Source organism: Eleutherodactylus coqui, chromosome 8 (genome assembly GCF_035609145.1).
Source record: "Eleutherodactylus coqui strain aEleCoq1 chromosome 8, aEleCoq1.hap1, whole genome shotgun sequence".
Taxonomy (NCBI): domain Eukaryota; kingdom Metazoa; phylum Chordata; class Amphibia; order Anura; family Eleutherodactylidae; genus Eleutherodactylus; species Eleutherodactylus coqui.
Window position 1 is genome coordinate 134,968,338 of NC_089844.1, and position 143,590 is coordinate 135,111,927.

The following is a 143,590-nucleotide window of genomic DNA, read 5'->3' on the forward strand; positions in this document are numbered from 1 at the left end:
ATTTCTCTGCATATCCGCAGTGCAAAATTAGTTTCCCAGTTATGGTGCTGATTCTGATGCAGAATTTGGTGTGTAATTCACCCCCTTATTTGAAGAGGTTTATACTGCACTAAAAATCCGTTGCTATAGCTGACATGCTGCAGATTCAAATTACGCACATGTCCAGTTTCGACAATTTTTTTCTGCGGCGTCAGAACGAGATTTTTAAAGTCACATTCACTTTGCTGCTACTGTAAATGGAGGGTCCAAACAGAAACCCCACCCCGTGTAGATATACCCTCACACTACAGGAGCTGGTCAGCCATCAGTGGAAATCTCTTTGCAGTTGCGACGCAGATTCGCACTGTATCTGGGCAAATAGAAAAACAGAGTACTTGTGCATCGCTGTAAGTACTGACACTAAGGCTCTGCTCATACCTGCATCTGAGGCTCCGAACTGCAAATCCAATGCAAAATCAGAGACATAATAGTGCAGCATGTTGCGCTATTTTGTCTAGTAAACAGTTGGGTGGCATGACGGACATTATTATCGTCAGTGGGGTACATTGAGCACCATTCGTGTCCATTAGGCGCACTTCTATCGTTTTTGTAATCTTTCTCCACAACATCTAATAGATTCTTTAAAGCATCTCAAAAGTGGGAAAAATAAACTTTAAAGTTCAGTCTGACTCTTATTTCTAAGAAAAAATCTTATAAGAAGCTTCGTGCAATACAAAGGATTCTGGGAAATGTACCATCGGCCATGGTAATCGGGCCAAAAAAACTGAGTACTCCCCGTAAAATGACCTTCACTGAAGGACGACCTTGGAGACTGAATCGCCTGACAATCCCGGCATGCATTGTTCATTGATAAGTGTTTGCGAATTCTGGGAGAATTAGTTCCTTTGATCTGCCAGGAAGTTAACGTCACGAGTCAGTAGCCGCATACATGAAAGGATGGAAGTGGGGGTTTACAGATCATTTGCTCCAAAAATAATCCTTAGTAATTATAAATCGTCGCTTCAGGCCAGTAACACACCATCGTATTCCGGTTCTATTTATCAATACGCACTAGCATCCTGACCTGGGGGCTGCTTCACACTGGCGAGGGCGATATTGAGCCGTGATTTACAGCCCGATATCGCACTCCTCACCATGGGAAATCCCCAGTGATACAAAGGTTGGGGATTTCCCATTTGACAGCTGCGGCAGAGGATCGTGGAGTTCTTCCATTGCTTTCAATAGGGCCAGCGCTGCTACCAATACCGCGATGCAGTGATACCAAATATGTGTTTAGGTTTTAATATTTAAATTATTTTATTATTAATATGGCAAAAGGGGCGGGACGTAAAACTTTTATTACCTTTTTTTTTAAAATAATTAATAAAACTTTTTAAAACTAATTTTTACATTAGCGTATGATCAATCAAATGCATTGAATTACGCAGTTCCAATCATAACAGCGTGTTGGAATTAAGTCATCTGCGAGCGGTAAATAAAAGTCAGCATGTTTTATTTTACCACGTATATCCGTGACATAGAGCCCATTGCTCTCTATGGTCACAGATAAACCTGCAGCCCACACGCAATTAGCGGCAACGTGGGAAGAGTAGAGAGAGGGAGATAATTACCTCATGTGATCTAGACTCTTTGCTTCTCTTAATATATCCCAGAATTGTGTTTGCCTTTTGGGCTGCTGCATCACATTGTTGACTCATGTTCAGTCTATGATCTATTAGTATACCCAAGTCTTTTTCATATGTGCTGCTGCTTAGCCCAATTCCTCCCATTCTGTATGTGCTTTTTTTTAAAGATTCTCTTGCCCAGATGTAGGACTTTGCATTGCTCCTTGATAAACACCATTCTGCAGTGGCATGGAGATTGAACTGAGTGGCAGACGAGCATGTGTAGGGCCAATCCATTCATTTCAGTGGGGTTGACAGACATACAGAGTACAAGCAGTCGTCTGTCTCCGGCAGTCCCACTGCTCAACCTCCAATCTCTTCCCCACTGCGGCAAGTGCAGTAAGAAGTAGAAGGGGGCACAGGACCCCCGTTCTCAGGATCGGTGGAAGTCTTACGCGAGAACTCCACGGATCAGACTTTTATCCCTTATCGTATGAACAGGTGATAAGTCGATTTGGGGCATATCCTCTTACAGCATCAATGTAAGCAATGACCACTAGGGGTCACTGGTATAATTAACCTAACAGCTAGCTTTTCCTGTCCTCCAATACAAAGGGTCATCAAGAGGTGGGAATTCCAGTTAAAAAATTGGATACATTTATACATTTAACTTCGATGAAGGTGGAAATACTAGGACCGCCATGGACATCTGTAATGTACACAAACACCTTAGCGTGCTAAACCGTTCATGTGTAACTATAGATACACAATTATGGTGGCTCATGTTATTTATAGAGACCCCCTTATTGCTCTCAAGCTGGAGAGGACAGCTCTCTGTTTTTGCTATGCCGAGACATAAGTGGTACTGTCGCTTTAAGAACCTGTAGTTCACACAGCCTGTGGGATTCTGGGGGTTGTAGTTCCGCCCATGAAACGGGGTAAGAACCGCCAGGCACGCTGAAAATCGGAAAGATGCTGGTGGCCGCAGCCGCGGACAGGAACAAGGAGCCCATACTTGACGTCCTGCGGCAGTATGTTAACCCTACAGCGCCTGTGGTGCGGGTACTGGAGGTGGCATCGGGCACCGGGCAGCACGCAGCCCACTGCGCCCGGGCCCTGCCCAACGTACTCTGGACTCCTACTGAGATGGACCAGCGCTGCCTACGCAGGTGAGCCACGTGACCAGAGCGGGTCATGTGATCTGGATGAGGTTAGCTTGGACGTCAGCGAAGGAGATTTATCTAAACGACAGTGGTAAAGTGAAACCCATAGCAACCAATCAGATCCCTGCTTTCACGTTCCATAAGGCCTTTGTAAAATGAGAGCTGGATTCTGATTGGCTGCATTAGTATTTATATTTCTCCCTTATTGTGTGAGGAACTACCAGTCCCAGCATACTGTGTGCCATTCCTTCACAAGCGTGTGTTTTGCGTGAGCAATTCCGTTGTGCAAAATAATACGCAGCATGCTCTATTTTCCTGCGAATCTATGCAGGGAAATAGAACATATGAAGCTAATTAGGCTAATTAGCCATTTTCATATATGGGACCGTGGCTGTAGGTTTTATGTGCACGATTTGCGCGCACAAAAAGTACAGTAAAAAACACAGTTGTACGCGCAAATACACAATGCCTGATGCAAAAATATATAGCACAAATACGTTAGCAAAAACACACGTACTCGCTTTAATAGTCTAAAAGGGTTCTAACACGAAATAAAGTTCCCTCCCCCATCCCCAGGTTACGGAATAACTAATTAGGTGGAGGTCTAACTGCTAAGACCCCCCCCCTATTGATCACGAAGGCCGTGGTCCCTAATGTACCTGCTTGAATGGCGCAGTGGTCATGCAAACTAAGTGCTTGAACTTGGCTGTATCCGGCAGTCCCATTGAAATGAATGAAGTGGCGATGCACAAATGCACTATAACTTCATTCCTTCAGGACCCCCATTCTCATGATTAGCGAGGGTCCCAGTGGTAAGAACCCCACTGATCAGATTTCCCGTGGATACGAGAGCACTTAATTTTATGGGAAAACATTTTAAAGCCTATCACCGAGGGAATCACTAAAATATAACTTTTATTAGGTAAAGATAAAAATGTATAAAAGGCGTGGACTCTTATTCCAGTTACACTCCTACTGGACAAGTAGATATTCTAACAGTAGTAAGTCCATATAAGTATATACCAGATGATGCGCTAAGTTCTAACTCCACAACCACAATGACCCCATCTATATTGTTGGTGCATGGGTCGAGATATATATTATGGTTGTGTACAGCTCCACGTGTATAAATGGCCACAAGGGCTAACAAAGCACAATGTAGGTTATATTTTTTGTATTTATACGTTGGAGCCGATAAATGGGTAAAGGCCAGAATAATAAATGTAACCCCCGTCTGGCAGAGTATTGAGGCATATATTAATGCCCAGGAAATATAGCATCAATCAGGTATATACTATGTGGTATATCCCCTATTATGGTGGATAATACCCTGATGCGATAACCAGCTATAGTAAACACGGTCACTAATTTTATCTATATAGTGACTCGCTTGACTGACGTCATTTAGCGTGTTTATCTAGTTTATATAAAAGCTGGCAAATAGACTGCAGCGCTGAGTGGTCTGTAACTCGGAGTTAAATGGTGCAAGGACATATTACAGCACCAAACGTTCCTTTTATTTTACCACATTCCCATTAGGGACAGACACAGCGGAGAGTCTTAGACCAGGGTCATTAACTCATAAGACCCTGTCACATGGACTAAACACTGCTGAGTGCAGCTAATAAAAACAGCTGATCACTGCTTCACTAAAGATGAATGCCGCTGTTTGTGAGATTTTATAATCACTAGCAGCTACGAGCAGCTGAACTGAAGAGGGTTCAATAAGATATATAATGAACCCTCTTTGTCAGTAACTGCTGCATTCACTATCACCATTTAAGCATAGATAGCCCGATATACAATGATGTGGACATCTGTGGCATGTCAAGCACAACAATGAGGCTATCTTAGGCTGGCTAACACCATCTACGCGTTTCCACGGTCCTTAATGCAGTGACCGCATCATCAGGATGGTGAGTCTAGGTTATAGAACCGAACAGCCTGAACGGCTGTGTGAAAATGAGCAGCAATGGTATGTTGCCCAGAGCAGAGGCTTTTTAAAGTACAAGCCACGCCTCCCAGCAGGAGGGCTCGTCCCCAGTGCTCCAATGAGCATCAACCAACACTAAACTGTGCCTCAGCGAAAACCCGTGATGGAACGGGATTCCCGCACATGTGCAGTAGCCCCGACGGGTCCGGGACGCCAACCACTGCCAACCTTAGGAGGTATAGCAGAGTCGGCGCCCGGCACCCCGGAACCGCTGCGCGCGGCAGAGATAAGTGCTGCTGAGGATAAAGAAGCCTTTTTTGCTGCATTAGTATACAACGGTGCCCAGATGGAATTTAACGCTCAGTATGTTAATCCTTCAGTATCATGGCCCAAAAGAACGCATGGATAGAATACCCAAGTGCTTCTGTATAATAATATTTGATGGACCGAACCCGGTTATTGGGAACACTGTATGTATATAGAGAGAAGGGGTATATATACATAGTTTAAATGACAGTAAAAATAAAAATAAAAATATAAATATAACAGTAACGACAGGTGACTACCATTATTTGGCAACATATAGTATTATGCAAACAATAAACATTACATGATAATGCTCCAAGATGTCAAGCATAAATGTCCTATATACACTGACTCGCATATACAGCCAAGTTTATATAGTCTATGCATGGTGTGTCCGCACCAAAGATGGTGTAGTACAGCGGACGCGTAATTAAATGTAATAAATACTGTACATGGTATATTGTTGCATCAGTCACCTATGCTGTTGATCCTGTATTATATAAACGATGCATAAGAGAGACAGTCATTTAGTCCCTTGGGGCTACAACATTGCAGGCGGTGAATCCACCGTGTCTCCTTTTGTGTTAGTAACCTGTCTCGATTACCTCTCCTCCCATTCTCCCTAATAATCTCAATCCCTTGGAATTTAATGCATGTAGGATCATTGTCATGCATATCACGTATGTGTGTCGCTATGTTGGTATGTTCTCCACGGTTCACATTGCCAACATGTTCCAGGATACGTCGCCTAAATTGGCGGATGGTTTTCCCAACATAGTCCAACGGGCACGGGCATGTGGCTTTATAGACAACGCCGCTGGTGCGGCAGTTTATAAAGTCCCTTATGTGGAACACCTCTCTTGTAGTGGAACATGTGAAGGTGTTACCTCGAGCAATAAAGCCACATGCCTTACAGCCCGCACATCTGAACGTGCCCTTTGGTAAGTCCGATCCTAGCCATGTCTTGGTTGACAACTTGGGTGGAAGTAGGCTGTGGACCAATCGGTCTCTCAGGTTACGTCCGCGTCTATACGTGATTTGGGGATTGACCGGGAGATGTGACACCAGGTCCATGTCCTTCAAAAGAATATGCCAATATTTACTGATGATATGTCTCACTTCTTTTGATTGGTCATCAAATGTACCAATTATACGCATCTTATTGTTCTTGTCATCTCTTTTACGAGTTTGCAGAAATTGATCTCTGTTAGAATTTTTTGCATAGGTGTTTGCTCTCTCCACCACTGCTGTTGGGTAGCCTCTGTTACTGAATCTACGACTCATTTCTTGCGATTTTTCTGAAAAATCGCCTTCAACCGAACAATTTCGGCGGGCCCGGATGAACTGTCCTTTAGAAAAATCGCAAGAAATGAGTCGTAGATTCAGTAACAGAGGCTACCCAACAGCAGTGGTGGAGAGAGCAAACACCTATGCAAAAAATTCTAACAGAGATCAATTTCTGCAAACTCGTAAAAGAGATGACAAGAACAATAAGATGCGTATAATTGGTACATTTGATGACCAATCAAAAGAAGTGAGACATATCATCAGTAAATATTGGCATATTCTTTTGAAGGACATGGACCTGGTGTCACATCTCCCGGTCAATCCCCAAATCACGTATAGACGCGGACGTAACCTGAGAGACCGATTGGTCCACAGCCTACTTCCACCCAAGTTGTCAACCAAGACATGGCTAGGATCGGACTTACCAAAGGGCACGTTCAGATGTGCGGGCTGTAAGGCATGTGGCTTTATTGCTCGAGGTAACACCTTCACATGTTCCACTACAAGAGAGGTGTTCCACATAAGGGACTTTATAAACTGCCGCACCAGCGGCGTTGTCTATAAAGCCACATGCCCGTGCCCGTTGGACTATGTTGGGAAAACCATCCGCCAATTTAGGCGACGTATCCTGGAACATGTTGGCAATGTGAACCGTGGAGAACATACCAACATAGCGACACACATACGTGATATGCATGACAATGATCCTACATGCATTAAATTCCAAGGGATTGAGATTATTAGGGAGAATGGGAGGAGAGGTAATCGAGACAGGTTACTAACACAAAAGGAGACACGGTGGATTCACCGCCTGCAATGTTGTAGCCCCAAGGGACTAAATGACTGTCTCTCTTATGCATCGTTTATATAATACAGGATCAACAGCATAGGTGACTGATGCAACAATATACCATGTACAGTATTTATTACATTTAATTACGCGTCCGCTGTACTACACCATCTTTGGTGCGGACACACCATGCATAGACTATATAAACTTGGCTGTATATGCGAGTCAGTGTATATAGGACATTTATGCTTGACATCTTGGAGCATTATCATGTAATGTTTATTGTTTGCATAATACTATATGTTGCCAAATAATGGTAGTCACCTGTCGTTACTGTTATATTTATATTTTTATTTTTATTTTTACTGTCATTTAAACTATGTATATATACCCCTTCTCTCTATATACATACAGTGTTCCCAATAACCGGGTTCGGTCCATCAAATATTATTATACAGAAGCACTTGGGTATTCTATCCATGCGTTCTTTTGGGCCATGATACTGAAGGATTAACATACTGAGCGTTAAATTCCATCTGGGCACCGTTGTATACTAATGCAGCAAAAAAGGCTTCTTTATCCTCAGCAGCACTTATCTCTGCCGCGCGCAGCGGTTCCGGGGTGCCGGGCGCCGACTCTGCTATACCTCCTAAGGTTGGCAGTGGTTGGCGTCCCGGACCCGTCGGGGCTACTGCACATGTGCGGGAATCCCGTTCCATCACGGGTTTTCGCTGAGGCACAGTTTAGTGTTGGTTGATGCTCATTGGAGCACTGGGGACGAGCCCTCCTGCTGGGAGGCGTGGCTTGTACTTTAAAAAGCCTCTGCTCTGGGCAACATACCATTGCTGCTCATTTTCACACAGCCGTTCAGGCTGTTCGGTTCTATAACCTAGATTCACCATCCTGATGATGCGGTCACTGCATTAAGGACCGTGGAAACGCGTAGATGGTGTTAGCCAGCCTAAGATAGCCTTATTATTGTGCTTGACATGCCACAGATGTCCACATCATTGTATATCGGGCTATCTATGCTTAAATGGTGATAGTGAATGCAGCAGTTACTGACAAAGAGGGTTCATTATATATCTTATTGAACCCTCTTCAGTTCAGCTGCTCGTAGCTGCTAGTGATTATAAAATCTCACAAACAGCGGCATTCATCTTTAGTGAAGCAGTGATCAGCTGTTTTTATTAGCTGCACTCAGCAGTGTTTAGTCCATGTGACAGGGTCTTATGAGTTAATGACCCTGGTCTAAGACTCTCCGCTGTGTCTGTCCCTAATGGGAATGTGGTAAAATAAAAGGAACGTTTGGTGCTGTAATAGGTCCTTGCACCATTTAACTCCTAGTTACAGACCACTCAGCGCTGCAGTCTATTTGCCAGCTTTTATATAAACTAGATAAACACGCTAAATGACGTCAGTCAAGCGAGTCACTATATAGATAAAATTAGTGACCGTGTTTACTATAGCTGGTTATCGCATCAGGGTATTATCCACCATAATAGGGGATATACCACATAGTATATACCTGATTGATGCTATATTTCCTGGGCATTAATATATGCCTCAATACTCTGCCAGACGGGGGTTACATTTATTATTCTGGCCAGTACCCATTTATCGGCTCCAACGTATAAATACAGAAAATATAACCTACATTGTGCTTTGTTAGCCCTTGTGGCCATTTATACACGTGGAGCTGTACACAACCATAATATATATCTCGACCCATGCACCAACAATATAGATGGGGTCATTGTGGTTGTGGAGTTAGAACCTAGCGCATCATCTGGTATATACTTATATGGACTTACTACTGTTAGAATATCTACTTGTCCAGTAGGAGTGTAACTGGAATAAGAGTCCACGCCTTTTATACATTTTTATTTTTATCTTTACCTAATAAAAGTTATATTTTAGTGATTCCCTCGGTGATAGGCTTGTTGACACACAGGGTTTTCCTTTCTGTCACGGTGACAAAAACATTTTAAAGGTTGCAACAGTATTACATTTTTTTTTTTTCATTTTTGAATTCCAAAAGTTGTGACTATTAGAGATGAGCGAGCCTACTCGGCCACGCCCCTTTTTCACCTGAGCGCCGCGATTTTCGAGTACTTCCGTACTCGGGCGAAAAGATTCGGGGGGCGCCGTGGGGGGTTGCAGCGGGGAGTGGGGGGGGGGGGGAGAGGGAGAGAGAGAGGCCTCCCCCCTGTTTCCCGCTGCTACCCCCCGCTTCGCCACGCCTCCCCCCGGCGCCCCCCGAATCTTTTCACCCGGGTACGGAAGTACTCGAAAATCGCGGTGCTCGATCGAGTAATTACTCGAAATGAGTATATTCGCTCATCTCTAGTGACTATGTTATGTTTCCAGCAATGAGGCTCTACAACGACTCGTTAGGACTCCTGTCCACGGGCAATAGTTCATTGCCATATTCGCGGCGATAATCTGGCCGCGGGTAACGCAGTAAACGCTTTCCATAGCGTTGCTATGGAAAGAGCAGCCCCGCTGACCACGAGCGGAGAATCATAGCGATTCTCTGCTCGCGGGATTCAAATCGCGGCATGCTGCGATTTCACGTGATTCTCCACGATGAGCCTATCTGTCAGATAGGTTCAGAGCGGAGACCTGACAGCTCTCCCCCCTACTCCCCCGTGGCGGAATATCGCTAGCAATATTCCGTCCTGGCCATGGACAAGGGGCCTAACTGCAGGCCATGTTGTATTTCTAAATGGCAGCAATGTTGGTTCCGGAGCCTCCAGTGCAGATCCAGCATGAAATTCTGGACAAAATGGCTATTTCTTCCAGGAAATTTTCAGGCAGCTTACTGGAAGCCAGGCGGACTCCATTGTAGTCAACGGCATCTGATATTTTCTTGTTTGTCTCTGAGGACAGAGCTAAACAATGGAAATTGGATCGGAGGTCTTGGCTCAGGTGTGAGTGAGGCCTAAGACGGCCTGTCCACAGGCGTAGCGATATTCCGCGGCAGATCTTTGCCGCGGGAGCTGCCACCTGGGAGCAGGTGAGAGCTGACAGCTCTCTGCGCTGAGTCTATCTGACAGATGGCAAATCGCGCCATTCCGCGATTTAGATCCCGTGAGCGGAGAATCGCTATGATTCTCCACTCGTGGACGCCGATCCTGCGCTTTCCATAGCGATGCTATGGAAAGCTTAAGACAGCATGATTCGTCGGCGATTTACCGTGCACAGGAGCGCCTATTCATTATTTTTATTCACTCTTTCTGGAGAGGAATGGACAAAAACAGCAATTACATCATTGTTTTCTGCATATTAAATTTCACATGGCTCGCCGTGGAGCATAAAAAAAGTAACCTTTAGTTTCTAATGTTAAAAATGTATCGCATACCACGAAAGTCCGTGCTATACGATGCGATAAAAAAGGAGGCTCTATAGGGAAACATGGGCTACAAAACATCTCAATATAGAGCATGCCGTGATTTTTTTTTTCTAGCAACATGGCATCAATCAAAACATCGCTAATGTGAAGGACCTCATTGGAAACCATGGGCTTCATATACATGTGATTTGTAGCGCTGTCACATCACTACAAAATAGCGCGATTTTGTCGCCCATGTGAAAGCAGCCTTATTCTTTCGGTTGGCACAAATTTGCCGATACCAAATCCCCATAGACTTTCTAAATGTATTACATAGCATTTTGTTTATCTAAATCATTCACCAGTCGGTTTAAATAACATGACATGGCAATCCATTGGCACCTTGTAACCACATCACAGGGTGTCAGTGAGGTAACTTGGGATGTGTCCTCCCTTTGTCTAACCTCTTGGAAGCCACTTTCACTATTGGCAGCAGCGTCTGAGGGGTTAAACGAATAGGATCATAGTTATGTTCGACCCTGGTGTTGCAGTAGGATGTCAGATGTATGTCAACTGATCGTAAGTGTATTACCATTTTCAGGCAGGTGCCACTAAAATAGACATACAGATATGTCCATTTGCGGGAAAGGGTCAAACTATCTGGGTTGTCGTGTGTATTTTGACATGCTATTTACAACCAGTTTTTTTTTTCTTTGTTCCTTCAGTATAGCCGAATACATTTCCAAGTGGTCTCTTACAAATGTGGAGCAACCACGAACCCTGGATGCGTCCTGGAGCTGGGAGACATGGGGCCTGGAGCCAAATTCTCTGCAGCTGGTTGTCTGCATCAACATGATTCATATATCTGAACCTATCTGTACTCAGGTTACTGCTTCATTTCATGTTTAATACCCGTTCTTTGTAGACTGTTGTGGTGCTCAAGTCCATTTTTACATTGTGGCCTGCATGTGGACCCCATGATTGTTCCACAAGATCTAATGCTTATAATATCACTAGAATTGGCCAGAACTATGAGGAGAATTTAGGCAGTCACACAGATAATCTTCACCTCTGCGGTGATGATCTCATTGTCTTGGACCCAAAAACTTCTGTTCCCTGAGCCCATTGTTCTTGTGGACTCCAGTAGTCATTGTACTGTGTCTATGGCCATATTTGATGCAGTAGCCATGACTTATGCCTGGCAAACCAACTGTTTGCCGGGGGGTGGGGGGGGGGGTGGACCTGGAGCCACAGTGATCAGATGATTGCAGTTGTGCCTCACAAGTGAAAGGGGTTTTCTCTAGTGATTCTATAGGTATCACTGGGGAGTCAGCATTGCTAGCTAGAAAGTCATATTTTGCATACCGAGTATCTATGAGGGCATGAAGGAGGAGGCAGCATTCTTGCTCAATAACCAACTTTCCTCACAGTAGGGTAAAGGTACTCTTGGATGTAATGATAATTCCTTCAAAGGAGCGAAAGTGAATGATAATCGTTTGGTCTAAACATGACCGAATGATGATCATTCACTTTTCGTTCGTTGTTCATTTTAATCAGGGCTCTTTCTCACAAGTGCAGGCGTTTTTATGTGCGCCCGCCGGCGCCGTAAAAACACGTGAACAGGCGCACAAACTTTAAGTTTGTGTGCCCGTTCAGACGGCACAGACCCAGCACATATACGCCGAGGCCGCATTGCCTCCCCTTCCCTTCCCCTTGCCGGCTCACCTCCTCTCTCCTTCCCTCCGGCTGTTTGCAATGGGAGTGGGCGGGATGAAGTGAAGCTAAGCTACTGCATCCTCCCCGCAACTTGTCTGCAGCCAGCAATGGGAGGGGGTGGAGCTTAGCTAATTTCATACACAGCATTTGCATAATATCATGAACCATAATCTTCCCGAAGCTGCTTCCCGCCATTACAGTTGTGCATTGTCACTGTACATATAGACATTAGCACATATAATAAAATCATATTGCATATCATAACTCCATAAGGGGGCACCCGGCATGCCTTTTATGCTCTTACACTAAGACAACCCCTTTAATGCTAGTATTCCTTGTTGCCACAACCCCACTCTACAAACAGTGTAATATGTAAAAATCCAGTGTTCGGTGCTGGGCTCCAGCGGCCTCTTCTACTATGTAACACAGAGGACTTAAAGCCATTTTTTTAGGGAAATGCTATTGATGACCTATCCTCAGGAGGCTTGCTCAAATCCTTCTGTCTCTGCATGTAATCCCAGACAGACTGGATGAGGATGATGAGATCAGGGCTCTGTGTGGCCATATCAGCACTTCCAGGACTCCTTGTTCTTCTTTACACTGAAGATACTTCTTAATGACATTGGCTGGATGTTTGGGGTCGTTGTCCTGCTGCAGAATATATTTGGAGTCAATCAGACGTCTTGTATTTTTGAAAAAAATTCTTACTTTGCAGCATTTTTTTCCACACCTGCCTAAAACTTTACACAACACTGTAGAAGAATTAGGCTGCATTTCTGTACGTTTTTATACTAGTTTTTCATATGCTATGAATTTGTTTACAACAGGGTCTGTTTTATGGGGCCGGACATGTGCTGCAACCTGGAGGTGTTCTCCTCACCTATGGGGTAAGACTCGCCTCTAGTACTACATGTTGTTGTGCATCATGAAGTAAACAGCTGAAGGTTTATACTATATACTCTCTCATATGTTATCCTTGAGGCTGGATATACCCTTGATCAGCATTAGGGCTCATGTCCATGGGCGAGTTTGAATTTTGGAATCCGCATGGGTCATCCGCGCGGATGACCCAGAGTCCAAGCAGCCCATAGACCATCATGGGCGCCCGCAGCTTTATTAAAGCATACGGGTTTGTTTTCCGGACCTTTTGGTCCAGAGAACAAATTGCAGCATGCCCCATTTTGCCGCGGATCCCGCAGGGATGGCTCCCATTGAAGTCAATGGAAGCTGTCCGATCTGCGACACATCCAGAACTGTCACACAGGGTGTGGTGCGGGTCCCGCGGGAAAGCAGGAGATTTAGAAAAAAAAATCTGTACTGTGCGTGTGCGGGGGGTGTGCCGGCTGGAGACGACCCGCACGCATCCGGACTGGTAAGTCATGTCCTCATGCCGCGGGAACCCGACCCGTCCATGGAGATGAAGCCTTATGTTTATATAGCTGGTTTGGTTGAGTGAGTAAGTTTATTATCATAGGGAAAGGGGGTAAGGAACTTTCAGACATTTGATGCTACTTATCCCCCAGAGAATAAAGGATCTTGCATATTGAAGTCTATCAGGTGTGAGCCTTAAGGCCCTATTAGACAGAGCGATTATCGTTCACAAAAAATCACTCAAACAAGTTCAAGGGAACGATAATCATTCCCCTTTCGTTAGTTTTATGCAGCATAAAAACCATAGTTTTCTCGTTTGCTAATCGTTCAGTTTAAACACCGATTGCTCAGTCGTTCTCAGTCACTTATACAGTAAATGTGAATGACTGAACGATTTCTCGTTTGAACGAGCCAACAATGTATCTCCTGTATAAACAGGATACACGAGCGGACAATGATGTCATTCGCTTGTTCAAATGGTAATTGTTTGGTGAAAACGAACCCTTACCTAACTCAATGGTGATAATCAGGTGATTATCCAACAATTATCTATAAATCATAAAACAATTATCATAAATGGGACAGTACACATCCAAACCAACCAGCGTTCTGAAATGTAATACAGTGGTGCCTTGGGTTAAGAGTTTAATTTGTTCTGTGATGGAGTTCTTAACCCAAAACACTCTTATCTCAAAACCAGTTTCCCCATTGAAATTAATGGAAAAGCCATTAATCTGTTGCAGATCGTGAACCTCTCCCACTGATTTCAATGGAAATGGCGTTGCCCAATTGAAAGCAATAGGGCGCCGGCACCCCTGCAGTTATTTTCGGGGAAGGGCTTTAAATATAAGCCCTTCCCTGAAATCATCCCTAGCTGTAGTAAAAAAAAAAAAATATATATATATATATATACACACACTCACCTGTGTGCTGTGGTTCAGGGACGTCTAGCCACTGCTTGTTCTCCCTGCACTGCTCTGAAGCTTTTCAGCAGGCGGGGATTAAAAACGCAGGGAGAACAAGCGGCAGCTAGACAAGCCTGAGCCCCTGCAGGGGCGGACAGGTGAGTATATATTTTTACTACATCTTGGGATGATTTTCAGGGAGGGGCTTATATTTAAAGCCCTTCCCCGAAAATCACTGCAGGGGTTGTTGGCAGGCGATTGCTTTCAATGAGGCCACCGGCAGCAACGGCAGGCCCATTGAGAGCAAGGCTCTTAACCCAAGTTTTTGCTCTTAAATCAAAGCAAAAATTTGGGAGAGAGCCTGCTCTCAAGTCAAAAAGCTTGTAAGCTGAGGCACTCAACCCAAGGTATTACTGTACTATAAAGGAACCAGTATTTAAAGGGCCACAGCTCAAGAAATAGGACAGCGCTGACCATATCAGGGACAAAGTGTCCCATCTATGGCCAGATTTAGAGCTAAGCAGCCCTGGTCATCATAGTAGTCTGTGCCTTAGGACATCCTGCATTCACTAATCATTATCTCTGTTTTCTCCCCAGCCTTACTCTGTCAATGGCGTCCTCACCCCTGAGAGTAATATTCTCTTTAACCAGAGTCTGAAAAACAGGTATTACTCAATGTATCCTCTCTGCCTTCTCCACATTCCAGTTATGTGCCATACCCTATAGCACATGTTTACACTTAAAGGGGTTCTCCCTTTGTAGGTAGGTAATGTTTAGCTAACAAAGTACTGGACGTTTGTCATATAGATCGTGTGCTAATCTGATTCATGATCATTGATTTTAGGGACTGTGATAACACACTTTGCTGTCTTTGTTGATGCACAGGGCACCTATAGACAAGGAATATACAGAGAGAGGACTAGGAATGTGTTACTTTATGTAGATGCACTGTGTATAAAGAAATGAAGTCCATCACACGCCAATCTACACAGCCACGATCCCTAAGATCAGACCTCATGAACACATATTATATATTTACGTATGCAAATATATGCTATCCTATCAAAAGGAATTGGACCCCTGAGCAAGAATCAAAAGTAGTATGTATTTCCAAATGTTGATACTTAATGGGGCTCCTTTTGGCCCTAATGACATTGGATACTCTCCATGGCATACTTTCTACTAATCTCTAAAACACTTCAGCTGGTATTTCCCTCTATTCATCCTACAAACGTCTGTCGAGTTCTCTCAAAGATGATGGGAGCTGTTTATATTTCCTGATCCAACATTCCAGTACATCCCAAAGATGTTCAGTAGGTTCAGGTCGGGACTCTGTGCAGCCGGTCCAATCAGGGAACATCCATATCCTCAAACCAATCTAAAACCATGTTGGTTTTGTGGTGCGTTGTCTAACCAATCCCAGAGTATTACCACATTGTCGGCAGCACATTATTGTCTAGAAGGTCAGGGTTCACCTCCGTGTTCATGGTTTTTGTCACTGCAACCAACTGACTGAGACACATTTGCAGAACATAACGAAACCTCCCCCGTACTTACCTGTTGGCACTACATACTCAGGCAAATGGTGCTCCCCAGGCGGACTTCACACCCAGGTACGTCCATCTGATGTGAAGATGGAATAGTGTGATTCGTCACTTAATAGAACCTTTTTCCATTGCTTAACTGTCCGATGACAGTGCTGCTTGCACCATTATAGACTGGCTGATGCATCTTCTGTGAGAGAACTCGCCAGATGTTTACAGGATGAATGGAGGGAAATGCCAGCTGAAGTGTAATCGACTTTAGTAGAGTATGCCACGTAGAGTATCCAATGTTATTAGGGCCAAAGGAAGCTCCACTAAGTAGTAACACACAGAAATAAATACTACTTTTGATTCCTGCTCAGGTGTGCATGTACTTCTGGTATTTTAGTGTACACCTACAAATTAGTAAAACTGGTTTGAGTAATGCTGGCCATCTTGACCCTTTTCTGTCCTCAGCTCAGTGCCACTTTGGCAGTTTGAGGGTTGTTAGGGACCTGCTGCTTGACAAAACCACTTAGGCTCTGTAGCAGTCAGACAGTGCATTATAGGAACCAATCTATCCCAGATTGGCATGGCGTTTTCAGCAGAGAAGAGAAAAGTAGCCATGCCACATCTCATCTCAGGCTTATTATCTATAAGGTGACCAGATTTTCCCAGGGTCAAAACGGACAGAGGGGTGTGGCCAGGGCCGGGGCTTATCATGACGTATGATTTTACCTCCAGCGTTATAAAAAGTTCCGGTTCCCAGCGGCCTGTAGTGGCCTCACCTGACTAGTGTGGTGCTGGGAACTGGAAGTTGGGGAGGACTGACAGCAGTAAGCCTTCGGAGGAGGGTAGTTGAGCGCTGCATAGCATGAAATCAGCTGCGGATACACAGCTGATTGCCAGTCAAAATAGTTTTTGGATGCGGACATTCTGCAGCATTTCTGCCACATGTAAACCTACTTTAAGTCAGCTAGACGTATACTACCACTTGTAGAGTGGCCTCAGTAGTAATAGTATCCCCTATATTAGCCCCAGTAGTAATAGTGACCCCCACAGTGGCCTCAGTAATAATAGTGTACCCTATATTAGCTCCAGTTGTAATAGTGACCCCAACAGTGCCCAAGTAGTAATACTATTACTACCAGGGCTGATATAGGGAACACTATTACTAATAGTGTGCCCCATATTGGCCCTAGTACTAATAGGGATTCCCACAGTAGCCCTCCTGAGACCGATGTACTTACCACTACCTCCTCCTTCTCCTCGTCTTCTCAGCGCTGCTGTGGGCAGAAGTGTGTGTGCCCGCAGCAGCTCCTCCTCTTCTCCTGCGGAACCAAGAAGGAGAGGTCAGGAGAAAAAGATCACGGATGCACACACTGCGTCAGTGTGTGTATCCGACAGCGGTGCCGCAGATTTATTACCACCTGGGAAGCTGTGGCACCCTGGCTGGTAATCACTTCGATGGTCACTCCATGTCCCGTAAGCGGGACAAACTCGGGACAGATGTCCTGAAAGCAGGACAAACAGGTGTCCTGCTTGGGATCCTGGGGAAAGCGAGACACAGGGTCCCCAAGCAAGATGTGTCACCTAAATCGGGACGTCTGATCACCTTATTATATAGTATATATCTACTCGGAGAGAACCCCTTTATACCCCTGCTGTCTGTATATTGTACATGATTTCCAGATATAAACTATTGTTTTGCAGCAATCCAGCCTGGGGAATCTGGGATACATCAGATCTGTATGAGTTGGCAAAATCCTGTGGGATGGCACTGGAGAGAATGGTAGGCCTTTTTTATTGTCAAATCTTGACATTACAGTATAAAGGTTAAGACAATTTGGCCAACAAATTTAAAGCGACCCTCCGGGACTACATTCTGTCCCAGGATGGGGGAGGGAGTTACCTGCTGTTGGTCTTCTGTGCCATTGTCCCTCCAATTCTCTGGTTTTGGGCCCCGTTTTTGGTCATCACAGATGGTTGCTACAATCTTCTAAGTACCTAATTCACACACTGCTTTTGGTAGCTTTAGACTACCGATGCACTTACTGTACCTGCTCTGTGGTTGGCCATTGCTGCTCACATGATAAGTTCTGGCCAATCAGAGAACCGCACAGTGTGCATTAGATAGTTAGAAAATCGGGCTGACCCAGCAGATTGGAGGCCAAATGGCAGATAATATAACACCCCCTTTGCTTCCTGGACCAGAGGGTCGTTTTAATTATGAACATTCAACTTGTGCATCCATGGGGAACAAAACAAGATCAGTTTTTGACTTTTCCTTTGAAAGAATTGTTCTAAACTCTGCCCCCTCATAGGTTGAGGGGATGGAGCAGGTTTAGAAGTAGCGATCTGCGGTTTATCCACAAATGGCACCGCTCTTATTTACAGGCTATGTCTAGTATTTATTCACTTTAGCTGCAATACCAGGCACAGCCTGTAGGCAAACGTTGTGCTGTTACTGAATAAAAAGCTCACCCTTTAACATGTAATTGGGTCAATATCTTCCAATGGGGTACTGTAAAAAAAAGAGCAATTATTTAACCCCTTCCCGACATGCACCGTACATGTACAGTGCACATCGAGTGTCTGTGTATGGAGTATGCTCAGGAACCGAACCCACTCCATGACGGGTGTCAGCTATTTTTGACAGCTGATGCCCGTCCCCAGGTGCTGCGATGAGAGAGGACACCTGTTGTGGGTGTTAACCCTTTAAATGCCTTGATTTGCTTTAGGCTGGGGTCGCATGGGACGTATTCCCAGCGTAAATCTTGCGGTTTTGCCGCAGCGAAAAACTGTGCGACTACCGCCGGGAAAGCACTGCTTTAAAACCTGCGGCACTTAGCTTATCCGTTGTGGCCGTCGCTCCCATAGAGGAGAGGGTGGCCGCAATGGAAAAAAAATTTTTACATGCTTCGGCCGGGAATTCCGACGGATTGACCGTCCCGTGTGGACAAGAGTTTTCACAAATCTTGTCCACATGGCTGGCTAATCCCGGGATTAGCGGCCACAGCGAAATTCCGGACAGAATTTCCGCGGCAAATCCGCCCCGTGTGACCCCAGCCTTTAGGGGTCCTGTATAACCCACCCCCACCCCACAATGAAATTGCAGGAAGTTGTCTGGATGTTTTGGTAGCTGGGGGCCTTCTTAAGGCCCCCAGGGTTGCCATGATTGAGCGCTTATCAAGACATGCCCCTTGTACATCTGGATAGATTGCCAGCTAGAATACAGTATAACGTAGTGCTATTGCATTATATTGTATGAGCAATCAAATGTGCAATCAAATCGTGAGTTCAAGTATAGACAAATGTGAAAATAATTTTAAAAAACTTTATTTTCCTTATAATAAAGAAATAAAACATATTAAAAGTTTTAAAAATAATCTTTTCCTAGTTGTCCCAATAAGAAAATTCAAAAAATTAAAGTGATATCGCTCATTTGTAAAACTCCAAATTATTAAAATAGCGCATTATCAATTCTGTCGACTGAACGCCATCAAAAAAAGAAATATACACAACTCCATAACTGTGCCTTGTATGGTCTCCCTTTCTCCAAGAAAAAGTGAATATAAAGCGATTAAAAGCTGCATGTACCCCAAAATGGTATCCATAAAAACTACAGATCCCCTCGCAAAAAAATGAGCCCCTTACACAACCCCATCCACAAAAAATAAAGAACTTATGAGGGTCAAAAGATGGCGACAGAAAGCAAATGTTTTGTTTAGGTATTTTATTTGTTTAAGTAGTACGACATTAAAAACTATATTCATTTGGTCTTGTCGTAATCCTACTGACCCACAGAACAAAGAGAACATGTCATTTTTACTGCACCGTGAACACCGTAAAAAAACAAGCCCACCACCCCAAAAAATTGATGCAGTAGCATTTTTTTTTTCATTTTGCCCAACTTCGAAATTTTTTAAAGTTTTCCAATACATTTTGAAAAATACAACTCCTTCCGCAAAATACGAGCCCTCAGACATCTACATCGACGGGAAAAATAAAAAGTTATGATTTTTTAAAAGTAGGGAGGTGAAAATCAAAATGCCAAAAAGAGCAGCAGAGGGAAGGGGTTAAAGCAAGAGTCATTCTTATCGTTACTAGAACTTTCTGTGTGATCGGAGAAGAAAGTCTCTTTACGGCAATGGCTGGATTGAGTGACGCTGGTGTATGTATCTTATATTGACGTACTACAAACGGACTGAACTCTGCCTGAAACTGCTGAAAGTACATTTCTTCTGTAATAATTGAGGCTAAGTGTCACCCGTGTGTGTGACCGTGTCACATTGAGAAACACAATAGCATTTTTAATGAGTGCGTACAGCTCCGCCCCCCTCACATGGTTGCCATTAACCAATACCCGTCTCCTGTCATGTGACACCTGAACCTTTGTGCCACTGATCTCCGACTCCTACATTGTGTTGCAGGTGGACATGCCAGCAAACAACAAGTGTTTGATCTTCCGTAAGATGTGACTTGAGGTCGTACATGAAGAAGAAAGCAGCCTTACGCTTCTCCGTGACAAATGCAGCCGTCACCACGCACCTCGGTGGAGGGGATCTTCGATATAACTGTATCTGTGTATACCGTACTTGTGTGCAATGGATGTATTAGCTATTGGTCATTAAAAGGAAAGAAATCTAAAATCACAGTGATCGCCGGCTTTCAGTATTGTATTTCTTGTAAGTAGATCATGCTCTTGTATCATTGGTTAAAGGGGTTGTCCGCGTAGAAATTCACATTGTAAAACTAAGAAATTCATTGTAGCAGGGGAACCAACTAGATTTACTATAACTCTTTCACTGAATTGACTCCTAAGATGTAACTATTATTCCTTATTAATTTTAAAAACCATCAAGTTTGGAGACTCTGCTACATCCTACGTTGTTACTCTATCTGTGGGGAAATATTATCATCGTAGTGGCATTATCTACAAAACTGAAATTTAGAGTTAGCATTGAGAAGTCTATTTAGATTTAGGTAGGACATGGCCTAGAGTACTGCTCTCTATAGTGTAGGTAGGAGAGGGATTGGCTTGGGACGACTGTGGCTTCCTCTCTACCAATAGGGTTATAGGAAGAAGATATTTGAAGAACTCCTATCTAAAAGATCCTTAGATTAACCCTTTCCAATCCAATTTGTATTCTGGTTTTCCTAGGGGGCTTACTTTTTTTCTGCCATTATACAACGGCGCTATCTGCTGGCTAAAGCCAGTACTGCATGAGGTGACACGTTGGATAGGCTCCGACAGCAGAGAGGCTGGCAATATACAGTAAGAGAACCCCGATGAATGTCTTTCAACATCAGAGCTGTACAGCCCTAAATCATAATGTCTTCAGAGGTTAGACAGTGGATTGGAAAGGGTTAAGGGACAGAGATGTCAGGTTAAGGTTCCTGATGAGTCGTGTAATTGACAGAAACGCGTTGAACCAATACCTGGATTAAGGCCCATTTAGATGGGATGAATGCCAGGCAAACAATGCCCGACACTCGTCCCTGTGTGTCCTCGCTCCCATGATGTTGCACAGGAGCTAGTATCGCTGGCTAACAGCAGGAGGCTGCAGGAGATTTCACTCCTCACTCTCCCCCGCCCCTCTCATTCACTTAACATAGCGGTCGCTTTATATTTTAGGAGTCAATTCAGTGAAAGACACATTTTAAAACTAGAGCCAAATGAGTGAAGGCATTAAAACAAAGGCTACTTACCCGTACTCAGCGGCGATCTAGCGTTGTAGCCGCACGATTCTCCTGGTCTCAGGTGACCGTTACCTGGCCACAGCATCACGGCCTGTTCTCCTGGCATCAGCGCTCATATCCTGGGCACCATGATGCCAGGAGTTCAGAATGGTGCTGCTGCGGCTTCTGATTGGTGGGCAGAGGTCACCTGGCTCCCACTGTCAGAGACCAGGAGAATCCTGGGCTGCAGTGCTGGATCGCCACCAATGAGGAAGGTAAGTATCCTTTGTTTTATTGTGTTTTTACTCATTTGGCTCTAATTTTAAAATGTGAACTTGTAACCGGACAACCCCTTTAGTATACAACCCCAGTTTTTTGTCATTTAATAGTTTAAAGGCAAACTAGACCTCTAAATGTCCAGAGAAGGGTTTAACAGGGTTGTCCAGGTCTGAATTATTGATGACCTAACCCTAGATAAGTTGATTGGTGGTGGTCTTCCGCTTAGGACGATCACCTGTTCACTAGGCAGCTGTCAGTAAGTACGGAGCTGGAAGCTGACAGCTCCATGCACTTTGCAGTGACCCACGTTGGTACTGCAGGCATTGTTCCTATTTAATTTAATGCAGTACCGAACAAGGCTGCTGTAATGTGTACAAAGCTGCTGTCTGCTTCATGCGCCATATACACTGATAGTGGCTGGCGAACAGCTGATCACTGGGGGTCCTGAGGGGTGGATTCCTGCCGATCAGGTATTGATGTGAACTCTTGAGGATAAGTCATCAGTAGTTCAGACCAGAACAACCACTTTAACATAATCAGGCTTTAGTCAGACTGGCTGTAGCCGCAGCAGAAAATCCGCAGAGAGGGCTTATTCATGCAAACGCATCTATTACACGTGCAGAATTTGTGCGTGCAATACGCAGTGAATAGAACCCATTGATTTCAGTAGGTTTGGTTACATGTGCATTTCGATAGCGCAAAAAAAACTGCAGCATGTCAAATTTTCATGCCCATTGCTCACGGAAATAGCACATATTAAACCTAATTGCCTGTTGAAGTCAATGGGAGTATGCTTGTCTGTTTTTTTTTGTGTTCGCACAAATACGCAGGGCATGCGTGCACAGAAAATACAGTAAAATACACACACATGCGCAAAAATCCAAAGCCCATTGTGCAAATACATGCGTAAGTACACTTACGCCCGTGTAAAGCCCGTCTGAAATCACAGCTAGCCCATAGCAGCAAAGTCTGTACTCAATGGTGTGGATTTTCAACAGATTTCACTCTTTGCATTACATTCCACTTGGAATTTTTCTGCACCACGTGGACGGGATTTGTTCAATCTAATCCTCGTACGCTAAGTGCTGCTGATTTTCCATGTGGATATTCTGTGTGAAAAGTCAGCAGCATATGCCCCCCGGGTGAACATACCCTAAGAGGAAAAATACATTTTGGAAACTCCATTCTGAATTGGCAAAATTGTACTGTAAGTACGGTGCTCCCTCATATGGCCACGTCTGGTAATGCACCAACTTCCATAATATCCTTTATATATGATGTACAGCAATAATAGCATTGTAACATGTTAGACAGAAAAATCTATGTGATATTAGATACTTTTGTATAAAAAAGTATTTTAGAGGTGATTATTATATACCTCTTATTGGCTAAGCAGAAAAATTATATTTGCAAGCTTCACAGGCAGCTCCGCCAAGATCTGCAAATATAATTTGTATGTGAGTGCGTTGCGATTTTTGCCATTGAAATCTATTGGAAGCACTTGTGATCTTTATATGTGTCTGACAAACGCGTGTGAAAATCCCAAGTACATAGATGCAAGGCAATTAAGCAAAAACACATCGTGCTCACATCACAATTTTATGAGCACGATATGGGACCGAGCAACTCTGACTGATATCACGCTCGCCTATGTGAATGTACCCTAAAAGGGATTCTGTCACCAGGTTCAAGCTGCCGGTACCACAGCCAGCATAAATCGGGGACAGGTATGCTCATTAGGCCTCATGTCCACGGGGACAGATCCACAGCGGGTCACCCGCACTCGTGATCCGCGCCCCATAGGGATGCATTGGACACCCGCAGGTAATTAAATACCTGCGGATGTCATTTTCCCTTGAGGCGCGGATTGCGTGTGCGGGAAAACACCCGCAGCATGCTCCATTATAGTGCGGGTCTCCCGCGGGGACGGCTTCCGCAGGCTTCTATGGAAGCCGTCCGGATCTGCGGCACACTCGCAGCTGAATTCCTGCTGTCTGGTGCGGAAGCGCCGGAGAGCAGGAGTTCAAAGAAGAAAAAAAAAAGAGTGCACAGCGCATGCGCGCGGCATGCTGCCGGCGCACATCCATGCTGAGCACATCCACCGGGCCAAAGAAGGAAGATCTGGCCGCGACAGAGGGAAGATCCGCAGCTTTCGGACAGGTAAGTAAATCTTCTTTTTAGGCCTCATGTCCGCGGGAAAGGGGGGACCCGCTGCGGGATTCTGCATGAAGAATCCACGGCGGGCCTGATTTTCCCCGTGGACATGAGGCCTAACCCCCGTGTAGGTCTGCAGGTGGGGAAAGGTTGGCATATGCCACCTCTATGACTTGGAGCTCCGTTCTTGAGTCACATTCCAAAAAAAAAATTTCTGAAATGTCGCAGCATTCCGATACACGGAAGTAAGGCAGCATGAAGTTGGTGACACAATCTCTTCTAAATCCACACTGCAGGTCAATATATGCTGCAGAAAAAATCTTTCTTGAAATCTCATTCACACTGCTGGTATTGTAAAAAAAAATGTAAAAACCAAAAATCTATAAAGTACTAAAAAAAAACAAAAAACATAGGGCAACATGTGAAAGAGGGTTCACGTCTCTTGTCCCAGTGAAGATTATCATCCTGCAAGCGCTTCCATGTTTTGTATTTTACTGCTTTGTCAAAAAGGAAAGAAATGATCAACATTTTTCGAGAGCCCGGAGATTTTTTTGCACAACGGGCTTTATTACTAGTAATTAAAAAATGGGATGTTTGCAACTTAATCTTATAATTAGTAGATTATCAACACATCTGCTGAAAGATCTCATGAATGGACTATAATAGAGTGATATTTTAATTCACTTATACCATTAGAAAAGTAAAAAAAAGTGGTATACAAAAGTATCCATACAATAGAGAAATCATCAAAAGACATAGTATAAAGAAACCTGCAACAGTTCTATCAAACACATTTGGCATCATGTATTAAAAAAAGTCCTTAAAAATGACATATACATAAAAAAAGTCATTTAGAAAAGGTGTTTAGACATTTCCAACACTAGTAAATTGTTTAATACGAACATCACACAACGACTGACCTATGTTAAAAAGTTAGAAGAGGGGGGCAGGGGACCTCCATTATCAGGATCGGTGGAGGTCTCCGCAGTCAGATCCCCACCAATCAGCAAGTTATCCCCTATACTGTAGATGGGGGATAACTTGTGATTCTGGAACAACCCCTTCAACCTGCTCTGATTATTAAAGGGGTTGCCTCGTTAGGGAATGCTGTGCCAACATGTATTCTCTTCTGTTAGCCATAGTAACTACAAACAGCGTCTTTCGCTCTGGAGAACCCATCATATCCAAGTATTACATGGACAGGCCATTGAAGTAAAGGAAGTCTGTCACAACTTTTCCACCCATTAAACCATGTTTCCTAACGTGTATCCAAAATCGCAAGTAACACCGCATGCCTTAGGAAACAAGCAAACTTTATAAAACTTCCATGCCATCTTTTAATGAAGGCTTAACAGTCTAGTGGGCATGTCTAGACCTTTCAGCCGCCTATAGGGTTTTTTGAAGGCATTCTTCTTTGGTCTTTGATTGTCTCCATCATAAACGCGGCCATCCTGGAATTGATGTCCCAGAAGTCATAGGCAGAGCGGCGCATGTGCAGTAGAAACTGGAAAGCTGCCAACATCATGGCAAAAGAAACTGTGTATGCACCAGTCCCATGAAGTGTGGCGCATGCACGCAATTTGGATGGCTGAGTGGATGACATAGGGGACAATTAAGGGTCAAAGGGAAATGGTTAAAAAAAATCCTTCGAGTAACTGCAAGGTCCAGGCATGCCCATTGTACTTTTAAGTCTGAATTAGAATATACCACAAGAGTTTTTTCTCCTAAGGTATGCGGGTGTTATTGGCAAGTGTGGATATACATTAGGAAAGCTGATTTAAAAGGTGACAACAGGCTGGGGATTGTTTAATGGGTGGAAAAGAGGTGATAGTTTCTCTTTAAATGAGGCCTGTGTAATGCTTAATTTCTTCTGTGGTGGTGCTGTAGGCGAACCAGATCACCAGCGTTGAGATCCTTTGCTCACTACCATGAAGAGCACCAGTTTCTATTCGGTATAGAATCCATGAAGTCCCTTATATTTTCAGTCCTTGAATCGATTTAGCATCAGACACGTTCCCTTTTCAAGCATGTCTCTGACCTTCCTCAGTCTTTTCTCATTGGCAGGCCGGACGTAGCTTGAGGGTCCTAATAAAGCCATGCCATCTTGTACTTCACCCATAATCAAGATCTGATTGTCTCCTGAAGCCGCAAGATTGCTACACACACACCCACCTCCTCCACTGTCCCCCACTGTCACTTCCAAGTACTTGGTATGAAAAAGATGGAGACCCATGTGATCATCCTTTAGGACTTCTTTGAGGACTACTCGAAGCACTCGTTCCTCCCCAGAGTCCTCAAGCCTACCAACAATCACAAAGTCACTACGGCACAAGCTAGGCACAAGTCGTCCTCGTAGATGGCATCCCTGGCACTGCTTAGAACGTGGCTGAGGGCAACGATCGTCGCATGCTTGTCTGTTCTCAAAGTTGTTTTGGTTACCAAGGCACCCACCATAAATGAAAGAAAAACACTGGCGCATGAGAGAACTATAAGCCCATCTCCACTGCAGAGCCTTGCATGGTCCTTTTACTGGTGGTAATGTACAGAGGTCTGCTGGTCGGGGCTGGCACACTGATCTGCACTCTTCATACGTTTGAAAGATATTGGTCCCAGTTGAGCACCCCTTATTATAGAAGGTCTGACAGTCACCACTTTGTGAGTCATAGAACCAGCGAAGGACTCGAAGACCTTGGCAATCCCTATGATCTGGGGGCTTGAGACATTCAGAAGGGTGAACTAGACGGTGGTTAGTTGCAGCCCCTAAAGATATACTCTTCTTCATAACCGAAAGTGGGAACTGAGCACGGAGAAATCCTGCAGAGTTTCGCGCCATGCAAACGTAAATACCAGCATCTTCTGGGCGAGCATTGTAGATGACAAGCTGACCAGAATTGGTCACCACAAGGTTGCCATACATCTGGTCTGGTCGCATGAGTGGTGCAGCAGGTCCTTCACCCAACTTTTCCCAGAGGATCTCTGGTTGTGGACGGCCACTAGATTCACATTGTAGTCCTACAGTTCCACCTATGGTCACCGATTGTGGTGCCGGCGAATGGTACAAGGCTGGTGGCACTGGTACTTCCAGTGGTGTTGATGGTTGGGTTGGCTGGAGGGTGGTTTCAGAAAGTGCTGTAGTAGTGAGAGGCCAGGAAGACACAAACTTGCATGGCACTTCAACCAGCGAGATACCTCTCGCACAAGCCTCAGCATCCATGTAGCAGCGATTATAATATGTCAAACCATCTGAGGCACAGGTGAACCCTGGCTGCTTCCCACATCTCTCCCGACAGCGGCAGACTGGACGCCCTTCCCACATCTCACAGAGAGAACCTTGCTGGGTACAGACAAACCCCGTGCAGCTAGCGGGTTGAGAGGAACCAAGAGCTGGCAAGCTGGAATCAGGATAGCGGGCCGCCACACAGCTCTGCTGTCCACAAACATTTGTGCAACATTTCTCGAACGGTTCACAATCCTGTAAAGGAACCACAGTGAGATATAATTATAAAGAATGATCCACAACTCATCATTCTCCAACACCTTCATTGCTGCATAGCACACGAGGTATCTCCTTGGGTCTTTGCATTCTTCACCTGGCACCTTATCTGGTTGACATTCTCATCTTGCTTTGTTATGATGCTCTAGGTCAGTAGTCTCCAATTTGTGACCCTTCAGCTACTGAGAATCTACAATTGGTACCTTGTGGCTGTCAGAGCTTGCTGGGAGTTGTAGTTACACGACAAGCTGGAGACTCACGGCTTGGGGTACTTTTAAACAGGCTCATAGTAGCCCAAGTAATCACTCAAAAGAGCCATCATGAGCGTCTGTCATCCCATGTAAATACGGGAACCGACAAGGCAAGGGAGCGAGAATCACTAAATTGTCGGAGTTGCTTGGTTTTTAGCTCATCTAAAAAACCAAACAACTATTGTCCCATTTCAACCAGCAGTTGTTCATCTCTGATTGTTGGGACGGCTGTCAAGCGCACAAGCATTCCAAAGTTGTCCTTTGTAAAAGTTTCCTAAGAGACTACCAATCTGGGGAGATTATGTCTCCATGGGGCGGAAATCCCGCGGAATGTTCGCAGCAGGACTGCACTGAAATTCCACAAGATTTCCACAGCGGTAAGGTTTCTTCAAAGCCTGCATCATCTGGAGCGGGTTTTGAAGCGGTTTTTCAGCCTATATTCCGCTGCGGAAATCTCTCCCCAAAGAGAGTCCGCAGCGCAAACGGCGTCAAAATTTACATTGTTGCGGATTTGAATTCTGTTCCGTATGTCAGTTTCCACACGGTTTGTCCGCAGCGGGCTGTCCACAGCGTGTGAACGAGATTTTTGCCTGACCGAAATGCACAGGAAAAATACTTGCAGATGAATTAACTCATTGCATTCAGTGGGTTCTAATCACAGCGTATTGCGCACGCAAATACTCGTATGTGAATCTGGCCTCAATGTGGCTTTTCATGCGGAATTGCTGGCAGAATTCTGCCTTTATCAACTCTGAATCAAAATCTGCACGTTAGCCATGCGGATTTCGGTGCAGAGTTTTCCGTAGGCTTGAAAATTTCGCTGTGTCCTGCCGAAATATTCTGTCCATGTAAAGCACCCTTAGGCTAATTTCACACGGGACAACCATGATATCCCGCTCCCCAACATGCGATGTGTCTGTGGAGTTAAAACTGCCTTACATCAGTTCAGGGAAGTAGTGATCCCCTGGCGCGGCTGACAGGATCGCATCGCATTGCACTCGTACGCTGTGTGATAATGTGACAAGGCCATTGAAAACAATGGGCGATGCGATGCATTCTGTGGGAGCGCCTAAGGATAGGACATGTCGTGATTTTTGTATGACCCCATTCAAAAGAATGGGGTTCATATTCATGCGTTTAAAAACGTCCTTCCAGTCCTTCTAAAACCCACCTAATACATAATGAGCGGTGCCAAATATTAGCTCACCACTGCCCTATCTATACCGAATCACGGGGACATGATGTTCTGTGTCACAAATCTACAATGTACATTTCATAATAAATTAAATGAATGGGTTCAGTAAGATAAAGCCACTCTTACCTGATCGGATTCACATTCCCTTTCACAGGTGCTCTGGGCATCCACCCACAGGTTGGCATTCAGCTGGTTTGGGCAGATGCCAAAATGCCCCTTGGCTAAGCTGGAGCTAGCATGTTGGGCTTGTAGGCAAAGCAGGACAAAAAAAAGTGTAGACTTCATCTCCCTTCAACTCTATGTCAAGATCACGCACATGTATGTGCAGCGACAGGCGTGCCAGGTTCTAGATCTTATACATGCTCGTCTCTAGTTGGTAACGTTTAGGCATAGATGTGTCATATATCGTTGGCAGGCACATTTCAGTTCTGCACGTAAGTCCCAAATGACATGTTTTCTAATAGTATCACACACTATATGATAAGAATGTAATAGACGGGACCGGAGTTGGGTATATGGCATCATGTATGTGTACGGGCATGTTGTTGGTATGTCTTGTAGTCCATGTCGGTGGCGGTGTAGTTGCACACATGTGCGCTGAGGGGGCTTCTAACCTTACTTGAGTATGTCCCTTCGGGAGGTAAGTGTGCCTGGTGACTCAGAATGCCATCCTAGGAGAGAGAAGGGACCAAGGCATCTTGTGGGCACAGTCTCCAGAGTGTTGTGTGACGTGCCCAAGTCTCTCCCCTCTTGTCCTCTTTTCACCCGCCCTTGATGTGGGACAGGAGAACTTTCTAAACAGGATCCTGAATGGGAGGGAGCAGACCCTGTGTCTGTGTGAGGGGGGTAGTGGGACTGTTTTTATAGGGGGTGATGGGGACAGACTGGCGCATGTAGGAGTGCCCAGGTTGCACACTACTGGGTAAGGAGAATGGGGTAACGGTATGTGCCATAGATTACAGAACCAACCGCTGTGCCGAATAGGTGTGTGTCACAATGGCTTTGTGGTCTGGTGTGTGTCGTAGCAACTGGTATGTGTGCCCTCAGGGTAATGGGGGTCTGGTGTTTACGTGTGATGAAGTAACTGGGTGGCACACTCAGGACAAGGGTAGCATGCGCCTACGAGGCTTGGTGTAGTGTGCTGAGGAGACAGAGGCGGTCTGTGTACATGTGTGTGCCACAGAGGTGTATGGTGTGGAAGGGAGGAGGAAGAGGGAAGGAGCAGACAGCTTCCCTGCGATGGGGGGAGTAGCCCAATTCCACCCCTTGTTGTCTCCTTTCATTCAGTCTTGGCGGCTTCCCTCCCCTTTTGCAGACATGAAATGTGGGGATCAAAGGCTGCTGCCATTTAACCCCTTCCCACCATCCTCAGTCCCTGCCTTGACAATCCAAGGCCTTCTAAAAGGGGACTACAAGGCCCACAATGCACTGGGGTAGGTCCTGAGGCCATCGCATAAGGTGCAATAATGAAGCTGTATATTGCAGGACTAATTAATATTAATTTAAAAAGCGCCGATTTATTGAGTTTAAGAAATAAAAAGCGGTCGCTGATTGGTTGTCGGGGGCAACAAGGGCAATTTTTCCAGTCAGAGAATGTTGATGAATGAGGCGCGTTATAATCTTGGATGTAAGATTTATAAAAAGGAATAAAATTCATCAGTGATGTCACAGGATGTTTATGGGAAACTTTAAAAATTCGGTCGGAATTAATTGATTTAAATGGGTCCATTCGCATTTCTGTATTCTGTGTGTGCATGTCAGTCGCGCAAAATAACCCAAAAAACAGCACGGTCGACTTTTCTGCGATTTGTGCACCAAAGGTCCTCATAGAAATCAGTATGGCGGTGAGCATATGCGCGCGCAATATGCAAAGGAAGATGCGTAATATGCTGCGTTGCTCCACTCTGAAAAGAACATATCTGGAACGCATTAGACGAATTAGCCATTTCAGTCGGCACATCTTTGTTTATACAAATGAATGTGCCCTGCGGGTGGAAAGAGTACAGTAAAATACGCCAATATGTGCGCAGAAAAGCCTTGTGCAGCGTGCAAAAAGGTTGCGCTGAGGCATACTCAAATGCGCATACGCTCATGCGACACCGGACTTAGGACCATGGCTGCGAGTTCTTTTGTGCATGCAAATGTGCATGATTTGCGTGTGTAAAAAGTACAGTAAAAAAATGCACTTGTGCACAAACCTACACATGGGCAGATGCGTAAAAATGCACGCAAATAGACATAGGCTAGAAGCACACAAGCATATTCCAATTTGGGCACATTTGTGCATCGGGCGTTGCATATTAGTGCGCGCAACTGTGTTTCTTACTGTACTTTTTGCACACGCAAATCATGCACATTTGCGTGCAGAAACAAATTCACAGCCACAGTCCCGAACATTGATACGGCTAATTAGCTTCATTAGTCATATATGTACTATTTCCCTGCTGAAATGCGCAGGAAAATAGAACATGCTGCGTATTTTTTTGCAAAACAGAATTGCGCATGCAAAACACACGCTTATGAACTAACCCATTAAAATCACTGGGCGCTGTTCACTGCATATTGCCTGCGCAAATTTTGCATGCAAAAATACACACGCAAATACGGTCTTGTGAATCCGGCCCTGGGTCGAAAATGTTTTAGTTCTTCAGGATTAGCGGGGTACACGTCTTAAAGGGGTTGTCCGGTGGATGGATATACATAGGATATATGTGATACACCTACGATACACTTGTTCCCAACGGTCACATAGGGTGCCACCTAGCTGGTAATTTGCCCTAGTGGCCAGTGCTGGTATTTACTGTTTACCAGCCAAGGTAATAACCGATAAATACTGACCTGGTGCGAGCATCTCCGGGCGGGCAGCAACCTTGTCATCAAATGCTATAATTCACTCTGAAGTTCTGGAGGGAGAACTCCAATTGACAGGGCAAATCTGCGCCAAAAACCGTGGCAGAAAGCTGTGGATTTTGACACCGTTTTTTGGGGTGGAATCGATGCAGATAATTCAGCGGTGAATTCCCCTGTGTGAAATAGTCTTAGGTGCGTCTTGCGGAATAATTCTGCACTGTGTAAAAGCTCCCTAAGGCCGGGCTCACACAAATGGGTCGGATTCTGCATGCGGATTTCCACAGCGGAAGACCTGCGATCCTTCGAGGAAAATTATTGTGAATGATTGTGAAAGATTGCGGACTCGTGCGTTTTTTATGCATGGATATATGCATATGCACAGAGTATCATCCGCACGGAAGATTGAGCTCGCTCTCCCCTCCAGCCAGCATTTCGATCTATTCTCCAATCAAGTTGCAAACGTTTTCAATGTTAATTGCATATGGGCTGCCGATCGCTCGCATCCATAGACACCAATTGAGGCCGTCCGTGCAGAATCCACACATAGGGCTTTTACCCATTAGCGTTTTTTTTTTTTGCGCTTCGATTTCGCTGCGTTTTTTTTTTCTACAAATGTCAATGGGACTTTGTTAACTAATGTTAAAATTGCATTGTACAAAACTCGCAGCAACGTAAACCTGCGATTTTTGTGCGATTCGATTTTAACATTGCAAAGTCCCATTGACATTTGGGGAAAAAAACGCTGCGAAATCGAAGCGCAAAAAAAACCCGCTAGTGGGCAAAAGCCCTTAAATAGAGCATGCTGCAATTTTTATTCTACATGCAGAATACGCAATTCATACCTGGGAGTGTGAAGGAAAATTTGAAAATATATGACTTTTAATACCTGCGTTTTACTGCGGATCTGCCGCTCGGGCGGTGATCATGGAATCCGCAATTCAAATCCGTAAGTGTGAGCTTCGCCTAAGCGACCTATGCCATAGAATGTACAAAGGCAAAAAACACCACACTATTGTAATGTGTTTTAATTTTCCCGATTCACCTACAGCTAACATCTGGCCGCTGTTTTATTGTTGCCAATACTAAAAAGATTGCTCAGATGAACACCGCTAAAATCACGGTTTTTTATGTTAAACATATTTTTTTAAGAACTTTTAGTGACTTTTTAAAAAAATGTTAATGTCATGATCAATATTTAAAAAAAAAATCCTAAAATTCACCAGTTTTCACACTGACCACTAGTACCTCCTTTTCTGTAGAGACAACTTTTCTAGTCATTTCATTATCATCCCAGGCAGGATTACAATGACAGGTAACACCTAGCGTGTTTCCCCGAAAATAAGGCACCCCCTGAAAGTAAAACACCCCCTGAAATTTGAAGAAGTCCCAAATATAAGGCACCCCCCGATAGTAAGGCATAGTAAAGTGTGCAGACAAGTGAAGAGGCCTGTCCCCTGCTGCCATCACCATTGTCTCCTACCTCCAGATGTATAGATAGATCTGCAGACAGTCTGCTGTTATCCTGTCCCTGCTGTGCTGTACGAGTGTGCTGTTGTGAGCTCCCCTTGCTGGCTGGAACAGTCCATACTGTACATTCTGTTCCTGCCGTACATGTCTGCTGTGATGAGCTCCCCCTGGTGGATGGAAGCTGCAATACCATCCCTGCTTACAAGTGGTACAGGAACTTCTGCCTGCAGACAGGTACGTTACGTTACAGCCCTTATTTTTTTATGGCTCTGTGTGTGAGTCAGGCAACCTGTGTGATTCTTCAGGCTGGGCTTTCACAGAGCGTATTTCCAGCAGAAATCTCGCAGTTTGGCCACAGCGATAAACAGCGAGATTTCCGCCGGGAAAGCGCTGCTTCAAAACCCACGGCACTCAGCCGCTTGTTTTGAAGCGACCTGGCTGCACGCTTTTCCGTTTCTGTGGCCGGTGAATCCGCACCACAACACCGGCTTCTCCCAGCTTTGCCGTGACAGATTTGCTGTCCCATGTGGACGAGATTTCTGAGAAATTTCGTCCACAAAGCTGGCCAATTGAGGGACTAGCGGCCACAGACGGATTTGCTGCGGTGAAATAAGACACCCCCTGAAAATAAGACGTAGCGCATATTTGGGAGCAAAAATTAATATAAGACGCGTCTTATTTTCGGGGAAACAGGGTACAAATAGATGACAGGTGATGGTAACAGCTTACCTCTTCCTCTTCCCTGCACAATTCACAGAGCTTGCCCACAACACTCTCCCATAGAAGTCAATGGGTCTTCTTATGTCTATAGTGTCTACTGCCTATGAGGCTGCTGTAAAGCATATCTTAAAATGCCATAAACTGCAACTCAGGCAAGATGATAGCCCCTCTAGTCATGTACAGACAATAGAATAAAAGCGATCTATGATGGGAAAATAAAAACAGATTAGAATAATGGAAAATGTTTTACTCTCTGGTTTACTTAGTAGAAAAAAATATAGGCGATGCATTCCCTTTAAGAGTATCCGATGAGCATTGTTACTGCTAGCCCCTCTATGGGTCCCACTTAGCGGGATGTATTAATACGTTCAGTCCTGTCTTATTATACATGAAGCAATATATGGCTTTAATGGGATAGGCTCTTTATGATCGTCGTATCCTCAGCCTTTTGGCCCGATATAACGGGTAGTAATAGTAATTTATGGACTGGTATATTCACGAGGTAGCAGCTTTTAATACAAGGACAAAGCCGCCATTCCCATTCTACTATGTCTGCTTCCATAATGAATCCGTGACAGATATAAGATTTGTGTTTCATGCGAGACGTCTCATTTTCAGAAGGAAAGGGATTTATGTTCCATTAAGTCTGTGGGTGCAAAGAAATCCACCACTGCCCCATCTGTTCGCCTTGCCGTCCCATGCTGCCTGTTGCCTGCAGGGTGACTGACGAACAAAGGCGCGCGCATCACCCCCCACGCCCCGGCTTCCTAATTATGAGGGCAGCTATTAGCAGGACTAAGCCCCAGCTGAGGTCTTACATATCTGGTATACACTCCATGGGGACATTGGGATCATGTTGTCACACACGAGCGCCTGGTACATTAAGGGGGAAGTGAGCGCCTCAACCAGGGAATTAGGGTCAGTTTAGGTAGACAAACATTTGGGGGGAGCTGATATGCAGGACGATGGGATGGGTATTGATCAATGGAGAGGCTTTGTCTGGGAAGAGCCTTGTATATATATATATATATATATATATATATATTTTATATATATATTGCGTATAATACGTGCGTTAAAAAGAATGCAGCATATTACATGTGTACAGCCCTACTATCCTCTAGGGGTACGTACTAAGAGCTGTACATACACAATTACATTACATATGCGCGGCGTTTATACACAATGTCGCTAAACGCCAAAGCGGGAACATTTTTAAAAAATGAAACAAGGAAGACTTGCCATACGTAGTGATATGCCGGCTCACACAGTGGTAAAACGTTGCGTTATACACGCATTTTACCACATGCTAGTATGAGCCCAGCCTAAGGACGGCTTCACACTGTAGTATTTGCGTGCGCAATAAGCAGAGAATAGGACCTATTGCTTTCAATGGGTCCGTTCACATACACGTATTTTGATGGGCATATTTTAGTCATGCAAATACCGATAGAGCATGTTCTATCTTTCTGCGTATTGGCGCACCAAAGGTCCCCACAGACGTACATGGGGGAGTGCACAAATACGCAAGACGATGCGTGTAACACTGCGTAATTCTGCTAGACAAAAGAACCCATCTGGAACTTATTAGATGAATTAGTCATTTTAATTGGTGCGTCTTTGTGTCCCGTCCGCAAATGAACATAAAAAAGTACAGTAAAATATGCTGATACACGTGCAAAAAAGCCTCGTGCATCGCGCAAAAACATTGGGCTAAGGTGTACGCAATTGTGCATACACTCATGTGAAGCCGGCCAAAACAAGTCCACGATTTACTCCGAACTTATCCCACAGAGAAGCATAAGATGTTTTGTGAACTTGGCATAAAATGAATAAATGCCGTTTCACAGATGGCGGTATTAAGGGGGTGGTAGGGAATTCCATGAAAGAATGGCAAATATGGGTAAAGGCCCTGGAGGCGTCAATGAGAACAAGCTGAGAGTGATAAGAATAGTCAGTCATTGTCAGACGCCTGGAAGGATGTAGGAAGTTATTCGAGCTAATTACAGTATATAGATATGCAGTGACACGACGTGACGGATCGTTTATAGTGACTAGTGTCAGATCAGGCAATTAACCGAGATATCAGAGCGGAGTAATAAATGACGATGCAGGACTACTATTAGGAGGGGGTCTGGTAGGACCCTTCTATAAGTAAGGCTAACTTCACACGGGCGAGCGCGATATCGGACTATGAATCCTGCCCCCATATCGCGCTCCCCACCATGTGAAAGCCCCAAGGATGCAAGGCGTTTTCACGTGAAAACAGCCTCGCATCACTTTGGGGATGCAGGGATCCTTCACGCGGCTGCCACAGCCGAGGATCGCGGGGTTCCCCCATTGCTTTCAATGGAGCCGGACATCCGCATCAGTAGTCAGAGCAGAAGTGTAATAAAAGGCTTTACTCCTATTGAAATCAGAATGAGCGATGCAGTCTAAGGCTGGGTTCTCACAGGGTGTATTCCCGGCGGAAATCTCGCGGTTTGGCCGCAGCGAAAAAACACAAGATTTCCATCAGGAAAGCGCTGCTTCAAAACCCGCAGCACCTAGGCACGGGCATTGGAGCGGCTCGGCCACAGGCTTTTTCCCGTTGCTGCTGTGCCGACCCAAGTGGACGGGATTTCTGAGAAATCTCGTCGACATGGCTGGCTAATCCAGAGATTAGCAGCTGTAGGCGGATTTGCCGCTGGAAAATTCCGGATGGAATTTCTGAGGCAAATCCACCCTGTGTGAACTGAGCTTTACACTTCCAGCTCTGACCACTGATGCGGATGTTTAGCCCTGCTGCATTGACAGGAGACTAAGGTGATCAGTGGATTGGCAGGATGCCAAGCAGCGGACCTCCACCGATCAAACTATTGATGACCTATCCTGAGAAGTCATCAATAGTAAATGCCCGGAAAACCCCTTTAATAACCAAATACTTCTTCTCTGCTAATTTGCTCCACCTATTAAAAGAATGTGAAAACTGCCCCAACCACATTACTGCCTCAGCAAAATAGTTGTCACGCTTCAGTCCTATTTGGCTGCTATAGCATAAGGTTTACACTGTAAATGCGCACCAAAGTCTGAAATGAGATCTGCACACGATTTCGGTGTGGAAACAGCCGTGGAGTTGGTGAGAGGTTTGTGTGGCAGAAAATCCACATCAAAATTGACACCAATGGTATGGGTTTTGATGCAGATCCACAGCAGACTTCATCCCTTCCGTTGGAAGGGTTAAATCTGTTGCAGATTCACACCAAAATCCACACTTATGAGCACAGCCCTAAAGACATTCATTGTGTAGGGAGGGGAAAATACACAGTTTAGCAGTGTTGGAACATCCACTTTGGGATCCCAAATTTGGATCCAATTCCAACACTGGGTCACATGGTATAGCCCTTTCTGATTACCCATGACATCAATATAGGGGGCTAGCTAATTGGCACATGTCAATAACTAAGCCAATCCCCTTTTTTGGCTACCCCCTATTGACAAACTTATAGGTGAAAGAAGCGGTAGAAGAACTTTCATGGAGATGTTCCTTAAAGGGGGTTGTCCAGTATAATAAAGCCAGTGCCCCACCTATCAAGCTCTTTTTAAGTGAATGTGGCCAAGCTGCAATACCACACACAAACGTGTAGGCATGGGTGGCGCTGTTTCCAGATGAAAGCAGCAATATCTTTCTTATCCTGGATATTCCCTTTAATTGTGAACTCTGAGAGTTTAACAAAGTAATATGCTGAAAATGGTAAGTTCATTTTTTAGGCAATCTTAGGCTGCATTCACAGAGTGAGTTGTACCCAAGATTCCTGGACACAACTCAGATCGCACACGGACACCCATCTGAGTGCTGTGCGAGGCGTGGGACAACGCACATTTCATGTCCCATTCTTGTACAAGGACAGGCAGCAAGTTTTCAATTTCGGACTATCAGTAGTGAAGAAGACGGGGGGGGGGAATAAAAATCGCTCATGTGAATTAACCCATTCATATATTCATTTTCCGTGCGAGTTCTGTCCTTCTCGGGAACAGACAGAATTAGTGTGAGAATATCGCCAGTGTTAATGCACTATTAAATAGACCTTTATATAAATTCTTCGCGGGTCCTCAGTGCTCAAGCCTGACATCTCATCTATTGGTCTTGTGACCGCACTGTTCAAGGGTTCTAGCACCCTGTAGTACTGTGTAACCCAACCTCAGCACCAGCGGTCTCTGGGCAGCAATTTTCATAAATTCAGTCAAATTTTCCAGCCAGTCCCACCCCAGTTGCTTCCCTGGATGGGAATAGCTATTTTACTACCATGACGGCAATGGGAGGTCAGTTTTTCCATTTTTTTTTTTGTAATCCTAAAAATAATGGAACAATCAAGTGAAAAAAATGTCATCAGTAACATTAATGTTGCAGCTATCTATGTGGTGTACAGTGAAACCTTATAAAAGGCCACCCCTTATTCAGACCAGGTTTCCTGTGACACATTTTCGGTTCCACTATACAGTATATTACATCGTTCGAGAAGACCACCCCCCTAGAAAACCACTTTTCAATGCAGTTTTGTGTGGTCATCTGAGAGGTTTGATTCATTGTGTGTAAACCTGATGAGGAGCCCAGCTAACAGAGATGGATGCAGCATCTTGGGGTACCTTCTAACGCAGCAAATCTGCCGCAGGTTTGCCACAGCAAAAACTAGAAAACTGCAGTGGCCAAATCCACCCTAAGCCTGGGTTCTCACGTGCCAGTTTGGCCACAGCAAAGATTTCCGCCGGAAAAGGCGCTGCTTCAAAACCCACGGCACTTAGCCACGGGTTTTGAAGTGGCCTGGTCGCTCGCTCTTCCGCTGCGGCCGGTGCTCCCCTAGAAGAGAGTGCGGCCGCAGCGAAAGAAGAACATGCTGCGGCTGCCGTATCCAGGCCGGCTTCAGGTGCGGATCTGCTGTGTATTTTAACGCTTGCTACGGATTTAGAATCCCGTGTGGCAGAAAATTTCCACTCCACGAGCAGATTTTAGAAAACTCCTCTACGGGACGTGTACTGTAAGGCCTAATGTCCGCAGCGGATGCACTGTGGATTATCTATAAAATGCTTCAAAATGATTTTTAAATGCTTGCGGGTGATCGCGGATTGTGGGGTTTCGCTACCCCATCTCCAAGCCTTTTCCCCACCTCCCTAATTGCTTCTAACCTTCAAATCCGCAAATGCATTTAAATGTATTTGCGCAATACACTGCGGATCCTGAGCTCCCATAGAGATGAATGGAGCCACATCCGCGAGGAAATGGAGCAGACTGCGATTTTAGATCCATGCAGATACTAAATAAATACAATAAAACCAAATTCGCAGACCTAAAATTATTTGCGGAAGCCCCATTCTTTTCTATGGGCGGCAATCCGCGGCTGAAATTCGCAGAGCTCAAGAATATTGTTGTCCGATGATACATTCCCTTTAATAAAGGGACATTGGAGGCAACAATGATATATTGTATTATGCTTAGTGAAGGGCGTCAAGGGGTGGAGCATGACACCAAAAGTCTTTGCTCTTCAAGGGGAACCTGTCGCCTAAATCTAAGTTTCACTAGCCAGCAGGCGCCAAAAAAAAAAAATAAAACAAAATTCTAATGCCCTCTTTTCCTAACAAACCCATGTACAGCCATAATGATGTTCCAAAGTTATCCCATGCCATATGCAAATCATCAGAGATCAGCCCGATTCATGAGCTGCCGAGTTAACCACGCCCTCTTTCTCTGGATAGACAACTTGTCACATCCCTGTTACACAGGAGACCCTACAAGACAAAGGGGGCGTGGTTAGCTCGACAGCTCACGAACCAAGGAGGTGACTCTTCTCTGATTTGCATATGGCACAGGAACCTTATTGCATAAGTACATGGGATCGTTAGGAAAAGAAATGGTGTTAAAAGTGCCCGATGTTTTTGTCCCGCTGTCAGTTTTATGGGTAATATGGTGGCGACAGGTTTCCTTTTAAATCCCTGTGACAAGCCCCGCCCCCTCAGGCTATATACCAGTCATTGCACTGCTTGTCAGTTTTGCATGGAATGTCCCTTTAAGCATAAGCCAGAGATTTAGCAAAGGAGATTTAGCAAAACCCTCGCCATGAAATAGTGAAATTAACCACAAACAGACAGAAGAAATGCCACGTACGCCAACTTCATTTTACACAGGGATTTTAATTTAGAAAAAAATATATATAATGTTTTCACAGTTGGATAGTTGAGCCCTACACCGCACAGAGATGCTCAGCAGGGGTGCCAGGCTGGCACGGGGCAGCTGGAAAAGAAATAATAGTCCTGACTCAAATTCCATGTTTGACCAGTCATTTGAGCTTTTACTATATATTCTACCTAAGCTATAGACCGGGCAATGTGCAATATATGTAGCTCTCTGAAGTGGACGCACTACAGGTCTCAGGATCCCTTTCCCGGGTGTTTGGCTGGTCAGGCATGCTGGATGCGTATCAACCAGAGAGTAACAGGTTGCCCAAGTCTGATATGAATGATGCATAAATATCTCCTCACACATCAAATGCCAAGAGATCAAGGAAAACTAACCAAAGCAGACGAAGCGGGGGATGGAATGTTAAGTTGCATGTCGCAGCGCCTTAAAGGGCCACTAAACCTGATATCCAGCGTCTTGGATTCCTATGTGGATGTAGAAGCATGCGGAGATATGTGATATAAAGTAGTGATCAGGGAATTTACTAGACTTCCTATGAATCATTCCATTGAGGAATATTACAGTCAAGATTCATCCTCTTCTGAAATGGCTGATAACAGGAAGCAATGGAGGACATTAAAATAAAGAGTAAGCTTAAAAGGAGTATTCACATCTCAGCTTTTCATAGCCGAGGCGGGAAACTGCTGCCATGATTACCAATGGAAAGAGCGCTTGACTCTTTCCAACAGGTAGGCCGCACAAAGTTGGGTTTTCCCATCTCGGCCATGAAAAGCAGAAATGGGAATACCCCTTAATGGGTGTATATTCCCATCTTGACCAAACGTGATCGAGATGGTAACACCTTTCTGTCCAAGGTGGCAGCGAATACTGAAATAGCCAAGCAAGCTTCACTATGCTGCTTCCGTAACTCCCACAGAAGTCAATGGGAGTTATGCAAACAGTGCAACACCGTAAACCAGGTTGTTTCTAGAATGGACTTCTATGGGTGTTATGGAAACCATGTAGCTATACCTGCTCAGCTGTTTCCATAATTCTGGCTACCTTGTATAGCAGAGCTGAAGGCAGTGGGGGTCGGTACAGGAGAGCGGTGCGGGTCCCAGATATGTGGTACACACCTATCTGACATTTATGGGCTTCAAATGGAATAGCCCTTAAAGCCTACTTTTGGGCTACAGCAACACCACAGATCTTTCTAGACCACTACCTTCTACTCTCCCATTGCACCCATAAAAAGCACAATTTAAGCCATCCCCAACACAGCAAGATGGAAAAATTGGTTCCCATCTGCTATGGTAATATGGAGAATGGGGAAGGGGGACGTCAAATTAAAGGTCATTTCTAAATCAAGAAGCAAAGAAGGGGCGCACAATGCCAAGACAGGATGAAGAATTGCAGCTTAAGCAAAGCGACTTATGGTAGAAGGTAGGTGACCTGGCACTAAGCCATTAGTGTTTTCAACTTTATCGGGAGCATCTCCAAAACACTGCTAAATATTAGAAACCCCCCAATGCAAACCCAAAAGAGCCACTTATGGAAGAAGCCAACCACATTGTTCCAATATTATAACTGTATGAGAAGGCTCAACGCATGGCGTCCTTAAAGGGGACGTTCCTATAAACACCTAGGATGTTGAGAACATTTTCACTGCCACTTACTCTTTTCACATCACCTTTGGTCTATGTGTTGGAGGTATGCCAATGTACAGCCATATGATGGCATATGCCAGCCCTTAGCCATGATGTAAAAAATGTACACTTTGTGTGTGCTGCACTTTTCTATACAACTGGGGGGAAAAAAAGGTACAGGATTGGCCTCAGAAAAGTATTTGGGCACCACACTCTTACGAGAGCTGGCTAAAGGAAAATCTTTGTTGCCTATAACAACCAATCACAGCGCAGCTTTCATTTTACCTCAGGGGTACAAAAGAATGAAAGCTGTGCTGTGATTGGTTGCTATGGGCTACTTTTCTGTGGCCCTCCCTGAATATAGGCACATCCCAACCCAACAAAGGCCAAAAGGACATTCTTTTGACCTCCGTCAGGTGAATGTTGGAGGCCTATGTCTTCCTTCCGCTTATGGGCAGGAAGTAGTGTGAAATAAGACGTTCTAATGTGGCGTCTATATAATAGTTATGTCCGTCACCATTGTTAGATCTCGGGGACTATGTTTAGCGGCCCAATTCTTATGTCTATGCGGTCCAGTCAAATCTTCCTGTGACAGAAGACAGATTTTACCCGTCATATCCTTTGCTTGTCCAGGATAAACAGCTCCTAGAAGTGTCTGGCAGCTGCTTATCTCCTCTGTAGAAAACATACCAGCCGAGCCAGGTGGTTACGTTAATGGAGAAGAGGAAGGTGGCTGCTGGCTAATGCGCCATTTACACGGGACGATTAGCGCTCAAAATTTGTTTAACCATACGTATTTGAGCGATAATCGTGCAGCGTAAGTGCACAAAAAACGCTCATTTTTTATTCCCAGGTTATCGCCGACTTTCATTCAGCTTAAAAACCATCTCTGGATCGCAGCTCGTCGTTCTCTGTCAACGCTCCCCGCTTCACAGGGAGGTGAAGCGCTGAGTGAGAAGCCGCCATCCAACAGTGAAATCTGCTGAAGACCTTAGTGGGGACGTCAGCGCTTGTGCAGTCGTTTACCCGACTGTCAGCCCGTGTAAAAGGGACATAAAGTGTCTAGTTTCTCATCACTTCAAGTGCCATATACCACCGATACAGGACGACTTCTCCTTTAAGAACCTATAAACTAAGGGGTCTTTTGCACCGAGTGATCAATCGCTGAATGACGGCCGAGTCGTTTGCTTTCAAAACATCTTTACACGCACAGATAATCTTTTAAGGGTCCTTCTACACGGAACCATAGTGATTCAAGAATCACAGCCAACGACGGAATGATAATTCATTCGCTTATTCATTTTACGCGGACATAAAAACTACATTGTTCGTCATTCGCCGGGCTTTCCGTATGACAATCAATCGTTCAGTTGTACAAAAGCTAAATTGTCAGACACTCCTAGACTCCCGACACGCCAATGAGCCGAACGAGTGAAATGACAAAAACGTAAAAAATTATCTGCGTGCGTAAATGTACGTTGTTTGAAAGCCAACGCCATAGCCATTTGCTCGTTCCAAGCATTAGGGTGAATGCCAAGACTGATTTCTACTGCATTTCCTGCGACGGAAATCTGCAGCTATTAGGTTCTATTGAACCTGATAGCCTTCTGCCTGCCAATGCTCACATGCGGAAAACCGCAGCAGGAAATGAATGGCGGCATGTACTGTTTGCTGTGGATTTACGCCACGGGAGGTCTCCATTAATATAGCAATAATGGAGACCGCGGAAATCCGCAATCACCTTTTTATGTTTTTAATCACGGTACACCTGTGGCATAAATCCTCGGGCGTATCCCACGACGCTCATGGGCACGAGCCCTAAATCGCTCCGTGTAACAGGACCCTAAATATATTTACATACAATATGGAAACACGCCAGATCGCTTTTCATACCAACATTTCACCTTTTACTGCAACATGTCGATGAAGAAGATGACAGACGATATTTTATACTACATGAACAAAGCCAAGTGTCTTAAAAACCATTTCAGTCGGTAGCAAATAAAATCTTGGACTGAGACGTGCTTAGAGCTGTAGTTTTGCAGCAGTTGGAAAGCAGCTTGCTGCAAATGGGAAGAGCGGTCACTTTTTCTGCCCATAGCAACTAGGTTCCAGTCACCCAATTGGCCGACATTGGCAGTGCCAACACCTTTTCATACACTCTTTTAGACCCAGTCATTTTTCTTCCTTTTACCCTTACTGGGGTTGCCCTTTAAATTCCAGCCACCCCAGTACACACCACGGAGGCAGCCATTTTGTAAGCTGGAGCAAACCGTTTAGTTGTTTGATTATCCCCGGAAAGAGGTTATCAATTGCCACGAAGACACGAGCGATTTTCTCATGCTTTACAAGATGGCCGCTTCCAGCACTTGGCACAAATTGGTTCACTTCACTAACTTATAACTTGATTTAACCGTCACTGACTGCACTTTTATTCATGCCCTGAGACAAAGAAAGGGTTAACATACGCAGAATCCTTTTCTGATAACGGTAAAGATTAGATTTTGGTTTTTTATAAAAACTACTGTACATAAAACTTTGGGGAGAAAAATGGAAGATCGTGTGGGAGTATTGGAGCTGAGAAACGGAGGTGTAGGGATGGGTTTTATACCTGGTGATGCCCAATCTCAGCACTACTGGTGGCATTCTGCAGGAAGTCCCGTTTGCCAGTAATATGCGTCATAGACAGGCAACATGCACACTAAGCAATTCAATGGATGGTTCAATTAAAGGGGTTGTACCGGAATAGCAAGTTATTCCTTATGGGTATAACTTGGTGATCAGTGGGGGTCTCACTGCGGAGACATTGCTGGTCTCAAGAATTGGGTCCCCCTCTGCCTGTCACTACGGGGGCACTTTTTCGCCTACTTTGACATCAGAATGAATTGAGCGCTGGCCGAGGATGCGCGGTTGGTGCTCCACTTATTTCAATGAGGTTGATGGCAATACTCAAAGCACTTGTCGCCAGCTATCTCCGGCGCTCGCATTGCAAATGAGTGGAGCGCCAGTGTGCTTGTGTGACCAGTGCTCCGACTCTGACTCACTGTAGTGGAGGCAGTAAGCCTGCAATGAGGACAGGGGATTTCCATTGGGATCAGTGGGAGTCTCACAGGTGAGGATAGGGAATAACTTGCAATACTGGTCCACCCCTTTAAAAAGAGTAGCTGCACTTCATAAAGAGTGACATGTCAAAAATTTTGATCAGTGCAATCCGAGTGCTGAAGACCCCACCGACTGCAGTGCTCACCGGAGCGTTGCACCTTCGGCTGTCCTCTGCCGCTGAAGAAGTCTATAGAAGACTTCAAAAGGAGGAGATGTCTATAGATCTCTTTACAGCTGAAGAGGATCAAACAAGCCCAAAAACACTACAGTCCTTTCCTTTCAGCGATCAGTGGGGGTGGTCTCAGCACCCGGACCCCACTAATCAAAACTTTTGTTTTGTCTCTGTCAAAAGTTTTATGGAAACACGTGAATGTGCGATCAGCATGTGACATTAGGATGTGTCCAAAGTCGACAGCTACCCTACGCTTTGGCTTGCCTTCACTGTAATCTGATCCTTTTCAGTCAATTAGCCTGCAGATTTCCCATCAGATACTTGATTTTTTTTAAAAGCAGCAAATTGCGTTTTTTTCCCCTCCTTATAAAAATCAATTGCAGCCTCAAACATAACTTTCTGTGATACATGATCAGATTACAAGCCTTAAGAAGGACCAGTCTGTTTCCCGGTCATGTGTGTAATAGTAAGTACTTGTGTTTCTTAGAAGGAAACGATTTTTTAAAATTCTGCACTGTCCCTCAGTTATTCCTCCAGGAAATTTATGAATAAACTGACAAATGGGTGACAACAGTCCCCTTAGGGCCTTATTCACATGTGTGGCTTCTCTGTCTGCATTTTTTACTGACCGAATACGGCCAGCACATGGACCCACTGAATTAAAATGGTGTATTCAGAGGTTTGGTTTATTTTTACACTATACGAACTGATACTACATGTTTTCTTACTCACATGTACAATTTTGGTCCGTACGATATAAATACAGTCTAATTCATATTTCCAGGAGGAATAAATGAGGAACAGCACAATGCACAGTTCTGAGAAAAAAAAAAAAAAATTCTCCAGCATGGTTATTTTCTGGAGACTACAAGTATTCGCTAACATTTTAGGAGAGTCGATGGGTCCTCTTTAAAGGCGAGTCACTTTAGGTGCGTCATCAACATCCATATAAACCCCCAAATTATACCGCCCTCATTTCTAAACGCGCTTCATGATGGAAAGCTGGCCCCGAGATAAACAGGGTGCGTTTCCAACATTTATTGCACTGCTGATAGAGAAGTTCTTAGTCTATGAATGCTGAGGTAGAATTCTGAACTTTTTCTTTTTGGTCCCAAAAACAGGAACGATTGGGCTGAGCTGCCGTTTTGCGCTTTGCCGACAGCCGTATTGTGTATACAAAAGGACGCCATCCGTGATGCTGAATATTCCTATATACACACAGCCCTGTTAACATGGAGTCTAGAACTGCGAGATGCTCCAACTTCCAACGGCGGTTAGTAAAAAGGGGTTTATGACGAATGCTCCTTGATCGTCGCGGCCACAAGGGGGGTGTAAAAACATTATTTACAGCATGATACAGAAGAGTCGTCAGGCATGACATTTATAAAAAGTGAGGTGTCAGTTATATACTTATTTATAAATAGAGAGAAAGAAGAGGGGGTTCCTTTAGCGCAGTGCATGCTCTGCAGCTCCGGGGTGCAGGAGTGAGGAATGTCCATCATGCAGCGTTTTAACTCTTGATTTAAAAAAAAAATTTAAAATAAAAAATTAGGATGCGTTGGATGGTGACTGAGCAACAGAGAACCTTTTCTATGGTCATCATCTCCCGAGACGTGAAAAGGGCGCCATGCGTGATGCCAACTGCAGACTCTCCCGGCCACCATCACCAAGCTCTTCATTGGCATTGTAGAGTTTATTGCCTTTAGCAGCTTCACATTCTCTGGATCCCCACGGCTAGGAGATCTTACAGTTGTTTCTAGAGCAGTTCTGAGGGGGGCTTTGCGGTGGTCGAATGGACTTTGACCGTTTAAGGCTGTTGCCTTTGCTTCCCCCGCCGCTGCCGGCTGCTCCACCGCTGCCACCGGCTACAGAGTAGGATCGTCCGTGCATCATCACAGCGTTCATTCCGTTGGCCATTGAAAAGGATTTCAGGTGGCTCTTGATGGCCACTGGAAGGGGAAGCTTATCAATGAGATGTACAGGGGTGCAGGAGACGATAGCCCGGCAGCACAAATCCTGCAGGCTGAATACTAACAGAGGAAAAAGAAAGCCAAGTAAGTAACACTGCGAAACGTTCCAGTCCAATTATGACCCACCTGACACCCTGGATGCTGTGGATTGTCCGTTGTGGCAAATTTGCGTGAAATGCTGCAGATTTTGGTGCATTTTTGTCATAAATTGAAGGAAAGAAATCCGCTGTGAAAATCTGCAGCATAAACTGAAATACTGCACATTTAGAAAAGGGGTATTTTGGTACTTTTTAATTTTTTTTCTACGGATGACTGACCGGTCATCAATAGATAATCAGCAGGAACCCACTGCGCGGATCCCAGTCCATTAGCTGATCACCGGGGTCGATGTCACTGCAGTCAGGGCAGGGGCCCCAAGAATCAGCTGATCAGTGGGGATCTGTGGAGCGTCTTCTCACCAATCATCTATTGTTGACCGGACAGTAGTCATTAGAAAAAAAGTGTCACGGAATGCCCCCTTTAAAATTTGTAGTGCAGGTGAAGTTACACTGAGGATTTTCTCTGCACTGTGTGGATGAGATTTCTCAAACCCATCCGCAATGCTTGTACTGTAAATACTGCAGATTTTTCGCAGCCAATTCCGCTGAGAAAAAAAAATCTGCAGCATTTCCTACTTATGTGAACATACCCTTAAGCATCTTCAGAGCTTCCCGAGGTACCAGCACTCACCCCTGTTTGGCCTCCAGATCTTTTCCATTCCATGCCTCATCAGCACTATCCGGGACAGTTCGGTGAAGGACTCGGTCACGTTGAAGTTGCAGAGAGGGCTGACCTCAAAAAACGTCATTCCGTTCTTCTCGGCATACGCCCGAGCCTGCTCAGTGGGCACTTGCCTTTTAAAGGCCAAGTGAAGTCTATTCCCCACCAATATACGGGGGACACCTGGAGCATGCTGAGGAACAAAAAGTTTGACATAAGCATAATTAAAATTCACAAACCGTTGATAAACTCTTGTCCTTCGAGGAGACGTGCCTATTACAATGGAGAGAGGAATGAATCTCAACTCTCACTGAAAAAAAGTACTTTGAAATCCATCATACCTGAAGACTTCCAACCCTGACCCCATGAGATCTTTCATCAGCGGAAAGTTGGGAGGCTCCCACACTGGCGCATTAAAGGGGTTTTCCCATGACTCAATATTGCACCACAATACCACTCTGTACATCCTGGTTACTACATGACTGGTACCTATGACTGCTGCAGCCAATCATTGACCACAGCAGTGACCTTCTATAGTCAGTGATTGGCTGCAGCAGTCACATGTCCTAGTCAGCAGCAACCAGGAAGTACAAAATGGTTGTGCAGCAATTTTAAGTTTGTGGAAAGACTCCTTTAAAGCTATAAGCTGGTGCATTAAAGATAAGCATCTGATCAACAAGGATCCAACTGATTGGACCCACACCGATTAAGAGAATGAGAGGAAAGCAGCCAAGTGCTGTACTAGGTTATCTCTAACAGTACCACACAGATAAATAGGGGGCAAGGGATCCGGATTATTGGTGGGGATCCCAGCAGTCAGACTTCCATCAGTCATATACTTGTATGCCATCTTGTGAGGATAAGTTTAAGTATTGGAACAACCCCATTAAGTGATTACACTGTTATAGGTGCAATTACCAAAACGGGCCCTGTAATTCATCACTTTGATATTTTCCAGGTTATAACACCAATAGCCTAATTTTAAAGGCTTACCATCAATCTTCAATTGGTATGGGTAGTCCAACTCCCAAAGGCCCCCCACCCCCACAGGTGATACAATTATTGGTATACTCTAAAGGCCATTTTACATGGCCTAATTTTTGGACACGAAAATTAGTTTTCCCAACAATTGTGCCACGTAAAAGGGCCAATGATCCCATGATTGATGAAGGATTGCTCATCAGCTCAATTATTTTCAGAGTATAAAAATGATCTCCCCATGTGTGACCACTGTTCCATTCACTTCTAGTAGTACCAGTGTTTCTGGTGGCGCACTTATTATAATGTAGTGAAAGGGATTGAAGTTGGTCACAGGTCCCAAACCAGCAGAGCCGGACAGCAGCCATATGCTTACAGGGCCTATGTGATGATGTCACAGTTATGTGATCAGGGGCGGAGCTCAGAGCACCAGTGACTGATCACATGATGGTGACATCACATGTAACTCACAGACAGGTGGCCATTAGTATTTTGATAGGATGAATGAAGATGGCCGAGTGCATCGATCGATCTCCATCCTATAGAAATGAATGGAGCAGTGGTTGATCATACACACCACCGCTTCATTTACGAGGTAGTCCGGGTGCACAGATCTCAGGATCACATTTTTATCAAGAATTAGGTATATCAAAGTTACACTGTACAATCAGAGAAACAATGCACCGTACCTCATCGATTTCTTTGATCCATCGGTCTATTCCATCGAAGGACCACCGATTAGTGATATCATAAACCAAGAGGATACCCTGTAACAGGAGACAGAGCACATAATGCTTATGAACATGGCTTGAAGAATAGGTAAGTGGCTAGGCCAACTAGGATATAAAATATTGCATTATCAACTTTGTGTCTTGTCAGAAAAGAATTTGCAGGTGGGCCATAAAGAATATATTACCTGAGCGCCTCTGGAGTAAGAACGAAAGATGGTGCAAAACCTTCCCTGGCCAGAAGTGTCCCTGTGAAGAAAACCACAAAGGGTCAACAAAGTATAGGGTTGCTGCTATCCATACATAAGGAGGTCCCATTCAGACGGCCATATATTCAGGCCATCTGCTGTGTGTGTTTTCACAGAGCACAAGGCTCCAAAAAAGCCTATAAGGTTATTCTCATAGCCTATTTTTCACACAGACCTATGGGGTCCATGTGATCAAGATCGTTGCATGTCCTACAGTCATTCATTTGTAAGTATGAGAATAGCACATGCCATGGCGGTCTGTGCATATCATAAAGACAGATGTCCATGTGGTGTCCAATGTGAGCTGCGCCCCCCAGATTCTGGAGCTCAACCTGCATGCAGCCATCTAAATACGGCCTAATTCATAGTATTAGGCTGCGTCTACATGTGGCGCATCTGCATTAAACTTTGCACCAAAATCCACGGGCAGCACATGGATTTTGGGGTGCATTTCACCCCCTCCTATGAAGAGGAAATGTGTATTAAAAACCTGCAGTATAAAATTGACATGCTGCGGAATTTTAATTCACAGGCGCTGCGAATGTTTCTGCAGCAAGTGGATGGGAGGTCTTCAAAGCTCAACCATTGTACAAAGCTGTGGATTGTCCATAGTGGAAAAGCCGCAGAACCTCCACTACATGCCAACATACCCTCTCTACATCTTGAGAACAAAAATAATGGGCATCTAAATAGACTATCCCAAATGGTAAAATCACCACAAAGGTACGAATACAAAAAGGAAATAGGTGAAAAAAAAAGTTATAAAAAAAGTTAATTAAAATAAGGGTGCATTAAAACAAAGAGTTAAAAGGCTCAACTATTAAATTAACATAAATAGCACAAACACTACTGAGCTAAACCAGAGGGTAAAGTACTCAATCCAGAGGTTATCCATACATGCTTCATACAGCTCATGCTCCAGTCTCATGACGGCTCCAGTCACGATAATTGGGAAGAGGGTACCCAAACTAACTATCATTCCCTACTATCCAACATGCCCTATAACACACGAAAGTGGGGTAACCACCCTGACAAGAACGACCCCCGGATAAAAAGTCCCTAGATAGGAGACCCCAAGATATCCCTAAAGGGATAAGAGTCACGTTATAAATATAACATAAATGGGACGTTTATTAAGTGACCCATATTCCCATAAGGACAGGTTATCTTTTTTTTTTGGGGGGGGGGGGGGGGGGGGGGGAATCGCGTGTCACGACGCTTACTCCGCTTTCTTATGTTATAGGGATAGTAGGGAATGACAGAGTGAACTTGGGTCTCCTCCTCCCTCATCTCTTTTTACATACTTTCATGACTGGAGCCCTCACGAGACTGGAACTTCAGATGTATGAGGCATATGTGGATCACGTCTGGATTGGGTGTGAAAGTTCATTTATTCTTTTTGCTTTATCCTTTGGTTAAGCTCAGTCACGTTTGTGCAGCTTCTATGCCGCTCAGTCACGCTTTTGCTGCTTCTTTGCTAATTGGATTAGTCTTTTTTTTGCAACTTTTGGCTTGATATTGCCTGGCGACTTTTGGCTGGCATTTTGGGCTACGTATTTATGTGTATGTGATTTAACTACTGTGGTACCCTTACTTTAAAAATCTTAAGAAAAACGTTCATGTTTTAACTTTATCACCCATTTTCTACATCTTGAGCTAATTAACACAAATCAGGCCACAGATCCGCTCTTACCAGAGCTCAAGCTTCACCCGCCGGCCATCTAGGAGGATGGTGGTTGTTTTATAGTCAATACCTAAAAAGCAAAAAGCAGAGCGGTCAGCACATTGGACAGTTTTCTTTACACAGGTTCATTAATTTGATTAAAACCATTGTCCGGGATTAGTAAAGAGGCCCCAGCTCGGGATCTGAGGCCGCAATACGAATACAGAACTGTGCCTGCACAACACTTGTAGGCGATTGCCCATGTCATATTGCAAGCAGCCCTAGAATCCTGCCCGCCATCACCTTAATATTCAGCGGCTCTCTGCTTGTTGTCAGAACTACTCACCATTTCTTCCTATATATGTAAATTATTGATAAAGCAGATCTTGATGATGAAGGACTCTTGAAAGGCAAACAGTTCTCCGCTATTAATAAACGCCGCGCTCGCCTGCCTTCCTCCGCGCCGGTGCGGTTTGCTTCGCTACATTATGTCATCATCAATTATTTAAAGGCTACAAACAGTTCAGAGAGCTGCGGGGCGATGCTAGAAAATAACCGAAAACAAACACTGATGGATGCGGCTGCGCTCGGCGTGTATGTGCTGCGGGATAATTACATATATCCAGCATGCTGTGCAATATGCAACCCTTGCTTTTAGTGAATCCGGCACAGGATAACCTGACATTTAGCCTCTATTAACACACACTTTGGCTCAGTTAGGAATACCCGACATTCCAACAGAGCGTGGCAGGCAGAAGCAGCCGCCGCTTATCTTAGAAATCTACAGAAAAACTCAGTTTTTGCTCCCCCTTACGTCCACGTTTGCTTCGAATTTATGCAAGAAATATTAGATTTTCGAGGCCATTCTCTGGGGTCTCGCAGAGCAAACACGCAGGTTTCCTGCATATTTCCGCTAGTCCATTGATTTCAAGGGGCTATTTTGGTGCGTAATATGCCAGAAAGAAGACACTGGGTTTTTTTTTCCACGAGACTGAAAATTGCGTGAAATGGACTGATTAGGGACGAAAGCAGCGCGGGCGGACCAAACCGACAACGGTTTCTAGGTACAAACACGTTACAAAATAAGTTTGCAGTGTAACTACTTCCTGACGACTCTGGTTTGTCCAGCAGCGCTGTGTCCTTCTCCTCCTCCCCTTTGCTTGTGGTTACCAGATGGGAAGGATTCCTTACTGCCTTGGGCGGAAGAGACAGTGGTTGTACGCTTTGGGCGAGCGCACCCTATACCACTTTACGGACGCCCCACACGTGGAGCTCTCCTCATTTCTTCTTTAGGATATCAGTGACAGAACTCTTTTGGCAGACCACTATCCATGGGCAAAGTTTTGAATAATCATGCTTATTTGGTTGCCAGGCACATCTGGCGCCGCTGATCTCGCAAGGAGAAAAAGATCAGTCGTGGTTAAAGAAAGTCACCCCCCCCCCCCCCCATCCTTTTTTTTTTGCCTATTGACAGCAGAAATCGCAAGCATAAGATTAGACAGGAAATGCCATAGAAAACCTCCTATGCACAGCCGGTATGACACAGACATTGGCGCGCTCCCCTCTATTATTACGCACAACCATAGCAGCCCACAGTGGTTTATGATGCCTTTGTGTTGCTGGAGTTTGTCTAGAATTCGTCTAATGGAAAAACTGGAGCTCACATGTGAAGAAGTTCCATTTCCTTTCTATTGATCAAAAACAAGAATGAAATCTGAGCGGCCGGCGCAAGCCCGGAGTCCGCAGCGACCGTAGGGGCAGAACGCGTGCCCGGCTGTCTAGGAGAAAGTGGCTCCAGAGCCGCCTGCCTTCTGTCTGGCAGTCAACGCCGCAGCAGAACCGGTGATCACAAATACCGACCAGAGCTGCTGCCGCTTAACAAACCCATATTAGCTTGGGCAGTGGCTAATGGCCTTGTACCCAGGGCTCTTATGGATGCCCCAGTGACAGTGAAGAACTTAAAGGGGTTGGGTTCAGCTATAAAGTTATCTCCTATCCGTGTAAACACTGGCCAGACGTAAGTGAGAGATGCTAACCCGGCCTAGGTAGCGGGAAGGAAGGTTTCAAGTCATGGAAAGACCAAGAAGTAACTCAGCTTTTCCACACTCCTGAATGGCAACTTCTAAGAAGATGTAATGAAGTGTATGTTCACACGGGGCGGATTTTTTGCGATTGAAATCTGCGACTGTTGCAAAATGATCAGCAAATTCACAACAGATCAGCTACACCTTTTCCAAGAGGAAGGTCTGCACATGCTGTTGCCAATCTGGTGCGGATTTACGCCTCTCCGTTGGTATCCGACGCTATAACTGAAACGCTGCGGATCCAAAAATCGGCTCCGCAGGTTACTTGCCGCACTGATTTTGGGCGGATTTTCGTCCTGCAGCATGTTAGCGACATTTGTAAAATCTCTGCCACTACCGTAAATGCCGCGGATTACGCACAGAGCATCTGCCTCATATGAACGTACCCGAGGGCTACAGTCACACCAGCATTTGGGCGTCTGAATCTCTGCCCAAATGCATCCTACCTATGACGGAATCAAATGGCGCTGAATGGGCTCAATTGCCTATAAAGGGGTCGATCCGGCATTTTCCTGAAGGAAGTAGCAGCGATCACTGTGCGATATCGTCTGGGATTTCCCGCTGGATCTGCTCAGATGCTCCGGTCTAAGAAAGAGCTGAAGTCTTAAAGAAGGGGACGGATGACTGATCACATTGCGCAGAGTTCGGAGGACGCAGAACAGAGTGCAATGGTATTCTAAATAACGCAGAAATCATATTGCAACGACCTGACTGCGTCCCCCGCCCCCGCGTCTTGTGATCCATCATCCACACGGCGATGCTCTCCAAGTCATTTCCCAGAAGCTATTAGGGGTAGATGCAGTATTTCCAATCATGTAAATGGCTTTTCCTGCAGAGGCCTGTGAGTAATCGTATCCTCCAAATAACGGGGAAAGAAGATCTCTCCGTCCAGGGAAAACTTGGCTGCAGAGAGGAAAAGTTTATTAACCATTTGCGGTGCGAACTGAACACCATTTATTCCTATGGACGGCACTTCTGACACCTACAAGGTATTTGCAGAGGATTCTGGGGAGGCGCAGTGACTAACACCAAGGTGACTGCCGTCTCCTATATTTACCAACCTGCAATCTACGTATTTTTATACCTGTGCGTGCAGCAGGTTGTATCGCCACGTCCTCGCCACGGGGTGTGAGCCCGCCTAGCAAACAAATGATTTCTGGCCTTGTGATTGCACTGGAAAGAAAACTGTTGTGACTCACGCCCCAGGGGGAACCTCATGTGAGTTTAGGAAAATACTGAGGAGGGCGGAGAGGAATTTCATTTTTAGGAATAACCATGGGAAAGCTTCTGAGCGTGAAGCTTGGAAATGGTAACAAACACATCATGAAGGCCCGCCGATTGTACAGTAGAGGGCATGCAAACCGTGCCACTGAAGCTGTATACCGGCTGGCACTGCCATAGGTCACCTTAGTGGTGCGGCATGCCACCAATCATGCAGTAGATCCACCGCAACATGACAGACAAGATAGCACGGCACCTTGCGCCAATCCATATAAAAAAGTTATAAAAATGGCAAAACGCGCCAGTAGGACTCAGTTATAGACAAAGGGGTGCTATTGGGTTTGGCATTTCAATTATTCAGTGTTGTCCTAGACGCTAAACGATCAAATTGAAAGAAAGCGGGCTAAAAGCTGTACTTTTGGGGGCATCATGTCCTGAGTGCCACTGTGTTATCATGAATGAGAATTACTGGCGTGTAGATTAGATGAACCAGCGGATGGCAGGGCTGGTGATGTTGACCCATATATGACATTATATTGGGTGGCACATTATATATACAACTTACTTCAGACTCTGAAACGGGTCCCCCAGTATTAGGGCCCATTAGCATGGGCGTATGCAGTTCTGGTCTGTGAAAAGCAGACTCATTTCACTACGTGTGTGTATGCATTGTTGGTGCGTATGCCGTTTTTATATCCGTGTAGCATCAGATGTCGTATCGGTTTCTTTAGGCATAAAAATCTATGGTGTAATCTATAAATGACGGCCCGTTTACTGTGAATGAAGGTGGGCGCGCTCGCTGAGTGATCCCTGTTCCTGTGTGCACAGGAGCCAATAATGCTGGGACGGCTGCGGAGTGCTGAAGTGCCTGACAGTCACGCCGTGGGAAGGGGTCCAAAGGGTCCTTGTACACAGGCTGATTCTTGGCCCACTGTAACGAGCACCGATCGGGCACTCGTTTAGATGTATTCATGCTGGCCAAGAATCACTAGTTTCGGGGTGAATGATGTTACTATACCTCTTCATTCCCAACGAGCGGTCACTGGTCAGCGGCACATTTCCTGCTCGCATGAAGAGATGCGCAGCTGACCCACAAACATTTTTTGTACTTTCTAAAAAGCAACGGTCAACCCCGAAACACGCGTTCGCTCCTTTGTCGGCCGATCAGGATCACACACACATACGTGGCCGATGAGCAGGTGAAAGTACATTTGGGCATGATCATCAGGCTGTGCAAAAGGGTTTTAAGAGGCTGCCCGCTGCCACCAGAGTTGGGCCGGCTGCACACGGCATTGCAGTATCAAGAGCGGGCGTCCGCCACCAGATTCCGCAGCAAGTACCACCCATAGCATGCTGTGGAAAAACTTTCCTGCCCACAAGCAAAAATCCATTGCAGGAAAAACAAAAAGTGCAAGCAAGCTTTATTTTAGTGTGGGCTACGCACGGACGGCATTCATTGAAGTCAATGGAAGCAGTCCGACCTGCTACAATCGTCATTGAGGAAAGGCGGCGGGATCCATGTTATCGTCTAGCGATGGCACTGTCAAATCTGTACTGCACATGTGCAGCCGCTGACATGTCAGCAGCACAGAAGAAAAGAATCCGGACAGGTACGCGGCGTCAACGGCCGGGCACCGGGTCAGATTCCGCTGCCGGATTCCACATGCGGAATCCGACCCAGTCGTGTGCATGCAGCCTGAAGGTGCGTTTACTCGGTACGATATATCATTCACCCAAGCGAACGACTCGTTTGCTTTCAAACCCTGGAGGTTTACACGTAGATAATCGTAAAAACGTTTTGGAATTTCGCTCCTTCGTTTGCTTGCGTTTATACCGAATGATGAAGTGCTAAAGTGGGTGTGGAGGTGTGTGAACAGAGCTGTAAGTATGTGCGCAAAAGTATGCGATTGGCTGTTGGAAGAACAAAAGCAAGTTTGAACACGCCTCCCCAAAAAGTGCTTTACTATTGGCTGGTAAAGCATCGGAGGATCGCGGAAGCACTTTATGACGTTTGCCACAAGAGCGACATAAAAGCCTTGAGAACTCATTCACAATTCCGACCGCCTGGAGAGTGCCGCCGACGCCTGCACAACAGAACGAGGATTACATCCTGCGATCGCTGGCAGCCTATCACAGAGCATGGCACGGCGCATAAAACTGCACCCGGACAAACAATCAGCCACCCTCTCCAGTCTGCGAACGACGGCTGCTTAGTCTGCAGAAAACGAACAGTTTGTCGTTCGCCATGTTTAACTGAGCGACTATCGTTAGTTTTCGCATGTCTAAATGATTTTTTGAACTGTGGTAGTTACGTGTAAAAGGGCCTTCAGTAACGCAGGAGTGAGCAGGGCATGGAAGACTTCTTTATGAACATGTGTAGAAGAAATCTCTCCGAGTTCCAGCACCCACACTTCCCCATAATCCGCTGGCTCAGCAGTGGGCACTGCTTTGCATGTGAATGCCACAGATCTCCGCTAATGCCCAATATGCATAAGAGAGCCTCATGTCGCTGGTGTACCATGCCAGTCTATCAGTTCCTTGCAGGAGCACTCATGCATCATGGGAGGACAGACTTCCATATATTAAGAGGTTTTACTCTAATCCATGTACGCCAGATCCTCATAAACCATTCATTTATTAGAAAAGCCATGTATTGTTCCCTGTTATCAGCCATTTCAGGCTGGGAGATTCAGTGATGAACATCCCCATTTTATCTCACTTGTCCCCAGAATCTTTTACATACATATGAATGTTATGAGCAGACGTCTTAGAAGATGCAAGTTTTCTTATTTATGTTGTGTGACCTACTAAAGGGATTCTCCAGGGTGAAAGAAGTAAAAAGTGAGCTGAAACGAGAACGGCGTCTTCCTGCGCTACACGAGCGGATGGAGAACAAGTCTCCCTGGGACCAAGATATAGCAGAATGTATATTAGAACATATGGGTGTAATGGCCCCTCATGTAGTGAATAGAACCCATTGACTTATGTCATTTGTGTGCGCAAAAAAAACCAAAAACCCACAGAATGCTCTACTTCTGGGTGCATTTTTGCACTAGAAGTCCCCATGAAAGTCAATGAGGGGGATGTGTTTAACAGAGGTATGTGCAATACGCCAGCTGATGCATGAAAAAAAGCGTAATTCTTCTGGGAAAAGAACTCATTAGGCTAATTAACCAATGGATGGGCCTGAGGTTGCACGCAAAAAGGTACAGTAAAATACGCAGACACAAGGGGGAAAAAAAGATTTTCATAGTCTTGAACAGAATGCTAAAATGATGCGGGTTTTGCCAGTTAGGTCCTGTGCAGGACGGTTACCCTAGGAAGGGCTTCGCTTGCTTCACTACGTGCTGCTGACTTGGGTCTCATATGCCGAAATCGGCTTTCGGATGGAACTTCCAAAAAGCATTTTACGAGGACAAACAAGCGTGGCGGCTGCACTTTTCTATTCTCCTACACTAATGGAAATGTACGGAAACCCTGTGAAATGGAGCCCTAAGCGGTCTCCGTTTGACATATTAAGGCTCTGTTCACATCTGCGTCAAAGCCTCAACAGCGGTCAAAGTCTCCGATGCAGATTATACGCTGCACGATCTTGTCAGAGCAAATGCTATAGGGAAGGGCGCAAAGCAAAAAAAAGGACCCCATTATAGTAAATGGGGTCAGTCTGGTGCCGTTCAGTTCCAAGCGCTCCCAGGGTTTGTTCTCCGGCTCCCATGACAGAAGCACAGAACATTAGGGCTCCATCCAGCGTTCTGCCTGAATGCAGTCTTCAGCGTCTGAGAAGACCCTTCCAAGAACAGAAGTCCCGGACGGGGGAGGAGTATCGCTGCGTTAAAAAGCCTCATTGAATTACAAAAAAAGGACAAAAGTCCCAATTACATGTAGGCAGTGATTGCAGGCCTGAGCGCAGAGAATGAAGGCAGAGCGGATAAACTGGTTTGATTGGAGTCAGCTGGTCAATATCTCTCAAAACAAAAAGAGTATTTGTCGGCGGCCGACAGTAAGAACTGAGTGCTTCTACTACATAACTGGTGATGACCTGCAAGATTAGGATGAGACAATCAGTCCGCAGAAGTCTGAAACTGGGCTGGGGATAAGCTCTCAGGCCACCCACCCGCGGACAGAGGAGAGGTGAGCAAACATTACACATCCAGCACTGGGAAAACAAACCAAGCCTTTACCTTGGGGGCAGCGGTGCTTTAGCTGGTCACGTCCCCTTTGGATTAGGCAGCAGTACGAGGGAGGGGGACCCCTTATATAGGCAATGAAAATGCACAATTAAGGCCCCCATACATAAACTTAAAGGTGGGGCTGGTGACGCCCCCAGCGATAATGGCTCCTCTGCCTTTATAAAGCAGCAATGATCACTCAGTGAAGGGAGACGGAGCGATCCGAGGATTATTCCAGCCCGCCCGCCTCCATTCGCAGTTGTTCTTCTACGGTCGGCTGCCTGTTTACACGGGCCAATCGTCAGTTTTTATGCGTGAAGAAACTGAACGCCGAACGACACGCAAACTAATTATCGTTCGTTGCTCAGTCGCTGCTTGTATTTACACCGAACGATATCGTTCCGACTTCCGCGATCCAGCGACGATCTGAGCGATTATCGGCTCACGTAAAAGGGCCCTAAGAAGTGTTCCTAATCAATAGGGATCACAGCGGTGCATACCCCATTAAAGCGTGAATAATGCGCATATCCTACTGCTACACCATTACTTACTATGCGATGGCCCAGATTATAAAAGGCGTACAATAAGTATGCTTACCGTTGCTATAGGAGTACGGGGACTCGGATGCTCCGTCCTGCAAACTCTCCAGGATCTCGCCCTTTCCGACGTCGCTATCTCCCACCAGCAGGAATTTGAGGAGGTAGTCGTAGCTTTTCACAGGGCTGCCTTGTGTGCCCATCCTCCTCTCAGATGGCCAACGGCATTTCAGGCTTCTCCGAATCGTCCGCTGCCCACCAGAGATGTCCGGGGACGGTCTGTAGAGACTGTGCGCTCCTCACTTCTGCCTCATTGATCTATTCCTGAGAGACGGGGCGGGGATCCTGCAAAACACAATACAACAACTTTCACCAAATAGCCAGGGGCGGAAATAGTCTGCAAAACCGTATGTACGGCGAACACACCAGATAACTCACGGACTCACATCTACCTCTGCCGGTAATTGTTCCCTTGTCCACGCTCATTCCCCGGTTCTAGAGCATAAAAGGCCATTCTTCCCATGGGTTGGCATAATGATGAAGGGAGAGGTATAGCAGCGTCCTCCAATGGGGGACGAGAGGGGCGGCAGCCACTCCTTGGCAGGGGAGCGGATTACACAACTATTTGCATGAAGAGCAAAACACAGGCAGATGGCTCTGCATCTTAACCCTCGCATAGCTGCCACAGTCAGGCCGGGGTCAGTGCGAAGCATTGCAACGCAAGCCTCTCCAGCACTGATGGAGTTAACCCGCTGAGAGCAAAAAAAAAAAAAACACGCAGTTGGCTTTCAGCATATATAAGAAAACCTCCAGCAAATTCAAACCCCATAAGACTCACGCCAGTCAATCGATTGACATTAGAATTCACGCCTGTTTTAGTGTACGGAAAAAAGGGAGGGGGTATTGTCAAGCATCCGGATGGGAGGGGGTGTAATCCACCTGCCGCCCCAACAGACAAAGCAAACAGAAGGGGAAACACAACCACAAAGACCCTGATCCCTATCCTCATTATTACCACGCAATTAGGGGCCGCGTTTCAGCCGTTCGTCAGATGAATAGGTTTAAAAAAAAAAAAAAAAAAAAAGTATTTAATAAAAACTATTGCTCGATGCATCCACGAACTAGAATTAGTCAGACGTCTTCACAGGTACGTGCTTTTGTATCCGTCTGACCTCTAGTTTGCACAGGGTTTGTAGTGGGATATAAGACGGAGCAGGACACGCTTTCTGGCCTGCCGCAAAAAATAAACACCATTCTTGACATATACTTTTATATTACAGTCAACAGAACACGTACAGGAGGGGGCGCTGTACAATTCCAATATAGTGATGCATCGGGTTTTTTCTAAAATGCCTATAAAAAAAACAACAACTTTTGAAAATAAGACTTTACAGTGAAAAATATAAGAAATCGCAAATCTATACGATTACTGTGAACGCTTATGTTAAAAAAAAATACATGGTTGCTTAAAATTGCAACCGCTCGTATACCAGTAAGAAGCCGTTCGCGGCACGCTATTAAGTAGGATAAAATCAGAGTTAATACATTTAAGACTGCGCAGTCCGTGCCGGCAGCGGCACCCGGTATCAGCCGCTGGTCATCTACTATGCAGGATAGGTCATACGCAGGAAAAAAACACTCACAAGTTGCTTTTAGACAAAATGATTAGCGTTCAAAGGAGCGAAAACGATAAATCGGTCTAAACGCAGCAGGGTGAATGACAGCCATAAAAACCATCCTTGGTTCATTCATCTGTGGTTTGGCTTGAACAGCGCTCGTTCAGTCCTTCTCATTCACTTAGGCTAGCTTCACATGGGCGAGAGTGATATCGCGCCCTCATATCGCCCTCCATGTGAAAGCCCGGTGGACACAAGGCGTTTTCATGTAGTAACAACCTCGCATCACTTCAGGGATGAAGGGAATCCCCGCCGCGACTGTCAGAGGATCGCAGAGTTCTCCTATTGCTTTTAATGGGGCCGGCGCTTCTGCCGCTGGCCCGCGTTTGAAACAATGGGGCTGTGATGAGAGATCACGCAGCCAGATGGAACATGCCGCAATTCAATTCTCGCATTGCAGTGTGATGCGGGAAAACATCGCTTGTGTGTGTGACCCTATTCAGTTGGTTCAGCCACAGGGGATCCCCTTTCTTAAGCAGAAAAGCAGAATCCACCACACAGATGTGAAACCACCCAATGGTGATCAATGGGGGGATTCCCCAGAATCAGACCACCCCTAATCAGATATTAGGGATAAGCCACCAATTTTTAAAGCCCGGATAACCCTTTTAAATACAATCGGCGTCTTCCGTTCACGACGGCTGCAAGGACTGGACCCTGGCTTGGCACATCAATATTAATCATTACTGTGGGAAAAGCTCATTAAACATCACATTTCCATAATCAGCCGTAAGTTACAGGGGTGTGTTGTAAGAACGCATGTACATGAGCCGCACTAAACCCGCCAAACCGGTCCCTGAGCCCTCGCTACACTCAATCACTTTCCATTACAAGTGTGGCATGCGGGCCGTCAGATCATTAGATGATGTATATATGTGATCATACCCGGCAGCCCCCTTGTGTATAATGTACTTGTCCTCATCCCATTACCTCCCATCATCCGTACTGGCACATGTGGGCATGAGCGGAGGTGGCATATGGCTGGCGCTGGGGGCTCAGCCGTCCCAGCGGAGGAGAGAATGTGCCAGACAATAGTTTGGAAACAAAGAATCTCAGTTGCTGGTGTTATTAGGACGGCAGGTCCTACCAGGTCTTGTGTTGTGACAACACCGGTGACATTTCTACCTCGTGTCCTTATACATCAAAGCCAACCTCGCTGATTAGAATGTGATCAGCTGGCAACTGTCCCCGATAGCGGCAGGACTTTACATGTCCAGCAGCCAGAAGGAAAACAACCATGGGGGGGGACAACCCTGAGATAAGCTGCATATGATGGTCTGGGGCTGAAATACAGATCCGATTCTTTCGAGTGTATACGGCACTGGGCCGCGTAAATACAGCCGAAGGGCTCAGTCACACGAGCGGATGATGCAAGCGCGTTACATACACGGTTCACAACATACATCACACGGCCATGAAAATCACGCGAGACACGAATATGAACCCCGTTCTTTTTAATGAGGTCATATACGCATCACAGTGTGGGAAAAACAAAAAACACGTCCGATTATTGGGCGCTCCCTCGGAACGCATCACCCATTGTTTTCAATAGAACAGGAAAACACCCCGCACGCCATGTGATGTGTATTCCCATCCCATTGAAAACAGCGGGAAACACTCGCCGGCCTTAGGGTGCCATTACATGATCACTGACAGCAGTCGCTAGCACTCGTGTTTTCCTGACAATTGCCGGGCTGCACTTGCAGGTTCAGCCCGGCAATCAGGCTAACTTTGCTCAATAGTATCCAATAACATGCCATTACCCACATGGATGTTCTCAGCGCTTCCTGGCTCATCCCACCGCATGCTACTTACAATTGTCACTTCCACCCCGGCTTGTCACTTGTTTTACTACATCCTTTGCACCGCTGTGTCAGCCAGTGCTTCCTCCGTCCTTCTCAGTACTCTAATGCCACCCACTACACCGCTATACACCACCCCCTGCATGCCCAGATATAAAGGCGGGCACATGCCAAGTACAAAACACAGCGATTGAACTGCCCAATCCAAGGGAAGGTGACGCAGTGAAGCAAAGGAAAACAAACTGATAAATCTACCAGATCTGTTAAAAAGGAAACTATGGCTTCCGCCTGAATTCCGTACAGCGCCATTGTTGATGTCAGCTGTTCACAAAGTGCTGCCCACAACAGATGACTCGATGCCGCATACAAGATGCCATGACAAACGAGCAAACACTTCTTAGTAGGGCGATCGCAGTCACTTCACAATCACCCAGTGATGCTGAGCGTCACTGAGCCATGATGCCAGCAGTAGGGGGCACATGACCGCTGATTGGCTGCTGTAGTCACATGACACCTTCATGTAAACAAGCACAGGAAGGACGCCAGAAGTAGTCCCCGATTCTATTTTTCCAGCCACGGAGCTGTGCGAGGTCTTGCTTTTTCTTTATGGGAAGAGTTGTAGTTTTTATCAGTACCTGTCTGGAATACAGGGGGCTTTTGGATTGTTTGCATTTTTGGGGGGGATGGGGGGCGAATGAAAGAAAATGAGTACTTCTGGCATTTCTTTTTTTTTGTAATTATTTTTGCAGTGTTCACCAGGTGAGATAGAATTTTCCCATTTTTTCAGTCATTACGAAGGCAGTAATACTCACCATGTTGCTTTTTAACATTTTTTGGTATTTTATTAAAGGGTTAATGAAAACAAACATCTACAAGATTACGTCGTTTCTCTTGCTGAGAACAATCACATTAAAGGGTTATTGTTGGGAAAACACAAATGATTTTTGTTTATATTAACCCTTCACTGCATTTTGCATCATACGATACAGTAAACAGATTCCCATATATGTCTAAAGGGAATGGTTCTGCCTCTCTACTGCATGGTGTAACAGATATGAGACACTCCGTGGTATTACGACGTGCTTCTCGGAGCAGCCACTAGATGGCGTGGTTGGTCAATTGCAGAGTATATAGAATATAATTTGTCATCTTTTTGGAAATCTGTGAAGGGTTAAACTATTGAACATTTTGACCCTATAACTAGTGCCTCAGGGGGACCTGAGGATGAAGTCATTCGATCGCTAGAATAGTACACCGCATTACAGATGTAGTGCGCTCTACTAGGCCCATGACGGCGGCATGCATATGACTGCTACAGCCAATCAGTGGCCATGTGCCATCCTCCTGGCATCACAGATGCCATCCCTGATGTAGAGTGGCAGTTGTTTGGGCACATGGCCCCTGCAGCCACTAACAAAGCGTGTCGTGCGAGCTCCGTGTGCGATTTACCGTTGCAGATCTCGCTAGGACATCTCGGCTGTCACCAAATTGAGCGCCGCACTGCAACTTTATCTGCCCATAGAAGTTCATGTAAAGGACTGACGGGTCTGTGATTGGAACGCAAAGACAAAGTTGCGGCGGATGTCACATGACTCAGCATGAATCTACCAAACGTGACAACCTGTGTTGTTTTTCTTGCCACACAACAACAACCCTCCGATCAAAGTGCATGCTGGGACTTGTAGTTTTACGCCAGAGCTCAGCAAAGTGTTATGAAACTACAACTCCCAGCAAGACAGGGCAGGGCACGCTGGGAGTTGTAGTCTTCACCCACCTGGGGAGCCACAGGTTGTAGGCCATGCAAGGTAACGTCAGAGCTCCCTGCTGCAGACGGGGTAAAAAAGCACCGGATACGGCATGAAGTAACAGGCGGAACTCACCGACTTGAGGAAAAGGACTAGAGGCCTAGGCGAGCTCGGGCTGCGGCCTCCTCCGCCCACGGTGCTAGCTGTGCGGGAATGCAGGTCTTCAGAGGCCGCCGCCGCAGCTCCGGGCCCAGCTCAGCACTCAAAGCTTTAGCGCTCCAACCCGCCTCCTTCTCCTCTCTCTACTGCGCAAGCGCCGACTGACGCGGCCGACGTCAACATAGAGACTACATCCCCAGTGCGCGGCTCCACCCCGACCGCAGCGAGGAAATGTGCACAGCGCCACCTATTGGGAGGCATGAAAAGTGTGTTGGAACTGATAAACGGATAGCCCCAACCGTCCTATGACGCAAACGAACGGACATTGCGGACTATAATGGGAACGGATCCGTTTACCTTCAGTTCGGCTGCCTCCACATCTGCACTGGAAGGGCTTTTTCTTCCTGCTAAAAACCGGGCAGCTGTGCAGAAAGCAAATGGACCTCGTTGTAGTCAATGGAGTTTGTTCGGCGCTGTTCGGTTCCGTCATCAGATGGACCCGTTCTGCCGGGGATTCCCTGAACGGAGCAGGAAAGCGGAACCCTGAATGCAGATGTGAAGTCAATGGAAGCCGTTCGATCCGCGGCCTGGACGCAATTGTATTGGGGGGAGCAACGGGATAGCAGGAGTTCAAAAGAAATCAAAACTCCACTGTGCGTGTATGGCGGCCGACGCTTCTGTACACATCCGCAGTGAAGAAAATGACCCGGATGTGTAAGCAGGGTCCTTGGCCGCGGGCAAGGTCGGATTGGGCTGCGGGCTCCCACATGGGGAATCCGATCCGCCCGTGGCCATTGCGCCTAAAAATCACAGCATGTCCTATTCTTGTCTGATTTTCGGACACGAATAGCGTATATCAATGTGTGGCGCTTAGCGCTTCGGATGAGTGCTGTCCGATGTGAGTTGTGCCAAGGAGTCTTAGGCCTCATGTCCACGGGCAAAAGAACAATTAAAATCCGCAGCGGATCACCCGCACGCGGATCCGCACCCCATAGGGATGCATTGCCCACCTGCGGGTAGATAAATACCCGCGGATCGTCAATAAAAGTCAATTTAACAAATTCTGGAGCATGAAAAAAAATGGACATGCTCCATTTAGGTGTGGGTCTCCCGCAGGCTTCTATGGAAGCCTGAATTAAACTCACCTGCTCCGGGCGATGCGGACCTTCCTTCCTTCGCGGCAGGATCTTCTTTCTTCGGCCCGGCGGGTGTGCCCAGCGCATGTGCGCGGCACGCAGCTGGCGTGCCGAGCACATCCACCCGGCCGAAGAAAGAAGATCCGTCCGCGAAGAAGAGAAGGTCTGCCCGGTCAGCTGCGGGTAAGTTTATTCTTCTTTTCAGCCCTCATGTCCGCGGGGCAGGAGGGACCCGCTGCGGATTCTCCATGGAGAATCCGTAGCGGGCCTGATTTTCCCTGTGGACATGAGGGAAGTAGCCTAATGCGTTCCTGATCCCGTCATGGCTTCCATCACATTTCTGGAGCGTTCCCACTGCGGTTTTTATTCCGTACCACAAGCGTAATGAGAACAACCGGAGCCCTTGTAAGGGCCTGTTCACACCAGCGGTTGTTGCTTCTGGATAGCGCCATGTTCAGTGTAAACGCGGCCAATGATATAGCCTATGTTCACATCTGCGTTCGGAAATTCAGTTTTCCTGTTCCATTACCAGAGCCGGCAAGGGGGATTCCCTCAGCTGAAATGGTGCCAAACGGATCCAATTGACCATAAAGGGGTCTGTTCAGTTTCTGTTCAGCCGTCTGGCATTCAATTAGATTAAAAAAAGTGCTTCCTGCAGGAGTTTTTGTCCAGCCGCGGTCCGGGTCGGCCACAGAACATTTGAACAGAGGTTCCTAATGATATGTGAACATAGCCTTAAACAGACGCCAAAGTGGGGCTTGCTTCACTGATGCAAGTGAATGGTTCACTGCCTTTTCATCCCCTGCTTCCGTTACAGTGATGTTTTTGTCAGCTGTGAAGGAACCGCCTGACCTAATCACACAGCGAAGTAAATAATGCCGTGCGAATGCTCCATAAGGGCGGTTTTTACACGGCCAAGAAAAGCGCACGAGATTTGTGCGTTGCGTAACAAACAAATATGAACCCCATTCATTTCAATGGGTTTTGCACATGAGCGATGTTTTCCTGCATAGCACCGCGCTGTATAAGGCTGGATTCACACAAACGTATATTGGCTGTGTTTTCATGCCGGGCGATATACGGCGTCTCTCTCTGCAGGGGGTGGAGGCTGGAAGAGCCGGGAGCAGTGCTCTGAGCTCCCGCCCCGCTGCACTATTTGCAATGAGGAGAGGCGGGTCGGGGGCTGGGCTAAGCTGCGGGAATTAGCCCCACCCTCATCCCGCCTCTCCTCATTGAAAATAGTGCAGGGGGGTGGAGAGGGGGCGGGAGCTCAGTGCACTGCTCCCGGCTCTTCCAGCCTCCACCCCCTGCAGAGAGAGACGCCGTATATCGGCCAGCAGCCGATATACGGTCGTCTGAATGCGCCCTAAACATGTAGGATTCGAGCTGCTCAACAGTCCTGGGACGAATTTTTCAGTTAATAATGCGCCAAATGTGTTCTATTGGTGAAAGGTCTGGACTGCAGACAGCCCAGTTCAGCACCCGGACTCTTCTTCTGTGAAGCCATGCTGTTGTGATGGATGCAGAATGTGCTTTAGCATTGTCTTGCTAGAATATGCAAGGTCTTCCCTGGAAGTGTTATTGTCTGGATGGAGCATATGTTGTTCTAAACCCTCTATATACTGCTCAGCACTGATAGTGCCTTTCAAGATGTGTGAACTGCCCATGGCATAGGCACTAACGCAACCCCATATCATCAGAGATGCAGGATTTTGACCTGTGCGCTGATAAGCTGGATGGTCCCTCTCCTCCTGAGTTCGCAGAACACGATGTCAATAGTTTCCAAAAACAATTTCAAATTTTGATTCATCTGACCACAGGATAGTTTACCATTTTGCTTGGCGTTTCTGATTGTGTTGATATATAGATATTTCTTTAACTTGCATTTGTGGATTGCACGTCGAATTGTGTTCACAGACATTGATTTCTGGAAGTATTCCTGAGCCCATGCAGTGATTTACATTACAGAATCATGCCTGTTTTTAATGCAGTGACCTGAAGGCCGCAGATCTCAAGCATCCAATATTGACTGTTGGCCTTGTCCCTTGTACATATGAATTTCTCCAGCTTCTCTGACTCTTTAGATGATATTATGTACTGTATTTTTCTGAAATTGTTCTACAATTTTTAGATGCAGTTTTTCACAGATTGGTGAGCCTCTGACCATCTTTGATTCTAGGAGACTCTGCCTCTCTAACATGCTCTTTTTATACAGTCATGTGACTTGTGTCATGTGTCAACTGTTCCTCCAGCTGCTTTTCATTAGTACTACTTACTTTTCCAGCTCTTTGTTGCCCCTGGCCCAACATTTTTGAGACGTGTCGCTGCCATCAATTTTTAATTGATTTTATTTTTTAAGTGAGATGGAAAAAACTCTCTCGGTCCCCTTCTGATATGTGTTCTATTGTGGATAATATATGGCGATCTGAGAATTCCAAATCGTTGCATTTTCTTTTCTTTACAGTAATTCACATTTTACACAGCGCCCTAGCTTTCTTGGAATTGAAGTTGTAGAGCTTTGCATGCGACGTTTTATCAATGCGCTTTGATATTGGATGTTAGTGCAGCATGCCATAAAGCATCGATCGTGGTGGTCCAACTACATGCGTTCTCTCTATAAGGCTGGATTCAGACGACCGTATATCGGCTCGGTTTTCACGCCAACCCGATATACAGTGTCCTCATCTGCGGGGAGGGGGGGGGGGAGGATGGAAGAGCCAGGAGCAGGAACTGAGCTCCCGTCCCCTCTCCACCCCCCTGCACTATTTGCAATGAGGAGAAGAGGCAGAGAGGGGGCGGGAGCTCAGAGCACTGCTCCTGGCTCTTTCAGGCCCCCCCCCCCCCCCCCGCAGAGAGAGACGGCGTATATCGGCTGGGCGTTAAAACCCAGCCGATATACGGTCGTCTGAATCCAGCCTAAAAATGACAGGGGTTACAGTGAGCACCAGGAGTCGTTCAGTTCACTGTTGAGGATATGTTGCATTATAAACAGCTGCACTAATGGCAGTAATCTGTCTCATCATTATTTGGGGTGGGGGGGTCAAATACTTATTTACGGTCACTGAGTCATAACCATTTGCACCACAGTGAAGACTAATGACTAAAAATAATTACACATTTGAGAACATTAACTGCAGACAACTGACACAGTAATCAATCAACATCTGGCCTGCACCGCATGAAGGGCGACGCCATTGGTTTTCTTCTGCCCTGTTGACCTTGTGCCCCTGGATTTCCTATGGTTGGCATAGCAGGAGAATTCTCCTAGGCAGGGAAGCTACTCCGCTAATGTTTGTGCTAGTCTGACAACCCAATTTATCTTCCAAGCTCAGCTGGCAGATGACAATATGCTCAGTGATCTTCTCCATACATCACATCTACTACCCATCCCTGTGCCAGCTGGAGGAAGGCAGCATAAGACGCTAAATATAATGCCCAATTATTATGCTGACCACAACTCTGGGTATAGTTGGGCACTGTTATACATGCCGGGAGTCTATGCAGCAAGCTGGTGCCAGGCTCCACACACGCAGATTGTACATAGACTTTAGTGACTGGTTGTTAAATAAAGGTGGCACACACCACAAACGTTTGCCAAATCAATGTGTGGGCAAAGTTGTTGCATTGCAGAAGGCTGGGAAGAAACCCAAGGGGTTAAGGTTCTTTTACACAGATTTCATAATCAGGATGTCCGTATACAATATGCGCAGACATCGGTGTCAGGTTTTTGCAATGCGGATTTCCCATGTGGACATGGCCTTAGGGTACATGCGCACTTTGGGGATTTTGATGTAGTTCCACGTTAAAATCCGTAGCATTTGATACAGATTTTTGACGCGGATCCGCAGTGGATATCACCCTTCTATTGAAGAGATGAATTCTGCTTCGGATCTGCACCAAAATCCACCTAGAGAGCACCTAGAAGGTGAGTGAGGAGCCTTATAAGGCCATTCATGCTCCTCTGGGTAGTATGCCAATAAAGGAGATGAAACAGTACCTTTCAGCGCCACCTATTGGAATGCAGCATTTCTGCAGGTCAATGTTAGACTCTTTATACAAGCCTTGTAATAAGGCTTGTATAACGAGTCTAACATTGACTTGCAGGAATGCTGCCTTCCAATAGACAGCTTCACAAGTAACAGTGACACACAAGTAGTTGACGGCGGCACGTGTCAGCAGGGAGGGTTCTGCGTGCCGCGTCTGGCATATGTGCCATAGGTTCGCCACCACTACCATAGAGGCATAGATGCCAACATGCAGGTTTTTTCACACTGAGAGGGATGGGAGGGTGTTGTTACTGTGATTGGCTGCCAAGGAGACCTGTAAAAAGGACGGGGAGGAGCCACTGGGTGACCATGGGAAAGAGAATAAGCGCCATGAGAGTTAATATGGCTGCCTCCTGTCACAGGACGTGAGGGCGCACATGCATTGCGGAGCAGTCAGGTTTGCCTATTTGGCTGGAGGTGAGATTCACCATAAGTGATCTAACAGGATTAGAAGCGTGTTTTACAATGAAGTAATGAAGCTCAGGACGCCACACATTTGTCACTGGACTATGCAGTCCATGACACCCTTAGACTGGACACAGACAGGTGCATTACAACCATTTCTGTGTATCTAATACGCTCATCTGTCATTGGCCTTAAAGGGATTGTTCCGAATTAGAAAAACATGGCTGCTTTCTTTCAATAAGAGCACCTGTCTACAGGTTGTGTGTGGTATTGCAGCCCAGCACATTCCCTTCAATGGACTTGAACTGCAATACTAGACATAATCCATGGCACCGATTATAAAAGAAAAATAATGAAAGTAGGCTGAGTTAAAGGGATATTCTGGGCTATTTCAGTTGATGACCTTTCCTCAGGATAGGTTATCAATAGTTGATCGGCTCAGTATCTGATGAGCTGTTTGAGTGCCTGCTGTCAGCCCCAACACACTGCATACAGAACAGAAGCAGATAGCTCCAACCACTCTATAGTGAGCGACGCTGGTAATTGCAGGTCCAGCTCCCATTAGCATCAATGACCGCTGCTGGCCACTACATAGCTTTCTGCTTCTGCTCCTTACACTGCTGACAACATCTAAACACAATCACCTGAACAGTTTATTGTCTAGGGTCCAGCCAATCATTTATTGATGACCTATCCTTTGGAAAAGCAATCAATAGAAATAGCCCGGGATACCCCTTTAACACATCACCTTTTAGTATTATTCATCACATGTAAATGATCATAATGATCGCGTTTAAACTGGTTCATCCTGCAAGATCCCACTCTACAGATCCTGGAACCAAAGAGTTCTACATTATGCCTGAAATTAAGCTGAAAAGGATATTTTGGAGAACTTTATCATCTATTCTCAGCCAATTAGCAACACTCACAATGCTGACTGGCTGAAAGCAGATGACAGTTCTTTTCTCACTATACTCCTCCCAAATATCCTTTTCAGTGGCATGCCAGGCAGTCAAGATACAGTGAGAACTTTAAAGAGTATACAGACTTAAAGTGAATAACCAGTGTGACTGTCTGCTTCCTATTAATGACAATATATGGGAAAGAAAGGAAAGGGCGAGGCTTAGTGTTGAAATGAATGAGAACTTTGCCTGCAATACCAGGCCTCACCACTACAATGGGAACAGAGCTGTTTGCTTCAGGCAGACATCCACTGAGTGCATCAGCCCAGCAAACAGCTGATCTGCAGGAGTCCCCACCAGCGGACTCTTGCTGCTCTACTATAGATGGCCTCTCCTAACAAAAGGTCTTCAATAGTTAATAGTTCAGTAACCCCTTTAGGCCTCTTTCACTTAGGTACTAATAGTATTGCATGCCTAAAAATAACCTGGGTTTAAAGATACTAAATTTGAATTGCCATAAGCAAAATTAACCCTTTGGTATTAATTCTAAATAAAATCTAAACCTTTAGGCCTCATGTCCACGGGGAAAATCAGGCCCTCCGCGGATTCTTCATGCAGAATCCCGCAGCGAGTCTCTCCTTTCCTGCGGACATAAGGCCTAAAAAGAAGAATTACTTACCTGTCCGGACGCTGCGGATCTGCCCTCCGTTGCGGCCGGATCTTCATTCTTCAGCCCGGCGGATGTACTCGTCACGCCAACAGCGCGCCGCACGCATGCGCCGTGCACTCCTTTTTTTTGTTTGAACTCCTGCTCTCCCGCGCCGGAGAGCAGGAATTCAGCTGCGGGTGTGTCGCGGTTCCGGACGGCTTCCATAGGCTTCAATAGAAGCCTGCGGGAGCCGTCCCCGTGGGAGACCCGCACTAAGACCCAGTCTGCAAAGGTCAGTCCATAAACATGGCAGTATGGACTGACCTTTGCAGACCAGGTTTTTAAATACAGGTGTTTATCCGTCTGCGTTATAATAAAGGTTTAGATTTTACTTAAATACCAAAGGGTTAATTTTACTTAAAGCAATTCAAATGGGAGTATCTTTCATACAGATGACCGCGATATCGTATCGGGTGTTCTGCGCAATATCGCTGCGTTTCCTCACGGCAAAATGATTTTGCATCGCCACAAAGTCCGGCTCAGCCGCACCTCTCCTCAGGTCCCCGACCCTCTTGCTTGAAGTTTTTCCTTATCGCTTCCTGGTCAGAAGTTTGAAAATACCCGCCTCCAGAAAGCGCTGGTTGTGATTTGTTCATCGAGCACCGCAGCTCAGCCAATCACAGCCAGAGCTTCCTGGAGTCGAGGATTTTGACCCATCAAACCAGGAAGCGCTGAGGGACAACTTCAAGAAAGTGCCAGAGCTTCAGGGGGGACGTGTGGGGAGCTGACAGCGCCTCTTAGGTGTTTTTTATGTAGCTAGGGCTTATTTGGGGCCTTTTACAATAGGATTTCTTACTGTAAAAGTTACATTGTGCCGCATGAAAACGTGTGCGATGCAATGCAGAGGAAGGCTCCATAGGGAAACACGGGCTACAAAACCTCACAAATCGCGGTAATATTTAGCAACTCGCAATTGTTTTCTTCTCGCAATGTAGCAGCGTACAAAACATCACTGATGTGAAGGAACCCATTGGAAAGCAGGGGCTTCACATACATGGGATTTGTAGTGCTGTCGCATCGAGATTGTATCGCTCGTGTAAAGCTGGCCTTAAGTCAGAGCCAAACAAACAAAAATACTAGAACTGCCAGATCCGACACATGCCAGACCCGAACGGGACCAGGTGGACCCCCATTGCTTATAATGCAGTCCATCCGACATTTTCCTGGAGATCCGCTGCGGGATATCGCAACGCCCATGGACAGGCAGCCTTAGTCCTCCTGTGTGTTTAGAAAGCCCCCCCCTTCCCGTATACCCTCTATATAGGGGGCTTATAATGACTGTACATCCACACATACTGGAAATGCTATAGATTTGCACACGAAAAATCCAAAGTGGATTACAGCACCGGTTTCATCCACATAAAGGTGCCTTCACACTTGGGAGAAAGTCGCACGTTTTTTAAATGATGCGAGAGTGAAAATACAGAATTATGAAACTCATGCTTTTCAATGGTTTCCTTCACATCTGCGATGTTGCGAAATTTGTAAATCGCAGCAGGTCCCGTCTTTCTGCTTTATTTTTTAAGAATCACCCATGTTTCCCTATGAAGGCTTTGCTTTATCGCATTGCTATTCGCTTTTAACATTAGAAACACCTATTGTGTATCGCGAGAAAACCGTGCAAGAAAATCACAAGCGGCGGCATCGCTGACGCTCAGACATCTCATGAGAAAAAAAATCACTATTGCCAGCGTGAACGAACCCTTAAGTAGATTTTTTTCCGTCAGAAAACGGACTTGAGATACGGGTTTTTAAATCGGCAGAATCTGCGGCGGTGAAATCTGCATGTTGCACTTGCCGTCTTTGCTGCAGATTTTTTGCAAACGTTCCCTACACCAGAAGGGTCTCCTATAATGGCAGATGATATGGGCACTTCAGGCAGTCACCCAGGGCCATAGCAAATAACAGCATTGTGCAATGATGCACAGGACCTGCATAAGGACCTTGATAAGTAAGGTCACATGACTCTGCAGGTCCTAAAGCAGAGAGGAAGTGTCTGGGGCCTGTTACACTTTAAAGGCTCTGCATTTAGAGGGTTTGATCTGGATATTATATATTTCTGTATTGCGTCCAGGGTCTGACTTAATTTAAAGGGTCCGTCAGCTTCTGCGCTCATGTCTACATGAATAGCACATGACCACTGGGCAAACGTTCTAGACTGAAGTGGTGGGGTCTGGAGCAGCTGCAGGGGACATGGCAGTTTTTCACTAAGTACCCTTTCTAGTCCTCAGCCACTTTCTTCTGAAACCTCCTTTAAATGCTGGCAGGGGAGTTTTCTAGCGCATGGCAAGGCGACGGTGGGCCCAAATAATGAGAGCAGCCTAGGGCCCGTGGGCTACCTAATCCACCACTGATCTTATACACTATCCTACCAGAAGTATATGGACAGCCCCTTATCAGTAAAATGGATCATGTCTTATTGGCGTGTCACACGTCCTAAACCATTCTACATAAGATACAGACCCCCTTGGAGGTGTCAACCATAGTTCGTGACGGGAACTGCACGCCATTAAATATACGGGTTATACCGCTGCACACAAGCCGTCCATAACAAAGTCCAACGTATCAACCTGTCTACAATGGAGCAAGGAGTGTCGTCATCAGACAATTGAGCAACGTTTTATGGGGTGACAAATCACGCTACTCCATTTTCACAGCACATGGATGTAGCTTGAGGTGGAGGAGCCTAGGGAATGGCTTTGGTCCAAGTGTGTTCTTCCAACTACAGTAGAGGTTTCACGTGGCATGGTCTTGGTCCGTTGGTTGTAGTGCCAAGACCGATGAACACGGAGGTGTACCCTGAGCTTCTAGACAATAATGTGCTGCTGACAATGTGGTAATACTCTGGGAATGGTCGGCCATACTTCCAAGACAACGCGCCTTGTCACACATTCAACGCAGTTTTACATTGGTCTGAGGCTATGGATGTTTGACAATTGGACCAGCTGCACAGAGTCTCAACCTGAACATCTCTGCAGCGAACTGAAATGTTGAGTCAGGAAATATGAACAGCGACCATCTTCTTTGAGAGAACTCACCAGACGTTTACAGGATGAATGGAGGGAAATACCAGCTGAAGTGTATACCCAATGTCATTAGGGCCAAAGGAGCCATATGGAAATAATTACGACTTATGATTTTTGCTCAAGTGTCCAACTACTTTTGGTAGGATAGTGTACTATAGAATATCCCCTATAGCCAGTGCACACAGCACTGTACCATCGTGTATGGCTGCATTATATAAACCAGTTACAAATCGGACAAGGACATTTTGTACAGTGCAGCCTCTCCTGCATCCTTTTAATTAATTATTTTATTTCTATAATAGAAATCGTTCACACGGGATTGAATTGGTCCACACGGACATTGCAGCGTCACCAAATGTTCCCAATGGGGCTTGAATTCTGCACATCTTCTACTTAAAAACCGCAAGATTAAATTTGTAGCGGAATTAAGGATGTCTTGTGGAATTCTAACAGAGGAAATGTAATTCCGCAATTAAAAGTCTTGTAGAAAAAAAAAACGCTATAAATTCCGCAAGACATTCCGCAGTTGCAAACGCAACAAAATCCGCACCTGTGCTGCGTCCTGCGAACAGTTCCGCCCCGTGTGAAAGGTCCCTTAAGAAACCCAAAAAATTTCAAGAAAAAGAACAAAAAAAACAATTAAGCAAGTTGACATCCCTCCGTTACTGTGGTGGCAGTTACTAAATATAAAGAGAATTTATGGAAACATTTGCCGCGCTTCATGAGGGCTTTCCCAGCAATCAGCTGGGTTTCTTGATGTGTTCTGAAAGGGGTCCCTGCATGCAGTGAAGATGTGGCATCTGCTGGCGACGGTCTTCCAAGTTTTGCAGGTTGTCAGCATCAAATCATCCAATACTCCCAAGGCTACCCAGAAGAAAGACCTATATATTGGGGTTCCCTATAGGTCTGCCTAGCTGTGACAAAGGTTTAAAGGGGATAAAAAGGAGGGGTTTGCTTTACTGACTTGGATATATGGCTGACGCAGCTGCAGGTATGACCCTGCAACGTGCAAGAGTTAAAAATGTAAACTATTTTGGATCGGTCACCTCTGGCTCCTATAAAATAAGCCTTCTTTGTCCTACAGGATGTTTTGCTATGGCAAAAGTTCCACCACTGTAAGTTTCCGTGGAGCAGTGAAGAAAGGGATTCAATTGCAGGGTTGGGGTACTGGTGTTGAGGATGCGGGGTGAGAAAAGGTGTGGCTGTCGGTTGGCTCCTCTTACTGTCTCGTGTCCTGTGCCAGAGGTGAGCGTAACTTCAAAAATACTGCCATTTTCCTAACACAGTGTCCTTGATGGCATCCACATACTGTGCGGGCACCCAGTATACCCAGTAGTAAGATGCTTCAGTAGGACCCAGCTGAAATGCCTGCCAATAAAAAAGAACATATTTCAATAGGAGAAAAGTTAGAAAAAGCGACAAAATTATAGAAAACCTCCAGCGTGACATCACATCTTATTGGGCCATTGCAGCTTTTGTCTAAATATAAAGGCAATGATTGACAGGCCCCCCAAGTGTGCTTACAGCAATAGCTGTCAATCACCGAGTAGGACCGCCCACTGGACTCCTAACTCACAAACTCAGAATAAGTTATTGGACTAAGTTACAAGCAAATCGCATGCGCGGGAAGGAATCGCAGCATGCTCCATTTTTCAGCGGACCCCGCAGGACGGCTTCCAGTGAAGTCAACGGAAGCAGTCCGATCCGCGGTACGGAAGAGACCCTCGCTGGAGCAGGACAGGTCAGAAAATGTATTTTTATGTCCATGTCCGTGGGCACGGCTGGATTCCGCTGCATGCAAGTGGACATTGGGCCTAAGGGTACTTTTACACGGGCGATCTGTTGGCGAAAATACTGCTCAAAACGAGTGATTAAGCGATAGTTGTCCCATCTAAACACAAGACCCAACAAGTGAGAAATTGCTCAGTAGTTGCGGGTCACTTAGTTTCAGCTCATTGAAACTAAACGACTAGTGAACGGGTTCTTGCTCAGTGTAAGCAGGCAACCTTTCATCTATGAACTACTGCATTTACGGCGTGAACAGAGGCAGGCAGCCGAAAGATCTCCGGCCCGCTCCACCTCCATTCACTGAACGACTACAGCCCTGTGTGAAAGCACAGGAGTGATCCCTTTGGGACAACTCTATGGCACTTCTGAGCCTGACAATCATCCCCTATAAGAGTACCATTAAATTGGTCGTTTTCACAGACCAAAATAGGGCACACTCATATGATTAAGCCCATAGGCAGTTTTCACACGGGCATCAAAATCACGTGATTTTCTTGCGATGCAACAATGCTACAAATCGTATGTATGTGAAGCCCATGCTTTCAAACATGCTGCTTCACATTAGTGAGGTTTTATCTGATACTATGTTGCGAGAAAAAAATAAAAAATGGTGGCATGCTCTATACTGCTGCGATTTTCAATGTTTTGTAGCCCATGTTTCCTTACGGAGCCTCCTTGTTCATCACATCTCACGAACTAGCGATTTTCATGAGATACGATTCCCTACTCCTATCAGTCTGCTCTATAACATGATGCCAGCAGATGGGGCTGAATGTTCAACATTCCAGGTTCCCCTTAGGAACTACAATTGTTCATAGTCCCCTAAAAGGACAGAAGCCCCTTACCATCATATGATAGTCGTCATGTTCTTCAATTGGCTCGGAGAGTACATTTTTTATAGAACCCATAGGGATTTTTTCTGTTCTTTCTGCATGAAAAAAAAAAAAAAAGAAATTAAGTCACAATTGTTTGCGCAACGGCCTATCCGAATATACAACCAAACCTTCGCTCCCTCCTCCCTAACATACAGCTGTTCTGTTAGTTCATGTTTCATAAGGGTCCCCACCCCACCCCTCCCCCACATGCCACTGAGGCGAGCGATTGTCTACAACGGTCATGTCTTGTAGACGTGACTTCATTGCTACAGCCAAGTAAATAAAGTCAAGTGACAAGGCCCTTAGCAAAGCACTCGAACGAGCGGTTTTTTTTTTAGCGCATGTATAGGTGCGCTTTATATGAAAAAAATTAAAAAATAATAATCGTGACCATAAGAATTAATACTTTCCTTTGAAAGTGGTCACGTGTCCGATTTTTTACAAGCACGAAAAGAAAAATCGCACCTGTAAGAGATAGGACAACGGTTTTAAGCGCACATTGCATGTTTAGAAAACACGTGACCAAAGCAAAAAAAAAAAAGTGAAACCCCTGGATACTGTCACATCCAGGGGTTTCACCTTGTTGTCAATCGGGCCGGCAGAAATACAAGCCCTACCCTGCAAATCATTCCTAGCTGCAGAAAAGAAAAAAAATTATTATACATCACCTTAGAAGCGCTGTCATCTCCGACATCTTCCAGGTCCCCGCACTGCTCTTCTTCTGGCCGGGGATTGAAATATTCAGAGCTGCCTCTGATTGGCTAAGCGCTGTGACGAATCAGAGGCAGCGCTCAGCACAGCCGCAGCAGGGGATACTGTTTGCACTATTTATTACTTTTTCCTATTTTGTTCCCTTGGACAAATATTGACCAATCCCAGAAAACTCCTTTAAGTAATCGGCCCCTCATTGCTTACCTTTTGTACCAATCCATAGCTGGTCTTGCTCCAGTTTAAATGTCAGTCTGACTTTTCCTCCTGATTTATTGTACATACCAGATATAGGAGTAGTGGGAAGTCTCTCCTGTAATAAAGCACATGACTCCATATGAGTAAAGAGCATCAAAACACTGTAATCAATGAGCTGTAATACCAAACACAGCCTCTAGACAAAAAATGGTGCCGTTAGCTCCCCGATCAAGTGAATGCGGCACAACTGCATCTATTTGTATAACCCAGTTGTCTGAACATACCCGATAAAATGCATAATGGCTGCGACAAAAGCTTCATGGTGTCACATTTTGTGTGATGCAATGTATTAACCCCTGAAAAGCTGAAGCCATAAACCACTATGACACTTTAACTCATTATTGGTCACACCAAACAAACCGTGACATCAGGCTCTTAGGGCACGGCCATGCCTGGTGGAATTTCACCTCCGCAGAGCTCATCGCAAATCCACTGCAAAAAGGTGTTCTATGCAGATTTTGCTGCGGTTTCACTCCTACACATTGAGGGTACATTCACATATAGCCTAATTGGCTGTGGAAAACCTGCAGCAGGTTATAGTACCAGCAACAGGAATTCCAAGAAATCTCACCAAATGCTGTAGCAAACATCTGCAGCGTAAACTGAGCAAATGTGCGGATTTTAAAGGGAACCGGTCACCAGAAAATGGGTTTTTAAATCGCACAGCATAAAGAAGTGCTGCACAAGCCGTCCACACATGCCATCACCTAGACTTCACGACAAGATGTGGCAGGATGGGCACACGGCGTGTGTGCAAGACTTCACCGCTAGGAGAGCGAAGGTCCTCAAATTGGGGGGCAGTAAGAAAGAGAATAAGGCCGGGCTTCATCTGGGATAGACCAACCTGGAGATCTGATGGCGCAACCTCTGACTCAGGGCAGTACATATGCGTACTGGATGTACAGAATATAATGTAAGATTTCCAATTACTGCTACCGTGTTTCCCCGGAAATAGGTCCTACCCTGATAATAAGGCCTATCAGGTTTCGTGGGAGGCTTAAAATATAAGGCCTCCCCTGAAGATAGGACCTAGCTGAGGTGGCAAAAAATAAATCAATACTCACCTGGTCCGCGGCTTCCCGATGGTCTCCAGCGGCGCTGCGGCAAACAGCTGAGTCCTCCCCTTCTGCCTGCTCAGCTTCTGCTGGTGAGGGGGCTTTGAATACCCTGCCTCCAGCAGAGCGAGCCCTATGATTAGCTAATCTCAGCGCCATCTGCCAATCACAGCCATTCAGTGGATGACATCACTGAATGGTTGCAATTGGCTCACCGAGCGCCGGCTGTGATTAGCCAATCACAGTGCTCGCTTTGCTGGAGGCGGGGATTCAAAGCCCCATTGTCAGAAAGTTGAGCAGGCAGACGGGGAGGACTCTTGCCGCAGTGCCGCCGGAGACCATCGGGACATCGTGGACCAGGTAAGCCGCCCCCCCCCCCCCCCTTCCCCCTGAAAATAAGACACTGTGCCCTTTTTGGGGCAAAAAATAATATAAGACAATGCCTTATTTTCGGGGAAACGCTGTGGGGGTTTTTTTGGGTGCAAGTATGTGTGGACTACTTGTGTAATGCTCTATTACAATAAGCTGGTGGATTGAAATAACATTTTCTGGTGACCGGTTCCCTTTAATTCTTCAGCATGTTAATTTATACCGCAGATTTTCAGCACGGATTTCACCTCTTTAAATGAGGGGTGCAATGTGCAGCAAAATCCGCTCATTGTACGTGGATTTTCACATAGATCTGCAGTCAAAACCTGCAACGTATGGAAGTAGCTTGAAGAGACAAAAATCCGTGATGAAAATCCATAAAGTTTCCAAAACATAAAAAATACTTGTTGCCAATTTAAAAATTAGCAGCATGCCCCTTTTTCTGCAATGAAAACCCCACCCATATGTACTGCAGTTTGCTTTAGATTGGGGCTGCAGAATTTGACATCTGAATTGAGCCTTATAGGCTCAGACTACAATATGGCTGTCTACTGTGCTCAGGTGACAGGTAGCACAGGCCACCAAAATAAAATAGATGCCCCTTACCTGAACACCTTTCAGCGATGGCATTACATCCTCCGGTTTACCCTTGTCCAGTACCTTTCTGTGTTGCTTAAATATATATATGAAAAAAATAAGAAGTGTCAGAAAAGGAAATATACGTCACAAAAAAGAAAATCAGCAGCAGTACAGCTACTTCCTTATTGGCTCTTCTAGTATATAGTGATCTGCTGGCAGGATCACATCCGCAAGGCCAACATGTCCATATTGTAGCCTTACCTTCTGTCTGCACAGTGGCTCCTTCTTGTTTTCTTCTTCCTTCACCTCTTGCTGGATGGTCTCTTTGGGGGTAGTAACAGCCAGTACGTCATTGATGGTGGATCCTACCACCATAACTTTTGCTCCATTGGTGACTTTGATTTCCCGTAGCGTTTTGTCCTCGGGAAGCAGCCCCTTAAACATGACTTTCTGCATAGCTGGTGGAAGACCTGAGAGAACAAAGAAAACATGCATGAGTTTTCACTTGACTATGGCAGTATAATGGTGCCTTCACTTGATCTGAGTTCTATATCAAGGGCAGTGCAAAAAGATCGGCACTCATTGGACCCCTTAAGGACCAAGCACTGTAAATGTACGGCGCTTGGTCCTGGGCTTTATTCCCGCCTGATTGCAGAAATATGGGGCAAGATTAAAGCCTCTGTGCCTGAAATCAAGCAGGAGTAGGTCGGGTTCTTGGTTGTTAGTGACAGCTGAGAACCCGGAGGAAAAGGAAGAATCGGTTTCCCTAAAAAGTGTCTGGTCCTTAAAGGGTTAAAAGGTGGCTTGATGGGATTTTTTCACATTTCGAAATGTATGTGTAGTCCCAGTCTAATGCTTCATTAACACGGGGCGACTGTTGGTTAAACAACTACACGGGTGCCGACGTGACCACCAAATTGTTAGCTCCTGTGCAGAGCGTTTAGGCAGACAGATCACCGCTGACTTCTCGCTCAGCGCTGCACATTCTATGCGGGGAGGGTTTACTCGCAGCGTGAAGTCAGCGATCCAGCAACGATTTCTATGCTGACTGAAAGTGAGGTTAACGAATAGTAAGTGAGGTTTTGCATTTAGAAGTAATGGTTATTACACATTTTTGTTCATTTTGCGAGATATTCGTCCCGTGTAAATGGCCCTTTAGGGCGTGTTCACACATCGCTAAATTGCCAATTGAATTCAAATTGAAGGAGTGAAATCTGCTACAGAGCTGCACCAAAATCAGCAGCAAATCAGCGATGTGTGAACACACCCTTAAAGACACTGGTTAAGGGCCCTTTTACATGGAAGGAACTGTCGGGCAAACGATGCCCGGCAGCATGTCCCAGTGATGATCACTCGTGTGCTGGCATCGCTCAAAGCGCGGCCAACATTGAGGCCGGAGAATCGCTCTTCCCCCGTCTGCCTCCATTAACTGTAAGCAGGCATTCGTTCAGAACTGCAGTCATTTACACTGAACGGCTAGTTGTTCAATTTTCTGCATGCAAAGACTAACAACTCTTGTCCAGTCTTTCAGTCTCTGCATGCAGGGTTTTGAACCACTCTTAATGAGAATCGCCCCATGTAAAAGGGCCTTAACACTGGTATGCTACATCCTCTCACTGTGTGACAAAGGGATTCAAAGAATGCCAAAGAGAGAATCCTTGTGTAATGCGCTGCTCCCTCAAACCACAAATCAGGCATAAGGCCCCCTGCACACGAGCAGAAATTTTGCGGTGGGATTTCCTGCGGAATTTCCGCCGCTGGAAGCCTTCATAGGATTGTGTTAACAAACGCAATCCTATGCAGACAGCCGCGATTTGGCCGCGCGAAATATCGCGCGGCAAACAAATCGCGGCATGCCCTGCGCAGAAATGTCACTCACCCGCCGCCGGCTCAGGTCTGCGCAAGCCAGCACATCAAACAGCCGGAGCCGGCGGGTGCGGGCGAGTACGCGCTGCTCCCTGCAGGCGCTCGGGTCGGGTCCCGCGGCGAGAATTCTCACCGCCAGATGCGACCTGGCCGTCTGCAGGCGGCCTAACAATGCGTTAAGGTTTTGCCAGGAATATTCCTTTAAGGGGGTTGTCCTATGAAGAGTACTTATGCCCCATCCACAAGATATGAGATCGGATTATTGTGGGTCTAAGTGCTGGGACTCTCACCAATCACAAGAATGCTTATAGTAGGCATCTCCAGCATTGCCATTGAAATTAATGGAGTAGTAGTGCACATGTGTGACCATTACTCCATTCGGGGACAAGAGACCCCATTTCTCGTGATCGGTGGGGTTCTGTCATAGGACTTGAACTGGTTAGATACTTATCCCCTTCCCTGTGGATAAGGGACACGTACTTTCCATGGGGCAAGCCAGTTAAAAAAGATCAAATTATGACAAGCAGGGACAAAACCGCCAAACAGCCAGTGTGCTCTGATGAGCGCTTCAGCCTGTTCCGTTTTAGTGATCGCTGTGCATCGCAGCACCCAGACTCCTAGCAATTACTAATCAATACTTCTGACACATCACTATGAAATGCCGGAAGTTTTAATAGCTTAGTTACCCTTTAAGTGCTGGTGCGACTATAAGTAAACGTGGTGTATCCAGATCCACAAAAAATGGCAATCAGAAAGTGCCAACAGCATCTTGTATGGCAGAGTAGCAACCTTAGGGCAACTGAATACTTAATACTTCATTAGGAAATCCCTATAATTACCATTGAACCAGGTTTTTCTCATATCATAGTGACAGATACCTACCGCACACTGAGGACTTACCTGTGAGTGTATGAATCTTCTGTTTAAGGCTTGCTCCGGTACTATCCAGCGGAAGCTTTACATCATACTTGTTCTTATTCCAAATTATCTTAAACTCTACAAGCTCTTTTTCTGACTCGGAGTCCCCTCCATTACTGACGGCGCCATCCTCTTCCGGTGGTGACGAACTGCTGTCCTGAGGAACGGCGTCTCCACTTTCTTCACAGCTCAGCTGCGTCTTCTGTCCATCTGCCTCCATCCCCAGCTCTTCCACTTCTATAGGGGAAACAAAGACATGAAGCTTAGTTCAGCCACGCACAAAACAGATCATTCCACACGAGTTGGATAACCGCGTCAGCAGAATTAAAGAGACCGGTCTCTTAATTGTCCCCGTTACTGAGCGGACGCGAGAGGCAGACATGTTCACAGCCGGCTACTAATCTTTCCATTTCAGATAGCCGACACGTATACTGAGAAAAGCTACTGACATGGGGGGCATTATGTGGCTGCTAGGCAATTATTAACTATGTATTAAGGACCTAGTGATAATCCAATTATCGAATACCTGGTTAAAGGTGTCAGCCCCCCTACCCCAAGGTACAGCTTCACTTCAACCATAATTCTATCATATTGTAAGGCTGTCCATAGTATTTTTCATAGTAGTCGGTGGAACACTTCTGCTGACACTCGTTTCGGCTGGGTGGCATAGGTGTGCAAGTGTTAAGAATTGGGCAGTTCACATCAACCCCATCTGTCACCAGGGGAGATTAGGGAGGCCTCCATACTGATTAGATAATCAGCCAGTCCAGATCTGATGTATAGCGGGCTTAAGGCTGGGGTCACGCAGGACAGAAATGCTGCGGCAGGTCTGCATGGAATGTCTGCAGCGGAAAATTTTGCAGCAAATTCCACAGCATTTCTGCAGCCAAAACTGAGTCAAACTCGGCCCCACGTGGATTTAGACCAGAAATCAGCCACGTACTCGCAAAGTGCAATATATCATGCCCAGTCACATGGCAGACTCTAGTGAGCCCCAAGCTGCTGGTCAGGGGATGCCACTTCCAGATCACCTGATCAGCGGCTCGGCGCTCACTAGAGTGACGCGGCAAAGTGTATTGCGAGGTGAGAGGGAGTGCTGCAGCCGATTCCTAGTCAAAAATTGGTACTAATGGTAGCTGAAATGCTGCGGAATTCGCTGTGAAAGTTCTGCAGTACCGCAGCTTTCTGCTTCGTGTAAACGTACCCTTAATAATAAAATCGGTGAAAACAGAACATTCGGGTACTAGTCGTCCAGTGTACACACGGCCACTGACGGGGTGCTGAGCGACAAACTGCTCACTCACTGAAGTCGTTGGTTTATACGGGAGCGCACTTAAAAACCAAAACGACTATCGGTCCGTGTAAACAGGCAGTTCATCTATGAACGACTGCCTATTTGCAGTGAATGAAGGCGGCGATCAGAGCGATCTCCATCCCGATCCAAACGCTCATCACTCCAGTGTGAGAGCACAAGAGCGATAGACCGTCGCCAGGCGCTTGTACACCCAGCAGTCACTCAGATAAAAGTACCTTTAGTGATTTTGACCCTAAAATCTATTGCATCCACATCTGCTATGCAATCAATTGTTCCCAGTTGTCAGCCTGACTGTATTGTTCTTTCATGGGATGAATAGACCGCTAGAAGTCCTCCCACCCTGTGATCATTGCTTTCTCTCATATCTCCAGTGCAGAGAACATCCCTAACTGTTCACATACATCCGAGCGAATAGCGGCAGCTCCTCCGAAGCTTCAGGCCCTTTTACACGAGGCAGCGATCAGAATGAACATTCCTTCACCCGATCATTGTCTCATATAAACAGGGCAGTGATCAGGGTTGTCGGCAGCGTATATTCCCGTGTAAAAGGCGAATGTGCTACCGACACATAGGCAGCTACGCTGATGGCGGCCAACACTCGGACTTGTCAGTTCAACCATGATGAGCCCAGGTGCGGGACGCAATGAACATGGCTCCCCCTGCACTTTGCAATGGAGAGACACTGTGTGCAATAACTGCCTAGTGCCTCCGACACACTCGGCGTGTGACCAAATTGCGTTCAAAACACACGTGCGCAACTCACACGGGAAATGTGCTGTCGGATGCACGTACCGTATTTAAAACTTGCTCTGAGTCAATAATTATGATGATAGGGGTAGTAGTCGTCAATAGAATAGGTGCGGCCACAAAAAAACGGATGCATGTCGCTGGTAAAGTTATATCCTTACCCAAACACATCCACAACTGCATAGATTATACAGCGGCGTCATGACAGTGCCACTCCACTCCCCTGGCATGGGCATAACCCAGGGAGACCTGATGGTTAATGCAGATGCCCCTTTAAATCGTTGAGATCTCCAAAAGTAGGACAACCATTGCGATGCTGGACTCTTTACCACATTCCCATACGACGATGTTTTGAGTGTCGAAAACCTATTTCAAGCAAATGCGTCTCAGATCTGCACATTGCTATTCAAAGTTCACGCTGATGGCATCCGTCAGCTGGCAGAACCGATGGCTCAGTCACACGGCACATCATAGAGCGACAGCTCCTGAGGGCAGATGACGGGCCGGGGTCATATGACATCCAACGCAAGTCAGATGATATATGAGAGCGCGATCTTCAGCAGGTGCCACAAGGAGTCATCGGGAGGATGCAGTGAAATCCGTCACCAGGTCCATGCGATGGGACATGAACATATGTTTATGGGCAGGGGATTATACAGCATATATCATAATGTACATACGTGTCACATGGGACGCACGAGAGGTTCAGGGACACAGAGGGAATAGACCAACATGTCTGAACTGCTGCGGTAGTCCATACACCATATTAAAGGGAAGCAGTCATGTCCTTTAAGCCTCAAACTAAGCTATGTCCTATAGAACAGGATAAGAGGAGTCCAGGGGTGTACTTTTCGGAGTTCCCCGGCTTCTAGTTTCCGCACAGTCACTGTGTACACCTGTGCTGAGTCAGTCATTACAACTCTTTTCTGCCCGTGCTCTCCACCATTCTCTACAGGAGTGTAGATAAAGTCATAGCGGCTGACTGGGTGCCAACTTCTGCCTGTGACCACCCAGAAACTCCCCCGGACTCCTCGTTCCCTGTCCCATAAGCGTGTGCCCAGCTTAGAGACCCCTGGTTTCGGAAGAGAATTCGGTCCAGGCACAGGAGGGGTAGATTACCTGTAGTAGTTGTTCTCTGCTGTCTGCCCCTCCAATCCGGAATTTCTGGGCCCCAAGTTCAAGGTGGCCGCAACAATTTTCTAACGACCTAATGCATACTGTTCACTGCACTATGATTGGCCAGTGCTTATCACATGAGCAGTTCTGCCCAATCAGAGAGCAGGTATAGTGCATTGGTAGTCTAACACTAGCAGAGCAGTGTTGGGGATTAGGAAGTCTGAAGATTGTGGTGGCCATCTTGGATCACCAAAAGCAGGACCTGAATCGGTGGATCGGAGGACAATAAAAAAAAACAATACAGCTAATATATCCCCTTCCCTCTCCAGTCTTGGGACAGACGTTTGACCTGAAACTTCACTTTAAAGAGGATTTCACGCAAAGTGTTTTTAGGATAAAATACTGCATTTCTTCCCTCGCCTGCAGCCAGATGTTGAGTTTGGTTTAAAGGTAAAATTATGCATTTTACAACTGTCTAATTTTTCTAATTCCCCCCCCCCTCCAGCACTAGACCCCTCCATTCGATGGCAGCAATAGCCAATAGTTGCAAAACTACAACTCCCAGCATGCCCCGAGATTTGTAAGTTTGCAACGATCACAGGGTGCAGACCACTGGCCGGTCAAACGTTGTCCGTAATTATAGTTTGTGGTCATATAGGGCAGAAACCCCGCAGTGTACATCGGCCGTACCCCTATACGGAACATGCTGGAAGGGGAGATTACACACATGGCATACAGAAGCGAGTTACACATATACAATACGGAGGCAGCTGTATACACACACACACACACACATATATATATACATATATATTGGACATATGGCACGTATAGAATACACACGGCAACGGAAGGCAAGAGTTGTACGAGAGGACGTAACGTGGCGCCCGGCGTAACGCTAATGGGTGGAGCTACTTTTATGGAACCTTTTTTCCAGAAATTGTAAGGTATGTTTTTCATTGCAGGAGTCCGAATGCGCAAAAATTGCCACAAAGTGCAACTTTTTTGCAGCCGATACATTGGCGTCACCACAGTTTGGCGAATGGGACTGACAATCCCGCCGGTAACGTGACCGAGACGTTGTCAGCTGGTAAGGATAATGGCGCTGCATGACATGCACGATGCCCCCTGCTGAGCACCGATGGCTCACAGGACATTCATGCCAGCAGATGGCACACAATGGGTGTCTCTGGGTTCCAGATGGCAGCTGAGATGGGCAGGGGGCACACACAAATGGCAGATGAGTTGGGCATAAAGTTGGGACATGCAGCTGGGCGGATCCTATGAAGGAGGGGGCAGAAAGAAAGGGCAAATAAAGGAATGGAGGGCAGGCAGTTATTGTGAGAGGGGCATGAGAGCAGGGAAGAGCCATGCCAGCTGGCACAACAGTCTAACTAATAGGGCAACAAACAGCCACAAAGCTCAGGACGGTTCAGTAAAGGCTAACACTCAGCTTTGCCCTCGGGGGACCCGGTACCCACCGTCCTGGGACGCCATGATGATTGTGTACAAGTCGCCAGCGCTAGTGCTGCCGGGAAACTCACAATCAGAGGTTTTTGAGCCCAATCGGCAACCGTAGGCCTAGCCAGAAGCGGAAGGATGCTGAGACCATAGAAATGAGTCATAGGATAGAACAACCATTTCCGGAACTTGATTTTTTTTTTTTTTTAAAGCCCGTTTCCGGTATTTTGCCAACCAAACCCTAGTTGGAGACCTGAAACTACCGCCGCCGCCATTTTGTTGTAGTCTAAAGTAAAAGAAGCGTTATAGAAGTCTCCAATAAAATGGCTCCTGTAGTGAGGACATTTTTATGAACTAGATTGAGGAAAGGCAGCGGTGGTTTTGGAACGCCTGACAAGCCTTATCTGGGAAGATGAGGCTGCTGCTTGCTAGGGTGCTCCTTCCAATAGTGCACCGGGGGAGCAGGCAGTGTACTGGGGGAACACAGAAGGAAATTCGGGTGAGGTTTGCTCCAAGCCCCACAGGTAAAACTATATTACTGGACACAACCCAACTGTAATACTGCCAGAATATAGCAGGCTTAGATATGCCTGTGCAGCATGTCAGTAACCATGGAAACATGTAGCTCTGCACAGAAGCTGCATACACAGAACAGGCGTGTTGGCAGTAACGCTAGGGTAGAAGCGGCATCCGGGGACATGGGCTTACCCAAAAGCTTGCAGCAGTAAATTCCTAAAATACATACCCCTTCCTTTATCGCCACTCTCACTCATGCGCTCTTTACCGCAATTCCAATGTGGCCTCACAGACATGCGCTCACTTGTGGCGTTTTCTGAAGTCATGATTTCCGATCACTGCCTGCTTTATTTTGCCACATTTTTGCACTTTTTTAACACACCTCATCACCCATGACAATGATGGGGTTCGTTGAAAACCGCTATTGAATAGACCAGTAACCTGCATCCGAAAACGGCGGTGAAATCGCAGCGTTTTGCTGACGCTATGTGCGAGAGTGGCATAAGAGCTGGCTCACACGAGCGGATGCACAAAGCGATGCGTATAGAATGCAGCGTTTTACCGCTGTGTCAGCCGGCGGGGAACAGGCATATCGCTGCGTAGGACAGCGCATCTCACGCACGGGTCGGTAAAAAGGGTTTAGCTGGTGTGAGCGCCTCCGGCCAAGCAGCAAACGTATCCCTCACACGTTATACTCACTCACAGGATGCCACAGAGATCCTCACACCTCCCTCCAGCTTCTGCGGCGGAGCAGCGAGGGTCTTCCCTGCACGCTGCAGCGGCGTCCCGACTGGAACTTGAGAGAGAATTATAGCGCTTGATGATGTGCTTGCTGTCTGGATGGAGGTTCGGAGGTGGGGAGGTAAGGCTGCTTCCACATCCGCTGCGGGGATTCAATTTTCCTGCTCCGTACGGAGAGCAGGAGAGGGGAATCCCCTGGCCGAACAGTTTAGTCTTATGATGGAACCAAAAAGTGCCGAACAGACCCCTTTGACTATAATGGAGTTCTTTCGATTTTTCCCTCAGCTGCCCTGCTTCTTGGGAGATCAAAAAGCAGTGAATGCAGCGCATTTCGTGTTGGATCTGCGACAGAACCTCCAGACGGTTCTATATTCCCTACAGCAACTGTTGCGGGGGGAGAAAATCGCGTGATCGCAGCTTTCTCTGGCAAAATCAGCTGACCGCCCCGAGCGCCGTGTTCTCAAAGAGTTGTACGTCATGACGCAACCCTATTAATATATAATAATATATAATCGTATAAGCCTAGATCTGTTTCTTTATTCTGATCCCACTGACATTTGTGGTTGTTTTTCGGAGCTTCACCAGTCATCGCCACTTTCCATCTCTTTAGGATTTCTGCACCTCGGTGGTCTGCGCACTGCGCTCTACAATTACCTCTTTGCGAAGAAACATGGAGGAGCTTTTATTTTGCGCCTTGAAGACACGGATAGAAGCCGCTTGGTTCCAGGAGCGGCCGAGGCTATAGAAGATATGTTGGAGTGGGCAGGTAGACCTTGTAGCATTTCAGGTAATCTGCAAGAAGATGTGGCCAATACTTAAATACTTGTCCTATCTGTTTTCTCTCCAGGGATTCCGCCCGATGAGAGTCCCAGACAAGGAGGTCCTTATGGACCCTATGAACAGTCACAGCGTCTGAACTTCTATCAGGAGGCGGTGCAAGCATTGCTGGAGAGCGGAGCAGCTTACCGATGTTTCTGTACCCCACAAAGGCTGGAACTAATTAAGAAAGAGGCCCTGAGGAGAGGAGAGATGCCCCGGTAACAACGCTCACTCTAGAAACTGTGTCTGGGAAAGCTGGGTGCCGCCTAATGTGGTTGTCAGTACATCTCTCTCAAGAGTTTCTGACCCTGGTTTACCCGAGTCCTTAGTGGCACATCTGCCTGGTTATATTGTTCTCTCGTATCCCTGCAGCAGCTCATACGGACAGTCATATTGGGTGTCACCTAGCTTTCCTTGTTGGGTTATTCCATGACATGTTATCCTCTTCTTCACAGCATAGTCCATAAATCTCTGATTGCTGGGATGAGATAAGTGCACCCTAATGCCTTATTGCGGATGTTCTGCATGGGTACCCCCCACGGATATCACACATCAAATCCACCTGTGGACATTTGGGCTAATGCCCCATATGAATGGAACAACGGTTTGCATAATTGACCACCGCTCCATTCGCCTCTATCGGATGGAGGAACATTGTCAAGTGTACCAATCTTTGCCTGTCCTATAGAAGTGAATGGAACGGAGGTCACGCTTGCTCACCACCACTCCAGTCACAAGGGGTATTCAGGTGAGCCTGTCTCAGCATCGCTGGAGGTCCCAGTGATCAGACCCCAGCGATGAGATAACCATCCCCTATCCTGTGGTTACAGAATAAATGTCTTTAATGAGGCAACCCCTTCAAGATACAACTAAGAGGGGATATTCCCATTTCTTGCTTATCCTCACAGCCTGATATCTCCAAGTCCCACACTTGGGACCCCCCTCACCTGTTGGGAGAATAGAGGTCCGCTGATCCCTTTATGCTGATTTCTGACTGCTGTATTCTCCTTACACTTCAATGGAGAGGTGGCCATGTTTGATTATGGCCCTCGCCATTGAAGTCTGAGAGTTACGGAAGGAACTGAACTCCATTAAAGTGTACAGAGACTACAGCGGCTGAGAATAACATTGGAAATCTAGTTTATTGGCTGGATCTTGACATCTTAGAGGATACTTTTGTCAGCATGTCGTTTAGTAGCAGTGAAAAGAGAGCCCACAAGTGGTCTTGGATGTGCCACCTGCAGTATTGTATGAGTTATACCCATTGAGTGACTTGTGCTATGCAATAACTAAAGGGGTTTTCCAAGATCCAGGTGCATTTCAGACCACCACCTAAAGGGGTTGGCCCACTCTGCAAATATTTTTTAAAGTGACTGGCCATGACCTAAAAGGACAAAAGCAGCAATACTCTCTTCTTCCCCAAGTAGCAGCGTAACAGCTTCCGCAGCTTTCCCTTTGGTGATTACAGCAGTAGTCATGTGACCGCGGCAACATCGCCATCTGTTCTCCTGGCATCAGCACTCCCATCCTGGGCATCATGGTGCCTGGAAAGAGGGATAGTGTTGCTGCGGCAGCTGATTAGCTGCAGAAGCTGTTGTCTTGCTTACTGCGGGGAGATGAGAGGTAAGTATTTTCGCGTTTGTTATTTTAGGTCAGAGACAGCTGTTTTTATACAGAAAATAAAGTGGGACAACTCCATTAACTGTGTAGGATGTTAGGAAATAAAAATATTTCAAACATGCGATCTTCCAGCGCTGCCTTCCCCACTTTCGGCGTTTCAATTTGTGACAACCCGTCCCTTAAAGCGTCATTTCAGAACAGCAGCAAATGTGATATTACTCTTCATTCTGTCCGTGCATGAGCACCCCACTGTTCTCCATATGAGTGTGTGCACACAGACTGAATAAAGAGAGTCTAACTGACTGACCGATGACAGGAACTATAAAAAATTACACCCCCCCCCCCCCAAACTCAGTCGGACCTATCATGTAACTTAGTTCATGGTGTTTATAGAACGTGACCAGTTCACTTTAAGGGCCAATTACACGGGACGATAATCAGGAATGAACTTTAATTCACTTGATCTTTGCTCCATGTGAATGTACCAGCGATCAGCCAGTGAATGAGAGAATGTTCGTGCACATCTTTAACCCCTTCATGACATGGCCTATTTTGGGCTTAAGGACGCAACAATTTTTGGCGGATTTTCTTCTCCGTTTATCAAAAGTCATAACTTTTTTATTTTTCCGTCGACGCGGCCGTATGAGGGCTTGTTTTTTGCGTGGCGAACTGTAGTTTTTATCGGTGCCATAGACTATATTGTAAAACTTTTTTTTTTTTTTTTTAATGATAGCAGGGAGAGAAAACACATCAATTCTGCCATAGATTTTTTTTTAATTTTTTTTTTTTACAGCGGTACTCATGCAGCATAAATGAGACATTCCATTTTTTCTGCAGACCGGTACGGTTATAACGATACCAAAATTCTTACATTTTTTTTAGGTTTTCCCACTTTTCTGCAATAAAAACCCTTTTTCTGGGTAATCTTTTTTTTTTTTTTTTTTTCTAAATTGCTGCATTCAAAGTCCTGTAACTTTTTTATTTTTTGATGTACGGCACTCTATGAGGGCTTATTTTTTGCGAGACGAGCTGTAGATTTTATTTGTACCATTTTGGGGTACATACGGCTTTTTTGATCACTTTTATTGCGTTTTTAGTGAGGCAAAATGCTAAAAATTAGCATTTTGCCTCAGTTTTTTAACGGTTTTTTTTTGTGTTTTTTTCCGTGCACAGTCAAAAGCATGTGCAACTTATTGTACGCATCGTTATGGACGCGACAATACCAAATATGTGGGGTTTTATTTTTTTTTTACCTTTTTTTTATGCTAATCTGAGAAAAAGACACACGCGCTCCCTCTGTGAACTCTTTCCCTGCCGCGATCTACTTAGATCGCGGCAGGGAAGGGGTTAACAGCGGGACGCCAGCTGTGACTGACAGCCGGCTCCCGCTGCGAGAGAGCACGGGATCTTATGTGATCCCGCGCTATCTCCAGGACGTAAGTTTACGCCTTGTTGCGGGAAGTACCAGGCTGACAGGACGTAAACTTACGCCCTGCAGCGGGAAGGGGTTAATGTAGTACTTCTCTAGTATTATCTCTCATCAGCAGCACATCATTCAGTATAACAGCAATGTGCCGCCAATAATAGAACTACCTGTGCCCGAACAGTTGCACTAACGATTCTTTGAAGACACACAGTAGTGCTGATTGCTCCATGTAAATGGAGATGTACTAACCCCGATAGATTTGTAGTAACGCCAATCAGTGCCCAATCCTGGCAGATAATCTGCTAGTGTAAAAGGAGTTTTAGAACTCAAATTTCTTAAAGGTGTCATATGGTTTGGATTTCCCGTTTTAGCTGTAAGGTCCTCTGATTCTGAGGGTGGGATTTGCTGCTGGGACCCCTGCTGATCAGCTGCCACCAAGTGCTTTCTGAAGTGCTACACGTCAGCTATGGAAAAGAATAGGCCATGCCAGTAATGCATGGATGTAAGTGGTTTTAAGGAAGTGCCACTCTTTGCCGTTATTGTTCCCCTGTTTATTACCATAGTCAGTGACTGCAGTTTTAGTGCAAGTTATGCAAATGGTGATACATGAATGCTGTTTTATATTTTCTTTTCTAAAGCTATGACAACCGCTGCAGACATCTTACGTCGAGTCAAGTGCAGGAAAAGCTGTCAAAGAATTTGCCTTTTGTGGTTCGGTTCCAGTTACCTAGTGGTGCTCATTCCTTCCAAGACTTGGTTTATGGATGGACACATCATGATCTAGCAAGTGTGGAAGGAGACCCAGTGATCCTGAAGGGGGACGGCTTTCCCACTTATCACTTGGCTAATGTCGTGGATGACCATAAAATGGCTGTGAGTCATGTCCTACGGGGCGAAGAGTGGCTTATTTCCACGACCAAACATCTGCTCCTATACCGTGCCTTGGGCTGGCAACCTCCAATATACGCTCACCTTCCACTCTTGCTCAACAAAGATGGCAGCAAACTGTCCAAACGACAGGGAGATATATTTATACAACACTTTGTACAGAGAGGATACCTGTCGGACACCCTGCTGGACGTTATTACTAACTGTGGATCAGGATTCGCTGGTAACGATTGAGTGTAAGACTTGTCCAAATGAGAAGAGCAGGTTAATTATTAGCCCTTTTCTGTAGATCTATTTGTGATAGGTTAAGAAGATCCGTTAAAGGTGTTGTATAAGATAAGAAAAACATGGGTGATTTCTTCTGGAAACAGCGCTATACCTGTCTTTGCCTGGTATTGCAGGTCAACTTCATTCAAGTGAATACTGCAATACCAGACACAGCCCATGGACAAGAGTGGTGCCGTTTCTCACAGAAAGCAGCCATGTTTTTTTGCACCTCATGCAACCCCTTTAATCTGTCTGGTTTGTATTACCCTGTGCAAAGTTTAAAGGGAAACCTGTAAGCAAAAAAAATTGTTTTAAAACTTTCGCTATTGTGTTAAGTAGCATGACAGAAGCAGGTTGTACAGAAAAGTAGCCTTTTAGCTCCTCCAGGAATTCTTACTTCGAAGATTGTATGCACATGCGCTGTCTTGAGTCAAAGAGGCGATGGCCATTATCCCTCCAAGTCAGCGCCTTACAGGATAAATCTCCTATTCGCCACCTCCCCAGTTCTTGACCTCATTTCTTTTAGCGCTGAAATCTCATAAATTCCCCATGCACCCCTATGGCTGCATCTTCCCCACACGTGCAGTGGAGTGAGACGATGCACACTTTGACTTTGTGGGTGCTCTGCGCATGCATCAGCCGAAGGGATGCACTGCATGTTTGTTAGATGTCAGCACTTACGTCAGTACACAGGCCAGGCTTCTGCTGTAACTCGCTGACTTGGAGGGATGATTCCCTTTGAACATTAGGTGCGCAACCTTCAAAGTAAGAATTTCTAATGAAGTTTTAAGACTACTTTTTTGTGCAACTACGTGCATCCTGCTGAATAACACTAGTGTGGCGGTTTTAAAAGAAGCTTTTCTGCTGACCGTTTCCCTTTTAATGTTTGTTTTTCTCGTCATCCAGGAAATCAGATCGGCCGAACGCTCCCTGAACTCATTGAGCAGTACAACCTGCAGAGCACCGTCACTCATTCTGCTCTCCTGGATCTGGATAAACTTCCAGAATTCAACAGGTATAGGTTTTGTTATATATGCTGAATGCTCTCTAAATAGTGTCCCCAATACTAGGTTATAGTAGATATAAACAACCCCCATTTCCATTTTAGGGTTCACCTCGCCAGGCGGATTGAGGGCACCGACACCCGCGCACAGTTGGTGGCACAGCTGCAGCCATTACTACTGGAGAAGTACAAGGACCTGATGTTTGATAAAGAGTATATAGAGAGGATACTTGTGCTGAGGAAGGTACGTGGATACTATACATCATATATATGATACAGCGTTCAGTTTTTATTTTGGATGAGTTATAGGAAAATTCCTTTAATCTGGCACTTGGTCTTCTAGAAAGTCTGATAATGCAGCACTTGTTTCCAATACAGAACTGTAATCTCGTGGAATTATGGAGGTAACTTGGTTGAAGTAGTTAAGAATACTTGATGTTACATAAATGATAACTATTAGAGATGAGCGAGCGTACTCGCTAAGCCAACTACTCGAGCGAGTAGTGCCTTATGCGAGTACCTGCCCGCTCGTCTCAAAAGATTCGGATGCCGGCGGGGGGCGGGGAGGAACGGGGGGAGATCTCTCTTTCACTCTCTTCCTTTGCTCATTTTACTGTGTAAGTGGGCCGAATCAATGATAGCTGTATGGGGACAAATGATCATGTTTTCGATCGGTTGCCCCCATAGATAATCTGCCCATGTACACAGAGGTAATGAGCACTGACTGACATGCTCATTGTCAGTCAGTGGTCATTGGCACTAGCGTATTATCTGCCCAGGTTCAGACAACTAAACTCTCTATGGGGGACTTTTACTCCTTTTGGCTCCCGCCTTTTCGACTCTACTCAGGGGAGAAAACCGGCCATGACACTGTATGGACTGAGCGAAAGATGCAGGGAGGGCACTCAGCAAAGTGATGCAGGCTCTTCATTCTTTCTAGTGATCAGTGGGCATCTTAGTTGCAGGCAACGGCTTCACTTTTGCTACGCATCAATTTTGATAAAGTTCCACTAAAATGACATATGAGAAATCTTCCACATACGACTTATTTTATCTAGTGCAAAGAAAAAGTGGAGCCGTTACCCATAGCAACCACTCCATTTCTAGTTGTCATTTGCTGGATTCCTGTTGGTTGCTATTGGCAACTGCAATATTTCCTCTTAGTGCCACTTTTGATAAATCTCCTCCAATATGCTGGGTCACTATTTTGTATTGATTTAACAAAACTTTGTGTTTTTTTTTTTTGTTTTTTTTGTTCCCCCTAGGGACATTTGAATGTGCTGACAGATCTGCTGTCTCCAAATTACTCCTATCTTTGGGTCCGGCCCTCAGTGCAGCAGGAAGATCTGCATCAGCTGTCAAGTGAAGCCAGTGAGATTGGGAGTCTTGTTGTGCAGTGTGTATTACTCTCAGCATTTAGTTTCTTTAATGTTAAAGAAGTCGTTCTAAATCTAAAACGTATCCCCTATCCAGTCATACGGTAGGAACATGGGATCTCGGTTTTCGTGAACGGTGTAGGTCCCAACAGTTAAACCCACACTGAGCAGACCCTTATCTATCCTGTGGGTTGGAATGAGTTTTAAACTTGGCTCATAGAATAGTAGAGTTGGAATGGACCTCCAGGGTCATCGGGTCCAACCCCCTGCTCAGTGTAGGATCACTTAATCATCCCAGACAGCATACTTAAAGGCTCAACGCCTTTAAGTATGTAGCGGTGTAACTGCAGCAATCAGTGATTTGTCCTGCAAGGATGCTGTAAACATTGCTACCTGTAAACAGTCCTAAATTCATTGGAAATTATTAGAATTTCATAGGACAGCTGGATGGAGTTTATCTTCGTGTTACTAATAAAGAAATCTGCATTGGTGTTTGGGTTTTCAGGATTCTGCAGAACCGCCAAAGTGACATCGGCCTAGAACTACTAAGTAAAGAGCTGAAGAGCCACCTGCAGCGGCTGGAAGCCACAAACTACAGCACATCCATGAAACTTCTCCGCTTGGTGCTCAGTGGGCTTGAGGTGCAGTAAAAATCATTGCTGACAATTACCAATGCATAGAATGGAGCCCAGTGCATATGAATGTCTCATAGGAAGTGCACATAGCGACCAATCGATGTTCAGCTTTCACATTATAAACGGCACTAGATAAAATGATGCACAAGACTCAGCCCCCACTTGGAGGACCTGCATATCTCTACAACCACAGACCCACTGACTCTATTACCACTTTCTACTTTTTTCATATTCACTTCTGTTCATCTGTATGGGCTCTTAAATTTAGCTCTCAGCACTGAATCTGTCAAGTGGACGGTCCCCACCACTCCATGTCAAGTGATGAAATAACACTCGATTGACAGTGAGCAGTGGGAATTACCCATTTGGTGGATTCACGGTGATGGTAGCTTGATCTAAGATGAGCCCGTAAAGGCGAACAGAGTTCAGTATGAAGCAATTAAGTGTTGATGGTCAATAGGGCCATGACTTTACAACATGACAAGTCGTCTTTTAAACCATGGGGGCCAGATCAGACACTAAATTGCACTTGTATTATGGACAGGCATCTGAATGAGGCTTAAAGTAGTGGTCCAGGACTTTACTACTGGTGAGCTTTCTCAGGATAGGTCATCAATAGTTAATTGATGGGGGTTTGCTTCTTGGGATTCTTGCTGATCAACTGTTCGCTAATCCCGGTGTCATTGGGGACATAGCTGGAAGTAAAAAGCGCTGTCTATAATGCAGTGTCCCAGATTGGTGTGGGAACTGTGCCTGCACTACCAAACCAGACTGCTGCACTACGGATAGTGTCTACTTCTGGTCTTGTCAGCAGTGACAGCTGGCCAGGTATCAGCTGAGGATAATCCTCAATACGAAAGTTCTGGAAAAACACTTTAAGGGAAATCATTTCAACAGGTGCTGACTGCCCTGCAGGGTTCACGTTTATTCACAGCAGATAATCTGAACATGTAGAGCTGCAGTGCAAGGAATAAAATTAGTAATACCGAAGTAAAAAAAATTATTATTTGTGTTAGCCAGTATGGCAAAGTGTGATTGTTCCCAGCAAGAGTAACCAAGTAATCTTGTAGATATGATACCTTTTAATGGCTAACAAAAATACATGATGTTATAGCGAGCTTTCGGGTCTTCTATTGATCCTTCATCAGCCTAGATGATGAAGGATGTAGCCTGATGAAGGATCAATAGAAGACCCAATTAAAAGGTATCATATCTACAAGATTACTTGGTTTCTCTCACTGAGAACAATCACACTCGGATGTAATCCCAACTCATTATTCCCAATAATAGAGGCTTGCTTCTTTTTTTTCTTCTCCAGAGTGGACCGAGCGTGGCCGAGATGATGCTGTCATTGGGACCTGAGGAGTCAATTATACGTCTGCAGAAGGCTCTATCCAGCTGAAGTTTGGATGCACAAGTCTCATGCTCTTCATCTTATAAATAAATGTACTAAATTAGTACAAAACCCTGGAGAGCTGGGGCCTCTTGGTCATCACGAATGCAGTGACTAGAACAGTTTGTACATATTGGATTTTTTTTTCTCAGCTGTCAATTTCCAGTTGTCTGTAATGGTTTTGTAAAAAAAAAAAATTGTAATTTTATAAGCACTAAAAAATATCAGTTCTCTTTTTTGGATGGTGGTTTAGAGCTGAACCTTAGGGCTTATTCAGACGACTGTGTATCGGCCGCGTATTGACGCCGGCCGATATACGGCGCCCCTCTCTGCAGGGGGAGGAGGCTGGAAGAGTCGGGAGCAGTGCTCTGAGCTCCTGCCCCCTCTCTGCCTCCTCTCTGACCCTCTGCTCTATTTACAATTAGAGGAGGCAGGACAGGGGTGGGGTAAGCACCTTATTGCTAATAGTGCAGAGGGGGCGGGAGCTCAGTGCACTGCTCCCGGCTCTTCTAGCCTCCTCCCCCTGCAGAGAAGGACGCCGTTTATCAGCCGGCGTGAATACACGGCCGATATACGGTCGTCTGAATAAGCCCTTAGGGTAACCATACACGCTAGATGTAGATTGACTGACTGAATCCACTGATCAACTACTTTTGTATGAGGTCCTCCTCCGCCCTCCCCAGCACCAGAACACCAGATGTTGGGGAGATAAGGATCAAGCAGTTGGATATTAACTGCCCCATCCTTTCATTCTAGGGAAATAAGCTGCTGCCGGAAGTCTTGCAGCAATTCTTCTCCTGTCTACATTGCGAACACCTGAACACTCGGCTGAGGCCAATATGGGCGTCAGGATAGATGGCTGTTGGATGAAAGTTTTAGCTATCTATGGCCTCTGACACACTTGCCATGTGTCCAAGTTGCGCCCGTGAGGCATGGGTGCAACTCGCATTGGACATCACACGGACATAAGTTCATGTGCTGTCCGGTATATGGACGTGCATTTGCATGTCCTAATTCTCGTTCGTAATGCACACAAATAGGACATGCGAGGATTCTTTCACACGGACTATTGGTCCATATGAAAAAATGGCAATTTGCATAGTTCCATAGGTTTTAATGGTTCTGGATGCTCTCATTAACATGGACAGCACAAGGGGCACAAATACACTGGTGTGGTGGGAGGGCCTCTGGTAGACCCAGCCTATGCATTACATTATAGGCCAGTCCTTTCAATGATTATTATCCAAGTACTACAAAGTATAGCCAGATGAGACTACCTCTGCTGCCTATCAGCCGTGTGGCTTGGATTACAGAAACTTGGCCTGCAACAACTTCTATTTAAAAAGGGGTTGTATTTCTTTTAAGAGACCTGATAGTTGGCAGATTGTCAACTATTCTGAATTATCACGTTGTCATTGTGGCACAACCCCTTTTAATGCTAAAGATACCTTTTACATGGAACAATGGTCAGCCCCATAGACCAACAGGGCCTTGTTCTTTAGACCTTATTCACACAAGCATTGCGGTTTCACACCGGCTGCATTGGCGTGAAAATGTAATAAAAAGCTATCAAAAAGTCGTATGTAGAGTTGAGCGAACATACTCTGCCGAGCTTGATGCTCGTTTGAGTATTAGCGTACTCGATGGTGCTCGTTACTCGAACGAGCATCAAGCCACGTTCGACCCCGCCCCAGTTTTTGGCTCCTCCCCGCTGTGACGTGCCTGATATGGACGCAGCGTGCGTCAATGGCAAATTTTTTGTCTGGCAGGAGAGGGAGGGGAGAAAAAAAACAAACAAACTCGAGTCTCCCATTGTAGTCAATGGGGTTCGTTACTCGAGTAGAGCTCTCAAATTTTACTAAAAGCTCGACTCGAATAACGCGGACCCGAGCATTTGGGTGCTCGCTCATCTCTAGTTGTATGTACTCCACAATGGTACCGATAGAAACTACAGGATGTCCCGCAAAAAAATGAGCAGAACTGTCGATGGTAAAATTAAACCGTTATGGCCGTCAAAAGACGGCGACAGAAAATAATTTTTTTTTTTAATTCACTTTTTTGGGAAAAAAATTTAAAGTAGCACAGACAAAAAAAAACTAATTTGGTATCGTAGTAATCATACTCACCCACAAAATAAAGTTATCATGTCATTTCTTTTGTTGCCGTGTGTATGCCAAAGAAACAAGAACCCCCCCCCCCAACACACACACACACACACACACACCAAATAAAAAAAAGATGCATTTCACTCCAGTTAGAATTTTTTAGTACATGAAATAGTACATTAACCCTTTAATGACACAGGATGTACAGTTAAATCCTGCAGATTCAGGGTATGTATGGAGGGGGATTGAGGGTCGATCCCGCTCCATACAATGCAGGTATCGGCTGTTTCTTACAGCTGGCACTCACCCGTTACAGCTCTGATGACCCTTTAAATGCTGGCATCAATTCTGACAGCGGCAGTTAAATGCCCCTATTGATCTTAGGTGGTCCCATACAGCCCCCCGCAATGAGATCGCGGGTTGCCATGCAGTTGTCATGGCAGTGGGAGCCTTCTGAAAGGCCCCGGGGCTGCCATTGCCAAATGCCTATCAAACCATGCCTGTGGCGTGGCTTGATAGAATGCCTGTCCGATCACGATATGATGTAATACCGTTAGAGGAACAGAGGACCCCAGGGACTTGTTCTCGTGAAATGAGGTGTGTATTATGCCAGCATATACCCAGTGAATTCTCATTCCAAAAAAACAGAGTGATCAGAACAAAGGAAGGGAGTGCCTTATAGAACCAAACTTACTTTCTCATCCAAATATGACACGTTGTGATTGGTTTACAGTCATCACAAACATCTGTTCCACCTTAATTTCCCATAAAGACGCAGTCTTCCTTCTCCATCTTATGCTACTTTTTAACTAGACACAAATACACTTTTTTTTTTTAACAAAATGGCATAAAACCTTTTCATCCTGTGATTACATCATAAATTGTTATGCTGGAGGAAGGCTTATGCTATAAGCCGAAACGCGTTGCATTAATACATCATTGTTGCTGTGAAACTGGAACATCTCCTGCACCTTTAACCCTTTGCAATCCAATTTTGGATTCAGGGTTTCCTAGGGAGTTTTCTCTTCCTGCCATTATACAATGGCACCACCTGCTGGCTAGAGCCAGTACTGTGGTATTAGACATGCTAGAGAGGCCCCCCGACAACAGAGTGGCCTGTAATAAACAGTAAGAATACCCTGCTAGACGTCTTCTGACATCGGAGGCTGTACAGCCTTCAATCAGAATGTCTTTAGACGTCAGACAGTGGATTGGAAAGGGTTAAATTAACAACATGCCTTCTGGGTTTAGGGGGGCCGAGGACGAAGCACCCCTGTGAAGTAAGTCCACACTGTATCTGACACACTATATAGTAGAAGTATATTTCCTATGTTTACAAGAATCTACTGAAGAAGGGAATAGAACTCAAGGTTTTTAACTTCTATAGAAAGTACTATCTCGAACAGAAACAATGCAGGGTCTGAGTACATTCTGGTCTTGGGTAACCCTTTACATTTTAACCATTTCCTTCCCAGTTGTAGCTACCACATTCCGCCCCCAGTGCTCATTACTTGCTTACAAGGCATCATAATTCTGGTCTAGGGGTCTCTACCGTGTTTCTCTTGCATTCAGAGTCATGCTTGTCTTCCAATAGGACCTTCACCTCCTGGGTCAGCCCAGTACACTCACTTTCCAAAGCCTGTTTGGCCTTTTCCAGGGTTTCTTTCGTTTTTCAGTTTGCCCTAGCTGTTCAGTCAGCTTTTTGATCTGGGTTTCTTAAATGTCAGCTTCCTCATCCAAGCTCATCTGTACTTGGGTCATTACTGACCCATGGAGTGCTTTCTTGAAGTCCAGTATATCTGCTTCTCTGCCTGTCTGTAAGCAGCTTTCCCCATTTCCAGGTTTTCTTTGAGCTCACTTATCTGAGACTTCAGTTCACCATTTTTCTTAGCCAACTACATTTTCAACTCTGCAATTTGATGATGCAAATCTGTAGACTCTCCTTCTGACCTGCACCACATGATCTCTAAGGCCCAATTCCCATGAGCGGATTTCTATTGAACCTAATAGCGCAATGCTCACGGTGCGGAATTCCACCGTGAAATTTCGCCCCGTGAAATCACCCACAACATGTTCTATTTGCCGCGGGCGGACGGCTTCCATTGCAGTCAATGTTAGCCATCCGTCTTGCTATCTTCTGCTGTAGCACAGTGGTAGATAGCGTGAAAACGCTTCCCCGCCCACCGATGCCCATGTGGGCGTGTCACATGGCGCTGCCGGCGCGTCATGCGCTGTACTACGCAGACACGCCTGCTCAGGATGCGGGACGTTGGGCAGCGGATCTGGAGGGGAGTATGGGGTCTCTGGGGGGGGGGGGAAGTGCCGTGATGGACTCCGCTGCGGAAACCAACACGGCCGTGGGCACTAGGCCTAAAGGCCCATTTAGTCCGGGTGAGTGTCGGGCAGAGGATGCCTGACACTCATCCACGCACATATTCGCTCTTGCGCTGCTGCACTGGAGTTAGCATCACTGGCTTGCAGCGGGGAGGCTGGAGGAGATTTCTCTCCTTGTTCTTCCAGCCCCTCTTAACATAGCATCTGTTCAGTACTGAACAGCTGCTATGTACACTGAACGATGATCGCTCAGCTCATCGTCCATCGTCTATCCTGCATAAACGATGGATGATGATTATTCAGTATTAAACCGGCGTTATGTTAAGTCAATGGAGAGCGAGGAGAGAAATCTGCAGCCCCCCTACTGCCCGCTTTGTGAGCGAGCCAGCGATATTAGCTCCCATGCAATAGCACGGGAGTGAGTGTATGCGGGGACAAGTTTTGGGCATCGTTTGCCCGACATTCGTCCTGTCTAAATGGGCCATAACTCCTGGGCTTTTATTTGCATTCTCTTAAAGTCCTGTTCACACTGCATTGCTTGCGCTTTCAGACATGAGCTACGATCAGCTTCGTCTTTGGCTAATCTTCTGAAGTGCTCGTTCTCTTATCATTAATATGACTTCAGCTTCTGTCTGCAACCGTGCAACTAAATTAAGGGCAGTCACCGATATCATTCTGGATTTTTCCTGTTTCTTGTTCTGTCAGTAGCCTGTTATTAACTGTATTCTCCACAGATATTTGATTGCTACTAGCAACTACCTTAGCTTTACAAGACACTACGCTGGCAATTCCTCCCACTAGTTCACTCTTAGTACAACATGCAGTCTTTCTATTATTTTTACACTTTACCACTAGGGGCATACTTGAGCTAATTCTCCCCTGTGCTATGGCTGAGCTTTCTGTAACTGCCTGTTCACATTCTGCTATATTCTCCGCTGGTTCCCAAGCCCTTTTTCTAGCAGTAATGGAGATATGAACCTCTTTTTGCAGTTCGTCATACAAAGAATGAAACACATTATGAGAGTTACTTTTATGACTAACGATAATGATCTTAAAATATACTGTGGTTGTGGGGTCTATTCTCTTTCCTTTGATAAGTAGCCCCATCTTTTATGCCCCTGTACCCATTCGGATGCGGAAGAATTAAAGATTATGAAATCAAGTGGGTTACAGTTCCCTAGGGTACAACCTGAGTGGGCTACTAGTGCTTTAATTTTCGCTTTTCCATCATGTTTTCATAGAGTCTTTCCCTAACATCTACAGGAAACCCTAACTGTCACCTTCACCAAGAGGTTTACTTCCGTGCGGATGCATGCCCATGCCACCACCCTGTCCCTATCTCCTGCATTATCCCTTCCTACAGCTAGGTGTAAACCAGGACAATACATCACATTACATTCCCCCTGAAATTAATTTAGATAACTGTTAGTTTGTTAAGATAAATGTTGTTTGTTATGGAATACTTCCCTGTCTGCCCATACGTACAGACCTGCATATTATCCTTAAGGCCCATTTAGACACAACGATTATCACTCAAAAATCGTTTAAAGCCGTCTCTTGAGCGATAATAATTGTGTCGAACTGCACTGACATTGTGCAGTTTTTGTTAAACCATCGCTCATCTTTGTCTTTTCCCGCTTGTCTTCTGCATCCTCTGATCGCAACGCTCAGTTGTATAACAGCTAGGCGCTCTAAGCGGGGAACAGCTGGATGGAGAGAACAAGCCCCCCCCCCCCCGTTTGAGCGGTCATCTTGCGATGTAAATGACACAACAATTATTGCTCAAAAGTCACTCAAACACATCTTTTGAGCGATAATTGTTGTGTCTAAATGGGCCTTTATACCTTTCCTCAGACTCCCTTCTCATCAGGTGCCACTCCTCCTTTTCTCCCTTTGAGGCCTGTTCCTGCAAATTAAACAGCAGAGAGATATCCACACCCGCTTTGGGTGCAACCCAAGTTAACGGCCGTTACCTCAGTCAAAGGGTATTCGGGCTGCTGTGTCTACTCTCCAGTTCTTTAGAGCCTCAGTTCTTTACTTCCTTGGTGTGAGGCTGGACCTTGATGACAGCTACATATTTTGGGAAGAGCTAAAGCCTTGTACAACAAAGACACTGCTTCTGTCAGAAAGGCAAAAAGAGAAACGGGGATAGACAGTGTAGAACATGACCTGGGACCAAATAATGGGAATTGGGGTCGAGCAAGGGGTGGGGTTAGTACAGCTAGAACTGGCAGAACTGCTAAGAGTACCATAAGTAGCACAATAAATATAAAGAACAACAACAACCGTATAAATTGTATGGCAACAAATACAAGAAGTCTGATCAGTAAAGCGTGTGAGCTCGAAGCAAGAATGTCTTATGAAAATTATGTTATAGTGGGAATAACAGAAACTTGGCTTGATGATAAATGTGATTGGGCGGTAAATTTACAAGGCTGTAGACTTTTCAGAAGAGACTGTTGGAACCAGAAGGGGAAGGGGTGTGCCAGTATGTTAAATCCTACTAAATGCCAAGCCTATGAGACAATATAGGTGTAGGAGATGAACTCATGAAATCTCTGTGGGTAGAAATACAGGGAGAGAAAAATAACAAAATCCTCATAGGGGTTTTCTATAAGCCACCCAAAATAACAGAAGAAACTGAAAACTTACTATTAAGACAAATAGAAGAGGTGTCAAACCACAACAAAGTAATTAGTATGGGAGACTTTAATTATGCAGATATAATATGGGATGACGAAACCTGCAAAACTTACAAGGGTAATAAGTTCTTGAGAACAATTAAAGACTACCTTACCCTACTTGTGCGGGAACCAAGGAGAGGGAGTGCCACTCTGGACTTATTATTAACTAACAAGCCTGACAGAATCACGGGGGTGCAGGGGCAGGGACACTTGGGAAACAGTGACCACAATATAATTAACTTCCAGTTGTCATTCAATAAGAAACCTTATCAGGGAGCGGCAGAGAAATGAAACCTTAGTAAAGCTAAATTTGATCATCTAAAGAACTACTATCAGTAAAATTAATTAGAATAATGTCCTCAAAAATAGAAACACAGATGACAAATGGGAAAAATCTTAATTACCTCATGTGAGCAGTTCATACCCTTTAAAAATAAAAGAACTACAAGTAGAAGAAAACCAATGTGGCTCAACAAGACTGTAAGGGGGGCTATAAGCGGAAAAAAGAAAGCTTTTAAAAAAATAAGAAGACAGCGAAGAAGCACTAAAATCGTACAGGGAAAAAAACTAATCATGTAAAGAAAAGATCAAAATTGCTAAGGAGGAGGCAGAGAGACTGATTGCCAAAGAAAGCAAAAATAACTTCAATTATATAAACAGTAAAAGGATTTGTACTGAAAGCACTGGCCCTTAAAGGAGATGTCCCGCGCCGAAACGGGTTTTTTTTTTTTTTAAACCCCCCCCCCGTTCGGCGCGAGACAACCCCGATGCAGGGGTTAAAAAACCCACCCGCACAGCGCTTACCTGAATCCCGGCGGTCCGGCGTCTTCATACTCACCTGCTGAAGATGGCCGCCGGGATCCTCTGTCTTCATGGACCGCAGGGCTTCTCTGCGGTCCATTGCCGATTCCAGCCTCCTGATTGGCTGGAATCGGCACGTGACGGGGCGGAGCTACACGGAGCCCCATAGAGAAGAGCAGAAGACCCGGACTGCGCAAGCGCGGCTAATTTGGCCATCGGAGGGCGAAAATTAGTCGGCACCATGGAGACGAGGACGCCAGCAACGGAGCAGGTAAGTATAAAACTTTTTATAACTTCTGTATGGCTCATAATTAATGCACAATGTATATTACAAAGTGCATTATTATGGCCATACAGAAGTGTATAGACCCACTTGCTGCCTCGGGACATCTCCTTTAACAAATAATGCTGGAGAAATCATAGAAGATGATGGTGGGGGAGGCAAATCTATTAAATATTTTTTTCTCAAGTGTATTAAGGAATGAAAAAGAAATGTCACATGAGATGCAGGGGAATAAAACAACCCCCCACCCCCGCGCTAAATATTGCATGCCTAACAAAGGAGAAAGCGCAGAGCCGGTTAAAGAGGAAAAGCGGATTAAAATCGATAAATGGCTGGGCCAAGATGGAATGCACCCACTCTAAGAGAACTAAGTGACATGATGGCTAGAGGGCCCTCTTCCCATGGTGCGATTGGCCGTGTGTCGCGAAAAAAGAGGGCCCCCATGTCCGCGGTGCGATTGGCTGTGTGTGGCAAAAAAGGGGGCCCCAATGCCCGCAGTGTGAATGGCCATGTGTGGCGAAAAAAAGAAGCCCCCATGCCTGCGGTGCGATTGGCCGTGTGTGGCAGAAAAAAAAGGAGCCCCTATGCCCGCCGTGCGATTGGCCATGTGTGGCGAAAAAAAGGGGGCCCTGAAGCCCGTGGTGTGAATGGCCGTGTGTAGAGAAAAAATAAGGGGACCCCCATGCCCGCGGTGCGATTGGCTGTGTGTGGCGGGGAAAAAAAGGAGCTCCCATGCCCGCTGTGCGATTGGCCGTGTGTGGTGAAAAAAAGGGGGCCCCCATGCCTGCGGTGCGATTGGCTGTGTGTGATGAAAAAAAGGGAGCCCTTTCCAGCAGATCCCATACATGTTCAATGGGGTTACAAGCTGGTGAATTTAGGCACCCAGCCAGTGTGGAGAATTCATTATTGAGTTCCTCGAACCACTCCTTAATGATCCGAGCCCCACAACACAGAGCGTTGTCCTGCTGAAAGATGGCACTGTGGTCGGGGGAAGATACGGGTGCAGACGGTCAGTTCACAGGTCTCTGTAGTGTTCGCTACTAAAGGATTGTATTATGATGACCAACCCCAACGGCATGCCTGCAGGATACGGACTCAGCCATCTGTATGGTGCAGTAGGATATGGGACTTGTCTTTGCAGATAACATTCTGCCACGTGTCCAAGGTCTGTTGTCATCCTTTCTGGGCCCATGCGAAGCCTTGTTGGTGATGATGTGGAGTCATCAAGGGAATCCTTGTCAGTCTTCCTCTACTGAACCGCAATCGACACAAGGTACACCGCATGGTCAGTGCGGTTATTTGTCTAACCTCCTCACTGTTGTACCGCTGGGTCAGTTGGTTACGGAGATACTAGACGTACCACCCGATGCTCACCTCTACGACCAACCACACGTGGCCTGCCTCTATGTGATGTCGGATGTCTGTCCATGGTTCAACCAGTCTTGGTACACTCTTCATACTGTAGTTTGGGAACAGCCAACAAGTGCGACTGTTTCAGAACTATTGGCACCACACCTCCGGGCATCAACAATCTGCCCGCGGTGAAAGTCACTCAAGTCACCATGTTAACCCATGACTGCCAAATGTCTTCTACTCCACAGAGGAGAGATCACATTATCTGAGAGCAGATTGTAATGAGGCCATGTTACTAGATCACAAGATGTGACACGCCAACCGTTCCTAATGCAGTGATGGTTCAGTATATATTGTATATCAGTGTGCCATATGCAATAATTTTAATATCTTTTACATCTTTCAGAATATGAATCTTTCAGAAACCTACGTCCGAAAGCGTTTTTTAACGCACTCTATCATTGTGATGGGTGATGAGTTGCGTTAAAAAGCACGAAAATGCAGTAAAATAGAGCAGACAGCGCTGGAAAATCTCCGCAAGGCCCCATTGAAATCAATAGGAGTGCTCTATCGCGATTACCATAGCAGTCAAAACACCGCGGTAAAAAGCGCATGTGTGAGAGTGCCTTTACATGTATCCCAGCATAGTGTGCCTACTATAGTAACCTGTCTGATATAAAGACAGAACAGGCTAGACACAGAGAAGCCGGCAGACTGCAGCTCCTCCAGCGCTGTAATCACTGCTCTGCTTCTCTCAGGCCGGAACTGTTGTTGTGTGCTCTGTTTCCGCACGGGGAATTACTGAGAAGACACAGCAGGGGAGTGAATTCACAGACGGACCGTTCCAACCATGCGTTGTTAGGAAGGTGCCAGTGTCCCGGGCTGTCATGTATGTATATGCTGGGGGTGTATATACTGTGTATGTATTTTTGGACTTCTGCTGCATGTGACAAGGGCACACTACAAGTCCCAGCATGCAAAGTGGGCTCCCCAACAGCCGAATAAACACTTTACTGACTGTTTTATGTGCATAATATGATGTGTGTTTTCTGACCCATTTCTTCAGCCCGGTCCTGAAGAGTCCTGGGTGAGGGACAACATCACCCAGCATGGAGGAGGTGAGTCATGGGGAAAAAAGACCACAATCTTGCCATCTGTGACATAACTTTATTATATGGGTCAGTTCCACAATACCGAATTTATATATATATATATATATATATATATATAATATATTATTTATTTATTTTTTTCTTTTTATTGCTGTGCTTCTTTAAAAAAAAAAAACCTGGAAAAATCAAATTTTCCACCATCTTCAGGTAGCCGTAACTTTTTTTTATTTTCCCACCGACATAGTTGTATGAGAGCTCGTTTTTTGAGGGACATCCTGTAGTTTCTGTTGGTACTATTTTGGAGCACATATGACTTTTTGATCGCTTTTTATAACTTTTTTTTTTTCTTGGAGACAGGGTGACCAAGGAAGAGCAATTGTGACATTGTGTATTTTTTTTTTTCTGAGCATGTTCACCGTGCAGGATGAATAATGCGTTACTTTGATGGATCGGACTTTTATGGAACGATACCAAATATGTTTTTGCCTTTTTTTCACTATGGACATGGGAAGTTTGTTTATTTATAATAAAACTTTTTTAAACTTTTTTTTTTTTCTAATCCTCATAGGGGACTTAAGTATAACGTAATACCATAGTATAGTATTGCATTATACCACCATCTTACAGGCAGTCTATCAGGACAATCTGCAACGGCAGCTCTGGGGGCTTTCAGAAGGACATTGATTGCGACTGTTGCGGACATGTCAGTTGTCAAACACAGCCAATACCTGCAGAAAAAAATGCAGAACTCTGACCAGAGCTGCCAGTAAATACAGACACCTGAACAAATGTAGACCCCACTAAATGAATGCAGACTCCAGACCAGGCCTACCGAATAGAATATAGACCCCAGACTGTCACCTGCTATGAGCCTCCTAAAGTAAAGTTATGAGAGAAGGGGCGCCGGGGGTGTCACTCTTACACCCTCCTTCCTTCCTGTTCCCCCCCGCTGTTGCTTGTTGCCTACAGCAGGTTACTTATGCACAGGCTCGTAATGACGGGACTAGTCCTGTAAGGTAATTTCCTATAATTAGTGCACATATACAATCACTTTGATTAACATGCCTTACCATTATAAAACTTTTGAAACGATCATTTTTCAGGCTCCCAAAGGGACATTTGAAGATGAGTTAGAATGGTGCATCCATCAGCTGGAAACTGGACTCCTGCGCCGCAATCCCACGCCAAGACAAGGTGTGTGCTCCGTATGTAATGTAACCCTAGACTGGATTAGAGAATTGTACCCTTCACATTCTGGAGTGGTATGAGAGAAGCTGCATTGCAAGGATGACTCTCCTCCATTGTCTTACAAGTGAAATAGCAGAATACAGACTGCTGTTTATGGTAGCCTGTATTATGTTTGTAGAACGGGCTCTCATAAAACGGCTTGCTTCTAGTGGGTTTCAGGAAATCCATAGACTGTGATTTTTTTCCCCCTCCCCCATGGCTTCCATCGTCTATTCTCTCATCACTTCTGGGAAAGGTTGTGATAAGTGTTTTATTAAGGCAGTGATCTGCAACCTGTAAGCCGGGGTTCACACGTAACGGAATTGCCATAGAATTTCCGTGCGGAATGTCCTTACGGCAATTCCGCTCGCGGCTCCTAATCGCTGGATTAGCCAGCAAAAAAGATGAGCTTTTGCAAAAATCTCATCCACACGCTGCGGCCAAGCTGCACGGAAACGGACATGTGGCGCGGAAACCAAAGACGCCGCATGTCAATTCTTTTTTTCATTTCCACAGCAACCTCTCTATGGGGAGAGATGGCCACAGCGGTAATGCAGGCAGCGAATCCGCTTCTAAACCCGTGGCTGCAGCTGTGGGTTTTGAAGCTGCGCTTATCCTGCGGAAATCTCGCGTTTTTTTTGGTGCAGTCATTCCGCGGGATTTCCGTCCCTTGTGATCCCAGCCTTACTCTCCAGCTGTTACCATACTACAACTCCCAGCATGGCCGGACAGCCCGCAGGGCGCACTGGGGGATATGTTTAACATCTGGAGTAAAACAGTTTATGGAGATCACTGTACTATGTATAGTATATGTAGTCCCCTTATATACAAGCATAAGGCTGGGTTCACACATGGCGGATTTGCCGCGGAAATTCCGGCCGGGAATTTTGCTGCGGCAATTCCGCCTGCGGCCGCTAAGCCCTGGGTTAGTCAGCCATATGGACAAGATTTGTCAAAAATCTCCTCCACACGTGACGGCCAATCCGTCGTGGCAAAGTCGGCGCTGTGACGCGGATTTCCCGGCTGCAGTATGTCAATTTTTATTTTTTTTCTGTTGCGGACGCACTCTCTGGCCGCAACAGAAAATCATGGGGCCAAGCCGCTCCAAACCCTGCAGCTAGGTGCCGTGGGGTTTGAAGCTGTGCTTTCCCGGCGGAAATCTTGCGTTTTTTTTTTCCCTGCAGCCAAACCGCAAGATTTCTGTCGGGATTCTGCACTGTGGGAACCCAGCCTAAATTTTAATTTCCGCACAGGCTTTGTGGATTTTCTATGCAGCAGGTGGATGAGATTTTGAAAATGTCATTTACTTTGCTACTACTGTAAATGCCACAGATTTGCTGTGCAGGGGCTCAACACGGAACATCCACCACGTGTGAACATGGCCTAATAGTAACAGCCATTAGATCACTGTTAGCCATGATATGTAGTCCCAGACGCTCAGAGAACATGCACCTGGCGACCTGCAGGCCCCGGTATGCAGAGGAAATCCCTGCGTCATTATAAGGATTTCATAGCAACACCTCAAATGAAGAAAGCAGCACGTCCACATTCGGGGGTTCACATCAGATATATCCCATGCTTCTGAAAACCCTGCGAATCAGCGTGCCCCTTCGTCAAAGGAATGATCGGCTGTCGCAGTAAGTAAGAGTGAAAGCAGGACTTGATGTAACAAGCGCCCCTGTACAGTACAGTGCTGTATACATGTCCTGTTACTGCTCTTTATCCGTGTGACTTGCTCCTTTGGACACCAGTTGAGGGCGGCTCCGTATTATCTTCTGGTGCACTGTGTGTACTGTACAAGACCCTGAAGAAGTTGCTGTCCTCCCATAGAAATGGGATTTATAGCTTCCAGCAGCCCCTATTTTATGTGAGGACTTGCTTTGTCTGTATGTTACCTGCTTAATTTTCTTTAAAGGCGTCTGGGGAGAAAAATACTTACCCCATCCAATTCCAGTCCAGCGGTACGGGACCTCCACTTCCAGCTCGGTTCTGACACCGGGTCACCTGGTATGGATTTTTCCTCCAACCTCTCGTTGCTGGGGATCTCATTGCAGGGGACTGGCTAACTGGCTTTTTTTCAATTACTGAGTCAGTCCCTTTCTCTGTCGCAACCAATGCTGAGCTAGAGAAGGAATGTGATAATGAATGATGATTCCCCCCTTCCTTTCTTTTTTCTTTCTTCAGGTTACGTATTTCTTATCACATATGAATGGTATTCTTGCTGGCCTCTGAGTTCCGAATCATGGAGGCAGGCCATGCTGCGCCCTCCCCGCCCGCATCATGCAGACTGACCGCTATCTCCCCTTTTGCGTATAGGGGAGAGCTGTCACTCTGGATGTTGTGGGCGGGGAGGAGGCCGGTGTGGCCCACCCTGTGACTCGGAGTCATACATCATGAAGCTGGTGACAGAATCCCCATAAGTGTTGATTCTAAATAAGTATGTCTTATTTGCTAATGATGAAATGTAGTTTAGTACATAGGCTGACACCACAGTATTTGGTAGGTTTGGACCTATAGTTAACAGGGGCGCTGTAAACCCAAAGAGTCACTTTCTACTAAGAATTGTACCTACATTTTAATATTATTAAAAAAAATCCAGACTGTGACTAGAGAGAAGCAAATAGTCTATTGACACTGTTCTTTCCGTAGTGGCAGACACTCAGCGGGTACTGGGGGTCCTCCGCTCTCAGAAAACTCCTTTTGTGAAGAAAAGGCAGGTTATGAATCAAGTATTTGGAAATTACCGTCTCAAAATGGCAGAGGAGAAACATGTGCAAGAACAAGCAGGTGAGCAGAGTCCTTATTTAAAGGGTTGACTGATTTTTCTTTTCCTCTTAGAAACAGTGCCTCTCTTGCTCATGGGCTGGTTCAGGTATTGCACTATTAACTTGATCGGGACTGAATTCGATGTGGAAAGAGCTACCATAAGTGGCCTACTCACCACTGGCTCCTAGGTCTAAGACCAGCATATTCTCACTTTGGGCTCAGATTCCAGGAATTTATCATAAAGAGGTTTAGCCACTATAATCCTTCAAGATAGATTCTAAATAGAGATGAGCGAGCCTTATGCGAGTACCTACCCGCTCGTCTCTAAAGATTCGGGTGCCGGCGGGGGAGAGCGGTGAGTTGCGGGAGTGAGCAGGGAGGAGCGGAGGGGGGAGAGTGAGAGAGAGAGAGATCTCGCCCCGGTCCCCCCGCTGCTCCCCGCCCCCTCCGGCACCCAAATCTTTAGAGACGAGCAGGCAGGTACTCGCATAAGGCACTACTTGCTCGAGTATTTTGCCTTAGCGAGTACGCTTGCTCATCTCTAATTCTAAAGCTTGTAGCATTTTTAACTCCATTCTTTGTAGGCATCAACTTTTAAAGTGCTTTTCTCAGTTTAGAAAACCCATGTTCATGTACACTATTAAGGAATTCCTGAATTAATAAATGAGGTTGATCTGTTCAGGCTCCTCATCTCTTAGCCACAGTGTCTGTCACTTTGGAGGACCTGTCCTGTCCTGCATTATATACTATCCTACTAAAAGTAATTGGACATCTGAGCAAGAATCAACAGCAGTATTTATTTCCATATGTTAATACTTTGTGGGGCTCCTTTGGCCCTAATGACATTGAATATTCTTGGTGGAATACTTTCTACTAATGTCTGATACAGTTCAGCTGGTGTTTCCCTCCATTCATCCTCAAACGTCTGGTGAGTTCTCTCAGAGAAGATGAACGCAGTTCATATTTTCTGACCTGGCCTTCTAGTTAATCCCAAAGATGTTCAGTAGGTTCAGGTCGGCACTCGATGCAGCCAATCCAACATCCTTATCCTCCAACCAACGTAAAACAGCAAGTTGTCTTGTTGGAGGTATTGCTGACCATTCCCAGAGTATTACCACATTGTCAGCAGCACATTATTGTCTAGAAGGTCAGGTTCACCTCCGTGTTCATGGTTCTTGTCACTACAACCAATGGTCCAAGACCATGCCACGTAACACATCCCCGTCCATAACGGGGCCTCCGCCGTACTTACCTGTTGACACAACACACTCAAGCAGAAAGTGTTCCCCATCATCCTCCACACCCAGGTACCTCCATCTGATGTGAAGATAGAGCAGTGTGATTCATCACTTCATAGAACGTTCTTCTATTGCTCAACTGTCCAATGACGCTACTTGCACCATTGTACACAAGTCGATGCATTGTGCTTCATGCAGGACTGCTTGTGTGCAGCGGCATAACCTGTATATCCAATAGCGTGCAGTTCTTGTCACAAACTCTGACACCTCCAAGGGTCTCATCCTATGTAGCATGGTTTGCGACACGGGGCATGCTAATAAGACACAATCTATTCTACTGATTGCGGGGCGCAAATACTTTTGGTAGGATAGTGAACAGACAAGCCATTGATTTGAGTGGACACTGTGAAATGCTTCATTTTCCCTGTGGTGGCGCTGCAGGAAAATCGTACGCCAATTTAGGTTTCCGTACAGGATCCTTGGAGTGGGACACTTTGTGATCTGCTTAAAAGACCCTTCTAATGAACAAGTAGGGATGATCATAAGCAGAAACCAATGGCAAGCAAAAAAGAAAAAAAAAGTACTTGCCCAGATCCTACTGTTAGCTTACTATTAGATTACCGTCTGCTGCTTTGTTCCTGAGTTATTACTTATTGATCACTAACTAACTTCCTTTGCTTTAAGCCAATAATCCCCCAGAACCTAGGATTCAAGAAGTCACCACTCAAGATACTCAAAGTGTTGCCTATAGAAAGAGTTCAAAGGATGTACAAAGTGGCACTGGGCACTCGGTCACACACTCCAGCAATGATTTCACCTTCAACTTCTTCCCCGATCAAGAATATCTGAATCCAGAGGTTTTACCTGAAGATGGAACGGAAGACCTTGCCAAAGAAGGGACATGTACTGACCTACCAGCTAACCAACAGGAGGGTGCTCTATGTTTAGATGGCGGATCAGTGTTTACCTTCAACTTCCAGATTACAGAAGTAGCGGGCAGCACTTCACAGAGCTCTGCAGCTCCGCAGTCCACACCGAATGCCTTAGATGAAAATTTTGACACTAGCCGTATGGCTCCAGTAGTTGCACCGGAGAGCTTGTCCCAAGACTCCTCTAACTTAGACAATGCAACCAATACCTCAGGGGTGACAACTACTCAGGCCAAAACAGCTGAGGCTGCAGTAAAAAGTACAGCAGACTCCTCAAAGAAGAAGAAGAAAAAGTCTAAGTCTAAGAACGTGGTTGCTCAGACACAGAGCAAAGTGGAGCAATGTAGAGGAAACGTTAATCCAGTTCCACCTCTAACTGAAGAACCTAAGGTAGGAACACAGGGGCATCAGGGAAGGGGGTACTTAGGTTGGTTGCTCTAGGACCACCATTAGTGAGCAGGCTTGCCAAGCTTGGGTGCTATCGGCACATCTCGTGCAGAAAGTATAGTCACAGCCCCAAACCATGGTAGCCCTACGTACTAATACATAGTTTGGGTCAAAATCTGTGGTTAAACCTAGAAGGTTCTGTGCATATGGCTGTAATCATAGTTCTTTGAGGAAGCCACATATTTGGTGTCAAGGGCAGAATCTGTTCCTGGCACTAAGTATACGATGCCTGCAGTGAACCATGGTTTACTAATCCACGACAACCCCTTAGGGCGCCTGCACACGAGCGGAAATTCCGCCCTGGAGCGGGAAAGGGTTAAAGGCCACTCGGACTAAAACCTGTTTTTCCATCCCTGCCCTCTCACCTGATTGTCTTTCACACACTGGAGGTCTCCTATGCATATTGTAGTCACTTCCCTGCAGTGCATTATCCTGTCTCATGCTTATCAGGCATCCTCTTCATGTTCAGATTTTTGCTGCCCTTTCTCATCAATCCATGATCCATCAGCACAGCATTATATGAGCAGCTAGAGAGTGTATCATCTGTGCTGCAGGCAAAATAATGCCATTACATGCGGTCTTCACCTCAAATAAGCTACAGACCATAAATATACAGTCAGTTACGAGCTGTGATCTCCTCGATTATAACTGTGTGGCAGGAGCTGTGTGATCATCATTAGTAACTGTGAGGCTGGGTTCTTACAGGGCGGATTGGCGGAAATCTCGCGGTTTGGCCTCAGTGAAGAACTTCAAGATTTCCGCCGCACGAACCGCCACTGCAAAACCCGCGGCAGCTTTGAAGCGGCTCGGCCGCAGCGGAAAAAAAAAAATGAACATGCTGCTACCGGCAAATCTGCGCCTCAGCAGCGGCTTCTGCCAGCTTAGCCACAGCGGATTTGCCGTCCCGTGTGGACGAGATTTCTGAGAAATCTCGTCCACATGGCTGGCTAATCCCGGAATTAACGGCCGCATGCGGATTTGCCGCAGCGAAATTCCGCACAGAATTTCCGCGGCAAATTCGCCCCGTGTGAACCAAGCCTAATAGTTACTAGAAACTGAACACATAAACCTAAGTAAATCTGAGCTGGTAAGAACTGAGATCACATGACCATCTGGGGAGAAAGAGGCCAAGAGTTTCAGATAGAAAGGTATGACTAACGAAGGTATCTGGATAGCTACTGTGTGTAATGACTAGACAAAAAAAATGTAATCTGAGCAGCCCTTTTAATGTTGTAATGCTTGTTCCCCAGTCGGGAGCTGATGAACTGCGGATGGAACTGGATTGGTGTGTGGAGCAGCTTGAAAAAGGACTACAGCGTCAGAAAACTACTTCCAAACAGGGTGAGAATAGTTGTTTCCTAAATCACGTGGTTTGATAGCTTATAGTGATACGATGTTGTAGCATTGTAATGAAAACGGACCGCTAACTGCAATTGCTTTGATTTATTAGGGAATAGCATTACTGTATAAGCGATTACCTGTTGTGCTGTACATGTATTAAAGAGATTGTGTCAGGATTAAAAGTTATCCCCTATTCACAGGAACAGGGCTAATTATCAGATCAATGTGGATCCAACCACCGGGACCCCCACTGATTCCAAGAACAGGGGTCTCTAGGGTCCTAGCATGAATGGAGCAGCGGTTGAATGTGCGCACTGCCACTCCATTCATTTCAGTCAGAGATAGAGTTCAAGCTTTCTGGCTCATAGTGTGGGGGGCTTGTCTTTAGGATACTGGCTCTTTAGTGGGGTGAAAACTGTCTGTGATATGTAGATGGTTCTTCATACCATGGATGTCCTCTTCATGTCCTGAAGTACTATCTTGTATCCCACCCTGTGCATTTACAATCTATATAGTTATGAAGGTATATGCTTGTTGTTTATGTATGTCTCGCTATTATGGTATGTATCGGTAATAACCTCTATGGTTATGTATATATCTGTCTATTCCATGAGTAGTGGAGGAAGCATTGCGTGCCATTAAGACTCTGCGGAGCGAGAAAGTACCATTAGTAAAGAAACGGCAAGTCATGCGAGTTACGTTTGGTGATTACCGTCACAAGATGGAAGAAGAGAGGATAAAACAGCTGAGACAGATGCAGGCTGGTGAGTAATAGAAATAGATGGAGTCTAATATGGTTGAGCACTTTACAACCATACAAATTAAATAATTCTGTCTGCTTGCTGTCACCACTAGAGGGAGCTCACTGGATACAACTTCTATTGAATTCAGTAATAAATTTAAATCGTATGTAGAGAGTTGCTAAGCTCCCCCTAGGGGTAGCTGCATGGATGTAGAATTTTATAATTTAAAGGGAGTCTCACAATTTTTACACTTATTAAACCCTTTATATAATTTAATATTAGGTGATAAAATGTACATTTACATAATTAGTTTACTAACCATGCAGGTCTGAGCAAACCTCTAAAATCAGAGTGTTCCTGCGCCCCATGCAAATGATGAGTGATCTTGTCCGGTGGACATGCCGGATCATTACCAGCGGGTTGGCTTGAGTGTCTTGGGAGGCCTGCGTGCATTCTCAAATATTACTCCACTCTGTGAATGTCGCCACAAACATGACTGATGCATGCATTGTTGATTTCATGAAGCTGCCCAGCTTCATGAAATGAACTTCGCATGTGCCGATTATATTGTTCACTGCACATGCTCGAAATGTAGACCATGGCGGTGATGACATGAAAACGTCTTAGTAGCAGAGTGGGGCGGTATTTGGGGAGGCACGTAGGCCTCCTGAGACGGTCAGGCCAAGCCCACCCATTGTTTGCATGCGGTGCAGGAACACTAAGTCCTCATGTCCACGGGCAAAAGAAGAATTAAAATCCGCAGCGGATTTTAACTCTTCTCCTGCCCGCGGATCCGCATCCCATAGGGATGCATTGACTACCCGCGGGTAGATAAATACCCGCGGATGGTCAATAAAAGTGATTTTAAAAAAATGGAGCATGAAAAAATCTGGACCATGCTCCATTTTCGTGCGGGTCTCCCGCGGGGACGGCTCCCGCGGGCTTCTATTGAAGCCTATGGAAGCCGTCCGGATCCGAGGGAGACCAAAATCGGAATTTACTCACCTGCTCCGGATCTTCCCTTCGTCGTGGCTTCATCTTCTCTCCGTCGCGGCCGGATCTTCTTTCTTCGGGCCGGCGCATGCGCGGTGCACGTAACCGACGTGCCCTGCACATTCGCCGGGCCAAAAAAAGAAGATCCGGCCGCGTCGGAGAAAAGATGAAGCCGCGGCGAAGGGAAGATCCGGAGCGGACGAGAGGTGAGTTAATTCTTATTTTTATGCCTCATGTCCGCGGGGCAGGAGGGACCCGCTGCAGATTCTCCATGTAGAATCCGTAGCGGGCCTGATTTTCCCCATGTACATGAGGCATGCTCAGACTTGCATGGTTGGCAAACTAATTCTGTAAATGCAAAATTTGGAGCATTTTATAAGTTTAAAAAAAATACCAAAAATCCCTCATCAATCCCTATAAACATTCACTTTGTCTAGGTGTTTACCCAAATATCATGTAGCCTGATCTGATCAGGTGTAACATAAGGAATCCTTTAAATTTCAGTCCCTGTGATCAGTATGTGGTGACTTCAGCAGTATTACTACTATCCCCACAGCGGCCAAATCGGCAAAGATGACTGAAGTGACGCTGACAGCGAGACAGAACAGCAGTAAGGTTTTCCGGAAGAAGAATCCCAAATCTTCAGGGAGTGCTGCACCTAGCACTGCTGCTCCTGCGGACACCCAGGGAACCTCTGATCAGACAACAGCACCGTCCTCATCCACTCAGCAAAAATTCACCTTCAGACCTTCCCAGGAGGCCTTCTGCTTTAACTTCTTCTAACAGTGAGGGGGGCGCTACATGGCAGCCATTTTTTTGTGGACAATTCAGTTATATTCCCTGGAGGGAAAATGTGCCTTTTCATTTGTAGGAGTAGACCACTCATCGCTGAACAATAAGCCAATGAATGACAAATTAGCATCTTTTGTTTAGTATATTGTATAAATGGTTTAGTTAAAGACCCTTTTAGTTTTTAGCCCTAAATTGGAAAATATTATTTTCTTGATACAGTGCTTGTACATTCTGAATAAAGCTGTAAAAAAAGCGCCTCCCACAGTGCTTGTGTGCGTCCAACGGGGTTAGGCTCTGTTCAGACTGGCGTCATGGTTTGTGTTTCATGCTACAGTATTCCGATCGTCAAAGCAACTGAAATCTAACATAGAAATGATTATGAGGGAGATGATAATTGCTTTTATTTGCGCAGCACTTTACATCACTTGATATTGGGGCTCACAATTCAACTATCTATATTTGTTTGGAGTGTGGAAAGAAACCCATGCAACCACAGGGAGAACATACAAACTTCATGCAGATGTTGTCCTTAGTGGGATTTGAACCCAGGACCTCAGCGCTGCAAGGCAATGTATCAAAAGAGGTTTTTTTTTTTAACATAACAACCAATCAGATTCCACTTCTCATTTTTGGAGTCTGCTTGGGAAATAATAGCGGCACCCTGATTCATTGCTATGAGCAACTACTCCTCTTTTCCTTTGCAGCAGTTTTAATATATATATCTCCCCTCCATGTGTGAAAGTATGATTAAAGGGTTATTGCCATCCTCCCGGACCTGTACCTATCTTGAGTTGGGACGCCTACCGGCTCTGTCCACCCTGAATGTGGTGGCCTGTGAGTGGTTAGGAGAACAGAGCCAGCCAAGCACGCTGCACTACAGTGTTTCTTTAACTTCCATAGTAGTCAATGCAAGTTACACAAATGCCATAGCAGAGCGAGCTACTCTGTTTCCATAACTCGGGCACTGTGAGAACAGCGTAGCTTGCTGTGCTCCACTGTTTGCACAACTCCCATTGACTTTTATGAGAATTCAGTGTTCAGTTAGCCTCAGTCCTTGTGTGGTGCAGAGAGTGCTAAGGCAGCAGTATGCAGTCCTAAGCTCTCGCTCACTACCTGAAGGTTGCGAGTTCAATCCCTGCATGGTTCAGGTAGCCGGCTCAAGGTTGACTCAGCTTTCCATCCTTCCGAGGTCGGTAAAATGCATACCCAGCTTGCATGGGGATGTAATAAATTACCTGAAAGCGTTTTGGAAGAAGTCCCTTCCCCTAGCCAAGCTCGGCTATTTCCATCAGCCATGCCACCTTGTAATCGCCAGTGTTCCCATCTCAGCCATATTTGGCCAAATGGGGAACACCCCTTGAAAGCATTTTATGCTGGGAGGTGTAGTTTAGCAGGATGGATATCATTGCCTTAGTTATTTCTCAGGTCCAGGCTGCTGAGAGTTGTAGTTATAGGGTGGGTGATCATACCTGGTTCTGTCTGCATATACTGTATACTACATCCTACCATACAATACTGCAAATAATGATTTTGGTGTTTATTTTCTGAAACAAACATTATATCACACTTTTCTAGAACTTTTCATTTGTCCCATAACTAGAATTCCTTATGGCTGTTAGTACATGATAGTTGTAGTTTCATAACACTGGTAACATTTGTTACATGAGATATCATATAAGCGTGTGAAACAAGACAAGGTCTTCTTAATGGCTGACCCTCATGTAAGGAGGTGTAGGGTATTAACTCACCCCACCAATCCCAGCCCCTGGGTACTACAAGCCCTGCCCTATGTGCAGTAAAATAGCCACACGCTGCAGCAGACGGCCAGTCTGTGAAGAGGGGGTTAACAGGAAAGGTATATTTTATATGAAACGGAATAAGAAGGTGACAACCACAAGGGGAGATTGATCATTATTGGACAAAGGAAACCAGACGACAACGAATACATCCCTTCTTCTGAGGTCTGCCCTCTACTTACCTCTTACATTGGTTTTTTTGGATTCTACAAAATTTTTATTTTTTTTATACAAGTGCTTGGAGCCATTTTTGTGACGTCCGTAAAAGGTGACGTTGTCCCTTCATTGTATCGATACATGGAATAATTTTCTTTATTTTTCCATCTTTTAAGAAAATTTCTGAACTTTTATCAGCATTATTCCTGTATTTTCTTGTTGCTATAAAGGAGGCTGCTCAAGTCCATATCCAAGTTCTTCAGCTGGAACCAAGTCGATAAGGAGGAAATGGATGAAGTATGGATCTTGTCTTTGTGCCTCACCTTATTCGGCTTTTTCATTTTTGTTTTGTCCATAAAATCCAAAGAGGAGCCAAAGCCTGAAAGTATTAGCAAGTCATCTACGGTCTCCGCTCCAGCCTATTCTAGTTCAGGTGGCAAGAACCTGGAGGTCAGCGAAGATGAGGTAGCGAGGATGATGGAAAGGCTAAATCTACTGTTAGGTGAACCAGAGCCGAAGAAAAAAGAAGTCTATCAAGAAAGGAAAAAAGTTGTTCCCGAGAAGGTAGAAGAGACTCCCCATCGTAGAGCAGACACAGAGAGCACTAATGAAACCCAAGAGCCAGTGGGCAAGGTGCCAGGGCATACACAGCCTGCCTATCAACCAAGTCATCAGAGGGTTCAGGTATGGGACAAGGCAAGAAGGATCAGCCCAGTCAGCAATGCCACTGAAAGCTAGAACAGAATTAGCAGCTTATGAATTATACGTGGATATAAATACCACTTGAGGTACCAGATCAGAGTCCAAATCTGGAAATTTGATTTCAATTTACGTAGTTCCCCTTCATTTAAAGGGGTTTGCCAGTGTTATGTACTTGGAGCTTAATCACTGTATTATGAAAAGTTATGCAACATTCTAATATACTTTGTGTGTCCGTTTCTCACAGCTTTCACAATCTCTGCTTCCCATCAGTGACAGCTGAAAACATATCTTGATGTAGTCCAGCTCACACAGCTGGGTTGTTAGAAGAGAGACCAGTGATATGAGCCTGCGTCTGTATTATGGGATGATGGGTATTCGGCTCCGGAGTGTTTCAGTTCACTGAGAACCAGCCGAGAACCTGAAACTAGTGAAGAATTGATACGTGCTGGAATGTATTAGCGTAATTATGGTGCAAATACATTAAAAATATAAATAGGACATTCTGGTTGAAAACCATATTTGTGAAGCACCTATTTCACTTTTTTTTCAACACATTCAGATGTATTCACTTTTTTTTTAATTAGAAAAGTGGTGTAAAACAATGCCAAGTCCAACCTGTGGTTGTTTAAGCCCATGCATAGGCTTTACCAGGGCTTACATTCCTGTAATAATGGTTCAGTTTGCACAAAAGTGATACAAAAAGTCATGGAGGAGGGGGATGCAGCTGCAGATTCTCTGTCTGTGAGACTGTATGCTGTGAGAGGGGACATTTGATTAGCTCAGAGTGCTGGCATCACACCAGAAAGAGATTATCCACTTAGCACGACAGAGAAAATAGGAGAAGATATGTATTTCATTTTTCTCATTGAGTTTTTTGGAGACACAGTCATTCATGTGTGGTCAATAGAGATGAGCGAACGTACTCGGTAAGGGCGATTTCGCAATCGAGCACCGCGATTTTCGAGTACTTCACTACTCGGGTGAAAAGTACTCGGGTGCGCTGTGGGTGAGCGGGGGGTTGCAGCGGGGAGTGGGGGGGGGGGGGAGGGAGAGAGAGAGGGCTCCCCCCTGTTCCCCGCTGCTACCCCCCACTCCCCTCTGCAACCCCCCACCCCACAGCGCACCCGAGTACTTTTCACCCGAGTAGTGAAGTACTCGAAAATCGCGGTGCTCGATTGCGAAACCGCCCTTACCGAGTACGTTCACTCATCTCTAGTGGTCAACCCTCCATTAAATGAGTTGTGCCATGATTTCAAGTTATTCCCTATCCACAGAATGGAGGATAACTTGCAGATTAGTGGGAGTCCACCTGTTGGGACCCCACACTAATCCAGAGACTGGGGTGCCAGGGTACCCCAATCTATGGACTGCAGCAGTTGCATGCACGCTGCCACTTCAATGGCATCACCACAAATACCCAATTTTGAGCACTCGGTTACCTTTGGTGATCCCATCGAAGTTAATGGAGCGCGGCACACAAGTGCAACTGCTGCTGCCCACGCTTTAGGATGCGCCGGAGTTCCTTTCTCAGGATTGGCAGTGTCCCAGCAGTCAGACCACCACCAATTTGCAAGTTATAACTTTATACCATAGCACAACCCCTTTAAATTTGGAATTGAACCAAGTTTGCTTTGGACATTACTTCAATGCCATCACCGCAGATAGCCGAGTGCTCGAAATTGTCTAACTTTAGCGATCCCATTGAAGTTAATGAAGATCATGTGATGAGGTTCCTTTCTCAGGATTGGTAGGGTTCCAGCAGTCTGATCTTCACAATTTATAACCCCTTTTAAAATTGGAATTGAACCAAGTTTGTTTGGACATCAGTGGGGGTGACTTGATTCTGTCATGATATTGACATGTATGACTGACGTATGTAAAAGAGATTAAAAGGACACCAAAGATCCATGTGTCAGGACTTTGCCCTTTCCTGCGCTAGACATAACAGTGTATCAGCTTTGCTTTGAGTGTTCCTTTAAAGGGGATATCCAAGTACTTAGGGCTTCTTCAGACATGAGTATGTGCAAATACGCTCCCCGAAGCACAACGTATTCGGACAGTGAACAAGATTAATTTGGGCATATATCAATGTATAATACTTGACCTTTCTGCATGTGTGAACACCACCCGCCCGGATTTAAAGGGATATTTAGCATAATGAAGGGGAAGGGACTTGTTATTTATATAGTGCCAACTTATTCTGCAGCGCTTTCAGGTAATTTGTTTATTACTCCCCAGCAAGCCAACCTAGGACGGATGGAAGGCTGAGTCACCTTGAGCCGGCTACATGAACATGCAGGAATTGAACTCGTAACCTTCAGGTCGTGAGCGAGAGCTTAGGACTGCATTTTGCTGTCTTAACACTCTGCACCACATAAGGCCCATAATGAGGTTCAGATGTATATTTTACGTGTGCAAATACATCTATCTGAAGAATCCCTTAACTGAACTAGTCCTTCCATCTTACTAGAATCGGTAATGTCATTGTAGGGTGCTGATTTCTCAGCTCTTTTCTCTGTCTCTGAATCAGCCATGACGGAGAAGGGGGCAGGCTTAGTTATTGAAATGAGTTGAAAAAATACCCCTTTGTAATGATCTCACCGTTGCTAGTAAAATGGAAGGAGCTCCATAGCGAGTGACACCGAATCGGAAGTGGTCTGGAAGATGAAGCTTGGCTGAGATCAGTATTTCTATCTCTGGATATCCCCTTTAAATCAGAAAGGAAACATGAGATACACAGAGATGAATTCTATTACAACAGAAGGAGATGTGAGAGGAGGGAGTAGTGTTTATTGCGCAAGGCCTCCTGTAATAATAAGTGGAGGAAATGCACAAGTGCCTGATTCATGATATTCTGTCTGAGGAAGCAGTATGCTTGCTCAATATACAGGATGATCAAAAATGAGGGCCATCAGGAATATCTGATGCAATTAGGAAACTTTGTAGAACACTTAAATGGGTGGAGTAAAACTTTTTGGCACTATGGTGTTGCCTGGCAGCCATCTTGGATAAAGCCCAAGAAACTTCAATTTTAAAGTGTCATGGGAGACCTGATGTAAGGGTAGAATTTCATCAGAAATTGATAGGTGTAGTCATTTTTTAAATACCTGCAACCATTTTCAAATTATGGATGATGTGATGTTGAGTATTAATAAAGTTATGTTGAATTATGTGTTATGAAAAACACGAATCTCTTCAGGTACCAGAAGATGCCATTAATCGAGGACAGAACTGAAATCATCCTGGTGGTCGGTAATAGAAGTTCACGTGACGTGGCCGAGGCTTTTAATCAAGAACACCAAGAGGGACCCCCTGTTTGTGCGCGAACAGTTTGGAAACTAATTCAGAAGTTCAGGGAAAGTGGTAAAGTGCTGGACACTACGAGTTTCTTTGAACTTCTGAATCAGTTTCCTGACTCTTTGTGCACTCACTGGCCGTCTTTTTAGTGTTCTTGATTAAAAGCCTTAGGCTGCCTGTCTACGGGCGTCGCGTTTTAACGCAAGCGGATTTCCGCCGTCGGAGAACACAGATTTTCCGCGATGAATCCACCATTATGATAGGTTCATCGCAGCATGCCGTGATTTTCATACGCGAGCGGAAAATCGTGGCGGATTTCCGCTCGTGTACATCAGGCTGCTCTTTCCAGAGTTATCCTATGAAAACTGTTTGATGCATTACCCGCGTGTGGATTATCGCCACAGATAACGCAATCAAGAATCGCCCGTGGACAGGAGGCCTTAGCTACCTCACGTGAACTTCTATTATTGACCATCAGGATGATCTCAATTCTGTTCTGTATTGGTAATGGCATCTCCTGGTACCTGAAAAAACACGCGATTAGTATTTTCCATACCACATAATTCAACAACTTTATTAATACTCAATATGACATCATCCATAACGCAAAACATTGTTTCAGGTATTGAAAAAATATCTGTATCTATCAATTCCTAATGAAATTCTACCCTAAAATCACATATCCCATGACTCCCTTTTCATTGAAGGTTCTTGGGTTGAATCCAAAATGGCTACCACCAAGATGGCCAACAGGCACCACAATGCCAAAAGTCTTCTTCAAGCTTCATTACTTCTTTTAGTTCAGAAGATATTCCGGGAGGCAGAGGCATAACTTGAAGCTCCTGGGCCCCAATGCAAAACCTGTAACAGGGCCCCCAACTATAATGCTTTATTCATAGTACTGGGCTCCCTATATGGAGAAGAGAGATCTTATGGGCCCCTAAGGCTCCTGGGCCCGGGTGCAACCGCATCCCCTGCATCCTCTACAGGCACGCCCCTGCCGGTAGGCCCTGATGTTTGGTGCACCTTGTATAGTAAGTGGCATAACTCTGAAAGTATGTTTAGTTTTTCATGGATTGAATGGGATGTCTAAGAACATTTTGTTGGCCAGCAGTCAAAGGAGGGGCTCAAATACATGTATATTGGAGCTGCATACATCCTATGTAATAAAGGCCTTTGCAGAAGTATATAGAAGCCGTTTATTTCAATGCCATATTCCATCCAATGCTGTATGGAGCTGCTATGTAGTGCCAAGACTCCATACTGTAGAGCCCTAGGGACTCTGTGTTGCTCTATAGGCTTTATGAGCTTCAAACTGTACTTTGATATTATACTGTAATATTGCATACTAAACTCTTCATTGGATTTTGATACAACGCCTCTATAGTTTAGAAAAAAAAAACGGTAATTTTGTTATCTGGCACCAAATTCTCCACTTCCCCCACAAAAAATCCAAACTAACTTGTGAGAATTCTAGCCAGTCTAGTTTAGTACTTTCTTAAGTCTGTGCGCACACATGGTACAATATTCAATTTATTACATGGTATTACATGACTAATCTCTTGTTTCATGTTGTAATATTTGCAGTATGTAGTATCAGCATCTGCTGCAACTTTGATTGCCAGTATTTGTCAGTCATGACTGTATCCCGGAGGGTAGTGAAATGATACTTCAGCCCTATCTGGATGTCATGGTGTTAGTATTTTTCCAGTGCAGCTGTCCCTGTTGCTGACCTACAAAGATGATGTATCTTGTGCTCTTCTAGGATGTATGTTCTTATAGTATACTTCTGTTTTGGAGGTATTCAGTTATAGCATTATCTGCAATTCCGTAATATTCTTCTAGCAGGAGGAACTACAGCTATAACATAGGACACACAATGCCATAAGGCCAAATGCAGACGGCCGGGTCGGATTCTGACTGCGAGATTCTCGCAGCGGGATGCAACCCGTGCCCCTGCAGTGACCCGTGGCTTACCTGTCCGGCGTCTTCGCTCTGCGCTGTGGATGTGCCGGGTGGCGCACAGCTGCACATATGCAGTGCAGAGCTAGCAAGTCAGCCTTACCTGATTGCCTGTCACACTCTGGAGGTTTCCTCTGTGTAGTGCACCAACTTCCATGCAGTGCAGCCCCCTGTCTGATGCTTATCAGGCACCATCTTGAACAGTGTTTCTCAACTTCAGTACTCAAGGACCACCAACAGGTCATGTTTCCAGGATTTCCTCAGTATTGCACAGGTGGTGTAATTATCATCATTGCCTCAGACATTACCACAGGTGTTTGTACTATAGATTATCCTGAAAACATGACCTGTTGGGGGTCCCTGAGGACTGGAGTTGAGAAACACTGACCTTGAGAGTGAGTTTTTTTTTAACTTTTACTTTCAATCAATCAATCCCATGATGTATCAGCACAGCATTAGCTGAGGTTATACCATTTTTGCCTGCAGTGGGAACAGTTTGATTATCATTACTTTCTATGTTCACATAAATAAACTACAGAGCATAAATATAAAATCAGAAGAATGAGCTGTGATCTCCTATATTATAACTGTGTGACAGGAGCTATGTGATCATCATCAGTAACTGCGATAGGAATGCCTGTATGCCTCTCTACGCAGGCCCTGTGGTAGATCCATGTAACATACAGCTCCTATATCAAACCTATGTGCCTTAGAAAACAAACACATGGACTATGTTAATCCTCTAGTCATGTCTTACTCTACTAAGAAGAGAGTAACTTTTAAATACATACATTGTAGCAATAGTAAAAATTTGTTGCAAAAGTGTAGAAATCCTTTCATCCTAGACCGCACAGGACCCTCCATCATCCATTTTTCCCGATGGCCTTCAGTGATTCTATGCCATTGAGAATAGTGGAGAGTTGGCCATGCATGCGTGTGACTCTCTCCTGTGACACATTAAAGGAGTTACTGTCACAGCTGTTTCTATAACCTCCATGGACATCAATAGGGATGGCCATGCATGTATGCAACCATTTCTAATGTGGCTGCAATGCAGGGGTAAGTTGGCTCCAGGTCCCATTGGTAAGATGGGGGCCACTATCCCTAAATGGGCTTTCCTATGACTTAAAAATGCTTCATACCACTCTGTCCTTCCTGGTTGCTGCTGACCAGAATGTGACTGCTGCTAATCACTGACTATAGAAGGACACTGCTGTGGCCAGGGATTGGCTGCAGCAGTCACATGTTCTGATTAGGAGTAACCAGGAAGGACAGAGTGGTTGGGATGCAATTTTAAGTTGTAGGAAAAGCCCTTTAATGCAGTCTTGACTTGGACATGTTCCGCACAATCTTATTTTTGCTGCTAAATGGCTTAAGGCCCATTCAGACTCAATGATTCTCGCTCAAAATTCGCTCAAAGCCGTCTTTTGAGCGAGAACTGTTGGATCTAAATGCACGGACATTGTGTAGTTTTTGTGCACGAGTCGTTCCTCGCTCAATTCTAGTCTTCTTGAATTGAGCGATGAACTCTTATCAGCGGTGCAGGCTGTTATTATAGTCGGCAGCTCTGATAAGATTCTTACAGCCCGTTTCCCTCTGGTAGTTTACAGCGGGATGCGAGCAGTTAGCACAGAGAAAAATACAGCTGTTTGCTTATGCAGAACAGCTGTATTGTTCTCCAAGAGATAGTGGCTGTGTCCCGCTCCGCCTGCATAGGTCTTAAGTAACTACTTAACTACCATAGACTATGCAAAGATGATTGCTTAAAACTGTCACTCAAGCTATCGTTTGAGCGACTTTTGAGCGATCATCTGTCAGTGTAAATGGGGCCTTATAGTTTGATCCATTGTAGACATTATACACAAATTATATATAAATCTTTTATTAGGCTAAGTGTTGTTGATTGCTAATTTACTTTACACATGTAGCAGGTTCACTGCCAATGATAACTCCATAAACACCTGTGTCTGTTCCAAACATCAATCCATCCATCCGATCTATTTGCCTGCCTGCCTATCTAATCTATCTTGTGGTTATTCCATATGGGCCTATGTTGAATGTGGTGACTTAATTTGCTAACATTTTCCAATTTCCAGGAGCACAATTTGCATATGCAAATGTTTATAATGCCGTTTAATATTCCCCCGGTTTCGAAGGCCCAAAACAATCCTTCAGTGCCTACTATGCTCTATAATACTTTAGCATTCTGCTTTATATTACAAAATATGTCAGAAATGTAAAATCAATGAAACGTTTTCAGCAAATTTAGAGAAGGCGGCATTATCACTGTGTGGGGACAGAGAAGGCGGTATTACCACTGTGCGGGGCAAAGAAGGCGGTATTATCACTGTGCGGGGACAGAGAAGGCGGCATTATCACTGTGCGGGGACAAAGAAGGCGGTATTATCACTGTGCAGGGACAAAGAAGGCGATGTTATCACTGTGCGGGGACAAAGAAGGCGGTATTATCACTGTGCAAGGACAAAGAAGGCGGTATTATCACTGTGCGGGGATAAAGAAGGCGGCATTATCACTGTGCGGGGACAGAGAAGGCGGCATTATCACAGTGCGGGGACAGAGAAGGCGGTATTATCACTGTGCGGGGACAAAGAAGGCAGTATTATCACAGTGCGGGGACAAAGAAGGCGGTATTATCACTGTGCGGGGACAAAGAAGGCGGTATTATCACTGTGCGGGGACAAAGAAGGCGGCATTATCACTGTGCGGGGACAGAGAAAGCGGCATTATCACTGTGCGGGGACAGAGAAGGCGGCATTATCACTGTGTGGGGACAGAGAAGGCGGCATTATCACTGTGCGGGGACAGAGAAAGCGGCATTATCACTGTGCGGGGACAGAGAAGGCGGCATTATCACTGTGTGGGGACAGAGAAGGCGGCATTATCACTGTGTGGGGACAGAGAAGGCGGCATTATCACTGTGTTGGGACAGTGAAGGCGGCATTATCACTGTGTGGGGACAGAGAAGGCGGCATTATCACTGTGTTAGGACAGTGAGGGCGGCATTATCACTGTGTGTGGACAGAGAAGGCGGCATTATCACTGTGTGGGGACAGAGAAGGCGGCATTATCACTGTGTGGGGACAGAGAAGGTGGCATCATCACTGTGTGGGGACAGAGAAGGTGGCATCATCACTGTGTGGGGACAGAGAAGGTGGCATCACTGTGTAGGGGCAGAGAAGGTAGCATTATCACTGTGTGGGGACAAAGGGCGGCATTGTCACTGTGTGGTGACAGAAAAGGTGATATTATCACTGTGTGGGGACAGAGAAGAAGACATTATCACTGTGTGGGGTCAGAGAAGGTGATATTATCTCTGTGTGGGGACAGAGAAGGCGGCATTATCACTGTGTGGGGACAGACATGGCAACATTCTTACTGCATGCATTTTTCAAAATCAAATTGCAAAATGCATGGTTATCTGATTAGTTGCTGTGGCCACTGCTTTTCACTGCATTTGTTTTGGTCTACAGTCACCTGTGTGACTTCACATATCTTTCCTAAAAGTTGCATGACATCACACCTCATGTTCAGTGTATGTAAAAGAGGTTTAGAATTCCCTATATTGTCTATGTATGCAGGAAGCCTTGTGAGAAGTTAGGCCTCCAACACACATAGGCAGGCCCCCTGTATACGGGCCGAAATTTCGCGCTGGGATTTCCCGCAGAATTTCCGCCCGTGTCCGCTGCCATAGGATTGCATTAGATAACGCAATCCTAGGCAGATGGACGCAATTTGTCCGCGTGAAATCACATGCAGAAAACAAATCGGGTCATATTCTATTTCTGTGCGGGTCTCGCAGAGGCCCGCACAGAAATGTCAGTGCTGACGGGCTGGCTCCACTCTGCGCATGCGCCAGCTGGCCTGCAGCTGGCACACAGTGCAGAGAGCAGACGCCGGGAGCGGGTAAGCCGCAGGCCTCTGCAGGGGCATGGGACCGCATCCTGCTGTGAGAATTCTCGCAGCGGGATCCGGCCCGGCCATCTGCAGGCGGCCTTACTGTGTCCTGACACTTGTGCTGTCCTATATCCGGGCGGCCCGCACATTGACATGCATTTGCATGTACTAATTCTGATCCCGACAAGAATAGACTGTGATGAGTTTTTTTCATGCAGACTTTTGTTCCTTGTTGAAAAAATGTCAGTGTCCATAATAGGTCGGTGTGCTGTCCAGGCAATAACACAGACAGCACATAGAGCCAAATATGCTATTGTGCCAGAGCCCTTAGGCTTCATTTACACAGGCGTGACGATTTTCGGCTGGCCGTGTCACAGCCACAGCACAGCTGAAGATCTCGTGAACGATATACAGCGGTGACTAAGTCATGGCTGCCACTCCCGTTTATGCGCCCGTTCATACGGCCTAGTGCGGCAAGTATATGGGCACCTGGAATACCGTTGGGCGGGGGGAGACAGTTTAGCTCTGTTAAACTGCCTCCCCCTCTTTGGCTGTCGGTAAGAGGAGGGCCGGGCGGGAGGTAGTCTGCTAAACTCCTGCCCCCTCTCCACCCCTTCTCAGCTGGCAGCAATAGGAGGGGGAGGGATGAGGCGGGAGCTTAGCAGACACGCTTCTAATAGGAGTCTATGGGAGCTGTCACTGTATTCTGGCTTGAAGATAGTTCCAGAACTATCTTTTCCGGCTGGCGTAAAAGCGCCCATCCGGAATGCGCACCGCATGCGCTACTTTGGCCAGCCAGGTTCTTTAACACAGCGGAAAATCGCCCATCTGAACACATACATTGGTTATCCATCAGATGAGCTGCGTATATTGGCCGTCTGTGAAAACGCGGCCGACATACGCTCTTGTGAATCCAGCATTAGAGTCATGTTTCTTTGCGTAAGTAGCAAATTTTTAAAAGAGCTGTCCGGCTACAATATAATATTTTACTGACAGGTCTACAGGGCTTAAAATAACAAAACAAACAGCACTTTTACCCATCCTCAGTCCCAGCGATCTAGCACTGCAGTCCCACAGTCCTACTGGTCTTCGAAGCAGACACCATGTGATTGCGGCAGCCAATCAGAGGACGCAGCATCATCGTTCTAAAATCCTGGCATCATGGTCCTGCAGATGGGAGTGCTGTTTCCAGGAGAATGGGCCGTGACGCTGCAGTCTCTGATTGGCTGCAACGGTCACATGGTGTCCATTCTAAAACAAACACTGGGATGACTGCAAGGTTGCAGCACCTGTCAGTTGAAAATTATATTGTAACCAGACAACCCCTTGAACCCGTGTATGTCTATGTACTATTAGTTTGAATTACTGCTATTTGTGCACAGCATTACATGACCTGGACAGTTTTTTATTCACTGGGAGTAAAAAAATAGTGATAAGTTCCTGATGGATGACAGCAAGAAAAGGTCTTAAAAACATGGAAATTGATACAATAAGTATATTGGAATATTGTGTTACTTATTATTATACAAAAAAGAAGCCTTATTTTCTGCAACTAATGCCCTATTAAGCTGGCGGTATTGTCACTTGGGTGGGGTGGTTAAGTTCACCTGTCGACTCTCCTGACATATCTGTTTTAGTAAATACTTGTATTCCCCATGAAAAAACAATTCTAGAGTATCTTTTCTTAGGACTCTACATTATGATGTTCCTCTGAATGAATAAACTGACAACCAGGTTTTACCATTCACCTTGTCAATTGCTGTGTCGCTGTCTGCCCTAAGGCCGGTGAAAACCTGCAGCAATTACACTGAAAATCCACTGTGGCAAAAGCTGCACCCAAATGGAATCCGCCTGCAGCCGTGAATCCCGGGATTGGCCAGCCATGGGGACGAGATTTGTCAAAAATCTCGTCCATATGGGACGGCCAATTTGTCGCAGCAAAGTCAGCACTGCAGCACGGAGCTGGAGCATGTCAATTTTTTTTTTCCTGTTGCGGCTGCGCTCTCTCCTATGGGAGCGCCGGCCACAACGGAAAAGCGTGCGGCCAAGCTGCTCCAAATCCCGCGGCTAAATGTCGCGGGTTTTAAAGCAGCGTTTTCCTGGCGAAAATCTTGTGTTTTTTCACTGCGGCCAAACCGCGAGATTTCCGATGGGATTCTGCCTTGTAGGAACACAGTGCATCCTAGTTGTGGATAGTATATGCGTCTTCCCGGTAATTGCCGGGCTACACCTGTACTTGCCATTGTCTACAGTTGCAAGTATAGATGCCTGGCAGCAATTAGCAGTAAGACACGTGTGCTATCCGTGGCTGGGCACCGCGTACGGGCACCCTAACCATAAGCACAGGGGGACTGGCTGCTGCACACAAATAGCTTGCTACTTGGCCATTTGATTTTGCTGGTAATAAGCGATTTACCCACAAAACCGTACAGGGATTTAGGAGCCTAAATATAAGTATTTACAAAAACAGACAAGAATGGAGAGCTGATGGTCCTCATTTTCCCCCAGTTAAGACTTTATGAAAGTGGACAAAAGACCCTGGCTCCCTATTACCACTGTAGCTGTGCTACCGTGGGCTCAATGTGACATAGGTCTATAATACACGCAAGAAACAAGTAGAATATGAGTGCAGTATACTAACAGCTGAGAAGTTACATACTGTATGGCATATAAAAACGTTAGCGCACAATTCTGTAGTCATATTGGATTACCGAGAGGCTTTCTCAGGAATCTTGGACCATCCCGCACCATGATCCAATATAATATCCATTACTGAGATGATCATGGACTAAATGTCACAAGTGCAGTCCAAGGGATAAACTAATGGAAGCAGCTGTATAGCACAGTGGTATTTCCTCACTGTAATGGCATAATCCTATATAAATCTTTAAGGATTTCTACAATGTATCCGAAATTCAGATGAGAACTGAACCACATGTTCTAGTTGTCTGTACTACCTGCATCCTGATTCTGCAGCTGTCAGGGCATCCTGATAATTATGGCCGCCTGCACACGGGCGGATTTGCAGTGCGAAATCCGTGGCTGGCGTCAGCCTCCGGATTCTGCAGCTAATCCAGCCCAGAGCATGCTATGACAATACGTGATTTCCTGCCCATGAGCGGAAATCAATTGCGATGTTTTGCTCGTGGGGAAAAAATTTCGGCGTTCCGCGATTTTGTGCGGGCTATGCACAGACAGCTTCCATTGAAGTCAATGGAAGCCGTCCGTCCCGCGGCCATTCTGCAATCGTCATTGCAGAATGGTCACGAGAGCCGCATCATTGTCATAGCGACAGCGCGGCATCATCTCTACTGCGCATATGCTCCGGCACGCCTGTCCGTACATCCGCAGCAGAAAAGAGAAGACGCCGGAGAGGTACGCTGGCGTCACCAGCTGGGCACAGTGACAGATCCTTCTGTGAGATCCCGCATGCGGGGTCTGACCCGCCTGTGTGCAGGCAGCCTATAGTTTCACAATTGCTGGAGAGTTGCATTTTAGAAAACATTTCTGTAAATAATGTAGGTACAGATAGTACTGCTTCCTTGTCTCTGTACATTATTTACACACAGATAGGACTACCTCCCTGTCTTTCCCTGTATGTCATGTCGGTACAGATAGCATTGCTTTCCTTTTTCTCTGTTAAATGATGTAGGTACATAGTGTATTGCCTTGTGGTAGATGGTAGTACCTCCTGGTCTCTTTCTGTATATTATGTACAGACACAGATAGTGCTGTCTTTGTATCTCTCCATGTAAGTCATGTAGACACAGATAGTACTTCCTCCCTATAAATGATGTAGGTACAGATAGTTCTGTTTTCTTGTCTCACCTGTAAATGATGTATGCATGGATAGTACTGCCTCCCTATCTATTCAGATATTTGTAGACAGCTATTAAGTCTCCTCTCAGCCTTCTTTTTTGCAAGCTAAGCATTCCTAGATCCTTTTCCCATTTCTCATAGGACATGATTTGCAGACCGCTCACCATTTTGCTAACCTTTCTCTGAACTTGCTGCAGTTTGTCTATGTCTGTTTTTAAAGTGGGGTGCCCAGAACTGGACACGGTATTCCAGATAAGGTCTGACTAAGGAAGAGTAGAGGGGGATAATGACCTCACGTGATCTAAACTCTATGCTTCTCTTAATACATCCCAGAATTGTGTTTGCCTTTTTGGCTGCTGCATCACATTGTTGACTCATGTTCAGTCTATGATCTTTTAGTATACCCAAGTCTTTTTCACATGTGCTGCTGCTTAGCCCAATTCCTCCCATTCTGTATGAGCTTTTTTTTCATTTTTTTTGCCCAAATGTAAGACTTTGCATTTCTCCTTGTTGAATACCATTCTGTTAGTCGCTGCCCACTGTTCAAGCTTTTCTAGATTTTTTTGAATACTCTCTTTCTCTCCTCTCTAGTGTTAGCTATCCCTCCTAGCTTTGTGTTGTCAGCAAATTTCATCAGTTTCCCATCAATTCCCTCCTCCAGATCATTTATTAATTCCCCAGAGCCCGCAGCAGAATCCAGCCCTGATCACATCCTCGTGTACCTATCTTCTTTCGTTTTCATGTGTATTGTGGATGGTCCGGATAGCTCGCCGTCGGACGCGCGCAGTAGAGATTTTTTTTAAATGTTTGTTTTTCCCACACAGTTGCTAATTGATGACGTAGGTACTCGCGATCTATCCATTATGTCAAATGCAGACGGGCCGCGAGTCAGACAGCTTACATTGACTTCAATGGAAGCCATCCATGCAGAAATTCGCACTAAAGTAGAACATGCTACGATTTTTCCTCCACTCACGAAAATCACAATTGGGTTCCGTGAGTGTGCAGGAAGAAGCGTTTTTTTCCATAGTATGTTACGAACAGTATTTGCTGCGGATCCGCAGTGCGGACGCTGACTGCTGTTCCCACATTGCAAATCCGTTCATGTGCAGACAGCTTTACTCTCTTGAGTGTTGTAAGTAAAGCATCTTTATTTCAAAGCTGGTCATCTTGTTCCATTTATCTCAGCATAAATTAAACCATGCGAACAGTTATAGAAGGACACATCTTAGGCACAGGCAGAGGCGTAACTATAGAGGGTGCAGGGGATGCGGTTGCACCCGGGCCCAGGAGCCTTAGGGGCCCCATAAGGCCTCTCTTCTCCATATAGGGAGCCCAGTACTATGAATAAAGCATTATAGTTGGGGGCCCTGTTACAGGTTTTGCATTGGGGCCCAGAAGCTTCAAGTTATGTCTCTGTGCAGCATGGTTTAGGTATGGGTACGGGTACAGATACAGATAGAGGGGGGGCCCAGCTCACGTTTTGCATCAGGGCCCCTGAGCCTTTAGTTACGCCCCTGGGCACAGGTAGTACTGCCTGCTTGCATCTGCCTGTAAAAAATGTAGGCACAGACCCTACTACAGTACCTCCCTGTAATTGCTGTAGGCACAAATAGTACACTGCCCATAGAAAAATAACCCAGTTGTTGTGTCCAATAATAAGCAATCCAAATCTGTGTCATGTAGAAATTGGAAATCCAACTGTGATTGGAAACAAGACCCCTCTACTTTGCACCCATTAGTAACAGTGTCTGTAGTCTAATAACTGGGATGCTTTCTGTGTTGTAGGAGAGATCGGCCCCGGCTGCCGTGGAAAATATCATGGATGAAATAGGTTAGTAAAATATTCAGTTGTTGCATAAAAGGGAGTTTCCAATTGTTTACAAATAAGGCTCATTCCTATTCTGCAACTCTGCAATATGTTTTGTGTTTTAACTCTTCAGAGCTTTCATGATCTCTGTTTTCTGTCAGTGAATGGAATTTTTGTACCTTTTTACAGCCAGAGGTTGGAAACAAATACTGATTATGTGCATGCAGCGTCCCATAGGGAGACCCCGGACACCTCACGTACATGGGGAGCTGGGACGGTATAGTGCTGACGTCTCATGTTGGCACTTACCAGACTCCTTCCCGGAGGAACACACATCAGCCAGTGCCAGAGTATCACTGCAGGCCACCTGGGACATCCCTAGGATAGAGAAATGCCCACTAAACAGGATAACATGGGTTGCAGTTGTCACGGGTGACGCCACCGTTCCTACTTGCAATTTTGAAAACAGGCAATACAAGGCAGTTCAGTGGTAAACTTTACAGTGCAGGTAAATGACTTCAGAATGTAGTACCTCCACACAGCTCTTATAAGCTCAAAGATGCACATGTGTGAAGATTATTATCTTGCAGTACCTCCACTGCAACTTGAAGATGCGTGAGTGTGACAATTAAAGCGTGTACCTCTATGCAGTGATCCAGACCTCGGACAGCCACGCAGGCAAATTAGAGAATTAATAATTCTCGCTTTCACTAATAATGTCCCCATGTATGTAATAAAAAAACAGCACATACTCACCTCCCGCGTCGCTCCCTGGCAGCTATAATTGGGTGCGACTGATTGTCACATGACCGCAGAAAGTAGAGGTAGCAGTAGACGACGCGTCCATTACAGCTGCTATGTTTTTTTTATTTAACATGCTTCATTGTAACATCAGCGGGACCTGACTGTGCCAGACCCAGCAGCTTGGCCCCCCTGTGCTGCATCTCCGGTAACAAAGTAGAGTGGGCCTCCCAGAGCTAAGTGGGCCTCATATATGCCCGGGTGTGCCAGGTGCTGACAGCGGGCCTGTTCTGCAGCATTCTGTGGAATATTCCACCCTGTGTGAAGGTGGCCTTACAAGCCCTGCATCTGTGTGGTGTCACAAAATACAGTAAATTAAAGTCAGCAGAAGGCCGGTTTCACATGGGCGACAAAATTGAGCGATTTTCTCGCGATGCGACAGCGCTACAAATCGCATGTATGTGAAGCCCATGCTTTCCTATGGGTTCCTTTGCATTAGTGATGTTCTGTAGTATGCGAGATTGTGAGACAAAAAAATTGCAGGTTGCTAGAGATGCCCGCGACTTGCGATGTTTTGTAGCCCATGTTTCCCTATTGAGCATTCCTCTTTGGTGCATTACATCGCATGAAAACGCGTTTTTTTGTACAGTGCAATGCAAGCTTTACATTAGGAAATCATACTGTAAAAGCCTGAAAATAAGCCGTAGCTGCAGAAAAAAAAGCAAAAAAAACCACATACATCACCTAAGAAGTGCTGTCAGCTCCACCGCATCTTCTTCTCGATCTCTGGCAGTTGTCTTCAGGCATCTCTTCTGGTTAGGGATTGGAAAATCCACACCTCTAGGAAGCACTGCTTCTGATTGGCTGCGCTTCCTGGAGGCCGGGATTTCTCAATCCCTGACCAGAAGAGATGCCTGAAGAAATCTGCCAGGGACCAGGCAGAAAAAGCGGTGGAGCTGACGGCACTTCTTAAGTGATATGTTTTTTTTATGCAGCTAGGGCACATATTTAACACACACACACACACACACACACACACACACACACGTGACTTTGAAGTGACACAAAATCGCAACATCCCCACAAGAAAATGCAGCGATATCGCTGCGACTTGCATTGTGGTTTTTGGTGCAGTTTTCATGCCACTTCAACTGCTTTGTCTGAATATACCTTTACTTTATTTTCCCCTAGAAGCAGCACCACTCTTGTCTAGAGGCTCCGTGTGCTATTGCAGCTTGCCATCATTTACTTTAGATAACTGCTATTCCCTAAAGGCTGGTTTACACCAGCCGATGATCACTCAAAAATCGCTCAAACGACAGTTTGAGTGACAGCTTTGAGCGATCATTTTGCATAAAGTATTAAGTAGTTACTCAGCTACTTAATAGCAATTAAGTGTGCGAATGAAGCCTTCACTGTATGCAGTTAATAGCCCCAGGGCTATTATCTGCGTTCAGATCCTTTGTTCTCCACGGGGAAAAAATGCTATCAGCACTCCCCGTGGAGAACTACTGATAAGAGTGAACAATGATTTTTAGGTTGACTTGAATTTAACGATCAGCTAGTAGTGCCTGAAAAGCGCATGATGGGCGCACATTTACATGCACCGATTATTGCTAAAGCGATCGCCGATGAGCAATTTTTTAGCGATCATCGGCTGGTGTAAATGGGTCTTTAGTTCACGGTGGATTCTGTCGATGAATGAATGTACATTCTTACATTTGGAGGAACAGCAACGTCTTCACAAAATTAAAATGTACCGTACTTCTGTTTTTCTAGAACAAGCTGTGCAGGAGACGGTAGAACCAGACTACTACGCCAGACGTAGGCAGGAACGGGCAGCAGCTCGGGCAAGGCAATGGCAAGTAAAAAACTAAGAACCTGGTTGTCATCTTGTCCCTCAGGATGATGGAGGGCACAGTATATAGATCACCCTTATGAGATGTAGGGCACACAGCACGGTTCCTGATATGGCACATAAGAACATTATTCTTGGACATTCTGTAGTGTAATCATCTTCTGGGAATTCTAGGAATGGAAGGTTTTTTGGGGTTTTTTTACAGCCACTGACAGCTGCCAGGCATAGCCACTCATATAGACTGTGCCAAGGGCTATTATGAAGGGGCCGTGGTGGTCCAGAGAACTCTGCTGCCCCTTCATTCTGTTGATCAGTGGTGGTTCCCAGAGGTGGGACCCCAAATGTTCACATAATGATTGCCTAGGCTAAGGTGAATGGGGTCAACGTGGTTGAATTGTAGCCTATATCAGGCACTATAGTAAAACAGTTGTAGTGCTGTAGTGAGCACCGCTGTTCCTTCATTCCGCGGATTATATGCTCACTAATCATACATTGATGGCTGGTCCTATAGAAAGCCACTTTAAAAGCTGTGGACACCTTTGGGGATTTTTTTTAACCTAAATTTTGGGCTGACAATCATTTTTGAAATGGGGTTTGATTAATAATAATGTTGCAACATTTGTCTTCTGCAGCTTCTACATATCACTATATATGGACACCGCAGTCTTAAGGCCCATTTACACTGGACAAGTGTCGGGCAAACGATGTCTGACACTCGTCCCTGTATCCCCGCGCTCCCGTGCTCCTGCACAGGAGCTAGCACAGCTGGCTCACACACAGAGCAGCCAGCAGGGGAGCGGGGCAGTGCAGGAGATTTCTCTCCTCTCGCTCCCCCGCCCCTTTCCATTGGGATACACAGTGGCCGTTCGCTATGGAACGGTGGTTGTTTAAGCTGCACGATGAGCAATGAGCTTCATCGCTCATCCTTTATGCAGCATAAAAGGTGAGCGATGAAGCTCATCATGCAGTTTAAACAGCCGCCGTTCAATAGCGAATGGCTGCTGTGTATCTCAATGGAGAGGGTAGGGGAGCGAGAGGAGAGAAATCTCCTGCACTGCCCCACCCTCCTGCTGGCTGCTCCGTGTGCGAGCCAGCTGTGCTAGCACCCGTGCAGGTGCCATCAGCAGCGCCGAGCAGAGGATTAGTAATAGTAATATTAGTAATAGTGTCCCCTATATCGGCCCAGTAGTAATAGCATTACTACTGGTGCCGCCGCGGGCTGTCACTATGACCGCTGGGGCCGCCGCGGGCTGTCACTATGACCGCTGGGGCCGCCGCGGGCTGTCACTATTACCGCTGGGGCCGCCGCGGGCTGTCACTATTACCGCTGGGGCCGCCGCGGGCTGTCACTATTACCGCTGGGGCCGCCGCGGGCTGTCACTATTACCGCTGGGGCCGCCGCGGGCTGTCACTATTACCGCTGGGGCCGCCGCGGGCTGTCACTATTACCGCTGGGGCCGCCGCGGGCTGTCACTATTACCGCAGGGGCCGCCGCGGGCTGTCACTATTACCGCAGGGGCCGCCGCGGGCTGTCACTATTACCGCAGGGGCCGCCGCGGGCTGTCACTATTACCGCTGGGGCCGCCGCGGGCTGTCACTATTACCGCTGGGACCGCCGCGGGCTGTCACTATTACCGCTGGGACCGCCGCGGGCTGTCACTATTACCGCTGGGACCGCTGCGGGCTGTCACTATGACTGCTGGGGCCACTGTGGGATGTCACTATTAAGGCTGGGGCCGCTGTGGGATGTCACTATTAAGGCTGGGACCGCTGTGGGCTGTCACTATTACGACTGGGGCAGCTGTGGGCTGTCACTATTATTGCTGGGGCAGCTGTGGGCTGTCATTATTATTGCTGGGGCTGCTGTTGGGTGTCACTATGACCGCTGGGGCCACGGTGGGCTGTCACTATGATTGCTGGGGCCACGGTGGACTGTCACTATGATCGCTGGGGCCACGGTGGGGTGTCACTATGACCACTGTGGCCGCTGTGGGGTGTCACTATAACTGCTGGGGCTGCTGTAGGCTGTCACTATTACTGCTGGGGCTGGTGTAGGGTGTCACTATGACTGCTGGGGCCGATGTGGGCTGTCCCTATTACTGCTGGTGTCGCTGTGGGCTGTCACTATTACGGCTGTGGTCACTTTTGGCTGTCACTATTACCGCTGGGGCCACTCTGGGGTGTTACTATTACTGCTGGGGCTGCTCTCGGGTGTCACTTTTATTGCTGGGTTCATTCTGGGGGTCACTATTGCTACTGGGGTATGTTTACACGTGGCAGAAATGCTGCAAAATGTCATCAATGGAACTTTCCGTGGCAAATTCCACAGCATTTCTGCATCCAAAAAGCAGTCAAAATCTGCCCAAAATACATACATTTAACTTATAACAAGCCAACAAAGGTGTCCATAGTCATTAAAGCCTGTGTAGCGCAAAGGGCCCCCTATTTGTTGCAATTATCTATATGTGGGCCTAGTTTTGTAAACAGAGGCACTAGGACATCACAGTATACAACAGGTCAAAGTCATTATGCCTTCTTTGCCAGGTTTCTAGCATACCACACTTTCAAATTATGACACATCCCATAAATTGCGACTTTTTGGCTTTCTACACCAACCTCTGCCTCTTTTCTATAAATGGGTGAAGATAGGCAAAAAAGGGGCATGGCCGTACAAGGCCGGTCAGATTTACTATAATTTATGCCAAAATCTGGCTTAAACTAGAGCTGAAGCCTATTCCAGCTTGTCGCTGAGGCACATCTCAGTCTGGCACATAGAGGTGCCGCCAGGTGTGATAAATTTATTAAGAAGTGCAAGCTTCTTAATACATGTCATATTTATGCTGGTGCATATTTTACTTAGACCAGTAATGCAATATGCCCTAATTATATCACATTTCAATGCCAACGCACATAGTGATGTCAGAGTGTATAGATAATAATTAGTGTGATGTCACGGCTAAGATTATTATGTTTTCCTTGGTAGGGCTGAACCTGAGGGTATGTGAAGACATCTATCCACCCTGGTATGTAGACATCCAGTGTTTCCATACTGTGCTGTAGTGAGTTACAGTGATACCTTATTAATTGTGCATTTGCATGATTGTTAGACATATTAATTAAGTAATTTAATAGTAATATTTATGGATGCATTAATATACTTGAATGCCTCAACCTAGTGCCTCCCGCTCAGACAAGGACCAGCTTCTGAATATTTATATTTACTACCAGCAGATCTTGAAAACGATGCCGTGTGGTCCTCACGGCGAGAAAAAAAAAATATCACATTTGCATGCTCTAAATTGTCTTGCGAATGCTAATGCGTCCCTATGGGCAGCTAAGGGAGCGGATCTCCTGCGTGGGAGACATTGGGCCTAAGGCCTTAGTCAGATGGGCGTTTTTAGCCGCGATTTGCGCATGCACATGCGTCCGGCGATTTTATAAAACCATTGCTTTGCAATGGTATCGGACACATGAGCGCTTTTTATGCGCTCGTCCGATAAATTATAGAACAAAAAAAAAAAAGCGCAGATTGCACCTATCTGCGATCTGCGATTCCTGTTCTCTTCTGTATATGCGCTCAATGGGGCCGGC

At 45.8% G+C, this 143,590-nt stretch overlaps 6 protein-coding genes across 13 annotated transcripts; 3 read left to right on the forward strand and 3 right to left on the reverse strand.

Annotated features, from left to right (window-relative positions):
- Positions 1-2,519: 2,519 nt before the first annotated feature.
- METTL26 (methyltransferase like 26) lies at positions 2,520-20,589 on the forward strand. The gene is made up of 6 exons (XM_066576452.1): positions 2,520-2,773; positions 11,143-11,302; positions 12,961-13,020; positions 15,007-15,074; positions 17,646-17,724; positions 20,366-20,589. Exons 1-6 carry the CDS (start codon positions 2,577-2,579, stop codon positions 20,411-20,413), a joined length of 612 nt encoding a protein of 203 aa, XP_066432549.1. The 5' UTR covers positions 2,520-2,576; the 3' UTR covers positions 20,414-20,589.
- A 4,211-nt stretch (positions 20,590-24,800) lies between these two features.
- On the reverse strand, positions 24,801-34,973 carry WFIKKN1 (WAP, follistatin/kazal, immunoglobulin, kunitz and netrin domain containing 1). Of its 2 annotated transcripts, none has more exons than XM_066576454.1 (2): positions 34,033-34,973; positions 24,801-27,519 (listed from the first exon to the last, which is right to left on the reverse strand). In XM_066576454.1, exon 2 carries the CDS (start codon positions 27,361-27,363, stop codon positions 26,029-26,031), a length of 1,335 nt encoding a protein of 444 aa, XP_066432551.1. In that variant the 5' UTR covers positions 27,364-27,519; positions 34,033-34,973; the 3' UTR covers positions 24,801-26,028. The 2 variants fall into 2 exon arrangements, with proteins under 2 accessions (XP_066432551.1, XP_066432550.1); XM_066576453.1 differs by lacking the exon at positions 34,033-34,973 and adding an exon at positions 29,113-30,170.
- Positions 34,974-40,168: 5,195 nt separating this feature from the next.
- Positions 40,169-64,977, reverse strand: RAB40C (RAB40C, member RAS oncogene family). Of its 3 annotated transcripts, none has more exons than XM_066576455.1 (7): positions 64,809-64,977; positions 59,512-59,795; positions 51,471-51,531; positions 49,718-49,778; positions 49,491-49,568; positions 47,794-48,016; positions 40,169-47,124 (listed from the first exon to the last, which is right to left on the reverse strand). In XM_066576455.1, exons 2-7 carry the CDS (start codon positions 59,651-59,653, stop codon positions 46,829-46,831), a joined length of 861 nt encoding a protein of 286 aa, XP_066432552.1. In that variant the 5' UTR covers positions 59,654-59,795; positions 64,809-64,977; the 3' UTR covers positions 40,169-46,828. The 3 variants fall into 3 exon arrangements, with proteins under 3 accessions (XP_066432552.1, XP_066432554.1, XP_066432553.1); XM_066576457.1 differs by lacking the exon at positions 64,809-64,977 and adding an exon at positions 59,903-60,471; XM_066576456.1 differs by lacking the exon at positions 64,809-64,977 and adding an exon at positions 59,897-60,471.
- Positions 64,978-75,299: 10,322 nt separating this feature from the next.
- UBFD1 (ubiquitin family domain containing 1) lies at positions 75,300-88,278 on the reverse strand. Of its 2 annotated transcripts, none has more exons than XM_066576459.1 (7): positions 88,195-88,278; positions 83,455-83,709; positions 80,950-81,158; positions 80,716-80,781; positions 78,635-78,740; positions 77,690-77,772; positions 75,300-76,424 (listed from the first exon to the last, which is right to left on the reverse strand). In XM_066576459.1, the coding sequence occupies exons 2-7, from the start codon at positions 83,690-83,692 to the stop codon at positions 76,314-76,316; spliced, it is 813 nt and encodes a 270-aa protein (XP_066432556.1). In that variant the 5' UTR covers positions 83,693-83,709; positions 88,195-88,278; the 3' UTR covers positions 75,300-76,313. The 2 variants fall into 2 exon arrangements, with proteins under 2 accessions (XP_066432556.1, XP_066432555.1); XM_066576458.1 differs by having other exon boundaries at positions 88,132-88,264.
- Positions 88,279-88,480: 202 nt separating this feature from the next.
- EARS2 (glutamyl-tRNA synthetase 2, mitochondrial) lies at positions 88,481-99,011 on the forward strand. 2 transcript variants are annotated; one of them, XR_010786413.1, is made up of 9 exons: positions 88,481-88,635; positions 89,979-90,134; positions 90,216-90,405; positions 93,872-94,344; positions 95,295-95,403; positions 95,497-95,635; positions 96,657-96,762; positions 97,273-97,408; positions 98,721-99,011. XR_010786413.1 is itself a non-coding variant. In XM_066576460.1 (9 exons), exons 1-9 carry the CDS (start codon positions 88,524-88,526, stop codon positions 98,802-98,804), a joined length of 1,530 nt encoding a protein of 509 aa, XP_066432557.1. In that variant the 5' UTR covers positions 88,481-88,523; the 3' UTR covers positions 98,805-99,011. The 2 variants fall into 2 exon arrangements, 1 of the variants encoding a protein (XP_066432557.1); XM_066576460.1 differs by having other exon boundaries at positions 96,657-96,787.
- Positions 99,012-109,148: 10,137 nt separating this feature from the next.
- C8H8orf33 (chromosome 8 C8orf33 homolog) lies at positions 109,149-120,194 on the forward strand. 3 transcript variants are annotated; one of them, XM_066576461.1, is made up of 9 exons: positions 109,149-109,244; positions 109,422-109,473; positions 110,571-110,661; positions 112,610-112,701; positions 113,344-113,481; positions 115,383-116,017; positions 117,325-117,415; positions 118,033-118,179; positions 119,708-120,194. In XM_066576461.1, exons 3-9 carry the CDS (start codon positions 110,603-110,605, stop codon positions 119,932-119,934), a joined length of 1,389 nt encoding a protein of 462 aa, XP_066432558.1. In that variant the 5' UTR covers positions 109,149-109,244; positions 109,422-109,473; positions 110,571-110,602; the 3' UTR covers positions 119,935-120,194. The 3 variants fall into 3 exon arrangements, with proteins under 3 accessions (XP_066432558.1, XP_066432560.1, XP_066432559.1); XM_066576463.1 differs by having other exon boundaries at positions 119,656-119,786; XM_066576462.1 differs by lacking the exon at positions 112,610-112,701.
- Positions 120,195-143,590: the final 23,396 nt, after the last annotated feature.

Excerpts from the sequence above, each read along its gene's own strand:
- METTL26 (XM_066576452.1), top strand. The coding sequence starts at position 2,577 with ATGCTGGTGGCCGCAGCCGCGGACAGGAACAAGGAGCCCATACTTGAC. Across the intron at positions 13,021-15,006 it reads GTGTTCTCCTCACCTATGGG|CCTTACTCTGTCAATGGCGT; the intron begins GTAAGACTCGCC and ends TTTTCTCCCCAG. Across the intron at positions 15,075-17,645 it reads AACCAGAGTCTGAAAAACAG|CAATCCAGCCTGGGGAATCT; the intron begins GTATTACTCAAT and ends ATTGTTTTGCAG.
- WFIKKN1 (XM_066576453.1), bottom strand. The coding sequence starts at position 29,271 with ATGAAGTCTACACTTTTTTTTGTCCTGCTTTGCCTACAAGCCCAACAT. Across the intron at positions 27,520-29,112 it reads GGGAATGTGAATCCGATCAG|GATTGTGAACCGTTCGAGAA; the intron begins GTAAGAGTGGCT and ends GTTCCTTTACAG.
- RAB40C (XM_066576455.1), bottom strand. The coding sequence starts at position 59,653 with ATGGGCACACAAGGCAGCCCTGTGAAAAGCTACGACTACCTCCTCAAA. Across the intron at positions 51,532-59,511 it reads CCCGTACTCCTATAGCAACG|GTATTGACTATAAAACAACC; the intron begins GTAAGCATACTT and ends TTTGCTTTTTAG. Across the intron at positions 47,125-47,793 it reads GATCTGGAGGCCAAACAGGG|TATTCAGCCTGCAGGATTTG; the intron begins GTGAGTGCTGGT and ends TTCCTCTGTTAG.
- UBFD1 (XM_066576458.1), bottom strand. Across the intron at positions 80,782-80,949 it reads AGCCACTGTGCAGACAGAAG|CAACACAGAAAGGTACTGGA; the intron begins GTAAGGCTACAA and ends TATATATTTAAG. Across the intron at positions 77,773-78,634 it reads GCTATGGATTGGTACAAAAG|AAAGAACAGAAAAAATCCCT; the intron begins GTAAGCAATGAG and ends TTTTTCATGCAG.
- EARS2 (XM_066576460.1), top strand. The coding sequence starts at position 88,524 with ATGAGGCTGCTGCTTGCTAGGGTGCTCCTTCCAATAGTGCACCGGGGG. Across the intron at positions 90,406-93,871 it reads AGGAGAGGAGAGATGCCCCG|CTATGACAACCGCTGCAGAC; the intron begins GTAACAACGCTC and ends TCTTTTCTAAAG. Across the intron at positions 95,404-95,496 it reads AAACTTCCAGAATTCAACAG|GGTTCACCTCGCCAGGCGGA; the intron begins GTATAGGTTTTG and ends TTTCCATTTTAG.
- C8H8orf33 (XM_066576461.1), top strand. The coding sequence starts at position 110,603 with ATGGTGCATCCATCAGCTGGAAACTGGACTCCTGCGCCGCAATCCCAC. Across the intron at positions 112,702-113,343 it reads TTCTGACACCGGGTCACCTG|TGGCAGACACTCAGCGGGTA; the intron begins GTATGGATTTTT and ends TTCTTTCCGTAG. Across the intron at positions 118,180-119,707 it reads GCTGAGACAGATGCAGGCTG|CGGCCAAATCGGCAAAGATG; the intron begins GTGAGTAATAGA and ends CTATCCCCACAG.